This window comes from Dermacentor silvarum, chromosome 7 (genome assembly GCF_013339745.2).
Source record: "Dermacentor silvarum isolate Dsil-2018 chromosome 7, BIME_Dsil_1.4, whole genome shotgun sequence".
Lineage (NCBI taxonomy): Eukaryota > Metazoa > Arthropoda > Arachnida > Ixodida > Ixodidae > Dermacentor > Dermacentor silvarum.
Genome location: NC_051160.1, coordinates 129,906,234 through 130,050,412, shown reverse-complemented (window position 1 = coordinate 130,050,412; position 144,179 = coordinate 129,906,234). Strand labels below are relative to the sequence as shown.

Here is a 144,179-nt window from a genome sequence, read left to right as displayed (position 1 = left end):
TCGGAATTGTGACCGATGCCCTCTTCGGCTGACCGCGTGGGCCTGCCGTGCTGTCGTGCGAGCAGTTCATCTTCTCGTGCGCTGGCCGCCCGTACGAGTTCTTCGTACAAACAACGCTGCATCTGCAAGCGCCGACGCCCCCACCATCGTCACCAGTATTGTGAGTGACCATCGTACGAAATCACCGAAGGACACGCACTGTGATAGCTCGCGTGAGTCGTGGACTGCGTGGACCATTATACAAATAGCCACAGTGTCTTGTTAACTCATCGTAAATGTAAGTGTCGCCATCTGTCTTTGATAAATGTTGGTCCTGTCTATGACTTTACTTCCTGTATCCGAGTCCCTGGGACCTCGAACCACCTCAATTGGCGAGCCTGCCAGGATTGCTTATTAACATCCAAAGCCATTACTCAGATACGGAGCTCGAGAGCTAGGGCTTGAGAATGCTGAGCTCAGAGACGGAGTAGAGCGAGGGTGCGTGCAAGCTCGCGACGAGCGCGCTAAGGAACGTGAGGTCGCGAAGGAAAACGCAGAGCGACAACAGACACTTTTGGAGCGGCAACACAAAGTTCAAGAACAGGAGCTGAAGATCCTAGAGCTGAAGCTTCGACTTCAGGAAAGTATGAACAGGTCGCAGTCTACTGAGGCTGATGAACCAGGAGGATCTCGCATTAACACCACAGCTGTATGGGATGGCTGCAGTCCTCATAAACTGATACCTCCCTTCAATGAGGCACGCGACGACCTCGACGCGTACCTGCAGCGGTTCGAACGAGTCGCTACCTGTCAAGGATGGCCCCGTGAGAAGTGGGCTCTTTCACTGAGCCTATGCATGAACGGAGAGTCACTAACCGTGATAGGCCGGTTAGATCCGACAGCTGCGCTTAATTACGGTCACCTAAGAGCGGCGTTACTGCAGCGGTTCCGGTACACCGCATAAGGTTATCGGGAGAAATTTCGCTAAGCCAAGCCAGATGACGAGTCCGGCCTGCAGTTTGTTGCTAGACTTTCCGGCTACTTTGACCATTAGCTAGAAATGGGCAAGACGTAGAGAAGCTATTCTAGCTTGAGAGAATTAATAATAAGCGCAGGCGCTCTCGAACCTAAGTAAAGAACGTATTCCCAAGGAAACAGGGCCGTCAGCGTCGAAGTCGGAGCCGGAGAGGAAAACAGAGAAGTCCACTAGCCGTTGTTTCTTGTGTGACAAGAAAGGTCATAGAGCAGCTGACTGCTGGTCGCGGACCAGAAGAGGTTTTCCAGTGCATGACCGAAATGACACGTTGCCTCGAAGCCGTGATACGTTTTCCACGGGGAGGGTAGACAAGAAGGAAGTATGGTCTCTGTAGACAAAACAGATGCAAGCTCAACAGACAACGAGGTTTACGTAGTTCTACAACATGGAGATAAGATTCCCGTCATCAACACTACGGCGGGCCGAGGTGTTACAGCTGGTGGAAACGGGAACTTGCCCGTTGCCGAAGGGTTTCTGGAAAATAGCCTAGTTAGAGTGCTACGGGACACCGGCTGTAATGCGGTTGCCGTGCGACAAGCCTTAGTTCCTAAGTAGAAATTTACTGGAACAACAAGACAACTGGATCATAGTGTGCGGTACCTCCCGGAAGCCAAAGCCTTTTTACGGAGCCCGTTTTTTGGAGGTGAGGCACTTGTGAAATGTATGGCAGACCCAATGTATGACGTGATTTTGGGAAACATCAAAGGCGCGGCATTACCGTATACGTTACCTCTCACCCGGCCGGGGCCTTCATGCGAGCATTGAAGTGAACTTCACTTCAATGCTCGCATGAAGATGGTCGTTCAGAAAACTAACTGTTGCAGTTTTTGGCGGAGAAACTGCTTCCTATTCGTCTTCAAAAATTCATCCTGTTCGCCCGGCCAACAGGCTTTATGTAACTGTTGAAGGTGTTCCCGCGTCAGCTCTCATCGATACCGGTGCCGCCGTTTCTGTTCTTCGTAGTGATCTGTGTTCACGGCTCCGGAAACTAAAACGCCTTATCTTGGACCGCATCATTCGGCGTGAGAACATTGAGAAGATGGTTTCCTTTGACCTTACACCTGCTCAAGCTGAAGCCCTCTGCCCAGTTCTTGAAGGCTATCGCGACATTTTTTTTGTTTGAGAATCTACCCTTAGGTCAAACGTCCGTCGTGACCCATCGCATAAATACTGGCGATGCGAACCCTATTCACCAACGCCCATATCGTGTCTCTGCGTCGTAACCAGCTCTTATCCAACAGGAAGTCAAAAAGATGCTTGAAATGGACATTATCGAGCCTTCCTGCAGTACCTGGGCTTCCCCCGTGGTATTTGTCAGAAAGAAGAATGGAACGTGGCGCTTTTGTGTACATTATCGCCACCTGAACAAAATCACAAAAGAAGCACGTTTACCCTTTGCCACGTATAGATGACGCTCTATACTGCCTGTACGGTACCACCTATTTTTTTTTCTTCTATCCACTTACGCTCCGGCTACTGGCAGATATCCATTGACGACATGGACCGAGAGAAGACTGAATTTGTTGCCCCTGACGGTTTTTATCAGTTCAAGGTGATGCCTTTTGGTCTCTGTAACGCGCCCGCCACGTTCGAACGAATGATGGGCTGTTTGCTTCAGGGGTTCAAATGGTCCACCTGTTTGTGCTATCTGGACGACGTCGCCGTTTATTCGCTCACATTCGACAGGCATCTAGACCATGTTTCAGTGATTCTTGATGTTTTCCGCCGGGGGCCAGTCTCCAGTTGAACTCATCAAAATGTCACTTCGCTCACCACCAAATCACCATCCTTGGACACCTCGTGGATCCCAGAGACGTGTGACCTGATCCGGACAAAATTCGCGCCGTTACGAACTTTCCTGTTCCGAAGTCTACCAAGGACGTTCGTAGTTTCGTAGGGCTGAGCTCTTATTTCCGCCGCCTTGTAAAGGATTTTGCGACCATTGCACGTCCCCTTATTGACCTCTTGAAGAAAGACGTCCCGTTTTCTTGGGGTCCTGACCATGCCGCATCTTTTTAGCAGCTCACGTCTCCTTACCACGCCTCCAATCCTGGCCCACCTTTACCTGTCTGCCTCAATGGAAGCTCGAACTAATGCCAGTGGTCACGGCATAGGAGCCGTGTTAGCACAACGCCAGCGTGGACATGATCGCGTTATCGCTGATGCCAACCGACTTATATCACCTGAAGATCGCAATTATTCAATTACAGAGAGCGAGTGCCTCGCTATTGTGGGACTGTTGCGAAGTTTCTTCCATACTTGTACGGACGCCCACTCTGTCGTCACTGATCCCCACGCTCTCTGCTGGCTATCCTCGCTCAAAGATCCGACGGGACGACTTGCTCGCTGGGCTTTACGCCTGCAAGAATATACCTTCTCCGTGGTATATCAGACGAGACGCTTGCACAAGGATGCAGATTGTTTGTCCCTCTACCCCGTCGACGAACCGGCTGATACGGACGACATCGCTTCCGTTTTCTCTGTGTCCAAGTTGCTTTAAATCGGCAACGAGAAACGCCGCGATCCTTCGTTACGAGTCCTCATCGACCGTTTGGAGTCAACGCCTGGTGACGCCTCTCTCCGGATGTTTCTCCTCAAGGAGGGGACATTACAGCGCCGCAATTTCGATCCCCAAGGCCCTGACCTTCTGCTCGTCATTCCATCACACCTGTGTTCGACTGTCCTCCGCCAACTTCACGATGCTCCCTTGGCTGCGCACTTGGGCGTCTCGAGCACATACGACCGTGTACGCTGTCGTTTCTTTTGGCCGGGTCTCGCCCACTCCGTGCGGCGTTACGATGCCGCTTGTGAGCCCTGTCAACGTCGGAAGAAGCCCTCCACACTTCCAGCTGGATGTCCCTAGCCAATTGACATCCCGTCCGAACCCTTTTTCCGTGTTGCTCTCGACCTTCTTGAACCATTTCCTCTCTCGGGCTCCGGAAATAAATGGGTCGCCGTCGCTACTGATTACGCTAGGCGGTACACAATTACAAGAGCCCTCCCGACGAGTTGTACTACTGACGTCGCAGATTTTCTTCTCTACCACATCATTTTAGTGCACGGTGCTCCGCGCCAATTACTCACTGACCGTGGCCGTAGCTTTCTCTCGGCAGTCATTGAAGACATCCTCGGCTCCTGCTCGACAAAGCACAAGTTCAGCACGTCCTACCACCCACAGACCAACGGCCTCACGGAGCGCCTCAACCGGACCATCACCGACATGCTTTCGATGTAAGTTGCGGCCGACCACCACGACTGGGACCTTCATTTACCATATGTGACGTTCGCGTATAATTCATCGCCTCACGACACCGCCGGCTATTCACCATTATATCTCCTATATGGCCGAGAACCCGCGTTGCCCTTGGACACTTTGCTGCCCTCGCTGGCACATTCAGCCACTGAATACGCCCGCGACGCGATCGCATACGCCAACCATGCGCGTCAGCTCGCCCACACCCGTCTCGAGGCCTCCCAGGAGCATCAGAGACGCCTCTATGATTGCCATCATCACGGCGTGCACATTTCTCCGGGTTCTCCGGTGCTTCTCTGGTCACCCATCCGCCGCTTGGGCCTTTCCGAAAAGCTGCTGTCGCGCTACACTGGCCCATGCCGTGTGGTGCAACAAGTCACCGATGTCACGTATAAAATCATCCCCGTCGACTTCTGAGCGTCATCGTCAGCTGCGAGTGACATCGTTCACGTGGCGAGACTAAAGCCATACCACACACCTTTCACCGCGGATGTGTAGCTTAAGCACCGCGATGGTGCTTCTACTGCCGGGGGTGATGATACGGAACAGCCCCCACAGTGCGGCTACACTGAGGAGAAGAAAGACAACGGGTCCCCGCTTGATATAGCATCGCCATTTTTGCATCCGTTAGCTTCCTTGTCAATAAAGTGTAAATAGCCTTGGGCATCAACTACACGTAACAATATGTTTGATCCCAGGAAGCAATACAATAATTTAGATGACTGTGAATGAATGCATACTATAAGGTGATCAAAGTAGTCAAGTCAAAGTAACATCTATAGCTTTTAGTAATATCCTAATATCATAAGAAGTTTTCTGCTGCCGCTCATTATTATGCAAATTAAACTTTAAGCGGGAATCAAGCTTGATACCAAGGAAGGAACAGTGACCTGATAGATGAATTGGATGCGTGTTTATAAAGAGGGGCATAACTTGCGCGTTATTTATTGACCTGGAATAACAAATTATGAACTTACTTTTGGACGGATTTATCAAAAGCTTATTTTGAGCACACCATGCACTAACGTTAATAAGTTCTGCATTAAGGGTTGTTGTAAGGTTGCTTAGAGAATTACTCGAACATAAGAGAGTCGTGTCGTCAGCACATAAGATGCAGTTCTGATAATGTGGTTAGACACTGTGGAAGGTCATTAATGTATAGTAGAAATAAAAGCGGACCCAGAATTGAGCCTTGCTGGAACGCCGATGTTCATCATTTCTTTAGTGGAATAGATGCCGGAGATGGATATTAATTGCTCACGATCAAATAAGTAACTACAGAAAAGATTGAGAGAGTTGCCACCAATGCCATAAGATGCCAGTTTAGAAAAAAGAATGTCACGATTAAGTGTATCAAAAGCTTTCGTAAAATCTAAAAAAAAACAAAACCAACGAAGTTACCATTGTCAATTTCTAGTTTACATTTTTCTGTTAAGTAAATGAGGGCTAAGTTAGTCGAACATCCTTGTCTAAACCCAAATTGTTTCGGATGAAATAGGTTAAATTTCGTTAGGTACCTAGACAGGCGAACATGTATTACTTTTTCAATTTGCTAAAAAGGAGGAGAATAAATATCGGCATATAATTAGAAATTAGGCATCTGTCATCTTTTGAAATACCGGAATACTCATCTTTAACTCACGGGCAAATACACCGGTTACAAAAATTAGATTGATTATGTAGGTGAGCACAACCGCAATATCATCAACAATCATTGTCACATGGTTAGCAGAAATATTATCGACACCTGTGCTAGAGGATTGTACACTTGTGATTGGTCTTCGTACCTCCTTTGGGGTAGCAGGAAGAAGAGAAAAAGGAAGAAGAGAGCGGCCCCTCCAGAAGTTTCTACGGGCGGCCTGAGAGTCTGTGAAAATGACGGCTGCGTCTGTGCATGTGGTGGTGGCGAGAGCAATTGCCGCTTCTTCCGCCGTTTCGAGTTGCTTGGCTTGACTGTTGCCGATACTAACTTGCGGCCTGGGGAGTCTACGACGTTAAGAGAGTACGCGTTTCGATGCGGATACTTGGCCGCGTCGGTGTAGCGAGCGTCTGTATCTTACTTAAATCAAATCAAATCAGGTTTATTTTTCCATAAAGAAATGGAATAAATCTTTGGAAATCTTCGTTTGATGGCGTTGGCTCTAGCTTGCCTGCTACTCTTGTGGTATATGAGATGCATGTTGTGCGGGACTGGTGCGATGCAGAGGGACTCTCGAACGTCCGATGGTATTCGTTCTTTCTTGTCCGTGTCTGCGACATACGTCTCGCTGTAGTTAATGTGTCGGAGTACTGATCTCCCGGTGGGCGTGAGCTTGAGTCGTTCCAGTTGGCTCTTCTTGTGCGCTTCGGCGAGCTCTTGCCAAGTGTTGTGGACGCCCATCTTAAGGACACGTGTATAGTAGAGGCCATGGGAGGGGGGAGTCCCATGGCGACTTTGACTGCGTTCCTCATCATGATGTTGATCTTTTCTGTTTCTCCATCCTTTAAAGCCAGGTACGGCATACCGTATGCGATGCGGCTGGTGAGCAGTGCTTGTATTATTCTTAGCGTGTCGTGCTCCTTGAGCCCGCTTCTATGACTTGAGATCCCCTTGAGGAGGTGTGTGAGTTGCGAAAGGGTGCGTTGTAGTCTTGGTAGGCTGGCCGCTCTGAATCCGTCCTTGTGAATGAGAAGTCCCAGTATTCGTAGCTTATCGACGTTCGGGATTGGCGTCCCGTCTAGGGAGACGCAGGGGTCGGGCTCTTCGCAGCTGGGCGGCCTGCCTCACGTCCTTGCTTTTTTTTTTTTTGGGGGGGGGGGGGGGTAGCAGGAAAAAAGAAAAAATGAGTGACCACAATGATCAAGTTCGTCATGCGTACTGGATTGAACAGGTATTGGAGAGAAGTAGCCACTAAATGCATTAGCGATATCTAATGGGTTAGATATTACTGATCCTTCATGATGAATGTTGGCTATAGGAGGGATAATGGTTTTATTGAGAAAGGAATTGATCAAGCGCCATTGTTTTTTATGTCTGAACCGGTACAATTATTTCCTTTTGCTAATAGCGCTTTTTAACACCCTTCATTAGAACATTCAGTGTATTACAATACTGATTGTAACGATCAAGTAGATGCACATTAAATGGTTGTCTTTTTTTCTTTTTTATATAAGGTATCTTTCTTACGCAGGCTATTAAGTAGTCCCTTTGTTAACCATCGGTTTCTAGGGAAAGAATAACGTTTATGACACTGTACACATGTTGCCGATGAAGATACGCAATTGGATATTATAGAGATGAAAGCTGTGTATGCTGATTCAACATCATTCTTTGAAGTGACACAAACTCAATCAGAATTAGATACCATTTCTATAAATGGTGTTGACGTATGTTATTTTATTTCATAATTCGCGTGGCTGACCCCAATTTCCTTAAAACGTTTTGGGCTCTTTTTCTCACCGGTTAGATTTTACTTTGTCGGTCAGCAATGGACCTCACAAATGAGAATGTTACTTGAATTTCAGGGATATTTGGTAAGTTCACTTTGATTCCCTCAGGTGTGCTTCCCAACTACACCCTAGCTCACTCTGACACTCCTGACAATTCCTTCCTGGTGATCCTCGCTTTCACGATAAGTTTATTCATTCACTAAGTCCGGTTCCTTCTTACCATGTAGTCAACTTCGTTCCTGCTAATGGGCTGCTGAAGAAAATTATTTGCTGATGATAGCTTTCAGATTGCACATTCGTCGCTCCTCGGCAGGACAGTAACATCCGCGCGCTCAATCTCGGTGTTTTATTCTTTCTTAACTGTTATGCCAAATTATTGCCAGTCTGAGCGCGTAACGCCGGCTACATCACAACGTTTCTTTGTTGAGTCTTCTGTGTCGGCGTTGTAAGCACGTCTTTCGCCTTGCCCTCAACAGCTGGTGGTTCTTGGCACGCCCGCCGAGGAGTACGCCTGTGGCAAGGAACTGCTCATCCGCCAGGGGGCGCTCGACGGCATCGAAGTGGCCATCATGTCGCACCCGACTCCCGCCGATGTTGTGGCGCCTCTTTGTTCAGCGTCGCAGGAGGTGAGCTGGAGCATGCGATTACAACGAGCATTCATCAAATGCGCGTTGACTGTACACCCCAAATAGAGACCGCGAGGATAAACCAGCGCTGAGTCATTCTGCATAAAGGAATCTAAGCACAAAGAACACTCTCCGAAGCTCAGGCTAGGTAAAGGCACAAAAAATATATCTGTGCAAGGACTCAAAACATCTCAAGTTCCAGAAATATTTTCACTACTCAGACGCCTCTGTTATGCGCGCCAACTTTTTTTAGTAATTGAGCGGTTGAGTCAGAATTTGTGTCCTTGAATCATCACAAGAATGCTGTTTGTCGCTTTTTCATGCGTTTTCTGTGTCACTTTCGCGTAACTAATATACAATCTAACCTTCAACGTCGCAGTTACTGCATAATTCATACGCTTCGCAAGTGAACTTCCTATAGGCATCACGCGGTGCAAGTAGCTAAAACCTGAAATTTCCTTTCATTGCATCGCCATCAGCGAAACTTGTATTCTGTTCAACGTGTGTTCTTGCTGAGGTGACTTGTTGCTGAGGTAGTTAGTTCTCATCTAGTAACTATATTAATCAATATGGAGTGAAGAAGAAGATGAATATAAAAACATGTAGGAAAGACAAACGCAGCTAAGACAACGTAGATGACAAAATTGGGGGTGAGGGAACAACAAAAGCGTTTATCTTGTATGCGTATTGTTACCTCTGTTGTCGTTTTTATTACACGTTCATTATTAATTTCAATAGATGTTCTCATAGAGTAGGCACAGTATTACCTCCCGATCAACAGTTAGGACAGGATTCTACTCACGGATTGAAGTAACCAAGGCCGCAGGCTTGGCACCAACTGTGTTCGCATCGGTTGATGGACACTGTAATCAAACTGTGAGTGCCATCATCATGTTTCAAGAAGGAGGTGAAAACCATTGCTTGGTCTTTGAGGCCGATGTTGCAGATTGGCTAGAAGTCTGGTGACATCGGTGTGCCCTCAGAAGCCGGCAACTTCATTCTGGATGTGTAGGTGACCACTTCAGGAGCAGGTGTAGATCAATGTCCATACGATGAAAGCATGACACATCGCCGCCACATTTCCCGAAGTCTGGTTTGGGGGATAACTGCGAGCGTGCGCGTGCGCGTTCGCCTGCGGGTGCACTCATGCGACACTTGTTTGTTTCGTTCGTGAAATATATTTTATTTCACAGCATCACTCTTGTTTAAGCAGTCCACATGATTTTCGTATCAATGGTGGTACCTGATTTTATTCGCCATTTCTTTTTTTTAGGTCATCGTATTGACGTCCTACTTCATATCATAGACAGGGTTGCCATCCGTCGTACGCATACGTGGCGTATTCACCGTAGGCCACAGAATGAGCAACACCGCGGGCACAGACTCTGCGTCCCTTCAACTTAGTGCTGAATTAAAACAATGAGTTATATAAGAGAAGGCCGAAGCTAACAGCACAGAAGACGACAGCGAATTGCGCAACAGCAGCAAGTATCGATAATTCAAAACGTTTAGGCATTCTTCCGTTGTTTCATCTCGCATAGAGAATTATAGCTTTAAAGCGTTGGAAAAAAACAATCATCCGCAGCCTTATGAGCAAGAGAAAGCTCAAACTAGAAAACAAATACGATAGAAGTACTCAAAACACATCAATGACAAACTTAACGGTTGTCAGGGACGGGCACTACACATCTATTTGCTAACACTCAATAGAGTGTCATGACGAACATGAAAAGTCAGACTACTGCACGCATACCAAAACACAGCCTATCAGACATTAGGCAAAGTTCGCCGCACAGCATTATTGTTACTGCCTTGCACAGCAGTGCACGCTCAATATAGTTATGCACTGAAACAGCTCAACGCACTTTGAGATAAGAAATCAGAGCGTGCCACAACGATATGAACCCACGACATCCTCGGCTACCAGTTGTGGCCTCGGGTCAATCAGCCGCAACAGTGCGTTCCAACGATTACGTGCGTCAGCTCGAGCGGCGCAGATAGACATAATGATGTTCGTAAAACTGCTACACCCATATCGTAGAAATTCCTTCTAAGCCGTCATCTCCGACGGCTGTTTAGGTTTTGTGAATCGACCCACGCTTACTATTGGCGGAAGTACTGAAGTTCGCACATGCCTGTGCTACTCTTACATATGCGCATTTTTTCGACTACAGCGCTCGTCTCTGGAATGGCGGGCATCTTAAGCTTGCTGGTCTTACGAACAGTTTTAGCTGTGTGAATACGCTTTTTTGGTAAGATGTTTCCTACGCCAAAATTTGTTCGTAAGTTCGCTTTCTGAATTTCGCCCTATGGCCCGAATTCACAAAAACTTGTTCCGCTAGAATGTTTCGTAAGAAAAAATTTTATCCAATCAGGATGCCAGACTAATCATTAGCGAATGCAGACAGCCAATGGCAAAGCCAACTTGCGAAATCAAAGCTTTGTGAATCTGGCCGCAGGGGCGGAATTCACTAAGCGAACTTTTGCAGAAATTCCGCATAATTTCTGCAGAAGTTGCTCCTGGCCTGGTGCCGGGCATTGCTCCTAGCCCGGGCATTGCTCCTAGCCTGGTGCGATTTCAGGACGGTAGAGCGTTTATCGCTGTGCATAACCCTACTTCTTCGCCAGTAGTGCTCTCGCAGGGCACCGCTGTGACCTGCTTTACTGACACCGAACCTCTTTCACCAGTACCCCTTCACACCGAATCACCAGCTTTGTCTACCACAACTGACGATCATGCTGCGTCCACTGCTTTAACGGCCGCGATAAATCCCGATCTGACTGCTGCGCAGAAAGAAGAACTTTTGGCCCTACTGGAAAAACACAGCGCTTTGTTTGACGTTTACTCCGTTGCTGTGCATCGCATCGAAACCGAAGGCAGTTCGATTGAACGCCGTCGCCCGTATCGCGTGTCTTCCGCAGAACGAAAAATCATTGCGGACAACGTTGATGACATGCTTAAAAGAGACATCATTCGGCCATCGTCCAGTTCTTGGTCGTCTCTTGTTGTGTTGGTCCGCAAGAAAGACGGCTCTCTACGATTTTGCATCGATTATCGAGCACTTAATTAATAAGATCGCGCCAAAAGACGTATATCCGATGCCAAGAATCCACGATGCCATTGACTCCCTCCAGGGCGCTGAATATTTCTCAAGTCTCGACCTTCGATCCGGGTACTGGCAAATCCCCATGCACGAAGCGGACAAGGACAAGACAGCCTTTGCAACACCAGATGGACTTTACGATTTCAACGTCATGCCCTTCGGTTTATGTAATGCTCCTGCAACATTTGAACGCATGATCAACACAGTTTTAGGCGGCCTTAAGTGGAAGACCTGTCCTGTGTTATTTAGACGACATCGTAATTTTTTCTGCAACTTTTCGTCAGCACCTTGAGCGTTTGGACGACGTTTTAACGTGCATATCTAACGCTGGACTCGAACTCAACACAAACAAATGTCATTTTGCCCGAAAGAACATCAAAGTGTTGGGCCACCTTATCAGTAAAGATGGCGTTCGACTAGATCCTGACAAGGTTGCTGACGTGATTCGCTTCCCTCGCCCTGAAAATCAAAAACAATTAAGAAGTTTCTTGAGCCTGGCTTCCTACTTCCGCCGCTTCATCAGTCATTTTGCTGCCATGGCGCCGCCGCTGCACAAGTTGCTGACGTCGGGCACTGCTCTCACTTGGACAGACAACTGCGAGCTTTCTTTCCAAGCCCTCAACCAAGCCTTGACAATCCGACCCCGTCCTGTGTCACTTCGATGAGAACGCACCTACTTGTTTGCACACCGACGCTAGTGGCCATGGGATCGGTGCTGTCCTTCTACAGCGTGATACCACTGCACGAGAGAGAGTTGTTGCGTATGCCAGTCGCGCATTAACGGCTGCCGAACAGAACTACTCGATCACAGAGCAGGAATGCCTCGCAGTAGTTTGGGCCATACAAAAATTTCGCCCATATCTTTATGGACGCCACTTCACTGTCATAACCGACCATCACGCTTTATGCTGGTTGTTGTCACTGAAAAATTTGTCTGGACGCCTTGGTCGCTGAGTGGTCCGATTAAAAGAATACGATTTTGACGTTGTGTACAAGTCTGGAAAAAAAATCAAGATGCCGACGCTCTGTCTGGCTGCCCGCTGCCACTATTATCTTCGAGCACGTCTCTCCATTCCGCGCCACTTTATGATGAGACTATATCTCCACTTACGTTATTACCGCTAGCTGTTACTGACACGCCATCTTCTAATCGCAGCACTCAGTTCGGCTCGTAGTCAACGTTCTGATCCCTACTGCAACATCATCATCCAACGGCTGTGCGGTACTATTTCTGCACCGAATGCCCGATTACGTCGACAACTGCGACTATTTAAGCTCGACAACGATGTGCTGCACCGCTGCATTTATAGCACCGACGGACACCGCTGGGTGCCTGTTCTTCCACGTTAGCTGCGCACAAAAATCATTGAAGCATTTCACGACGACCCATCTGCTGGCCACTTGGGTTTCCACAAAACACCACCGCGTTCGGAGCAGTTTCTTTTGGCCAGGCATGTCTACCTTTATGGCCAAGTACGTCGCTTCTTGCGTCCAGTGTCAACGGCGGAAACGACCGACTTCGCCTCCTGCTGGCCTTTTACAGCCCATCCCATGTCCCGAGACACCTTTTGCCACAGTTGGAATAGACTTGGCCGGACCCCTGCCCATAACGCCAGCAGGTTATCGGTGGATCGTGAGAGCTGTAGACCACCTCACACGGTACGCAGATAGCGTGCCTCTGCGCTCTAGTTCGGCCTCAGACGTTGCCGACTTCTTTCTGGATGGCATTTTGCTGCGTCATGGTGCACCTCATGTACTGTTGAGTGGTTGCGGCAAGACTTTCATGTCAACAATTGATAGAAGACGTACTCAGAGCTTGTGGCACAGTTAATAAGACGACATCCGCGTACCACCCCCAAACAAATGGCTTAACAGAGCGATTTCATCGCACACTAACAGATATGATAGCAATGTATATCGGGCCAAGCCACGACAACTGGGAGAAATTTTTACCTTTTGTGACGTTTGCTCACAACACTTCCATCCAGCGAACTACAGGGTACTCACCCTTCTACCTCGTTTACGGCCGTTCGCCGTCATTCACCATCGACGCCGCTTTCTTAACTGCCCCAACTAACACCTCGGCCAGTATACCCGAACAGTTGGTCTCGCGTCTTCACGAATGTCGTGACCGTACACGCTTCAACACAGAAGTCAGTCAACTAGACCGCAAGCAACGTTACGACATCTCTCGTCGAGACGTCTCCTTTCGTCCTGGAGGTGAAGTACTCCTTTCGACGCCCATTCGTACACCCGGTTTGTGTGAGAAGTTTGAATTCGCGCTTCCTTGGCCCCTACATTATTAATGAACAAACATCTCCAGTGAACTATCGTGTTACTCCCGTCGAGGTTTCTTCGGGCCATCGTTGTCGTGGTTCGGAGATCGTTCACGTTTCGCGTCTCAAACGATTCGTTCGGCGTTTCCCTCCTGGCAAAGTCGCGGCCTAGCTGGCCGCTTACGTGCGCGGGGAAAGTAGTGTGAGAATTATTCATACGCTTCATATTCGCATCTGTACATACTCATCATCCCCATTTTGGGCCTGGTGGTGGGGCTCTCGCTTGAGAGAATAACGAAGAGAGTGACAGCCTAAACGTTATCTCACAATATATATATATATATATATATATATATATATATATATAGTTATTCAAGAGCGGGGGAGGGTGGGGTGAGCGGCCATTTTTGGAAGAAGGACATGCAGAGCGTCAACAGAGCGTCGGCTGGTGTATCTGTACAGCCGAATTATGAGCGGAGCCACTGTAAAGGGGAACCGTGCAACTGCGTTCAACAGCGCTTCCAGCGTACTTTGCACTCCTCCACCTAAGACACGCAGAGCCACCTACAGTCAGCAGTCGTTCCAAGCTACCCTCTGCAGTACACCTTTTACAGAATGCTGTGCATTTTTATCTCGAATCCCTGTGCGAAATCTAACATGGAGCTGCGCATCCTCTGCCGAAGAAGACTTCTCGTGAACATTTTCTCTGGCGTTTCTATCCACGAGCCGGATCAACAGTGAGAGGCCCTCAAAGGTTCATCTAACGTTGACAACGCAACCGCTAATTTGCTAGGTCGCTGTTGCCAGGTGTTTTGCCGCTAGCAACAGCGTCCACAAATGCTGCCAGGTCTTATGAAATGAAGTAACCGCATCGAGCTTTCCAAACAGAAAGAGCGCCCTAAAATGCATAATCAGGTGCTAAAAGCAAAAATAAGCATTTATATTCTTAAAGGACAGAGATCAGCATTTGAAGGCACTGTACCGTCAGTGCTACACCACTCCGTAAGCCATACTTCGCGTTCATACACCAAAAGCGGGAAGCCGCGATGAACGGGAACAAATATTCAACGGCCTGCAATCTGCTCTCTACAGATTCTATAAGGCAGCCTTGCAGGACCTCCCCTTCTCACACCGAAAATTGGTCCTAGAGGGCCAATAGGAAGCAGCTCAACTCTTTTTCCTGAGAACGAGATACTTAGGACGTGTGCGCACTCTTGGGGAAAGTTATAGCTGAGAAGGAGGAGGAAAACAAGCGGTGAAAGGCAGAGAGGTTAACCAGATTAAGTGTCCGGTTGGGTTCTCCGCACAGGGGGGTGGTGCAAGGGCAGAAAAGATAACAAAACAAGAGAAGATTTAAAAAAGGGGAACGCATCAGTTCGCACATTGTATAGCTGAGAAGCACCTGAAAAACCTATATCTGTAATTTAGGAAAGCAAGGGCTTTGGCTTAGTCTACGCCTTCTAACACTATTGGAGCATTTCGCGCTGTTGTTTAACTGCCAGAAGCAAATCGTATGTTGCTTGTGGCACAATCAACATACGTTCGCTTATGGACACGAAAGCGAACGTATGTTGCTTGATTCAGCCTAAATTCATACAGTAGGCATGAAGAATACTACTTTTGTTTATTTCGCGGTAATGATGCTACGAGGCATTGTGTATGAGCCTGCCATTAAAGGACCGCTTGTGCTAGGCGAAGAGGAAGAAGATGGGACAAGCCTCGTGAGATGCTGTCAGCCATTCTCTGGTAGCAGCAGCCTGTATATATTGTCTCTCCGGTGTACTTGTGAATTCCCGTGACAATTTGGTGGAGGTGCGGGGTACCAGAAGAAGCGCTGTACAACGGAGCTCCGCAGTGGTCGTCGAGTCGGGGTCATCATTATGACTGACGAAGCCACGACCACGCCGCCTGCGCCGGCCAGTGCGATGCCTGCACCAGCGCCGATCACAACGTCAATGATCGTCGTCACGCACCCTAAAGACCCGGGAACGTTCTACGGTACGGATGAAGTTGACGTTGACGATTGGATTGCCAATTATGAACGCATCAGTGAGGTCAATCGTTGGGATCCGACGATGATGCTGGCGAACGTGCTATATTACCTCATAGGAACGGCAATTGTGTGGTTTGATAACCATGAGGCAGAGATTGGAAGTTGGGACACCTTCAAAACAAAACTTAGGGCCTTGTTTGGGAAGCCCATGGGTCGAAAGGCGGCCGCTACGCAAGAGCTATCCATCCGCGCTCAGACGTCCACGGAACCATACATATCATACATTCAGGACGTCTTGGCTCTTTGCCATAAAGTGGACACGAACATGACGGAGTCGGACAAGGTTGGTCACGTACTAAAGGGAATCGCAGACGATGCGTTCAACCTATTACTGTGCCGAAATTGTGCGACCGTCGACGCAATTATTGAAGAATGCCGGCGTTTTGAGCAGGCCAAAAGTCGGCGTATTGCGAGGTCATTCGCTCGGCTACCGAACACCGCCCCGACATCATCATGCGAAGATGGACAGGCCTCTCGTCGGCAGTTGTCGCCACCATCGGAAATTACACGAATCGTACGTCGGGAAATCAAGGCAATTGCTCCTGCTCTCCCCAACAACGGCCACGGCGATTTTCACGTGCCGGCCGTTTCCCTGGTCCAGTCCATTGTGCGGGAGGAACTTGGCAACTTGGGTTTCGCCGTCTGCACCGTTGCTCAGTCTCGGACAACTGACTTTCGCCCTAGGTCGCCGCCTCGCCCGAGATCACCGCCTCAGGAACAACGGTTTTATACGCGCTCTCGTAATCCGGCTGAATGGCGGATGGCAGATGACCGGCCGATTTGTTTCCACTGCCGCCGTATCGGTCACGTCGTGCGCCATTGCAACAACTGTTGGGCGTCGCCGTTAACCCGGGATGACACTGCTAGCCGCACCGACAACTACAGCCGTTTTTAGCCCGCTCAGCCATGCCAGCCATACAACACTGACAGCTACCGCCACTTCCAGGCCTTTTGAGCCATACAACGATGCCACCCCTACGCCGCACAGCCATTTCCCTTTCGCCCCGAGGTCACCAGTCCCGTTCGCCGCTAGCGCGTCGGCCATCGTCTCCTTCGTCTCTACGTCGACGTCCGACATCGCTGCTCAACCTTCAACAGGGAAACTAAGGGATGCAGCTCTTAGAGGTGACGCTGCATCTTCGACTTGCACCTCAAATCCTCTCCTCGTATTGCCGACGCGACGAAACTTGATCGACGTTGACGTTGACGGCTTAACTGTTCCCGCACTCGTCGATACTGGGGCACAAATATCCGTGATGAGTAATCACATTCGTCGCCGCCTCAGGAAAGTACTTACCCCCGCCGCTACTGGTATTATTCGCGTCACTGGTGGAAGAAGTCCCGCAGTCATCGGAATGTGTACAGCTCGCATCACCATCGCCGGTCACCATATATCTGTTTTGTTTACTGTTTACTGTTACTGTTTACTGTTACTGTTTACTGTTCTCGAGCAGTGCCCCAACGACGTCATTCTCGGACTCGATTTCTTGTCGGCCCATGCAGCTCTCATTTACTGTGCAACCGGCGTCCTTCAACTTGAGCTTCCTCAGCTGGCAGATGTTCCGGATTTACCGTCACACCGCTTATGCTCTGTCGATTATGTTCGGTTGTCACCGCAAGCCGCCACGTGTGTTGCCTTGACGACGGCATCACCAGTTTCAGACGGCGACTACATTGTGTCTCCACAAGTTGAAGTACTGTTGACTAGAAATATTGCTGTGCCGCACACCCTCGTGACTGCGGTCGGCAACCACGTCCAGCTACCGCTTCTCAACTTCAGCAACTTGACCCAAGCTCTCCCGCAAGGCATCTCAGTGGCCAACGTGTATGCGCTTCATGAATGCGACTGTCCTCGCTCAAGGATCCAACTGGTCGACTTGGTCGCTGGGCTCTGAGGCTACAGGAATATACCTTTGAGGTACTTTATAAATCGGGCAGGCTACATCACGATGCCGATTGTCTTTCGCGCCATCCGGTGGACCCTGCTAGCGTCGCTGACCACAAGCATGATTCCTGTGTACTGGCCATCTCTGATTTACGCGACATCAGCACCGAACAGCGTCGGGACGCAGCCCTAAAGCTCACCATTCAGCGACTCTCTTCTGCCCGTTCCGACCCTGCTCTACGCCAGTATGTCCTGCGCGATGACGTCCTTTACCGTCGCAAGATGAAACCTGACGGGCCAGAATTCCTGCTAGTTATTCCCCGACACCTGCGCACCACCATTCTTCAACATCTGCATGATGCTCCAACTGCCGGCCACCTGGGCGTTTCACGCACCTACGACAGCGTGCGACAGCGGTTCTTTTGGACTGGCTTTTATCATTCGGTGCGCCAATACGTTGCTGCCTGCGAGCGCTGTCAACGCCGCAAACGTCCTGCTCTTCCTCAGGCTGGCCTGCTTCAACCTGTCGACATTCCACCGGAGCCTTTCTTCCGCATCGGCCTTGACTTGCTCGGAGCTTTCCCTACGTCCGTATCCGGCAACAAATGGATTGCCGTCGCAACTGACTCCGCCACCAGATATGCCAGCACGCGCGCCATGCCCAGTAGCTGCGCCACCGACGTTCCCGACTTTCTGCTCAACGACGTCATTCTTCGTCACGGGGCTCCGCGTCAGCTTCTTACGGATCGTGGCCGCTGTTTCCTTGCGAAGGTAATTGACGAAATTCTGCGTAGCTGCTGTACCGAACATCGCCTTACGACAGCCTACCATCCACAGACCAACGGTCTTACCCAGCGGCTCAACCGAAGACTCAAGGATATGCTGTCCATGTACGTCTCTACTGATCACCGCGATTGGGACGCCGCCCTACCCTACGTTACTTTTGCCTACAACTCATCCCGACATGACACTGCCGGCTATTCGCCGTTCTTTCCCCTGTACGGCCGCAACCCAGCATTGCCCTTCGAGACGCTCCTTCCTGCTGATCCATCCGTACCAACCGCATATGCTCAGGGCGTCCTCTCTCGAGCCAGAATGGCTCGCCAGGTTGCTCACAGTAGGCTATGTGCGTCGCAGTCCTCCCAAAAAGAGCGCTATGATAGCTGGCACCGCGAAGTGGAGTGCCCTTCTGAATCTCTGGTCGTACTCTGGACGCCGTCTCGACGCCAAGGCCTGCGCAAGAAGCTCCTCCCTCGCTACACAGCACCCTACAAAGTTCTCCGCAAGCTCAACGACGTTGACTCAACGCGTAATCAGCGGGTAACAACCGAAATTAAAGTGCAGCCGGTACTTTTCAACGTTCGCCTCGCATGCTGCAATGAACAGCGATGTAATTTCTTGAAATACATGTCGAATGTTTCTCGGTGGTGGAGTCGCAGAGATGTCTGGGAAGTTCGTGCGCAGTACTCAGCGAGCGCGGACTGCAGTGGTGTGGTTGAACAGTTGTCTACAACCAAGATGGTGGCAGTGCTACTTCCGGAAAACCGGCGCATGCCCAGATCGGTCGGTGGGATCGGTCATTGGCCAATTTCTTGCGCAGCGTGCAGCCATTCTATAGCCAGATTCTTGCGTGTAGGGTCTTGATGTTGTTTGTCGTCCTATCTATGAATGGTACTGTCACTATCGATGTGCTCCATGACATTCAGTGTCCGAGTAGGAGCTCCCTGGCTCTGGCTGACCATGTTTTCGGGGGACGGCTGCTTCTTTTGTTTCTGAATCCTGTGCCGTTCGCTTGAGTTTGTGTATCTCAGTGAGTATCAGCTGCATGTTTTGTGCTAACTGTTCCATCATTGCCGATTGCGCGCTCGAGGCAGTACTTTGTTGCAGTGGTGTCTGCGGTGCTTTGGAAGTCTGGTCCATCATTTTTATGGGTTGCTGTGATTTGCTGTTATGTATTTACCATGCGCTTAAAACCTTCAAACTCGGCTCGTAGCTCGCCTAAACTGTTACGAAATAGTTTGTTTTCTTCGACTATTATCTTGTATACTCGGCGTTGTGTGTGATTTGTTTTTGTGCAGTCTTAGATTTTCCAGGAGGAGATGCGACTTGTGCCCAGCTCACCTGATTATTTTGAGGGATGCTCCGTACCACGCTGGTGATTTGCGTGGCGATTTTCCCTGGTGACTTGCTTCTCGGGGTTTACATCTTTCTTGTCGGCTGTTTTGCTGCTGGAGGACATAGGGTCGGGATGCCGACCGTTTTCTCTGGCCCGGCTGCCCGGACCAAGCTCAGCTCCACGATGGCGTGCGGGTACGGGACCGGCTGCGACGATCCGTCCTCGGTTGGAACTCCAGCTAAGAGTCGTCTTCTTCATTGGCTAACCACCGTAGCTAGGTCTTGGTTGGTTCCTTGCTCTGTGGTCTTGATTTCAGATTTACCGACTTTTGTCTTTTGGGAAATGTGCGGGGACCAGTTCATGGATCATCCCAACAAATGGCGCACTTGGGGCGTCCGCGTGGCCGTCGGCAGGCTCCCGCACCCCGCACATATGCGATTGTGACATATCTTTTAGACCATCGGGCTGTGCTGGGAAACTGTGGCTCGACTGAACCATCATCATCATCAGCAGCAGCCTACATTTATGTCCACTGCAGGAAGAAGGCCTCTCCCTGAGATCTCCAATAACTCTTGTCTTGCGCTAGCGTATTCCAACTTGCGCCTGCGAATTTCCTAACTTCATCATCCCGCCTGGTTTTCTGCCGTCCTCGACTGCGCTTCCCTTCTCTTGGTATCCATTCTGAAACCCTAATGGTCCACCGGTTATCCATCCTACACATTACATGGCCTGCCCACCTCCATTTCTTCCGCTTAATGTCAACTAGAATATCGTCTATCCCCGTTTGTTCTCTGATCCACACCGCTCTCTTCCTGTCTCTTAACGTTACTCCTAAGATTTTTCGTTCCATCGCTCTTTGTGCGTTCCTTAACTTGTTCTCGAGCTTCTTTGTTAACCTCCAAGTTTCTGCCCCATATGTTAGCACCGGTAGAATGCAATTATTGTATACTTTTCTTTTCAACGACAGTGGTAAGCTCCCAGTCAGGATTTGGCAATGCCTGCCGTATGCACTCCAACCAATTTTATTCTTCTGTAAACTTTTTTTCTCATGATCGGGGTCCCCTGTGAGTAATTGACCTAGATAAACGTACTCCTTTACATACTCTAGAGGCTGACTGGCGATCCTGAATTCTTGTTCTCTTGCCAGGCTATTGAACATTATCTTTGTCTTCTGCATATTCATCTTCAACCCAATTCTTACACTTTCTCGATTAAGGTCCTCAATCATTTGTTGTAATTCGTCTCTATTGTTGCTGAATAGGACAATGTCATCTGCAAACCGAAGGTTGCTGAGATATTCGCCATCGATCCTCACTCCTAAGCCTTCCCAGTCTAAGAGCTTAAATACTTCTTCTAAGCATGCAGTGAATAGCATTGGAGAGATTGTGTCTCTTTTCCTGACCCCTTTCTTGATAGGTAACTTCATACTTTTCTTGTGGAGAACCAAGGTAGCTGTGTGGAATCCTTGTAGATATTTGCTAAGATATTCACGTATGCCTCCTGTACTCCTTGATTACACAATGCCTCTATGACTGCTGTTATCTCTACTGAATCAAATGCCTGTGCATAATCTATGAAAGCCATATAGAGAGGTTGATAGTGCTCCGCACATTTCTCGATTACCTGATTGATGGCATAGATATGATCCACCGTAGTATATCCCTTCCTGAAGCCAGCCTGTTCTCTTGGTTGGCTGAAGTCAAGTGTTGCCCTGATTCTATTGGAAATTATCTTGGTGAATATTTTATAATATACTGAAAGCAAGCTAATGGGTCTGTAATTCTTCAATTCTTTAACGTCTCCCTTCTTATGGATAAGTATAATGTTGGTGTTCTTCCAGCTGTCTGGTACACTTGAAGTTGTGAGGCATTGCGTATAAAGGGCCGCAAGCTTTTCAAGCATGATATCTCTTCCATCTTTGATTAAATCTACTGTTATTCCATCTTCTCCAGCCGCTTTTCCCCTGGTCATGTCTTTCAAGGCCCTTCTAACTTAATCGCTAGTTATATAAGCAGCTTCTGTATCCGGTTGATCACTATTTCGAACGAAAGTACCTTGACTGTTTTGGGAACTGTACAGGTCAGTATAGAATTCTTCCGCTGCTTTTACTATGTCATCTAAATTAATGATGATATTACCATGCTTATCCTTTCAGTGCATACATCTTGCCTTGTCCTATGCCAAGCTTTCTTACTGATTTCATGCTGCGTCCATATTTTACGGCTGAACCATATCGCACACTTAATTCTTTCATTTTGATCGTTTGAGGCATTTCGCAAGACAGCAGCATTAGGCAAGGCATCAACCAAAGAAAGCCTCAATGTCTCCTGTTCTTTCGATAATTATAACACAGATCAAATGCTCGGATGCATCGGAAAATGAAAGGTTCACCGTTGTTGGTCCGGCCAGTGCACACCACTTCTTATCTTGAACGACGAGTATGTTTACATCCAGCCGATAAAGTTGATTTAGTTGGCTTGTCCGACCGAACTCCGGTTGTCCGATTCACATAAACAATATCGGGCCGTGTCGAGCGAGAGCCAATGTGATTTATGCCAGCCCGTCTGCTGCGAGGAGTGGGTCGACTCGCCCAAGTCGCTAGGCATGATGCATGTTAACGCGATGGTGCCGTGCCGGGTCAGCTGTACTTCTGACTCGACCCGCTCGCGTCGAGTTCGTCTAAATAAAGCTTATGTTGATTCTGCAGCTCGTGGTGCGATTCAAAGGCAAGTCTGCTCATGCTGCTGCTTACCCTTGGGAAGGCGTGAATGCCCTCGATGCTGCCATTGCTTCCTTCGTCAACATTGGCCTCCTCCGCCAACAGTGCAAGCCATCTTCCTGGATTCACGGTACGGCTTCAGGTGACAATCGGGTAGTGCCGCGACAAAATACGTCGCAGTATTGTAAACGGAAGCTAGCAGTGCATTTTAAGTCCAAGCACCAAACGTGTAGAATTGCAGTCAACCTGAAGTAAAGCAGCTAGCTAGGCTACAGGACCGGTGTTTCGGAAGTCATCCTCATGAAATAACGGTAACTTCTGGTGTCTCACATCTTCCAATACCCCTGTCCGATTTAGCCGTTTTAATGGCTGCAACGGGTCTAAACAAAACTTGATTATTGGCTTTTGTTGTGCATCGAGTCAATGTCCTATATTATACAAAACTTTTACATAAGTTCAATCACAACAGCCATAATACTCTGCATGAACTATGCGCAGGCATCCATGACGCGTATTATGGTTGTTCTAGTTTTTCAATGACGATTCGGACTCATTACATTCGTTTCTGTTTGGTTCTTGCGCTCCCCGTTCCATGTGGTTGCATGACTTGAGCCCATATAAATTGTGTTACCTCTAGAAAAGTTCTGACTTCAGAGTACAGCGCTTGCTCCGCTAGCTTGCTTTTTTGTTGTCCTCGTCTCTGTTTGTGCAGTCACCCTCAAAATGAACTCACACTCACTCGTCTAACTATCGGATCTGGAAAATTTTATCATGCTTGTATTCAGGACCCGTCAGGACCTGCGACACTTTTCGTTCCTAAGAGCTTTTTTTTTCATTGACTGGCCGACCTTCTTAAATCATAATGTCCTTATTATGAGTTCGCCGCTACCATAGTTACTGCGGTGTCCACACCCTGCGGCGCGATGGCGCTTTCTATGTGCACCGCAGCTCTCTTGCGTCTACGAATGGAAGTGGTGGGGTCGCTACGTGCGGTCGTTGTAAAGTGACAAATCAGTCATCAGGGTTGCTATATTCCTTCGTTATAGATACAAATTTGCGTTGACAAATTAGCGTTGACAATACACGTGGCAGATAGTTATTAGGCCGGGACATGCGAAATCCTTTGTCAGACAGGTCATTTCCGGCAGAATCGTCCGTTGTGGAGGCGTTAGTTCGTATCTGAAAGAAAACTCGAGGCGTGTTGAGTTCGCGAGTGGGTCACGGTGTGCACGAAATCGCATGTTTGTACGAGGTTGATGAATGAGTATTGAAAAACTAGCCCGTCACGCAAGCGCGCGTAGTGGTCGAGACGTAACAATCTAAGCAAGCCTCCCGCACTTAGAAATATAGACGTGCTAATTTGTGGCCTATTGTTTTTTTTTTCTTTTGTTTTAATCTGCGTTCGCAAAGGTATTATCGCGGAAGGTGGCAAGTATGCCAACGTCATTCCGGAAGAAACGGAGCTCCGCTTCTGCGTGCGCTCCGACTCCAACGCGGAACTGATATTGCTTCGGGACCGAGTCGAGGCCTGTTTCAAGGGCGCAGCCGAGGCCACAGGCTGCGAGGTGAGCATCCGCAGGGCAGCCGCTTACATGGACGTCATCCAGAACGCCGCCATCGCTGCCTCGTACCGGAAGCACGGCCACTCTCTCGGTGAGATCACGCACCGCCAAAGGACCTCAAAAGTATACACGTAAAAAAACTGCAAACGCTCGGTAAACGCGTAGAGCACGCCAATCTGTGCCGGCCTTGCTACGTGCGCTCGGATAGATGGCATCCGTCCACTGAATATTTCTGCGACCCTGCTAAATACTTCTCGGTTCGATATAGGTGTTCAGAGTGAAATAATGCAACACCTCTCCCACGTAGAGGTGGCCGTAGCGTCAAGGCATGTCACAGAACAATGGTGTGATTGGAGGGGGGGGGGGGGGCTGAAATACGTCAAAACCTCGCCGGGCACAGCGTTCTCATTCACCACGAGACCTGATAAACAAAAGCGACGGCAGCAAGGGATCGCCGGCGTTCGGTAGAAAGTTCTTGTTCTCACACTTTCTCTCCGTCATCTCGGTGTTTGTTGCATTCGATTGTGTTTACACGGTTCAGCAACGAAATTGATCACGCGTAAAATGTTTCAGTTTGGTTTGTCCGCCATGTAGCATACGAGTTAAAGGCATTGCGCTTAGGTTCTGAATGCCACTTGCCGCTTCTTTAGCCATGTGCTCTAGCTAGGGTTACACGACTGCACGAGGGAGTCGCGTTGTGTGCTAAAGTTTCTGCGGCTTTCAAGCACTGATTATGTTAACGCCAGAGCGTTAAGGGCCTCGTGTCGCAGAAAATTCGATGTCGGCGTCGGCGGCGTTGTCCGTTAGAGAAAAATCATCCTGAACGACGCATCTCGAACCACACAGATACCCCGCTTCGTGCATAGGCGTTACTGACAAAGTAAAATGCGTCAGAAAATTCGTTAAGTACGACTTACACACTATCTACAGACATGATAACGTCGGATTGTAATTTGAATATACGAGGAAACATAATTTTATTGCGCGGAAGCTCTAGCACAAAACACTTTTTTCCAGCTGCCATTTGAGGTCTGTCTTAGTAGGAGAGGCGCGCCCCACTCGGTTCCTTGCAACACCCTCCAGATGGCGCTCGTCTCCACGTATCCGCGGCAACGGCGGCGCCCGCCGGGAGTGGTAAGAAAAAGAAAGAACCAGAAAGCTCGCCTTCGTGCATAGCGTTCACCGCCAGAGTTTTCAGGTAAAAATTACGATTACATAAGCTGCAGTTGCCGGGAAGCGTGAGACGCAGTCACGGATCTACGAATGCTATCGCGTTCCACTCTTAAAGGCGAAGCTTAAGCGTCCTCCGAGTTTGGTTTTATACGCCCGGTAAATCGTCGCACCAGCTGTCGCGCAGTTCATGTTCTTGGATTTATTTTATGCGTGGCTTCACGAATGTCGAAATGTTGCTAGTTGCTTCATGCTAAATGTTTGTTGATTTTTTACAGCGAAGCTGTCTTTGGCTAGGACCCGAGGTTCTATGGCGTCCACACAGAAAAACCATCCCCTAAAAAGTGAGAGTGAAAGAGCCAACAACAAAAGCAAACGCATATCGCCGCTCGCGTCGGAGCTCGGTTTGCGGCCAGCCTGTGTCTAAAAGTAGGTGTCTCTGTGTATGTATGACGTAGTGCGGAACGTAGTGTGTGCCTGATAAGGCGACCAAGGGGAAAGGGTTGGTGCACGTCGGCTCAACCGCGCGAACGCGCTCGCACCACTACTCACGCATTCGTCGTCGTCGTCGTCTTCTTGCACAGCTGGGGCGCTATAACTCAAAATGTTTGCAAACTGTTTTGATTCCACTTTCTGCCATCAGCCTCCGAGATTGGTCAAAACACTTTCGGGCCACTCCCAACTTCACCTGTCTGTCACGCGACGTCACTAAAACTGCGATAGCTCCCTATCTGATATAACGTATACACACTGATTATGCATGCTTAAACCGCACAAAAGAAGAAATTACACCATGTTCCCGTAGGGGATCCCTGAGTAGTATGCGAAGCAGCCATGGGGTCGACTCAAGTTCCCATTAGTTCTCAGATCGGCCTGTCACCGCTGCCGTTTCGTGGCAGCGGCTCGTGCCCTCTTCTCCGCGGCGCTGTCCACGGCGCTGACACTGGCGTTGACACTGGCGCTGTCCGTGGCACTCATCGCGGCGTTACGGGAGGAGAATGAGAGGACGAAGTGAATGATGATGAGTGGGCGAAGCACCAGGGAATCATTCGGGCAAAACGCCGGAAGCATTCTGCGGAAGCCGGAAGCTGGCTTCCGGAACGGGAAGTGCAACCGGAAGTGGAAGTGGAACCGGAAGCGGCACCGGAAGTGGACGCCGCACGGCGGAGGGAGAGAGTGACATAGCCCCGAGCATAAGATGCATTGCATCTAAAATATTCATTCCTGATTCGACGCCTTTTCACCATTAGCCCTCTGCTATTGGTCCAGTGTTTTTTGGCTACACCCACTTCGCCTCTCTGTCACGCGACCTCACAAAACCGCGAAAACTCACCACGTCAAAGTGACGTGTACGCCAAAAAAATGCATTAATATGCCGAACAAAACTGAAAATTTCTCAATAGCAACCCACTGTCCAGTTTCGAAAGGAATAGAAGATGGCTGCCCGCCGATCGCTCAGGCCCTCGCTACTCGCACCTGCCGTTGAGCATTTATTTATTTGCACATGATAAGCCTTTTTTCGTGGCAGTAAAACGTTATCGAGGCCTTTCGGCATACATACAACATCGCTCTGCCAACTCTTCCTTGCTGAGGATCCGTTTCAGCGGCATTCTTATCCTTCCGTTGCACGCCACCGCGATTTTCGACCAACCACCGCAAGCTAAGTAAGGCGAAACGGACCAATCGGAGAAGCTGGCACCACCCTCTTCATGCGGTTATCTATTTTCACTGTGCTGGCTCGACCCCATAGAAACCCTCTCCATTAGAGCTTGCTCCTCGCCTCTTGTCAGCCAATTAGATAAGAAAAACCGCTTAGTGTAGACAATGTTATTGGTTTTGGAAGCGAGCAAAGCTGACCTCTATAAACGAGGAGAGGTTTGATTGGGTGGTTCAGACAACGCTGCGGTTCACCGCTCTCTGCTTGCGTCTGTAGTTACGTAAATTTGACATCAGGAGTTTGGAGTCAAAACATTTTTGAATCATCTTACGTTATAGCGCCCCTGGACTCGTTTCCGCTCATCATTCCAGCGTAGAATTCCACTTCTGTTCTGTCGTCGTATTATGGGAGGCCACGTTTATGCATTTATGCAGGTCTACTTTATGCATTTTCTGACGCAATTTGTTTTCAAACATTAGTTGAGTAAGGCACTTGCGCTTGGCGGACGGCCTAGAAGAACGAGGATATACGTATGCTGCACTTCCGCCCACGTGCATGCGCACCTGACGTACGTCCCCTGTGGCGGTGGTGCTTGTGTAACATCATCTGACGTCAGTTGGGATGTTGGTACTTGACTGACCTCTGCTCCAGCTTCGCTGTACATCTAGTTTCATAGGCGGATTTTTACGCGCAAGCGTATTGGCCCGCCAGTGAAATCGGCGATGGGAACAAAATCACGCACTGGGGAAAGTGCGGAAGAGCACGCTGAGATGATGATGATGATGATGATGATGATGATGATTATCATTTATTAGCATCTCCTTTGAAACGGGGTGGGGAGAAAGCGTCTCCTATCCTGCTTGAGTTACTCACGTATGCTTCTAGAATTCTTGTATACATCTTTTTAAGTTCCTCCATCTACCTTGTGCCGCTGCCTGTGCCTGTTATGATTCAGTCATAACAGTCTGTTCACTCCTTTTTATTGCGATAACAATTATATGGACACTCCAAAGCAGATTTCTGCCATCGGCGTCACCATCGTCGTCGCCGTGAGGTTCCGTATGACGTCAACGGCGATGAAATCGTCGCCGCGCTCCGGACGCTGTATGTGCGAGTGAAAGGGCGCGAGGGACGCTCGCTTTCACGGGGAGCGAACGCCCGTCGGAAAGCAAACGCGCGTTCTGCGCCTTGCTCCCTGAAGGGCCGCAGAATTAAGCGCCTCTTTCCTCCTTTCCATATATAGAGAGCAAACGCAACTTTTTCCGTCGCGCGAAAGGCTATGTGGGGACGGGAGGGAGGGAGGGGAGGCAATGTTTAGCTGCGGCACCAAATACGTATTTATATAAAAACACCGCGCGCGTTCGGTGCGAACGCGGGCAAAACGCTGACGGCGTCGACAACAGTTCTGCGCCTTCCTGGTGCTGCTGCATGTCCAAGTTTATACCGCTGATAAAACTACTATCCTTACTCCATATAGCTCTCTACTAATTTGCTATCGCAATTGGTGCTTCGCCTTTCGGGTGAAACTGCGACAACTTTTCCGCCAATACTCTAAACGTACCTTGCTTATCTCGACTGCTTAGCGGTTGACGCTTCCGTCCACTTTAAATCCAAGCGCTTCTGGAAGGTGTACGTTACCCAACGTTCTCACTGGGTGAATCTCTTCGTATTCCATTAGGATGTGCTCAGTGGTCTCCGGATCTTTACTGCAGCGTACGCATGGCTCATCTAGATTCCGAATATTTCCTTCGGTATATTATTGTCCTTAGGGAACCGGCTCGAGCCGCAAATAGCAAGTCCCTTGTGTTATCGTGCAGATTCTCCCTTCTAATTTCTTTCTTCTCATTGCTTTTAATTCTCCATGGCCCTTTTTGCTTCCATTGTTTACATCCAGTTCACTGTCTCACTGTCTCTCTATCACTGTTTCTCTCACTATCTTTCTGATGACTTCACGTTGTCTATTTACACTTTCAGTTACCCTCTACTTGGTTGCCAACTTCCTTTACCTCTTCCTCCATTCTGTGTCCACGCTTTCCAGGTACAGATATTTGCGCACTTTAGCCTCCCATTTATTTTCATCCATGTTCCTGAGCCTTTCTTCAAAACTAATTTTGGTTGGCGCTTCTTGAATTCAAAAGACGCCCAACTCCTGTCACCCTGCGCTACCTCATTTGTCGTTTTATAGTGGCATCCCAAAACCAACCGGCCTACCAATATTTGGTTAACTTCCAACCGCGACAAGATATCCAATTTTAGCACAGAGTGTCATTTGCGAGCGTTAGCGCTGGCACCATCACTTCTTCCCAGGAGCGCGCTAATGTCCCTGTATATGCTCCCATGCATATACAGGAACACTAGAGCACGCGGCAAAACAACGCGTCCTAGAGGAAAGTCTAGGTAACGTTGAGCGAAGCGGGGGAGGGGAAACCAGGCGAAGCGTTGCGGATTAGGAGGGTAGGCGGATGTAGAGCACTGCACGGGCTCGCGCTTACCCGAAAGTCCGAGCCCGGCCCGGCCCGTAGGCCGGGTCGGGCCGGGCCGGGTAGGGCAGTTTTTTCACGGGCTCGGGCACGGCATGTGGTTTTTGACTCGGGCCCGGGCCGGGCTCGGACTTTCTAGTGGTGTGCATGTAACATGCAGCGAGTTATCCTCGCGCGTCTCGAATCTGAAAAATATGTTGCCCCGGCGCAGCTGGAACCTAGCAGTGCAACTCCTGTGTACTTGCCTTTTCTTCTTCCGTTGTATTTTGCGCTGTTTGAACAGAATGTAAAATTCCAGAAAGACCGAAGTCGCCTCAAACCAAAGGACGCCCTTGTATTGCTTACCTAAATCAATGTAATTAATGCTTTCAGCGCGGTGCAAGCGCATTCGCTACTTCCAGATTCTTCAAAGGCGAATTGGTAAAACGATGACGGGTAAGATAAGATAATTCGTCACGCGGCTGAAATATGGCACTGCGTCCATCCATGATTGCACGCATGTTCTCAACCGGCCGCCTTACAGCAGTACATTACGCTGCACCATGGAGGAACGAGAAGCTTTCTTTCTGCATTTACTCCATTCATGCGCTGCGCTCAAGACCGGTCGTAGCTGCGCTTCGGCTAGAGTGTACTAGAATACGGTTGAGGTTGGACGAGTGGCGGGGGGGGGGGGGGGCGCATGCTTTGCAGTGAGGCCCCCGACGTGGAAAAATACTATGGCGGCGCTGCGATAGAAGTGTAATGGGCCACATCAAGAACGCGCCGTTGGAAACTGCTGGCGATACTGCTCGGCAGGGTCCTTCCTACTACTTTGCGCTCTGGTATTTGCCTTCAGACCGCTCAAATGGGGTTCCTAATTGCATATGACATGTATTTATGCCTTAAGAGTAAATTCCTTTCATTCTGTTCTTTATTTTATTTTTTTAACGCCGCTCGGTGGTCTTCTTCGGTCTCGGGCCGGGCCGGGCTCGGGCCTAAGGTAAAGGGATGGCGGGCCGGGCCGGGCGGGTAACGCAAATTATTTCCGGGCCCGGGCTGGGCCCGGGTCTCGCCATAAAGCTTACGGGCGGGCTCGGGCGGGCAGCCCAACGTACAAACGGGCCCGGGCCGGGCTCGGGCTGAAAGAATTGGCCCGTGCAGTGCTCTAGGCGTATGCGCACTGGGTTCACCTCTTAGCGCGCACTGGCAAACATGAACACAGCACACTCTACGACCGCGGACACAGGGCTGTCAAAATGCTGGCGTGCTCCAGCAGCGAGCGAACTGACCATTGTGATGTCTATCACTTCAACGCAAACTGAGCGACGAGAACACAGCACGTACAAAGGTAGGAGCCGTCTGCAAATCGCTTTCAAGATAGGGCGCGCGCGACCCCGCCTGCCCGCCCAAAGTACGCAGTTGCTGTCGGAGTACAAGCGCTTGCGGTAATACTGTTTACTGTACCACAATAATACAGCACACGTCGTTGAGACTTGTATCTCAAACGACTCCGCATATCGCAATGCCTTCACACATCCCTAGTGATATTTATGCTAATGAATACACGTGACATCACCGCATAACTGCCGTCAAGTCATCTCAAGAAGAGTAATTGCGAATTAATTAATGAAAATGTCTACACTAGTCAGCCAACTCACCAATCGCTCGAGTCAATAAAAGTCCGAGCTAGCGCTGCAACGCCGATGCATTTCCGCTGCATACGTCCACACAACGCCCTTCCCGTTGCAGTTTTCGCAATTTGAAATTCCCACAGCTTGGAAATATACAAAGCCAAAGCCTTATCAACTTTTGCGCATTTTTTATGTTACAGAAGAGAGATTACAAACGATATTATTAAAGGTGGAGCAGCGCTGTCAAGCTAGATGCATGGGCGCTGGCGGCAAGGCCGGTTTAGTTCCTTGCGAAGTAGGTATTGGAGACATACGCTGCAAAAGACAATAAGAAAGAACTAAGAAATAAGAAAACACAAAATGCACATGCAAAAAGGGACTACACTGTGAAACAAACATGCACTGTGCGTGGTAAGCCTGCTCAGACAGCATCATGGCGTTAAGAGGCGAACTTTTCAGCGAAAATCGAGCTCAAATGTCATATGCAGCATCTAACAGCAATCCTCGCCCTGAGCTGCCTCTTTTCTAGCACATTTCCAAGAAACCACAATACGGCAATACGGAAGATGTTCACCTGCAAAAAGAATAAAGCTGCTAAAGAAACACTGCGTGATCTGAGCCCCTTACAAACGAGCCCAGGCGAAAACCTCACAGGAAAAGAAAAAAAAATCAACTGTCTGCGTGAAGCAACTAGCAACAGTTCTACATGGTTGAAGCCACACATAAAATAGATTCAAAAACACGAACTGCGTGACAGCTGGTGCGACAATTTAACGGGCTGCGTAAAACCAACAAAACCTGTCTTTGGAAACCTCAGAAGCTATAATATACAACATGATGCACTTGTACAGTCCTGTACCCTAGCTAGAACAACACGATAAAGCATCGGCAATCGGCAGAAACGGTAAGCGGCATTCAGAATCTAAGCGAAATGTCCTTAACCTGCACGCTGCACTGGGGCCCAACCGTGCAAAGCATGGATAAGCTGTGATCAACTTCGTCACTTACCCATGCAAACATTGATCGAGTGGGAAAAAGCACCGACATGACAGAAAAATAAGAAAGCATGAGAAATTGAATTTTCCTCTGAACGGCGGCGTTACATTGCTGCCGTCGCTCCCGCTCATGTTGCCTTAGAAGGGAATGAGTAGAACCGTGTCGCCGCCAAATTTTTGCAGGTATTTGAGCACCCACCAAGCAACCAACAACGATTCTTCAACATGCCTTGAAACTTTGGCCAACACACACATGCCAAGGGTGTTGTTTATTTTGCTCATAAAGCGTGAATCAAACCGAGGAGCACGAGCAATGACGCAGGAAACTACGGCGGACGGCTGCCTCTTTTTCCGAGCGTAGTTTCCAAGGGCGCCACCAGTGGTGCATCCATCGGCGCACACTACCCGTATAGCATTCAACCGGAATTTTGGTTTGTGTTAGGCCATAAGCAGCAGTCGGATCTATAGTACTGCAGTTAATGGAAAAAGGAAGTACTTAAGTAAAATTTGTGACTACTTCATTGAGCTGCTTCATCTTTCGAGTGTGCTACTCTAAATAATCTGGTCTAAATTTAAAATTCGCGGCTCCAAAAATGTTCTTTTTCCTTCGTTAACCTCCATCAAATTCAAAATATTCTTCTCCAAAATCAAGACGTGTCTGCTGCTTGCTGCAAAATCTATTGCGGCTATCCCACTCCTCCTCTGTTCACTTTGTTATCCACAACTGTGCCAAATGCGCCAGCAGTGGGTGCGCTTTTAATTATCTGGAAGAATTTCCAAATGCAGTCTTTGGCTGAGGCGTGGAGTCTACACTGAAAAAATTTCGAGTGCAGCGACATCTAATCACTGACAATAATGAAGGTTGCATAATATCCTCCCATCATGAATACAACACACCAATAACATCCGTGTTTCTTTAAAAAGACGTTTCTTAACCAAGACTTAACTCCTCAGGTTTAAAAACCTAGAAACGACACACAAATTACTTTTCGTTACTGTATATAGCTTTGATGTTCCACAACACAATGTTTATTTATGCCTTATGTATGAACAACTTTACTTGTTAGCGGCGTTAAAACCTCTTCTATCGTGATTTCATATATTGCTTTCGTGTCCAGTGGGCCATTTACTGCTTATATGAATTAGTTGTGTCACTTAGTACACGACCGCGCTCGAATACAGCAGATACGCTGCACTGCTGCCACCGTCGAGCCCTGTTGAAGTTAGTACACTGCAACGCAGTGAGTGTCTTAATATTATAACTCAGATTCCTTTGAATTCTCATGTAACTTTTGTAAACTAGAGCTTCAGGGTTTGATATGTTCTTTTCCATATACATGAATGTATCCCAACTAGCCCAAGTTATAGAGATTACGATGCGTTATAAATTAGATTTTTCTAAAATATATAACTGCAATAACATCAATCAGTATACTGACACAATGATGTGGGGCTCCCGCACCGCGGGACGGCTCCCGCAAAGGTCGGCGCTATGAAAGGCGACGAAGCGCGTAGGCTGCACGCTCTTCTTCTGGCCGGCCATTAAAGAGAAGAGTCTATTTTTTCAAGACTCCGTCTTCGATCTACAATACATTTTCTGGTGGAGGTGCTGGGTACATGCTACCACTCCCAGATCGAACCCCGTCTACAAGCGCAGTACGAAGTCTGGTCGAGCTGACTCCTGTTCAAGTACGGACAAGCCGCCGACTTCAAGGACTGCCACCTGAGTACGAGCATCTACCCAACCGAGTCAGAAGGATGAGTACATCAGTTCCATCTTCTTCCTCGACCGCACCGACTGAGGTCGTCCTTAACCAGCCGCTAATCCCCAAATCCTTCCATGGAGACACCTTCGAGTATGTTGAGGACTGGCTCGATCACTTTGAGCGTGTCGCAGAATTGAACGGCTGGACTCCGGAGAGCAAGCTACGCAGCGCCTACTTTGCCCTCGAGGACTATGCGCGGACATGGTTTGAGAACCGTGAGGCGGCCTTATCAACATGGGACGAATTCCGACGGCAGCTAATCAGCACATATGCCAGCCTCGATCGCAATGAGCGAGCTGAATCTGCAATTCAGGCGAGAGTACAGCGGCCGAACGAAAGCGTCGCAATGGTGTTAAGATGAAAGAATGGCGTTTATTGTCTCAGAACAGACAGCCAACATGGCGGCTTCTTCCTGCCATGTCCCAGCACCGAATGCCCGTTGTGGCTCGGTGCGCCCCCTAGGGTTCCATCTGGTCTTTGAGTGGTGGCGTTAGCTCCCGTCAAAACACTCCTTCCGTCCCAAGTTCGAGTTACGGTGAATACCGTTGCACGGGTCGGCGCGTTCTGACCGACCGCCGAGGCACCGGTGTCTGAGGAACAGCTGGAGCGTCAGCAGGACTTGTAATTTCGTGGTCACTCGGTTCCGCCGGCCAAGGTGGCAAGCTTGTTTGTGCCTCACCCCACAGAGTGGTGGAACGCACTGGCGGCATTGCTTCTCTTTCTTCCAATAATGGCTGCATGAGCGCTTGTGTCTGCTGCTCGTTGTCGCTGCCTCTTCCCAAAGTGGGCAACTCCTTTGTGCCTCTGAGGCGGAGCCGCAGGTGGTCTGCATGTCGGTTCCACACTGTGCCATCTGCCAGCTGCACCTCAGTTGATGATGAACTGGTGTCTCCTCCGATGACTGCAGGCACCCATCTGGGTCCTGGCCTGAAGTTTCTTGCCCAGACAGTGTCGCCAACCTGGGGAGAACTGGTTCTTTTCTGGCTGCAGAATCGCTGCGCACCTTCTGCTGTAATTGACGGAATTGTACCTTGCTGCCCAAGTCTGGCTTCAGCAAATCTAACGCTGTCTTGAGCCGTCGACCCATCAATAGTTCTGCCGGGGAACGACCGGTGAGGGCACGGGTGTGCTTCTGTATGCTAACAAAACTCTAGCAACTCGACACTCAAAATCCTCAGGCTGCGTCTTCTTGAGTTTGTCCTTTACAGTTTGTACCACCCTCTTAGTATCCATTGGATGCCGGATGGTATGGTGGGATCAAAATAGGACGCACGCCATTACGAGTCAAGAACGACATGTAGGTTGCACTTGTGAAGGCAGGTCCATTGTCACTCACTATGACGTCTGGTAATCCATGGCAAGCAAATATCTTGCGGAGGCACGCAATTGTTGCCTCCGTCGGCGGTGACGCCACTCGGACCACTTCCACCTATTTAGAGTATGCATCCACGTGTACTAAGAAGTACACACCTTGAAACGGCCCCCCAAAATCAGCGTGTAGACGAGACCACGCTCGCTCAGGGAGCGGCCATGGCGCCTGCTGTATTGCCTTGGGAGCTTTCCGATACACCTGGCAGACCTTTCACCTGCCCACCTTCGTAGCAATGTCCTCATCAATGTCCGGCCACCACACATGACTTCAGGCCACTAACTTCATTTTCTCGACTCCAGGATGGCTCTCATGCAGAAGGTCCAACACTACTGCTCTTAGTGATACCGGAACAACCACCCGGCTTCCTCGTAGCACACAGCCCTCCATCACCGACAATTCCTTCATTCGGTTTGCAAAAGGCCGCCACTCTTACCCTGGTGGCAAGTGTTCTCCAGACCACAATGCCACATGCAAGGGAGCTAACACTGGGTCCTGATCAGTTTCCGACTCCACTACAGCTGCTGAGAGGAAACCTGGGTATGCACCTTCCAACATGAACACATCCTGAATACTAGAATCCTCCAGTGGTGCCTTAGCAAGCGGCAGTCGACTCAAAGCGTCTGCATTTCCCAATCTCGCTCCTGATCTGTAGTATAATCTGTAGTTGTAGCCGCTCAATGTCAGAGCCCACCTCAGCACTCTTCGCGAACTTTGAAGGGGTATGCGGCTCTCACGACCGAACAGTGCCAGTAACAGTTTGTGGTCGGTGAAAATTTCAAATGATCTTCCCCACACAAATTGGTGGAACTTAAGCACACCGAACACCACTGCCAGCGCCTCCTTATCCAACTGGCTGTAGTTCTTTTCAGCTGCTGTCAATCGCCTTGATGCAAGCACCACAGGCTTCTCCTCTCCGCACTGCAGCCGATGTGCCAATACAGCTCCAATGCCATAAGGCGATGCATCACAACACAGTAATAGAGGTAACTTGGGGTCATAATAAACTAACACCTCTGCAGATGTCAGTAACTGCTTTCTTTGCGTAAATGCTGCTTCCTATTTGGCCCCCCAGTGCCATGACGTCTCTTTTTGAGAAAAACGTACAATGGGTGCAACACAGTTGATAAGTTCGGCAGAAATCTTCGGTAAAAATTGAGGAGATTGAGGTAGCTCTGCAACTCCCGTGTGTCCGATGGGGCCGGTGCTCGTACGATGGCCTCGATCTTCTCAGGTGCTGGGTGCAGGCCATGCTTATCGATGACATATCCCAGGTACTCCACGCTTGTTGTCTCGAACACGCATTTTTGGAGCTTCAACCTTAACCCTGCGCCACTCAGTCGCCGCAGCTCTTCTTCCAAATTGTTACGGTGGTCCTCTTCGGAGACCCCAGACACCAGTATGTCGTCGAAATACATGACAGTCCGGCAGCAATCGCGAAGCAGACTCTCCATTTTGCGCTGGAAAATTGCAGTTGCTGATGCCACTCCGAATGGCAGTCGGTTGTACTGAAAAAGTCCTTGCTGTGTGTTGATGGTCACCAATTTCTTAGACTTCTCATCCAACTCCACTTGCTGGTATGCATCCCGAAGATCCAACTTTGAGAACATCACGCCTCCCGCCAGTTGTGCCCAGATTTCTTCTACCCAAGGCACCGGGTACGCCTCGATATCTGCTTCCCGGTTTACCGTAACCTTGAAGTCTCCGCACAATCGGATTTTTCCGCCCTTCTTCAAAACTGGAACCAACGGTGCCGCCCATTCCGCGGTCCGCACATGGCCTGAGGATACCTTCTCGCTGCAACCGCTGTAGTTCCTGCGCCACCATGTCCTGCAGAGCAAATGGTATTGGTCTTGGCCTGAAGAATCGTGGTTTCATGTCCTCTGGCACTCTTATCTTGGCTTTCACTCCAGCAAGGTTACCGAGACCTTCTGAAAACACATTAGGAAATCGGCTTATCAGGTCTTTCACGTCATCGACCGAGTGCACATTCAGCAGACTGTCGAGCGGCATACCAAAAGCTTTCGCCCAGTTTCTCCCTAGCAGGGCCCGCGTACCGCTCTTGACGACGAACAATGGCAGTCGAGCGTGCTTTCCCCCGAATTTGGCCAGCACTGTCGCTTTCCCCCCGACCGCGAATAAATGGCCGAAGTAGCCTCTCAGTTTGAGATCGGAATTTTCCAGCACCATCCTTGGAAACAGCGTCGTGAACTCCGCTTCGGCAATCACCGAGTAGACGGCCCCCGCATCAACTTCCATGCGCAGCGACTGACCTTCCACGAGTACCGTGGCACAAATAGGGCGCACCTTCGGCTCCAGAACATTCACAGCGTCAGACTGTGGAACAGCGATATTCGTCGACCCGCCCTCTATCGCCCACAGATTTCCAACGTCTGTCTACCCAATTTCTTGGTCGGATGCCGCGTCTGCCGGTTCCACGACCTTCACCGCACGCCTAGGTTGATATCTCGCCAGTCCGACTCCCTGCCGTCCACCTTTATGTTCCGTGTCCTGCAGCTTTGCTCCAGCTTCTTGTCCACTTGCGCATTTCTTTGCTGCATGGCCTCTCTTCTGACAGCAATAACACCGCATATTTCGGAACTTGCACGACCGCTCGTGGTGCCGCCCGCTGCATCGATAACAATCACCGACAACCTTGCCAGTTCTTGATAGTCGGTTAATGGCCACTCGGTCCACCTGGCCGGTCATTATTTTCGCGCCCGAAACGGCGGCTTCCATGCTGGCAGCGATCTTGACAGCGCGGTCCAGTGTTAGTTCAGATTCTTCTAGCAGGCGCCGTCTCATTGCATCGGCCCGAATACCATGTACGATTCGGTCTCTCAGGTTGTTTTCTAATTCCCTGCCGAACGCACAAGGGTCTGCCAACTTACACAGCTCCGCAACGAAGTCCTTGACCGCTTCGCCATCCCTTTGTATGGGGCACTGAAATTGATACCACTGTAGTATCCGTGACGGCTTCGGTGCGTAATGGTTTTAAACAGCTGAAGACCTTCGTGAGCGGAACATCACTTGGTCGTCGAGGTGCCAGTAATTGTCGCAGCAACGAGGAGATCGGTCGTCCACACTAACTCAAAAACACCGCACGCTGCTTGTCAACCGATCGCTGTTTTGGCGATGAAGTGTTGCTCCAGCACTTCCACGTACTCCTCCCAATCGTGTCCTTCCCCTGTAAACGGCTCCAATTTCACAATCACGACTGGTCGCCTCTTAACGCCCGGCTCTAAACTTGGTTAATCCTCGTCGCCAGTTGTTAAGATGTAACAATGGCGTTTATTGTCTCAGTACAGACAGCCAACATGGCGGCTTCTTCCTGCCACGTCCCAGCGCCGAATGCCCGTTGTGACTCGGTGCGCCCCTGGGGTTCCATCTGGTCTTTCAGTTGTGGCGCTAGCTTCCGTCACAACAAATGGTTGTCGAAGATATGTGCCGACTTTTCCGACGCGCGGATCCGTCCATGCCGGAAGAAAAGAAGCTAAGGCACTTGATGCGCGGTGTCAAGCAAGAGTTATTCGGTGGCCTAATACGCAACCCACCAAAGACCGCTGCAGAGTTTCTCGCGGAAGCCATATCAATGGAAAAGGCATTGCAGTAGCGAACAAGGCTGCTACAACCGCGACGTGTCGACCCCATTGCGTGACCCTCTCGCTATACCTTTTGACAATACCGACGCCTTGCGGGAGCTCATTAGGCTTGTTGTTCGAGAAGAGCCTCCAAAACCTTCAGGTGGCTCCGGCATCGGTACCGCGACTCGCTCTGGCTGAGGTCATCCGGGAGGAAATCAGGCAGGCAGCCCAAGTCCCAGAGCGAAGCGAAACACCACAGCCCGAGACACGGCAGCCACAGCCTCGCATGTCATATGCGGAAGTTGCGCGAAGTTCGCTGTCCCCGACTTTTCACGGTATGAACGACGTCCCGGACTTTCATGGTGTGCGCTCCGTGGAACAAGCAACCATCGACTTCAGGCCTCGCCACACGCCATTCATGGCTGAAGCCCGACCATCCCGCAAGAGCGACGTATGACGCGCTGCAGACCGGAGGCCCTTGTGTTTTCATTGCGGTGAAGCCGATCACCTCTACAGGGCATGTCCTTACCGCCGAGCTGGGCTCCGTGGATTTTCACTGAATGCGCCGTGGCCGCGCAATGGCGAACGCCTATGGAGATTGAAGCCTACCTCACGGACGCCAGCACCTCGTTTGCCCCACGATTCCGTGACACCCGGTCACCGTCATCCGCCCGACACAGGTCTTCCAGCACCCTCTTCACGCCGAGTGCAACAAGGCGTCGCTCACCCAGCCCTGCTTCCCGGGAAAACTAAGTCCAGTGACCTGCGGAGGTCACTGGACTTAGTTTGAAGCTGAAAATCCTCCACTACGATGACCGCGATATGAAGCAATTGATACGCAGAGAAATCAGTGCAGTTCGGGGTCAGTATCTTGCGACGTACCAGATACCATAGGTGACCACGAAGTCACGGCGTTGATCGACACCGGTGCGGACACATCTGTTATGAGCCAGAATCTCGCGCGTATACTGAACAAAGTTTCGACGAAATGGGCCGGAACTCAGATTCGTACCGCAGGAGGGCACCTCATAACTCCAATGGGCCGGTGGACGGCACGAGTCAACATTCGCGGTTTGACGTACATCGTCGACTTCGTCATTCTTCCTGAATGTTCAAAGGATATTATACTCGGCATGGATTTCCTTCAGGCGAACGATGCCATCATCGACCTGCAAGAGTCTAGAGTCAGCTTCGCTGCTACACAAGCCATAGCGAACAGCAATGACACCAACCGTGACATCGCGCTTCGCGTTGCCGACGATCACGTCAGGTTGCCACCCAAGAGCAGCGCGCTTACTCTTGTCCAATGTGACATGGAGGACGACGCCAAAGGAATTGCTGAGGCAAACATCACCCTGCTTCTTGAGCGCCACATTTGCATAGCCAGAGGGCTTCTTCAGGTGTGAAACAGATATTCAGTCGTTTTGCTAACAAACTTTAGCAATGAGTATCGGCATGTACCAAGACAAATGACAATCGCATTTCTTCGCGAAATCATTGATGTTACTGATATTGGCACATGGAAAATCGCATCGTCTCAACAATCTGAGTTACCCAGCCTAAAAGAACGGATTCACGTTAACACTGCTCTGCCAGACCATCAGAAAGACTGTCTACTGAGTCTCGTGAATGAATTTGCCGAGTGTTTTTCAACGTCGTCCAAAGTACGGCGCACGTCCATCACAAAGCACCGCATTATTACGGACGACTCCGCACGTGCTGTTCGCCAGCATCCTCACAGAGTGTCTCCAGTGGAAAGGAAAGCGATCAAGCAGCAGGTGAAATAGATGCTCCAAGACGATGTGATGCAGCCGTCCACAAGCCCGTGGGCCTCCCCTGTATTGTTAGTCAGAAAGAAAGACAACACACTACGTTTCTGTGTAGATTACAGAAAGTTGAACAGTGTCACCAAGCACAATGTTTATCCATTGCCACGCATCGACGACGCATTGAATCGTCTACAACATGCCAAGTTTTTTTTTTTCTTCGTTAGATCTTAAATCCAGGTATTGGCAAATCGAAGTTCATGAACTGGATCGCGAAAAAACAGCGTTTGTGACACCTGACGGGGTTTATGAGTTCAAAGTTCGCCCCTTCGGTCTCTGTTCCGCACCTGCCACCTTCCAGCGGATGATGGATACCGTGCTTGCTGAACTTAAATGGCATACCTGCCTCGTATACTTGGACGACGTCGTCGTGTTTTCGAGCATGTTTGACGAACATCTCGCACGACTCGAGAGCGTCCTCGCTGCGATCCGTACTGCCGACCTCACCATCAAGCCTGAAAAATGCTACTTCGGGTTCCAAGAGCTCAAATTTCTTGGCCATGTCGCTGGTCCTAAAGGCGTCCGACCAGACCCTGACAAGTTAGCTGCCGTCGCCTAGTTTTCACCACCCACAGACAAGAAGGCTTTCTAACACTTCCTTGGTTTGTGCGCCTATTATAGACGCTTCTTCGAGGGATTCTCTAGAATTGCTGAGCCTTTTACACGACTTAGACGTGACGATGTGCCTTTCATTTGGGCGGACGAGCAGCAGCAGTCGTTCAATGAATTGCGCCAGCGTTTTCAAGCTGCCCGAATAGTTTCTCATTTCGACGAAGGCGCAGACACAGAAATCCATACTGTACAGACAGTATAAATTTCTGTGCGCAAATCCGTACAGACCAGTAATGTGGGTCTCGGCGCAGTTCTTGTGCAGTGACAAGATGGTGCGGAACGCACCATATGCAAGCCACAGTCTCTCCAAGGCTGAGAAAAACTATTCAACCGCTGAAAAAGAATGCTTAGCGGTTGTGTGGGCAATTAGTAAATTCCGACCCTACTTGTGCGGTAGACCCTTTAAGGCTGTCAGCGATCACCACGCCCTGTGCTGGCTTGCCAACCTCAAGGATCCTTCAGGCAGACTAGTCCGTTGGAGCCTACGCTTACAAGAGTACATTACCGTTGTCTACCGACCTGGAAGCAAGCACTGCGACGCTGACTGTGTCACGCGCACCGCTCCCTACGACATCATCGGACCATGACTATGACTTCCCATTTGTCGGCGTTGTCGACGCTGTAGAGATGGCTGAGCACCAGTGCGCTGACCCTGAGCTGCTGCCGCTGATCGAGCACCTTCAAGGAGTTGAAGATAATTTACCTCGCTCGCTCGTGCGCGGCTTATCATCGTAATGTTTGCACAACAATGTCCTTTACAGGAAAAACTGCGGAATAAGCGGTCCAAATACGTACCTCCTTGTCGTTTTGCAAGCCTGCCATGATGAGCCATGCGCGGGACACCTGCAATTCGCTAAGACATTAGCAAGGATACGACAGAAGTATTACTGGCCCCGGCTTTTTTTTCTTCTGTGCAACGGTACGTAAAGACCTGCCGCGATTGTCAGCGCCGCAAGAAACCTCCCTTTAAACCGGCTGGCTTTCTCCACCCTGTGGACCCTCCTCAAGCACCGTTCCAACAAACACGAATGGATCTACTTGGGCCATTCCCAGTGACCTCTTCGCGCAACAGATGGATAGTCGTCGCTACCGACTGCTGAACCCGGTATGCCGAAACCAAAGCTATTCCGCAAGGAAACTCGTATCATGTGGCCAAGTTCTTCGTCCACTACATCGTCCAACGACATGGTGCACCGTCTGTTATCATCACGGATCATGGTGCAGCATTTACAGCCGAACTTATGCAGGACGTTCTCCAGTTGACACATAGCTAGCTCTCACCGCAAGAGCACTGCCTATCACCCTCAAACCAATGTATTAACGGAACGTCTGAACAGAACGCTGGCTGATATGTTCTCCATGTATGTCGACATAGAGCACAAAATGTGGGACGAGATTTTACCCTATGTAACCTTTGCGTATAACACTGCTGTACAGGAGACTACACAGTTTACGCCGTTCGAACTTGTATACAGGCGCCACGTCACCTCAACACTTGACGCCATGCTACCTGTGGCTGATAATAGCCCGGCCAGCGAAAACGTGGATGAGTTTGTACACAGAGCTGACGAAGCCCGCCAGCTTGCTCGGCATCATCATCAGCCAACAGCATACCGACACCCTTCGATACAACCAGGATCGACGCGACGTCCATTACAATACCGGCGACTGCGTGTGCGTCTGGACGTCCATCCGTCGCCGTGGACTCTCGGAAAAGTTGCTCCGCCGGTATTTCGGTCCCTACAAGCTTACACGCCGCCTCAGTGACGTAACCTACGAAGTCTTCCCCTGCAGTTCCGACCCCGGTTCGCTCCGTCGTCGTCCTCACGCTGAAGTTGTTCATGTAGTGCGCATGAAACCAAAATATAGTCCATGGCCGTCCAGAGGGCCCGTGAAAGAGCGGAGAGGCTTGGCCTCCCGATTCCGACATGGGAGCAGCCAGTGGCGAGCCGGGGGCCCCAACGGGTCTCCGCCGGCTAGTCCCTCAGGACCTCAATAAAAGTTCATTGTCTGTCTGTCTGTCTGTCTGTCTGTCTGTCTTGTCTTGTCTTGTCTTGTCTTGTCTGTCTGTCTGTCTGTCTGTCTGTCTGTCTGTCTGTCTGTCTGTCTGTCTGTCTGTCTGTCTGTCTGTCTGTCTGTCTGTCTGTCTGTCTGTCTGTCTGTCTGTCTGTCTGTCTGTCTGTCTGTCTGTCTGTCTGTCTGTCTGCCTGCGCGTACGTGGACGCCCAGATGCACCTGAGGAGCTCCATTTCTTGTCGTGGCTGAAGGAACTTTTTCACGCGACCAAGTCGGTCGCTTATCGCACGGGGGCGCCATGAAAGACGACGAAGCGCGTAGGCTGCACGCTCTTGTTCTGGCCCGTCATTAAAGAGAAGCGTCTATTCTTTCCGTCTTCGATCTGCGTTACAATATCAACCAATGAAGTTATATGGCTGAAAACTGATTTGGGTTTCCAAGGTGATGATATAGACAAGTTGGAATTGCGAAATCATGCCACGCTTTCTGCGAAGAATTACAAAGGAATGAAAATGAGTATGTATAGTGGACCTTCATCCAACCAGTATTTATCACACGTATATTTTCGCATGGTTGATTGGCGGTGTTGAATCGTCTTTATAGGGCCGTCATTTTACATATGCGTGCGTGTTTGTGAATAAAGATCGCTAGGAAGACAGCTCCGCAGTGTAAGTTTACGTTTGCGCATTTTCTGCAAAACTCTACGCTGATATCGAGTGATTGATTTCAAACTTTGGTCAGGCTCTCAGCCAGCTGCCATTTTTGCCTGCATGGTTCCGGAATCAATGATAAACGAGATTCTAAAGCGTGCCTTGCCTGCAATAAAGGAGTTTCTGCAGAGGCGTGGACTCACTTCTGGGTGTAAAAGTTCAGAGAAGCACCACAAACAACGGTGACAAGTTCTTTATTCAACGATATTGGTAAAAAACATTTCGATTCTGCTGGGAAATTTTACCCTTATCAACTCTCACCGGTCCTTATCAACCCGCATGTGCACCGAAGGTGTTGCAATACCACCACTACATTTGCTTAGGGGGGTATGCAATGCTTCGTTCATGGTTCAGATGCTTGTTTTGACCTTGTTCGTTATTGAAACGTATGTTGTTGTGTGTGTTTATTGGTGATTTCAATGAATGTATTCACTGTTCGCTTCACTTTGCTGAGCGCTTGTAGCCTCTGCCTCACGTGGGCTTTTGCATTTCTGCTTGCTTACGAGGGTATAAGCCATTGCTTACATGGGTATGAGCCATTGTGTAGGGGGATATGAGCCATTGCATTCGTCTTACCTGTCGGATAGGATTCTCGTTCGGTAGGCATAGAAATGCTTACGCATTTGAAACCAAGCGGCAATAAGGTCTAAATCTTCTTGTAGAGTTGTCAGAATGAAAACACTGGTCACTCTGCTTGTATGCCGAGAAATTTGGTAATACTATTGTAATTCTGATTATAATCCATTACGGCACTACTACAAAGTTTCCTACAAAAGTTACTAGGGAAATATCTCGCGCTAGTGTCTACAGGAGTTGCAGGCATGGTAGTTCACCCAGCATGAGAATGATGGTTGGTGAATGGATTTGTCTAAACTTCAACCTTTCGGATTCAAACGACTTTGTGACGCTACAGAGCGATCACTTTTAATAAAATAGTGATTTTTACATGCAAAAAGTTGCAATTACTGTGCATGTGGGAATAAATTTATTATCTTGATGGGCTCTGAAACGCGTGTTTGCTTGCAGTTTATGAAATAAAGCGTAATAGGGAGGTGTCCAAATCTATGCCCTAGCGACGATTCTTTCTGGGTAACAGAAGCAGATTTCAAAGGCTAGGCTTATACTAACCAATACTAACTAACCGTCGAAAGTGTTTGCGGAGCTGGAAACGCGCCTATCTCGTATCATCTATAAGTAATTCTACAAGTAACGTATCAAGCCCTGAGCATGAATTTTCCACAAATTCGTGCGTTATGACCATCATCCCCCGACTATCCTAAATATCGCAGCACCAGTGTTTCTTCTATAGCGTTTTGCATGGTGAGAAGTGTTTATGTGCAACACAAGAATGTGGAAAAAGCAATGAACGGGAAGTGCAAGCATAAATAGACCAGAAAGAAAGTAAGTGCATCTATTTAACTACAGCAAAAGCAGACCCACATAAAAAAAGTAAAAACAGACATACATAAAAAAGTTAAATTAAAAGAACAAAGTCGCTGCGGCGGTTAAACTTTGCCGGTGCACTTCATGTTTCCTTCGTTCCACTACAGAACTGGGATGAACTTATGCGGAACGTATCGGATCATAAGTGTAACTGGACCACCTTTGACAAAGACAGGTCCACCTATCGAAATGTTGACCAGCCTTCCCCAGGCTTTTTATCCCTGTTTATATAACTTGTATACCACATTAGGATTGTAGTAATATTTATAATAAACTGTGTGGCCACTACCACCATTCTTGTCACGGCCTCTCAAATATGCAGGGCTGACCTTCATCGATGACTACGTGAAAAAGCTAACAGTCAGCGGAGCGTCTACGGACTGTGGCAATGTGTCCCATCGCGTGCCCACCTTGCACGCCGTGTACAGCGTCGGGTCGAAGGAGAAGGTGCGGGGACCGGCCAACCACACTCATCAGTTCGCAACCCTGGCTGGCTCCGAGGAGGCCCAGTCACCGACTCTGAGAACGGCCAAAGTGCTGGCACTAACCGTGCTCGACCTGTTGACGGACGCAGAGCTGATGCGCAAAGCGCAGGCAGAGTTCGCTGCTCTTCAGCTCCAGTCAGACGCTGAGCTGCAAGCAATGACGCAGTGAATAAACTGACTCACCCTTCGGCATCAACATCCATTTCACTGGAAGTATTACGCCTTCACCAATCATGACAAGCTCTCCGAGATATTGCCCTCGTGGTCCCATCTCGCAAGCTTAGTTCAAATCAGTCAAAATGTGTTACAGGATGTTCTTTTTGAAGCGTACCTTGCTGGACGAACCTATTTGGTGATCTAGGATCACCATGGTGGGAATAAAACGTTATTCAAACAGGACTAAATACCATACGGAAATACGTCGATACACGGGGGCCGTAATGTTCCCAACAGCAATCAGAATATGTCGTCATTAGTGACAGCGTCAGCAAGCCAGCCAAAGAACCTAATAACGTAATAACACTTCCAATGCAACACGCAGCTTTACCTCAGCGAGAATATCACAAGAATCCTCGTTTTTTTCCCTCTGCAGGACAATGGCAAAACAGCTACATGCGTGCAGAAGCTAACTGTGGAACTTGAGCCGATCCTTGCTATGACACGTAGAATAACTAAACATAAGAAAAGTATGAAATAACCTAGCTGCATAAGGTTATAGAAATACTTACTTTTTTGAGGAATACGTGCTACCTAACGTAACATTACCAACACGCAACGCGAAAAGATAGACATCATAATTATGAAGTGTCCTTGATTTTCCCTGTGAGTTCCTAAGATTGCGCCAAAATAAAATTGAAGCAACCGGCATCTTCAACTAGAAGACAGAATAGGCATCCATAAAATGTTACGACTTCAATCATCTGATTAGGTTCTACGAATACTCACGTTATTGTGATACAAAGTCACTAACTTACCCCCAATTTGTCCATTTTCAGTATGACATGATTGCCAAGGATAAAAGTAAATCCCATCCCTAATAATACGGACACGGGAAAGATTCGAAAACGACTCTCTAAAGTATAAAATATTATGTAGCAAACAAGCGATAAAAACACTTACAATACAGATGCTAGTAATAACGCCGAGAGCAGCAAAGCAGCGGTAGTTGGGCACGACTCAACGCTGACGAAAAGTTACTTGAGAGAGCCAACACCTCAAGACGCGCAATTGCTTTCGATAAGACTCGTCATAACGAAAGTGACACATACATCAGACACGATTTTAATCTTAGCCAAGTCGCTTGCAGAGACATTCAAAATCATGACCTGCCTTTATATAAAAGCACAAAGCTCCACATGTACATGCGTGCCCACATCAGCTCTCCCGCGCACAGAATCCGGCTTCGCCTATCCTTTGACCTGTCTAAGACACTTACAACCCGAGAAAAGAGCATAAGATTCAGCGGAGCGAACGGCTGCATATTTCGAAGTCTCGCAGGGCAGAATCAGCAGTTCTCAAACACCATTCAATAGGCCCATTCTAGAAAGAATACCTCAGTTATACAAAGAGTACAAACACGCAAATTGCTCAAACCACACCATGCGCATTATCTTGTTACCCACACACATGTTGCCCATGCAGATTGTGTATTTACATTCGCATGCACGGCTCGCAACAATATGGCAGATAGCTCGCATGTCGAACGACATCGTCCTCTTCGTCATTTTTTTCCCGCGATGCTCTTTCTCTTCGCCTTCAGTAGACGCGTAGCATTGCCTCCGGCGGTGGAAGCACCATACTGGCGCAGCTAGACATGTTGATCAAACGGAGGGTGGTAGGCTTTGAGCCGTCTTGCGTGAACTGTAGAATTTCATACATTAATTACTGGAGAGAACCTCTGGCACTTGTGTCTGCAAGCACGGTGGATCAGCCAGCATTGGAATTATGGGAAGTAAATGGATTTGCCTAAGCTTTGTCCTTCTGGCTTCAAACGGCTTCGTGACTTTGTAAACTCGTCATTTTCAACAAAGTACTGTGTAATAATATAAACATTCTTAAAATGTCCGACGGCAGGATTCGAACACAGGACCTCTAGACAGAAGCCCGATATGGCAGCCATTACGCCACGGACTTTTTTCTTTTTTTTTCTTTATTGCTTCGCATGTCACAGAGCTTACGAGCTCACAAGAACAGAATAACACGATCACATATCGGTTAACCGTCAGCTGTTTCCTGACTACATGTCATTGGTATTTAGGCATGTGCAACAAAACTTCTAGTCTTGGAACCCACGCCGGTACAAACGTCTGCACCTTCTGCACTGCGACAAAATGAGACACATAGGCAAAAATATTCGCCAACGGGTATAATATCAATATCTGCATTGTGTACAGCCGTGCAAGTTCGCCATATGCTGTGCAGGCCCAGGAGCATGACAAGGTCAAAAGGCACGCCATGGTCATGTTCAACCGTGAGATAAGGAATTCCATGCGGATTTCATGGCAACTCTTTTTTTCAGAGTTCTCTGTAAATGTGCCGGAAGAACACCCCACTCCAGCAATCTAAAAACACATGATCAATTGTTCCTGGTTTGTTGCACAAAAAAAAGTAAGTACCCCACAGAACAAATAAACCACTATCATCTAACCATGTTTTAACGGGTCAGGTTCCTGCGTGCACTTTCGTGACCGCGCCTATTCCCGTCGACAGTATGTTCTCGATGGTAGAAGTTGCAATTTTGGCGCTTCTCCGAGCGCTCCGGACAGCTAGCGCTGTCGAGCGGGTTAAAGAGAGACTATTTTATTACTTTCGGATTTGTATTTCTCTTTTCCACCGCGCGGGGATTTTTAAAGCGCCTGCATAGTCAGGGTGACGAGCGCTCGTCCTTTGGCATCTACGTCGCGCGCGTCCGCTCCAACGAAACGGCGAGTTTCGACGGATTCCGACGCATCTCGGCTCGAATTTGCGGATGATTGTAGCAGCACAGACTCGGAAGACGACTTCGTTTCGTCGGACTTCCGTACGGACGACGAAAGTGCGGCAAACCGCCCCGGAACGTCGACAGGCATCCGCCGGTGAGTTTTGATTTCTTCTCGGACCGTGTTATCACTGCCGCGCATCGACGAAAGGATTTCCGGCGTGCTCTAAAGGTCACAGTTCTGATCTGCAGGGTGTCAACGTCGTTCAGACGGGACCATTTGCCGGCGGCCGCGCAGAGAGTGGAGTTTTGTCCACGAAGACGGCCGGGAGTGGACCTTGGAATCGCGCTCCGAAGTGCTGCGTCTACCTGTGTACCTGAAGAACTTTTGTAGATACAGAGCTTATATGTGCAGGCTGATTTCATATGGCCCTTTTGTTGAAAATGTATAGTTCGATTTCTTTAAATGTTTTTTGTGCAAATCAGCATTGATGTCTTAATAGATTTTTGTTTTGATAATTTTTTTCGTATTATTTTTAATAAATATGTGGTTTGAAATTAACAGCGTTGGAAAGATAATTTCTTCTTCTACAATTTGATACAATATACTTCAATAATAATTATTTCCCGTGGCAGGAAAAAAACAATTACCAGACTACCCAAAAACTACCGATTTTCCCGCGGTCACGAAAGTTAAAAAAAATGTGGTTGATCCCTCTTATATAGGAATCGGTATAGAACACGAAAGTGAAACGTGTCTTCACAGAAGTAGTGTAATGTTTATTGCACATTGATATATAATGTCTATTGGTGTTTTGTGGCTAAAGCGCCCTTAGGCGTTGATGCACCCACGCTGACGCCTGGTGGCACGTCTCCTCCATCACGACTACCAACGTCGATGACCATGAGCAACCGTCGTGCATATGGAAGCTGCACTACGCTGCACACGCTAGCACAACGCGAAAGACGAAGCACGTAACTGACACACTAATACAACGCGCAAGACAAAGCACGTAACTGAATCGTCACCGAGTCAAATCAGCGCGTACAGCGCGTCGTAATTGCAGCCTCCGCGATCAACTTCAGAAACATTTTCAGAGCTAATTGCGGAGGCCACGCTCCGCTGTGCTGAGTACAGGTGAACGCCACCTAGGTGGCGTTGGTAGTGCTTCTTGATGCCAGCGTCCCTTCGAATGCTGGCATCGAGGCGTCGTAGTGCTGAGACCACCGAAGCGTTCACTGTCGGTGCGCGTTAGTGTCATAATGCAGTACTTCTCTTTTCTGCTCGTAGGCGGCGGCACCGCCCCGAGCAAGAGCGCGGGTACACGGAGGAGTGTTAGATATATAAGGCGCGTCTGTGTAGCTCTCTGCAAATGCGTTTGTGCCGCAATGGGTTAAACGCTCGGCGATCTATCGTCGCGGACCGAGAGGTCGTGGGTTCGATTTCCAAATTTTCCATGTTTGTGGAACTTTTTTTCTGGTTTCTTTCTTTGTATTATGTTCGTGTACATTGTAAGCTGACGTATTTCCGTGACGGAAATACGTCAGTGAAGTCTTGGTGGACCCCGGCATAAAACACTTTCGTGTTAAAATCAGCATAGCTTGCACTGGCGGCGCAATGCTTGAGAGACAGCGGAGCAGATGGGCACCTAGCTATTCCAGGCTTTTGGGCAAGGCTAAGCACTACCATGTCCTCCCCAGCATTTCCCGGAATTTATTGATTATTAATAAACTATTGGTTACTATTGAGTGGCTATCGATTGGCTATCGCAAGGTATTGGCCACGTATTTGGGCTAGGCTAAGCACTACCAAGTCATCCCCAGCATTTTCCGGAATTTATTGATTATTGATCGATTATTGATTAGCTATAGCTTGGCTATCGATTGGCTATCGCCAGGTATTGGCCACGTAGTTGGGCTAGGCTAAGCACTACCAAGTCATCCCCAACCGGAATTTCCGGAGTTTTCCGGAATTTATTAGTTATTGATCGATTATTGATTACCTATTGCTTGGCTACCAATTGCCTATTTATGACTGACTAAGCTAAAGCAGTCCCAACCGGCTTAGCTAGACTTATCCAGGTTCAGCTTGTCTAATTCACAAGGGTGTGTGCCATTGCGCTTGGATGCTTTCTGCACTGCCGCCAGGATTGGCCCACATTTTTGGATTCAGCAGACAAATTACGCCCAGCTTAAACAGCTCCGCTGTTAAAAAAAGGTTTTAACCCCTGGCGCGACGAGCTTTCTTGTAGCGCGCTTCAAAACGTATTTTCCTGGGCCTGCACAGTATAATTCACGGTACAATGACACAGGAAATAACACACCAATGCGGTCTTTGTACAGTTTCTTACTTGACACCTCGGTCAAATATTGCAAAGAAAAGGGGGAGGCGCTGCGGTCGCCGACGCGAATGGTCGCAGATCACATCAGCTCCGTTGATTTCCCATTTCTGTGCCGGTCCTTTAGGCCACACCTCGATGTTTGTGCTACTAGTGCATGCAGCAAATCGTCAGGTTCATTTTGACACCAACCTCAACCCGACACCTGCCCGGGAAGCCCCAGGAGAGTTTTCGGACGCCAGCGTCCACGCCGCGCGCCAACCTAGGCCGACCAGGCTTAGTTGGAGTGCGCCTGCCTGCACGCTAATCCGCTGACGGAGAAGCACTCGGCTACCTGCCACCGCCCTGCCTTCCTACCTTTCGGCCGCCTACCCTACATGGCGTACGTTGTCGAAGGACGAAAGGCCACCCAGGAAGAGCTCTTGGAGGAATCGTGGCAATCACCAGGCCTTCGCGCCCAGAGAAACGCCGCGCAGCGTTTCGTCTCGCCGCTGCCGCCGCAGCAACGCCTAACGACGCGTCGGCTTCCTCACCTTCGTCGGCACGGCCACCGAAGCAAACAAAGGCTTCGCCTCCTTCACTACGGCGTCATGTTCCACTCCCGCGCCTTTCAGCCGATACGATTCACATTGTGGGTCGTCCAAAAGCCCCCGTGGACCTCACCAATTCTCAACCTTGGCATCTTTACACCGCACTATTACAAGCAGCAAACCTACAAGATCTCCCACCTGCGTCGCGTGACATGGTGCGTATTTACCCAACCAACAACACCTTCACGCTCAGCGTAGCAGAGTCGGCTCGTGCACAAGCCTACCTGCAAATCACTTCTCTCACAGTCTCCGGCAAAACCTTCGCCGTCCATATCTACGCCCGCCTCTGGATGATGCTCTGCGGGGCATACTATACCGTGCCTTTGACGACTTCACGGAGCAAGCCATCCTGGAAGATCTCCAGGCAAGCAAACCCACGCTATCCGTCGTGAACGGTCGACGCATGGGAAAAACGCCCCATATTTTGGTCACCCTCATCGACACTAAACTACCTCGATGGATATGCTATCACGGGGTCCAACTTCGCCTTCTACCCTTTCACAACAAGGTAGAGGCCTGCTTCAACTGCCGTTCAACAGGCCACCGGACTGATGTCTCCCCAAACCACGACAAGACCGCTGCCAACGCTGCGGAGGTGACCATCCCCCACCACCCGAAGGATCGACACCCACCTGCACTCCCCATTGCATAATTTGCAACGGACAGCACTCCACGTACAGCTGCAACTATTGTTTCGTTAAGAAGCGCAAGAACCCCTCTGCAAACAATGCAACCAGTAAGCACACCGCAGGACAAGCCCGGGTTTCATTGACATGGGCCAATTCCATCACCACCTCTACGCCCACCTCTACCAACACCGGGTCTCAACAGAGTGGTTGGGGTAACCGTTCGATCTCCAAGGACCGGTCAATCTCCTTTCCGCCACTGTCAAATACGGGAGATGGAGGAGGGGACCGACACCAAGCACACGCCATCAGATCCAGATCAAGATCCCGGGACTCGCGGAGAAGCTCGCGATTTCCTTCCGAGAGACGTTCGAGATCCCGCCCGGCCCGACGTCGAAGATCTCGTTCCACCGGGAGGCCAGCCACTACGACACAGCCGCAGTCGTCCAGCAGCCAACAGCAGCCCAAGAGAGTGGCCTGGGACCAGGGGCCCCCGGCCTCTACCAAACCGACGGGACCACCAGCGGTCGCATCAACGGAACCCCAGGTGAGGGAGCTGGCCAAAGAGAATGCCCTTCTTAAGAGCAATATCACCTCCTTGCAGTCCCAGATAGCGCGATTAACAGGCTATATTCAAACACTAGAAACAAAAGTTAATAACGTTATGTCCCCCACATCCCCCTCTTTCAATGTACCCCCCCTACCCCGATGCAAACTGAAACCTGCACCATTCCCTCGACCAGCAATAGCGAGTCAGGGTCGGCGCCGAAAGCGGCCGGTAAACGCAAAGCCGCCTCTACCACAGCGTCACTACATGCAGAAGCCGACATAACCACCGCGGTACACGAGGCGGTGCAGGAGGCTATTAACACTCTTGAAAAAAGGCTGGAATCCAAGATAGTCGCCCAAATTAATTTGTTTACAAGAAACGCTGCTGGCCAGAATGGCAAACACTCAACCTAGCCGGACCCCTCTGCTCAGCCGGGCTCCCAGCCCATACAAGTGAAATAACCATCATGGATACTGCAAATACCAAACTTATGGTGTGGCAGTGGAACTGCAGAGGCGTCCAAAAAAAGAAAGGTCATCTGCAGCTACTTATTCAACACGTGGGTAACAACCAACCCAAGCATTTTCCTGATATCATAGCGCTACAAGAGACAAATTGCAACGTAAAACTTCCTGGCTACAAAGAATATAACCAGCTGGGAGACTCTTCACCCCCTGCACGGCCGTCTTGGTGCATCTTAAACTGACAGCTGTGCAGCATGAAATTGAATGTGCCAGCATTCAGGACACTCTCGTTGAAATCCTCCCCAAGAAACGAGGGGACATGGCTCTCGTCATCCTTAACATTTACAGCTCACCCAGAGACGGGGGAGCCGACTTCTCTCCCATATTAAAGAAAGCATCTTGCATGGCCAAAGACGCTCAACTACTCGTCACCGCGGATTTTAATGCCAAACATCCCGATTGGGGTTACCCCAAGTCGAACACTAAAGGGACCAGACTATGGGGAATCATTCAAGATACAAGGTTTACCATCCTCAACGATCCACAGCAACCTCAGACAAGGGTCGGAAACGGCGTATGTAAGGACACATCCCCTGATCTTACCCTGGGCAGAAATGTGACTGCAGCCAAGTGGGAAAAGATTGTATTAACGGTAGGCAGTGACCATAACATCCTAGTCACAACAGTATTCGCCTCAACTAACAAACGAACCCACACGGCGGCACGCATAACCAAATGGGATCACTTCCGCCAGTATCGGGGGGAAACCGCCCCCAACACAATTCTTGACCTCGGAGAATTGATTAAGATCCTAAAGAGCGACGTCACAACCGTAACGCAAGAAATGGGTGTGGAGAATCTAGCGTCCACAGATTCTCGTCTCCTACACATGTGGGAGGCACGAGAAGGCCTCATGCGAAGGTGGAGGCGGCAACGGCACAATAAGAAACTCCGATGACGAATCGCGAAGTTAGAACGCGACATTGAAACTCATGGCACCACGCTTGAACGTCAGCAGTGGGAACAAACATGTAGCAGTCTGCATGGTCCAATGGGCGCCAAAAAAACGTGACATCTATTACGCCATCTCCTCGATCCTAACAGCACCAAATCCGAGACCAGAAAACGTCTTGAACGCATCATTCACCAATACCCGGGCTCGGACGAGGAGTTGCTTGACGAACTGGCCAATATCTATATCAATACCCAAGCCAATTTAAATGGCGGTAGTAACACCAGAACGGCGCTACCAGAATACCGGGGAAACCCTAACCCCCAACTCGATGCTGATTTTTCAGAGACCGAGGGTTGCGCGGCACTCCATAGGCTGCGCACAAAATCGGCACCAGGTCCAGATGGAGTGACCAACAAAATGCTCCGCAACCTCGACTCGAAATCAGTGGGGGCTATAACCAAAGACATGAATAAATGCTGGAGGTCCGGCCAAATACCTGCAGAGTGGAAGCACGCCAGGGTCTCCTTCATTCCGAAACCGGGCAAGAAACTCGAGCTCGGCAACCTCCGACCCATCTCCCTTACCTCATGCCTGGGTAAGCTGGTGGAGCACGTTGTGCTCTGCACCTACAAAATTACGCAGAAGAGCACAACCTTCTTCCCCCAACGATGCTGGGCTTCCGTGCACATCTGTCTACCCAGGATACCCTCATCCAGCTGCACCATGAATGACTTCATCAAACCAGACAGTGGCAAAAACACCAAAGCTCTATTGGGACTCGACCTTCACAAAGCCTTCGACAACGTGAATCACTTTTCCATTGTCAGCAGTCTAGTCGTGCTACAACCTGGAGAGCGCACATACAATTATATTAGTACCTTTCTCTCCGACAGAACGGTTGAGCTATCGGTGGGCTGCCTCACTTCCCAGCAGATCAAACTCGGCGACCGTGGCACCCCTCTGGGAGCCGTTCTGTCACCATTTCTCTTCAACCTCGCAATGAGGTCACTACCCCCCAAGCTGGACGCAATCCCGGGCCTGCGCCACACACTTTATGCGGACGACATCACGCTATGGACGACCACCGGGTCCGACGGGTAGATCGAGGAGACCCTCCAGAGGGCCGCGGACGTAGTCGTCCAACATGTGGGTGCCGCAGGCCTCAAATGTTCACAAAGCAAGTCTGAATTGATGATCTTCCGACCTCCCGACCTACGAAGAATAAAATCTCCACTACCCATTATCAACGTACTGGTTAATGGCACGCCAATACCCCAAGTGGAGCACATTAGGATACTTGGCCTCATCGTGCAGAAAAACCACTACAACAATATCACACTAGACCGCCTTGCCATATCGGTAAATCAGACAGCTCGCTTGATACACAGGATAAGCGCACGCAGGCAGGGCATGAAGGACAAGGAATTACTCCAGATCATTCAGGCCTTTGTCGTGCCGCGTTTTACGTACGCTTTGCAATACCTACAACTCCGACAAATGGAACGCGATCACCTAGACCACCTGATACGCAAGGCTTATAAGACCGCCCTGGGACTTCCCCGTAATACCTCGACAAAACGTCTCCTCAGTTTGGGTCTACACAACACCCTGGAGGAAATCCTAGAATCGCAAAGGACTGCGCAAATATACCGGCTTCAAGGAAGCAGGACGGGTCGTTGGATCCTGGACCGTATTGGGCAGAGGGTTTCTCCAACGCGCAATGACCCTGACACGATTCCGCCAGAAATTAGGAGGAAATTCCTCATCAAGCAAATGCCAAAGAACATATTGGCCGGCCACCACGATGGAAGAAGAAAAGCGAGAGCAAGGACTCTCCACAAAACTCACGGGTCTAAACCTGAAGCGGCTTACGTAGATGCCGCCAAATACCCAACCAATAACAACTTCGCCATCAGCGTGGTCTCTCTTCCCAACAAACGGGACTGCGAGTCACGTCTACGCACAGCATGCTCGCTGAGAGCCCCCAACGCAATTGAAGCCGAAGAGGTCGCCATCGCACTTGCAGCAGCGGCAGGCTTCACCACAATTCTGAGCGACTCCAAGGCCGCCATCAGCAACTTCACTCGTTGCATAGTAGCTCCTAAAACGCTACGACTAGTTCACCCCCTTCTTTCTTCTCGTTCTCAATTTCCCCCTGAGTATGGAAGCGGGGAGGACGATGACGACGCAGAGGTTTTCACTTGCCCCATCGAACTTGTATGGGTCCCGGCCCATTCGGGGAACCCGGGAAACGAGGCTGCCCACCAACATGCTCGAGGATTCGTCCACCGAGTGGCAGGACAGGCCTCTGACCCGAAGGACTCAAATAGGGAACCTTTGACCTCCTACAGTGCCATCACGACCTACTATAGAATCTCGAGACGATCGAGACCACCACCTCACCCTAAATTGACCAAGTGTCAAGAAATCACCTGGCGTCGCCTACAGACGCATTCGTTTGCTTGCCCCCAGCTACTCTCCTACATATACCCGGAGCTAATCGACCCCCACTGTAAGCTATGTGGAGAGATCGCCACTCTCAACCACATTATCTGGGACTGCCGGAAGGACCCTCCCCCCTACTCTCTCATGGCCACTCCCTCATCCCGGGCATGGAATAATATCCTCGCCGGGACAAGCCTGGAGGATCAGCTCCGGGCCGTGGACAGAGCCAGGGAGGTGGCTGTCAGGCACGACCTGACAGACTACCTCCCCCTTGAACGACACCTATTGTCGAATAAAGTTGTACCTACCTACCTACCTGCAAAGAAAAGCGCATCAATAAGAAACGGAAGGGTAAAATTACTTAAAGTGCCACCGGAATCTGTGATGTCTTCGGTGTGTGAGCAAGGACCAGTACGGGGATTGCGCCACGAACGCATGCATCAACAAGTGGCATAGAACGCCCTTATGAATTTCTTGCGAAGAAGCCAGCGTGTTGAGACGCTTGGCTCAATTTGTTACTTGGAAAGGTCGAGCCGCTGCAATTAGCAGCGATTGTCCGTGTTCGCAGAGTAATCTGCACTTAGAAATGTATAGTTGGCTGTGAAATTTAGGACACTGAAGATAGATAAAGGGCCATAAACAAAGCCACAAGAACGTCTGAATCCACAAGTACGAAGATCAGACAAATCCATGTGCTACCCATCGATACAGTGCCTGGAAAGAAGTAAGTATATTCTAGGCAATGTACCATCATTCCCATGTAGGCTGAGCTATCGCAGTGCCAGTGTCATCATCATCATCAGCCTATATTTATGTCCACTGCAGGACGAAGGCCTCTCCCTGTGATCTCCGTATACCCCTGTCTTGCGCTAGTGTATTCCAACTTGCGCCTGCAAATTTCCTAACTTCATGATCCCACCTGGTTTTCTGTCGTCCTCGACTGCGCTTCCCTTCTCTTGGTATCGATTCTGTAACCCTAATGGTCCACCGGTTATCCATCCTACGCATTACATGGCCAGCACAGCTCCATTTCTTCCGCTTAATGTCAACTATAATATCGGCTATTCCCGTTTGTTCTCTCATCCACACCAGTGTACTCTGTAGTAATTATTTTATGAAACTCTGTGGCATGAACTGTGTCGCTGGATAGGAGAGACAGCCGGAGACATCCGTGATCTGACGCACGACATAGTAAAGTCCAATGTACCCGGATGACTGCTTCTATGACAAACCTACACGACCGAACGGATAGAACAGGAGAACCAAAATCAGGGTGAGAAACGGATGCCTTGATGCCGGCTGTCGTACAGGCGCTTCTGGATGGCTTACGAGGCCGACAGCTGAGAGAGGGCGATCAGCCTGGCGTAGTCGACACGAGCGATGGCATCGCGTCCGCAATTGCTGGGTGGCACTGCAGCAGCAGGAAGAAGCTTTAGCGGCTGGCATGAGAGAGGTGGCAGTAGTGGCGGACGGACGTGTTTCTCCGGGGCTCCGTGGCGGCGATGAAAACTTAAGTTTTTTGTGCATGCGTTGAGCTTGTTTCTGTTGTTAGGCTTGCTGTTTTACAGCGAAGCTGTATACCTCTCGTTGATCGGAAAATTTCGTGGCCTAAACAAAAAGTTGTCGCAGTTTCACCTGAAAGGCGAAGCATCAATTGCGATAGCAAATTTGTAGAGAGCTATACGGAGTAATGATATTAGCTTTATCAGCTGTATAAACTTGGACATGCAGCAGCACCGGCAACACGCAGAACTGTTGTCGACGCCGTCGGCGTTTTGCCCGCGTTCGCTCAAAATGCGTGCGGCGTTGGTGACTGTTGCCGGAGCCTCTGATATATATAGGCACTTGGTGCCGCAGCTAAACGTCGCCTCCCTTCCCTCCCCCTCCCCCCCTCCTCCACGGCCTCTCGCGCGTCTGAACAACACGCGTTTGCTCTACATATATGGTGATTGTAAAGGAGGAAAGAGACGCCTACTTCTGCAGCCCTTAAGCGAGCACGGCGCAGAACGCGCGTTTGTTCTCCGCCGTGCGTTCACTCCCCGTGAAAGCGAGCGCCCCTCGCTCCCTTTCACTCGCACATACAGCGTTCGGCGCTGAGCCGTGCTCCCTCAAGGGCTGCAGAAGATAGCGTCAACCTTTCCCTTTCCCTCAAGAACCACTTATCATCGGCGACGATTTCATCTCCATTGACGTCATACGGAACCTCACGGCGACGGCGACGGCGACGCCGACGGCAGAAATCTGCTTTTGAGTGTCCATATAATTGCTATCGCAATAAAACTCCATACCCCATAACAGCTGTGCGATAGCTTCGCCGAGCAGGGGGAGAGAGAGCTGGGAAAGAGCCAAATCAGAGTATAAAAATAGCATCGCGCAGCGTAGCTGATTCCAAATGGAGAGGAGGAGTGAGGCGTGGGGAAGTGGGTAGCGTAGAGCTGCCGCCGACGCCAATCGCGTTTCCCCGCGTTCGCGCCGAACGCGCCTGTTTTCCGTGACCGCAGCTGATGCCTCTAGCGGCGGCTCGGCACATTTCGAGCGGACAATTGAACACTAGTATTTCGGAAGCTGTCATCCTGGTACATTGAACTTTACTATGTCATGCGTCAGATCACGGGTGTCTCCGGCTGTCTCTCCTGTCCAGCGACACATTTCTTGCCATAGAGTTTAATAAAATAATAGCTAGAGGGCACTCTGGCACTGCGATGGTTCAGCCACCATGGGGTTGATGGGTAGCGCATGGATTTGTCTGATCTTCGTACTTGTCCATTCAGACGTTCTTCTGGCTTTGTTTATTGCCCTTTATCTGTCTTCAGTTTCCTAAATTACACAGCCAACTAGACATTTCTAAGTGCAGATTACTCTGCGAACACGTACAATCGCTACTAATTGTAGTGACTCAACCTTTGCAGGTGGCCAAATTGAACTACGCCAAGTGGCCCAACACGCTGGCTTGCCCGCAAGAAATTCGTAATGGCGCTCTATGCCATTTGTCGATGCATGCGTTCGGGGCGTAATCCCCGTACTGGTAATTGCTCACACACCGAAGACAGCAAATTCCCCTAGCACTTTAAGTAGTTTTACCTTTGCGTAGCGAGGGTAATGAGAGGGCAGCATTAATGAGAGGGTAGGAGTCATAGAGTTTCATATTACTAGAAACTCTATGGTAGGAGTCGTCGTACTAAGCCTGAATAGGAGATATAGAATGAAGGTAGTAGAAGCTTACGCCCCAGCCTCCAGTCACGATGATGAATAGAAGTTTTATGAAGATCTTTATTTGCAATGAGAAACGTGCAAACTCAGTATACTGTAGTCATGGGTGACTTTAATGCAAAAGTGGGGGAAAACCAGGCTGGTGAGCAATGAATTGACAACTACGGCATCGATTCTAGGAATGCAAGAGGAGACATGTTGGTAGAATTCCGGAAAGGAATAGGCTCCGAATAATGAATACATTCTTCAGGAAGCGCAGCAACAGGAAGGGGACCTGGAAAAGCCCTAAAAGAAAAGCAAGGAATGAAATAAATTCCATACACTCTGCCGAACCCAGCATAGTGCAGGATGTAGAAGCGTTAGGTAGGATAAAGTGCAGTGAACATAGGTTAGTGAGGTCTAGGATTTCTCTCAATTTGAAGAGAGAAAGAATAAAATTTGTCAAGAAGAAACAGGCCAATCTAAACGCAGTAAGGGTAAAAGCAGACCAATTCAGTCTGGTGCTCGCAAACAAATATGCAGCTATAGAACAGGAATATGAAGAGAACATAGAGGTAATCAATTAAACCGTATGTAGGCTGATCTCAGAAACAGCACTTGAAGTGGGAGATAAGGCACCAAGGCAACTAGCAGGTCAGCTCTCCCAAGTAACAAAGGACCTAATAAAGAAACGGCAAAGCATGAAAGTGTCAAAGTCGAGAGATCAGATAGAATTCGCTGAACTGTCAAAACTGAGCAACAAGAACAAAGTACGGGATAATATTGAGTAATAATACGTGGAAAATATTGAGGAAGCAGTAAAATATGGACGCAGCATGAAATAAGTGAGAGGAAAACTTGGCATAGGACAAGGCAAAATGTATGCACTGAATGATGAGCATGGTAATATCATCAGCAATATCGATGACATAGTAAAAGCAGCTGAAGAATTTTATACTGACCTGTACAGTTCCCAGCGCAGTGAAGCTGCCTTCATTCGAAAAAGTGATGAACAGGATACGGAGGCTCCTTCTATAACTAGCGATGAAGTTACAAGGGCCTTGAAAGAAATGACCAGGGGAAGAGCTGCCGGAGAAGATGCAATACCAGTCGATTTAATCAAAGATGGAGGAGATATCATGCTTAAAAAGCTTGCGGCCCTTTATTCGCAATGCCTCACGAGTTCAAGTGTACCAGAAAGCTGGAAGAACGCCAACATTATACTAATCAGTAAGAAGGGAGGTGTTAATGAAATGAAGAGTTATAGCCCCATTAGCTTGCTTTCAGGATTGTATAAACATTCACCAAGATAATTTCCAATAGATTCAGGGCAACACTTGAACCATATCCATGTCATAAATCAGGTAATAGATAAATCTGCGGAGTACAATCAACCTCTCTATATGGCTTGCATAGATTATGAAAAAGCATTTCATTCAGTAGAGATACCAGCAATCATAGAGACATTGCGTAATGAAGGAGTACAGGAGGCATACGTGAATATCTTGGCAAATATCTACAAGGATTGCACAGCAACCTTGGTTCTCCACAAGTAGAAAGATACCTATCAAGAAAGGGGTCAGGCAAGGAGACACAATCTCTCCAATGTTATTCACTGCATGCTTAGAAGAAGTATTCAAGCTCTTAGACTGGGAAGGCTTAGGAGCGAGGATCGACGGCGAATATCTTGGCAACTGTCGGTTTGCAGATGAAATTTTCCTATTCAGTAACAAGGCGGCGAAACAAAACAAATGATTGAGGACCTTAACCGAGAAAGTGTAAGAGTGACGTTGAAGATTATTGTGCAGAAGACAAACAATGTTCAATAGCCTAGCAAGGGAACAAGAATTTAGGATCGCCAGTCAGCCTCTAGACTCTGTAACGGAGTACGTTTATCTTGGTCAATTGTTCACAGGGGACCCTGATCATGAGAAAGAAATTTACAGAAGAATAAAATTGGGTTGGAGTGCATACGGCAGGCCTTGCCAAATTATTACTGGGAGCTTACCACTGTCGTTGAAAAGAAAAGTGTACAATCACTGCTTTCCACCGGTGCTAACGTATGGGGCAGAAACTTGGAAGTTAAGAAAGAAGCTCGAGAACAAGTTAAGGACCACACAAAGAGCGATGTAACGAGAAATGTTAGGCCTAACGTTAAGAGAGAGTAAGAGAGTGATGTGGATTAGAGAACAAACGGGGAGAGCCGATATTATAGTTGACATTAGGCGGAAGAAATGGAGCTGGCCCTGCCATGTAATGCGTAGGATGGATAACCGGTGGACCATTAGAGTTACAGAATGGATACCAAGAGAAAGCAAGCGCAGTCGAGGACAGCAGAAACCTAGGCGGAGCGATGGATTGGGCTATGAATTTGGAGGCGAAAGATGGATTCAGGTAGCGCAAGACAGGGGTAAATGGAAATCACAGGGAGAGGATTTCGTCTTGCAGTGGACCTAAATATAGGCTAATGATGATCATGATGATCCTTCCGTATCTTATCGGTCCGCTTTTTTTTTGCAATATTTGACCGCGGTGTCACTTAACAAACTGTACAAAGACTTCATTATAATGTTATTTCCTGTGCCATTACACCATGATTTATACTGCGAATATACGATTTATACACCTTTGTCAGGAGCATCGCAGCGGTTAAGTGGACGAACCTCGGGGTAGACTTTAGTAGTGACCATTATATCTTGGCCACACACCTCCAGGTCGAGCAGAAGAGACAGCGCATGTTCCAGTACACAGACTGGGACAAGTTTCGCAAGATTAGGGAAGAGCGAACAGAGAGTGAGGACAAGCCTAGCCTCGAACAATGGGTGGCACATGTTAGAGATGACATCAAAGCTACCACAAAAGAGGTTTGCACCGACCTCCCGGTGGAAAAGATGGACAGTCGTCTGGCTCACCTGTTGGAGGCCAAGCAGTCCCTCCTCGCCAGGTGGAAGGGCCAAAGGCTCAACCGCAGGCTCAGAAAAAAGATCGCAGAAATCAACAGAACTATAGAGGAACACTGTAGAGCCCTCTCTAAACAGCAATGGGATGAGGTGTCCAACTCGATTGACGGGCAGATGCGTAACGGGGGAACCTGGAACCTCCTAAAGCATCTCCTCGACGAGACGAACACTAAAACCAACCAACACAACACACTGGCGCGCACCCTACACGCAGCCAAGCGAGAATATTCGAGCAAGGAAATTTTATCCTGACTCGTGAAGAAATACCTGTCTGTCGCATCGGGCCCCACACCACCTTCACCTGACTACGACGGCTCCGGGAACCCTGAACTTGACGCAGAATTCGGGATTGAGGAGATCAGGCAGGCGCTCCACGCCCTCAACGGCAGATCGGCTCCGGGTCCGGACAAGATCACGAACAAAGCTATACGGAACCTGGACGACAAGTCCATCGAATTCCTAAAGGACATCATTAACCAAGCATGGAGCAGTGGTATAGTTCCGGAAATGTGGAAATCGGCCAACACCATTCTCATCCCCAAGCCACGCAAGCCGCCCAGCCTCGATAACCTCCGCCCAATTTCGCTCACATCGTGCGTGGGGAAGGTTGCTGAACATGCAATCCTAAACAGGCTTTCTCGCTACCTGGAGGAGCACGACATTTACCCATACAACATGATCGGCTTCAGGGCTGGACTATCGACGCAGGACGCGATGAAGCTCATCAAGCATCACATTATTGACTCTAATACGCGGGACACGAGAGCCATACTAGGTCTAGATCTGGAAAAGGCCTTTGACAACATTCTTCACTTGTTCGTTTTAGACACAATCTCGAGCCTTAACCTGGGGAAGCACTTCCATTCCTACACGAAATCTTTTCTGTCAGACAGAAAAGTCACCCTAAAGATCGGGGACCTGATTTCAGACATGATCAAGCTGGGGTCTGAGGGGACGCCACAAGGGGCAGTCATATCCCCAACCCTCTTTAACCTCGCCATGATTGGTCTATCCAGGAAACTCTCTGCTATCGACGGTATCAGTCATACCATATACGCAGACGACGTTACCATCTGGTGTACGGGAGGTAGTGATGGACAGGTAGAGACGGCCCTGCAAGATGCGATTGATGCTACCGAGAGATACCTCGAGTCCACGGGCCTTCTGTGCTCACCTCTCAAGTCGGAACTGCTACTATATCGACCCAAGCGCAGAGGCCCCAAACCAAACGGATGGAAGCCACTCGCCGAATGCGACATCAAACTACGGAAAAACGACGGAGGCTATATTCCGAGAGTGGATGCCATCCGGATTCTCGGCATGATGGTCGACTCGAGTGGCTCTAACAACCAGACAGTGCTGCGTCTCACTAAGAAGACGGACAATGCCATCAGATTAATAAGAAGAGTGGCCAACCGGCACCAAGGCCTCGGAGAAGACAACCTCGTGAGATGGGTGCATGCGTTCGTGATGCGTCATTTCACTTACGTCGCGGCCATGCACAACTGGCAAAGATCGGAGCGGGATAAGCTGAACGCATTAATCAGGAAGGCAATCAAGAGAGCCCTCGGCCTCCCCATATACACACACACGGAAAGCTTACTTCAACTCGGCATGCATAACACGCTCGAGGAATTGGCGGAAGCGCAGGAGAGGGCCCAGTTCGTCAGGCTATCTACCACACAAGCTGGAAGACACATCCTGCAGGAGCTGGGCGTTCCCCCCACAGTAGTCAAAACAAAGTTCTGCAGCATCCCTCGAGAGCAGCGGGACCGCATCACTGTCGCCCCGATCCCACGAAACGTCCATCCGGAACACAACGTGGGAAGACGTCGGGCGCGCGCGAAGGCCCTCCTGGAAAAGGCTCGTGAACGGGGTTCGGAGAACAGTTTTGTAGACGCAGCTCGCTACGCCGACGGACAGGCCTTCGCTGCGGTTAGCGTAGAGCATGAAAGTAAAGTAACGAACGCAATCTCGATTCGGACGACGTCCTCTGAGACCGCAGAACAGGCTGCAATAGCGATGGCCTTATTGGACGACAAGAGGACATCAATCTACAGTGACTCGAGATCAGCCGTTCGGGCATTTGCCAAAGGAACCATATCCGAGCTGGCCCTAGGGATACTAGGAAGCAAGCAGATCAAGCCACACACAGTGATCTGGTTTCCAGCCCACATGGGACAGATCGAGGGTGCCCCACCCAACCTCAATGAGTCGGCACACAATGCTGCGCGAGGGATTATCAACCGCGTAGCTACGAGTACCACCGGGCAGCGTGACGTTGGGGGTACTGACTATCGGGACTCTCCTCTCTCGTACAACGAAATTACTCAGCATTTTTACTTGGCTCGTAGGATCTACCCCCTCCCGCATTGTAAACTCAATAGACCTCAGGCTTTAACACTAAGGCTTCTACAGACGGGGGCATACCCAAACCCCCTACTTCTTCACAAAATATACCCCGAAATTCAGACAACAAACACATGTGCACTATGCAATGACTTAGCGAGCTTACCTCACATGCTCTGGCGGTGTCCCGCGTTACGCGGCGATGAAAGCAACAGTTCTTCACGTTGGGATGCGGTTCTACGCATCCCCAACCTCGAAGAACAGTTATGGGCTGTCCAACGGGCCCGCGACGCGGCGGAGAGGCTCGGCCTTTCTGTCCCGACGTGGGAGCGGCCCGCTGCGCGCTAGCACGCGCCCTAAAGGACACTAATAAAGTTCTTCATCCATCCATCCATCCATTATACTGCGAAGGCCCAGGAAAATATGTTTTGAAGCGCGTTGCAAGTATGCTTGTCGCGCCAGGGGTAAAAACCGTTGTTTAACAGGGGAGCTGTTTAAGCCGGGCGTAATGTGTCTGCTGAATCCAAAAATGTGGGGCGATCCTCGATGCAGTGCATAAAGCGTCCAAGCGCAATGGCACATGCCTGTGTGAACTAGAGAAGCTGAACCGGGCTAAGTCTAGCTTTAGCTAGGCAGTCAGTCAGTTAACCATGACTTGGTAATGCTTGGCCTAGTCCAAATACGTGGCCAATGCATTGCGATAGCCAATCGATAGGCAATCAATAGGTCATCGATAATCGATCAATAATCAATAAATTCCGAGAAATGCTGGGGATGACATGGTAGTGCTTAGCCTAGCCCAAAAGCCAGGACTAGCTAGGTGCCCATCAGCTCCGCTGTCTGTTTAGCATTGCGCCTCCAGCGCAAGCTACGCTAATTTTTTAAAGCTGCACACAGGAACCTGACACGTTTAAACATGGTAATAAAATAAGGGTTTATTTGTTCCGTCGGGTACTCACTGTTTATTATGCAACAAGACAGGGAAAATTGATTATGTGTTTTTAGATTGCTGGAGTGGGATGTTTTTCCGGGACATTTCACAGAGAACTCTGAAAAAAAGAGTTGCCATTAAATCCGCATGGAATCCGTTATCTCACGGTTGAACATGACCATGGCGTGCCTTTAGACCTTGTCATGCATGCACAGCATATGTCGAACTTGGACGGCTGTACACAATGCAGATATTGGTATTAGACCCGTTGGCGAATGTTTTTTCGAATGTGTGTCTCATTTTGTTGAAGTGCAGAAGGTGCAGATGTATGTACCAGCGTGGGTTCCAAGACTAGAAGTTTTGTTGCACATGCCTAAATACCAATGACATGTAGTCAGGAAACAGATGACGGTTAACCGATATATGATCGTGTTATTCTGTTTTTCTGAGCTCGTAAGCTCTGTGACATGCGAAGCAATAAAGAAAAAAAGAAAAGCGTCCGTAGCGTAATGGCTGCAATATCGGGCTTCTGTGCTAGAGGTCGTGTGTTCGAATCCTGCCGTCGGACATTTTAATAATGTTTATATGGCCACAACATATTGCCACGCCCCATCATACAACAGCCTTAGCGTGTCTCGCCGAAAGAACGTGAGGCAATTCAAGCCCAAGTCAAGAAGATGCGACATGATGGTGTCATTCAGCCTTCCCACAGTCCGTGGTCCTTCCCGGTCGTTCTAGTCAAGAAAAAAAGACGGAACGCTTCGTTTATGTGTTAATTATCGACGCCTGAACGATGTTACCAAGAAGGACGTGTACCCACTACCACGTATCGATGACTCTAGACAGGTTGCGGCGAGCTAAGGATTTTTCGTCTCTCGATCTTAAAAGCGGTTACTGACAAATTGAGGTAGATGAACGAGACCGCGAAAAACTGCTTTCGACACTCCAGATGGCCTTTACGAATTCAGAGCACTTCCTTTCGGTCTCTGTTCGGCACCAGCAACTTTCCAGCGAATGAAGGACGCCGTTCTCGCTGGTCTGAAGTGGCAAAGCTGCCTCGTCTATGTCGACGACGCGGTTGTTTTTTCGGCGACATTTGACGACCACCTGAAACGACTGCTTCAAGTTCTCGAAGGCATCCGATCGGCTAACCTCACCTTTAAGCCACAGAAGTGTCATTTCGGCTACAAGGATCTGATGTTTCTGGGACACGTGGTCAGCGCGGAAGGCGTTAGCCGCGATCCCGCAAAAACTGCCGCTGTAGCCACGTTTCTAACACCGACCGACAAGAAGGGTGTCCGACGCTTCCTGGGCCTTTGCGCATACTACCGGCGTTTCATGGAAAATTTTTCAAAGATGGCGGAGCCGCTGACTCGCCTCACGAGGGATGATGTATCGTTCGTCTGGGCCGCAGAGCAAGAGACTGCTTTTACCGAGCTTCCGCAGCGTCTGGTGTCAGCACCAGTTTTGGCCCACTTTGACGAGGAGGCGGACACAGAAGTTCATACGGACGCCAGTAACGTTGGTCTTAGTGCGGTGCTTGTACAATGGCAGGAAGGTATTGAAAGAGTGATCGCATACGCAAGTCACACGATCTCGCGTGCAGAGACAAACTACACCACCACGGAGAAAGAGTGTCTTGCCATCGTATGGGTGCTGGTTAAATTTCGACCTTATCTCTACGGCCGCCCATTCAAAGTTGTAACCGATCATCACTTGTTATGCTGGCTTGCAAGTCTGCGGGACCCTTCTGGACGACTGGCACGGTGGAGTCTACACTTGCAGCAGTACGACGTGGCCATCGTGTACAAGTCGGGCCGCATACACGAAGACGCTGACGCACTCTCGCGCGCCCCTATCGACACTACTGACCAAGACATTGAGGACGACTGCGCTTTCCTTGTGGCCGTAAGCGTTACTGATTTGTCCGCACTACAACGCGCAAACGACGCACTACGGCCTATATTCGTAAATCTGGCAGGACGAAACCCATCAATACCGCGGCATATCACTCGAGGATTGTAGTCTTTTTGTTTACGACATGGCGTCTTGTATAAGAACTCCGCTGCCACCAACAAGACCCAGCTTTTGGTTGTTCCGGCAGACCTCCGTGCCGAAGTTTTCTTCGCCTGTCATGACGAGCCTCCGTCTGGCCATTTGGGTTTTACGCGAACGCTTGTTAGAGTGCACAAATCCTACTACTGGCCCAAACTTGCCTAGTGTGTTAAGCGGTACGTCCAAGCCTGCCGTGAATGCCAGCGCCGAAAGTCGCCAGCTGTGAAGCTTGCGGGATTGCTGAATCCGATTGACCCACCTGGCAAACCTTTCGACCAGGCCGGCATGGATCTTCTGGGCCCGTTTCCACTGTCATATTCTGGCAACAGGTGGATAATTGTCACCAAAGATTATTTAACGCGGTATGCTGAGACAAAGGCGCTGCCTCGAGGCACAGCTTTCGAGGTTGCCCAGATTTCATACAGAGAATCGCCCTACGGCATGGAGCCCCATCGCACGTCATCACAGACCGAGGCAAGCCTTTACAGCACAGCTCATTGAAGACGTTTTTAAACTCAGCTACACGACCCAGCGAAGGATAACTGCCTATCATCCGCAGACAAACGGCCTGACCGAACGACTGAACAAAACGATGACTGACGTGATGTCTATGTACGTAGACGTACAGCACAATACATGGGACAAAATACTCCCTTACATAACGTTTGCCTATAACACTGCTACGCACGAAACAACACGCTTCACGCCGTTTTACCCCGTTTACGGCGGCGAAGTACAGACTATGTTAGAAGCAATGCTGCCGTGCGACAACATCGATCATCTCAATCTCGCCCATGAAGCCGAACTTTTCGTGCAACGCGCGGAAGAAGCCCGTCAGCTTGCCCGAGTGCTCATACAGAAACAACAGAGCGTCGATGCGCACCGTTACAATCTCCGCCATTGACAAGTCGAGTTCCAACCTGGTGATCAAGTCTTGGTCTGGACTCCCGTGCGCCGAAAAGGACTAAGAAGTGTTTGAGTCGCTACTTCGTACCTTGCAGAGTGTTGCAGCGAATTAGTGACGTGAATTACAAAGTCCTTCCTGACGGAAGCCAGCATCCCCGACGTCCACAACCGCAATCTGATATTGTGCACGTTGTGGGGTTGAAACCGTACTATAGCCCCTAATATCCGAAGTTTTCAGCCGCTTAGGTTAAAGTTGGTTGTTTGTCGTCCCTCAGTGCCTTGCATATCGCACACCGCAGTGATTGTGACCACAGCCTATGTGTTCGCCTAGGCCATCTCGGCGTCCTCACGTCAAGCCTGTGTATGTTTTCCTTCTTTTTTCTTTTTTTGAAGAGGGGGTAATGCCACATGGTGTGGCACAGCACAGCAAGGGGACTGTAGAAGAAGAGATCGAGGTTCGTCTCGGCATCGCGCGTCGACGCTTACGCTTGCCTGGACCCTTATTCAGCGTATATTGTACAGCAGGGTATACGCGACAATATTATTACACAGTACTTTGTTGAAAATGACGAGTTCACAAAGTCACGAAGCCGTTTGAAGCCACAAGGACGAAGCTTATGCAAATCCATTCACTTCCCATAATATTATCCCATGCTGGCTGATCCACCATGCTTGCAGACACTAGTGCTAGAGGTTCCCTCCAGTAATTACTGTATGAAATTATACAGTTCAAGCAAGCCGGCTTAAAGCCTACCACCCTCCGTTTGATGAACATGTCTAGCTGCACCAATATGGTGCTTTCACCTCCGGGGCAATGCTACGCGGCTACTGAAGGCGAAAGGAAAGAGCCGTCGCTGGGAAAAAATGTCGAATAGGACAGTGTGGTTTGGGCAATGTGCGTGTTTGTACTCTTTGTATGACTGAGGTATTCTTTCTAGAATGGGCGTATAGAATGGTGTTATAGAACTGCTGATTCTGCCCTGCGAGACTTTAAATACGCAGCCGTTCGCTCCACTGGATCTTATGCCCTTTTCTCGGGTTGTAAGTGTCTTAGACAGGTCAAAGGATAGGAGAAGCCGGATTCTCTGCGCGGGAGAGCTGATGTGGGCACGCATGTACATGTGGAGCTCTGTGCTTTTGTATAAAGGCAGGTTATGATTTTGAATATCTGTGCAAGCGCCTTGGCTGTATGTTCAGATTATAATCGTGTCTGACGTATGTGTCATTTTCCTTATGATGAGTCTTATCGAAAGCAATTGCGCGTCTTGAGGTGTTGGCCCTCTCAAGTAACTTTTCGTCAGCGTTGAGTCGTGCCCAACTACCGCTGCTTTGCTGCTTTCGGCGTTATTGCTAGCATCTGTATTCTAAGTGTTTTTATCGCTTGTTTGCTACATCATATTTTTCTCCTTTAGAGCGTCGTTTCCGAATATTCTCTGTGTCCGTATTTTTTAGTTTTATCCTTGGCAAATCATCTCATACAGAAAATAGGCAAAATTAGGGGTAATTTAGTGACTTTGTATCACAATAACGTCAGTATTCGTCGAACCTAATCAGATGATTGAATTCGTAACATTTTATGAATGCCTATTCTGTCTTCTAGTTGAAGATGTCGATTGCTTCAATTTTATTTTGGCGCAATCTTAGGAACTCCCAGGGAAAATAAAGGACACTTCATAATTATGATGTCTATCTTTTTGCGCTGCGTGTTGGTAATGTTACGTTAGGTAGCACGTATTCCTGCAAAAAAGTAAGTATTTCTATAACCTTATGCAGCTAGGTTATTTCATTCTTTTCTTATGTTTAGTTATTCTACGTGTCATAGCAAGGATCGGCTCAAGTTCTACAGTTAGCTTCTGCACGCATGTAGCTGTTTTTCCATTGTCCTGCAGAGGGAAAAAAACGAGGATTCTTGTGATATTCTCGCTGAGGTCAAGGTGCGTGTTTCATTGGAACTGCGTGTTTCATTAGGTTCTTTGGCTCGCTTGCTGACGCTGTCACTTATGACGACATATTCTGATTTCCGAGGGGAACATTACGGCCCCAGTGTATCGACATATTTCCCTATAGTACCTAGTCCACTTTGAATAATGTGTTATTGCCACCGTCGTGCTCCTAGATCACCAAATAGGTTCGTCAAGCAAGGTTTGCTTCAAAAAGAATTTCGTGTAAGACATTTTGGCTGATTTGAACGAAGCTTCCGAGATGGGACCACGAGGGAAATATCTCGGAGAGCTTGTCATGTTTGGCAAGACGTAATACTTCCAGTGAAATGGATGTTGACGCCGAAGGGTGGGTCTGTTTATTCACTGCGTCATTGCTTGCAGCTCCGCGTCTGACTGGAGCTGCAGAGCAGCGAACTCTGCGTGCGCTTTGCGCATCAGCTCTGCGTCCGTCAGCAGGTCGAGCACGGTTAGTGCCAGCACTTTGGCCGTTCTGAGAGTCGGTGACTGGGCCTCCTCGGAGCCTGCCAGGGTTGCGAACTGGTGAGTGTGGTTGGCCGGTCCCCGCACCTTCTCCTTCGACCCGACGCTGTACACGGCGTGCAAGGTGGGCACGCGATGGGACACATTGCCACAGTCCGTAGACGCTCCGCTGACCGGTAGCTTTTTCACGTAGTCGTCGATGAAGGTCAGCCCTGCATATTTGAGAAGCCGTGAGAAGAATGGTGGTAGTGGCCATACAGTTTATTATAAATATTACTAGACTCCTAATGTGGTATAGAAGTTATATAAACAGGGATAAAAAGCCTGGGGAAGACTGGTCAACGTTTCGATAGGTGGACCTGTCTTTGTCAAAGGTGGTCCAGTTACACTTATTATCCAATACGTTCCGCATAAGTTCATCTCAGTTCTTTAGTGGAACGAAGGAAACATGAAGTGCACCCGCAAATTTTAATCTCTGCAGCGACTTTGTTCTTTTACTTTAACTTTTTTATGTATGTCTGCTTTTACTTTTTTTATGTGGGTCTGCTTTTTGCTGTAGTTAAATAGTTCCACTTACTTTCTTTCTGATCTATTTATAGGCTTGCGCTTCCTGTTTATTGCTTTTTACACATTCTTGTGTTGCACATAAACTGTTCTCCCCATGAAAAACGCTATAGAAGAAAGACTGGCGCTGCGATATTTAGGATAGTGTGGGGATGATGGTTATAATGCATGAATTTCTGGAACATTCGTGCTCAGGGCTTGATACGTTACTTGTGGAATTACTTATAGATGATACGAGATAGGCGCGTTTCCAGCTCCGCAAACACTTTCGACGGTTAGTTAGTATTGGTTAGTATAAGCCTAGCCTTTGAAATCTGCTTCTGTTACCCAGCAAGAATCGTCACCGGGGCATGGGTTTGGACACCTCCCTATGACGCTTTATTTCATAAACTGCAAGCAAACAATCGTTTCAAAGCCCTTCAGGATAATAAATTTATTCCCACATGCACAGTATTGCGACTTGTTGCATGTATAAATCAGTATTTTGTTAAAGGTGATCACTCTGCATCGTCACAAAGTCGTTTGAAGGCGAAAGGATGAAGTTTACGCAAATCCATTCACCAACCATCAATCTCATGCTGGGTGAACTACCATGCCTGCAACTCCTGAAGACGCTAGCGCGAGATATTTCCCTGGTAACTTTTGTAGGAAACATTGTAGTTGTGTCGGTATTGATTAGAATCATAATTACAATAGTATTACCAAATTTCTGGGCGTACAAGCAGAGTGACAAGTGTTTTCATTCAGACAACTCTACAAGAAGATTTAGACCTTATTGCCACTTGGTTTTATATGCGTAAGCATTCCTACGCCTAACCTACGAGAATCCTGTCCGAAACGGAAGACAAATGCACTGGCTCATACCCCCCTACACAATGGCTCATACCCACGTAAGCTATGGCTCATACCCCTATATATAAGCAAGCAGAAATGCAAAGGCTCATACCCACGTGAGGCAGAGGCTACAAGCTCTGAGCAAAGTGAAGCGAACAGTGAATACATTCATTCAAATCACCAATAAACACCCACAACAACATACGTTTCAATAAAGAACAAGGTCAAAACAAGCATCTGAACCATGAATAAAGCATTGCATACCCCCCTCAGTAAATGTAGTGGTGGTATTGCAACACCTTCGGTGCACATTCGGGTTGATAAGGACCGGTGAGAGTTGATAAAGGTAAAATTTCCCAGCAGATCGGAATGTTTTTTTTTTACCAATATTGTTAAATAAAGCACTTCTCACCGTTGCCTGTGATGCTTCTCTAAACTTTTGCACCCAGAAGGCAACAAAATGAGTCCATGCCTCTGCAGAAACTCACTTATTGCGGGCGAGGTACGCTTCAGAGATTCGTTTGTCATTTATTCCGAAACCAAGCAAGCAAAAATGGCAGCTGGCAGAGAGCCTCACCAAAGTTTGAAATCAATGACAGGATTTCGGCGTACACTTACGCAGTAAATACGCGAACGTAAACTTAGACTGCGGAGCTCTCTTCCAAGCAATCTTTATCCACAAACACGCACACATATGTAAAATCACGGCCTTATAAAGATGATACAAAACCACCAATCAACCATGAGAAAATATACGTGTGATAAATATTGGTTGGAATAAGGGCCCTCTTTACAGACTCGTTTTCATTCCGGAGTTTCCTTTGTAATTCTTTGCTGAAAGCCTGGCCATGGATTCGTAATTCCAACTTGTGTATATCAGCACGTTGGAATCACAAATCAGTTTTCAGCCATCTAAATGGATTGATTGATATACTGATTGATGGTATGAAAGGTATATATATTTTAGCAAAATATAGTTTATTAATGCATCGTAATCTCCATAACTTGATGCTAGTTGGGATATATTCACGTATAAGTAAGGAATAGAGCTTATCACACCCTAAGGAAACTGAGTTATAATATTAAGAAACTAATTGTGTTGCAGTGTACTAACTTCAACAGGGCTCGACAGGTGGCAGCAGTAGCAGCGTATGCTGCTGTATTCGAGCGCGGCCGTGTACTAACTTGCACAACTAATTCATATAAGCAGTAAATGGCCCACTGGGCAGAAAGCTATTTATGACATCACGATAAAAGAGGTTTTAACACCGCTAACAAGTAAAGTTGTTCGTATACACAAGGCAGAAATAAAAATTGTGTTGTGGGACATCAAAGAACTATACAGTCACGAAAAGTAATTTGTGTGTCGTTTCTAGATTTTCAAACACCGGGAGGTAAGTCTTAGTTAAGAAAGGTATTTTCAAAGAAAAACGAATACTATTGCTCTGTTGTATTCATGGTGGAAGGATATTATGCATATTTTATTATTATCAGTGATTAGATATCGTTGCACTTAATATTTATCGGTGTAAACTCCGCGCCTCAGCCAAAGAGTGCATTTGGAGATTCTTCCAGATCATAACAAGCGCACCCACTGCTGGCGCATTTGTGCCAGTTGTGCGTAACAAAGTGGACAAAGCAGGAGTGCAATAGCCGCAAAAGCTTTTGGAACAAGCAGCAAGGAACATCTTGATTTTGGAGCATATTTTGAATTTGAAGCAGGTTAACGAAGGAAAAAGAATTTTTGGAGCCGCTAATTTTAAATTTAGACCAGCTCATTTAGAGTAGCACACTCGAAAAATGAAGCAGCTCAATGAAGTAAGTAGTCGCCAATTTTACTTCAGTCCTTTTTTGCATTACCTGCAGTGCAGATCCGACTAGAGAGTACGCAAAAGGCTGTCGTGTTACACTTTCTAGTGTTCACCAGGTATAGTGAAGTCCTGTGTAATTCTATCTCTCGTATCTCGAACTTTGGGACAACTTGAACAGTAATATCATTCCCGCCAAGGCACTAGAAATCTTATTTGAGAAAAACTCGCGGCATTTGAACTCATTAAGCGCAAAATTCAGGTTTCTGCCTGCTGCCGATTGCGGAAGTATGATGGCCTTACACAACCCAAAATTCCGGTTGCAATGCTACACGCGTAGTGCGCGCCGATGGATGCACCACTGGTGGCTCCCTTGCGAACTACGCACGGCAAAGGAGCAGCCGTCCGTCGAAGTTTCCTGCGTCATTGCTCGTGCTCCTCTGTTTGATTTACGTTTTCGGAGCAAAATAAGCAACACCCTTCGCATGTGTGTGTTGGCCAAAGTTTCAAGGCATGTCGCAGAATAGTTGTTGCTTGGGGGGTGCTCAAATACCTGCATAAACTTGCTGGCGACACGGTTCTATCATTCCCTGCGACGCAACATGAGCGGGAGTAACAGCAGGAATGAATTGCTGCCCTTCGGCGGAAATTTCTTGTTCTCAGGCTTTTTTAACAGCGGAGCTGTTAAAGCTCTTTGTTAGGGCCGTTTCACATGATGCGATTTTCAATCGCAACGGAAGTGCGATTTCTGTCACATGCGATGAAAATCGCAGTCGCAGTGCCAACTCTGCGATTTTCGGCTGTCCCAACGTCGCAGCTGTCGCTGTGATTTTCCGTCGAAATTGCGCGGAGAGCTATTTCGCGGTCTGTCTAGGAAAATAGCGTCTCGCTCGACAAGTGCGATGCGCGCGGAGGTGGATTGCTGAATCCGGTAAATATGCGAAGGGAGAATAAAAAACTTGTGCCGCAGATTCCATTCTCCCATTTCTGTGCGTTCGTTGATGCGCTAAGTAGCAAACGAAGTGCATTTTCACCTTTGATTCGTATGCGGTAGACACACCTATGCGAATTTCCAATACTACGAGGTGTTCGAACCCACGAGACGACATGGCCTGCTGGGGTCGTCCAAATTTCAATCTGTTGAGTAGCATACACAAATCCCGCGTACGGAGCAGTTTAAATAATTGCAACCTCTGCAAGGGCAAATGTACAAGGCAGCGAAGTACCCGAAGTTTCAACGTTGCGCTGAATGCTGCGACCGTTTAGATGCATTATTTCATGTCGGTTTTCCACACGCGTAAACTTCCCCATGCATTTTGAAAGGTTATCTTGCCGCACTTGCTTATTAAATTTGGCATGCCAAGCGTGCAGGCTATCGTAATTCATTTTCTACTGACAGCATATTTAACTCCGTGGCTTGAATAAACAGAGTCAATTTGTTTTCGAATACTGCACGCACGTTAAGTTGTATCTTCTCCGATGCGAAATTTTTTTTCCTACGCAGAAAGCAATAAACCTTGAATATATTGCGCACTTTATCCTATTAAGGCAGAGCGACACATAGAAGGCACATGAGACAACACACAGCGCTGAACAACCAGCTGCGAACAACTGTTAACATACGTCATGCATAGAAACCGCCGTTGCACACTCTAAAACAAATTAAATTTCAAAACGTGTTTAAATTAGAAAACACAGGTATTCATCATAGTCATCATCATCAGCCTATATTTTATGTCCACTGCAGGACGAAGGCCTCTCCCTGCGATCTCCAATTACCCCTGTCTTGCGCCAGCGTATTCCAACTTGCGCCTTCAAATTTCCTAACGTCATCACCCCATCTGGTATTCTGCCGACCTGTACTGCGCTTCCCTTCTCTCTGTCTACATTCTGCAACCCTAATGGCCCATCGGTTATCCATCCTACGCATTACATGGCCTGTCCTAGCTCAATTTCTTCCGCGTAATGTCAACTAGAATATCGGCTATCCCCGTTTCTTCTCTGATCCACACCGCTCGCTTCCTGTCTCTTAACGTTAGACCTAAGATTTTTCGTTCCATTGCTCTTTGTGCGGTCCTTAACTCGTTCTCGAGCTTCTTTCTTTGTTAACCTCCAAGTTTCTGCCGCATATATTAGCACTGGTAGAATGCAATGATTGTACACTTTCTTCTTAACGACAGCGGTAAGCTCCCAGTCAGGATTTGGCAGTGCCTGCCGTATGCACTCCAACCCAATTTTATTCTTCTGGGAATTTCTTTCTCGTGATCAGGGTCCCCTGTGAATAACTGACCTAGATAAACGTTCTACTTAACAGACTCTAAATGCTGACTGGTGATCCTGAATTTTTGTTCCATTGCCAGGCTATTGAATATTATCTTTGTCTTCTGCATATTCAACTTCAACCCAATTCTTACACTTTCTCGATTAAGGTCCTCAACCATTTGCTGCAATTCGTCTCCATTGTTGCTGAATAGGACAATGTCATCTGCAAACCGAAGGTTGCTGAGATATTCGCCGTCGATCCTCCCTCCTAAGCCTTCCCAGTCTAAGAGCTTGAATACTTCTTCTAAGCATGCAATGATAGCATTGGAGAGATTGTGTCTCCTTGCGTGACCCCTTTCTTGATAGGTAACTTTCTACTTTTCTTGTGGAGAACCAAGGTAGCTGTGGAATCCTTGTAGATATTTGATAAGATACGTATGCCTCCTGTACTCCTTGATTACGCAATGTCTGTATGACTGCTGGTATCTGTACTGAATCAAATGCTTTTTTCATAGTCTATGAAAGCTATATAGAGAGGTTGATTGTACTCTGCAGATGTCTCTATTACCTGATTGATGACATGAATATGATCCATCGTAGAATATCCCTTCCTGAAGTCAGCCTGTTCTCTTGGTTGGTTGAAGTCAATTGTTGCCCTGATTCTGTTGAAAATGATTTTGGTGAATATTTTATACAATACTGAGAGCCAGCTAATGGGTCTATAATTCTTCAATTCTTTAACATCTCCCTTCTTATGGATTAGTATAATGTTGGCGTTCTTTCAGCTCTCTGTTACACTTGAAGTTGTGAGACATTGCGTATAAAGGGCCGCAAGCTTTTCAAGCATGATATCTCCTCCATCTTTGATTAAATCTACGGTTACTCCATCTTCTCTAGCAGCTTTTCCCCTGGTCATGTCTTTCAAGGCCCTTCTAACTTCATCGCTAGTTATAGAAGGAGCCTCTGTATCCGGTTAATCACTATTTCTAATGAAAGTAGCTTGGTTGTTTTGGGCACTGTAAGGGTCAGTATAGAATTCTTCCACTGCTTTTACTGTGTCATCCAAATTGCTGCAGATATTACCATGCTTATCTTTCAGTGCATACATCTTGCCTTGTCCTATGCCAAGCTTTCTACTTACTGATTTAATGCTGCGTCCATATTTTACGGCTTCCTCAATCTTTCCCACGTTATAATTTCGAATATCCCTTACTTTCTTCTTGGTGATCAGTTTTTACAGTTCAGTGAATTCTATCTGATCTCGTGAGTTGGACACTTTCATGTTTTGTCGTTTCTTTATTTGGTCCTTCGTTTCTTGGGAGAGCTTACCTACTGGTTGCCTTAGTGCCTTACCTCACACTTCAATTGCTGCTTCTGAGATCAACCTAGTTACGGTTTCATTCATTACCTATATGTTGTCTTTATCTTCATTTTCTAAAGCTGCATATTTGTTTCCGAGCACCAGCCTTGGTCTGCTTTTACCCTTACTGCCTCTAGGTTGGCCTGTTTCCTCTTGACTAAATTAACTCTTTCTCTCTTCAAATTGAGAGAAATCCTAGACCTCACTAACCTATGGTCACTGCACATTACCTTACCTAACACTTCTACATCCTGCACTATGCTTGGATCGGCAGAGAGTATGAAATCTATTTCATTCCTTGTTTCTCCATTAAGGCTTTTCTAGGTCCACTTCCTGTTGCTGCGCTTCTTGAAGAAGGTATACTCATTATTCGGAGCCTTTTCTTTTCCGCGAATTCTACTAATATCTCTCCTCTTGCATTCCTAGAATCGATGCCACAGTTGCCAATAGCTTACTCACCAACCTGCTTTTTCCCCACTTTTGCGTTGAAGTCGTCCATGACTACAGTATACTGAGTATGCACCTTTCTCACTGCTAATTCAACATTTTCATAAAACTGTTCTAATTCTTCGTCATCGTCACTAGAGGTTGGGGCGTAGGCTTATACTACCTTCATTTTGTACCTTCTCTTCAGCTTTATTACGACGACTGCTACCCTCTTATTAATGCTGTAGAGTTCATCAATGTTGCCCGCTCTGTTTTATTGCGATAGCAATTATATGGACACTCCAAAGCAGATTTCTGCCGTCGGCGTCGTCGTCGCCGTCACCGTCGCCGTCGCCGTCGCCGTTGCCGTGAGGTTCCGTATGACGTCAGTGGAGATGAAATCGTCGCCGCGCGCCGAACGCTGTATGTGGGAGTGAAAGGGCGCGAGGGACGCGCGCTTTCACGGGGAGTGAATGCACGGCGAAGAAAAAACGCGCGTTCTGCGCCGTGCTCCCTTAAGTGCTGCAGAAGTCTCTTTCCTTCTTTACAATCACCATATATGTAGAACAAACGCGCCTTCTTCCGACGCGCGAAAGGTCGTGGCGGGGAGGGGGGGAGGGGGAGGGAAGGGAGGCGACGTTTAGCTGCGGCATCAAGTGCCTATCAGAGGCTCCGGCAACAGTCACCAACGCCGTACGCATTTTGTGCGAACGCGGGCAAAACGCCGACGGCGTCGACACCAGTTCTGCGTGTTGCCGGTGCTGCTGCATGTCCAAGGGTATACACCTGATAAAGCTGCTATCATTACTCCGTATAGCTCTCTACAAATTTGCGATCGCAATTGATGCTTCGCCTTTCAGGTGAAACTGCGAGAACTTTTTTATGGACTAGAAGTGCTACCCCGGATTCTCTCTTGTCTGGAAGACCTCTGTAGCAGAGGACGTGGCCGTTAGTCAGCACTGTGTAAGCCTCACCAGTTCTTCTAACCTCACTAAGGCCAATTACCAGTCCCAGGCATTGCCTGATAATTTTTCAAATAATCCTGCTAAGCTAGCCTCACTCGAGAGGGTGCGCGCGTTGAACGTTGCCAGGTTCAGTTTCCATTGCCGGCCTGTCCGGACCCAGAGATTCTTAGCAGACGCGTAGCAGGCCTGACCGCCGCCTTGGTCAGGTGCTCCACAGCCACTGGGGACTGAGGGCCATGGGTTAATTGTCGAAGTCATGAGGGAGGTAGTGGCTGAATACTGCACCAGGGAAGCCAATTCCTGTTCTGGTGAGGGAGTGACTTTGATGAAGCTTAGTGGGCCTTCCTAGTTTGGTTGCACTTGAACTAGTATAGCCCCACTATCTCTCGGCAATATATTTTAGGGGCGAAGCTCCTTAGGGTGTGGGTCTGTCCCTCCTCTGTAGTAGTAGTAATCGTCGTAGTAGGTAGCCACGTCTACTTTTATGAGAAAAATAATAAAAAATTTGCCGCGTATCTGCGTGCTTCGCTGCAAATGTCGTCGAAAGACGATAGTCTTCTGCCGGCCGTACTACATGAGTGCTGGTCTGATCCGCGGCCACCCGTGATGCTGTGCTCGTGCCATTTCCGTCCTGGCATGAAGGTTTGTTTGAACAGATTTCATTTTACCGCATTATTTCATCAAGCGGCCATTTATGTTTTGCCCTGCCTCAGACAGGGCTTCCTTTATGTTGAATCGGCCGCATCTGGCTGGCATTGATAAAATTGAGGAGGCGCTGCGTGAGACATGGACGCCATCTGGCAATACATCGGGAAACATGAGCTTGTGCAGAGGGTTTCCTTCCTCCATGGCAGAGGGCGCTCGTAGGCGCGCAGTCGGGGAACGTCGTTCGTCGGCGCGCATAGCATGACATTTTCAGCGCAGCTTAAGAAACTAGGGTCTTTAGAGTTACGTATCTATGTATTTTCTATTAAAGGAACACACCTCCTAATACTTACCTAGTGATGTTGCGCCTCAGATATGCGTAATATTTACTTTGTGATCGATAACGTTCACAAGTATGAACAGCCGTACCAGTTTAAGTAGTGTGGGCGGTAAGCAAGTGGTCCAACTTTGGCCGGGTGGCTGAATCGGGTGACAGACAGACAAACAGACAGACAGACAGACAGACCAAATTTTCAGCGTTTAAGTTCCCCAAGAAAGACTATCGTCTTTAAAAAATTCCGAGAGTTGTGGCCGTAGCGGAATCGAACCAGGGACCCCTCGCTTTTGAACGCGTGGCGCTAACCACTACGCCACGAAGCGCACATGGACAGACGCACCACGATGGCAATAAATACCCAACATTAATGAAAGACTGCGCGTTTCTAACGCGTTTGTGCTAGCGCGTTACGGCCCATGCAAGAAGCTGGTGCAAGACACTGGCCTCTCCGCCTTACCCCCGTATTCATTAACGCTGATGGCGTCGCCAAACGCGGTGCACGTTCCGGCATGTGTAAACGGCAGCGTAAGACGCTGTGGCCTCTTCCCCTTAGAGTACTGCACGTTTCTAACGCGTTTGTGCTAGCGTCCCCTTAAGCGGGAGATGGTGCAATTATAATGAAGGGCGCTGTTATAAAATAGGAATGACGTCACATATGGCGCGTGTCATTGGTGGAAGTCAATCGTTCGATTTAGTGCGGCGAGACTGGGCGAATTACACGGAAGATTCATGGTTTACCGATGATTCCCTCCGGAGCTTCGCCCACTCATCATCATTCACCCCGTGGATATGCGGTGTTTTTTCTTGGCGGTGTCAGGCACCACTCCATACCTGAAAATGTGGTGGACTGGAGTAGGATTCAAACTTACGACCTTCAGATTTGAGGCCGGGTATTCTACCTCTACTCCACGCCACCACCGCCAGAAAACACAGGTATTATTTGGTCCTAATAAAGAAAGGTCAATTATCTTACAACGCGCACGTCTTTTTCATTACATTAAAATAATTAGGCGGCGTTTGCGACAAAACCTGGCAACAAGCAACCTTTGGGCGTGGCATCAGTCGCATTGTTTAAATCGCAATCATGTGAATTGAGCCCTCAAAAAATCGCATTGTGCCGCGTGCGACGGCACCGATTTTTGTCGGTCCAGTCGCGGCATGTGAAACCGCCTTTAGGGCGCGTAGTGCGAACAAAAAAATGTCGCAGTTTCATCTCAAAGGCGAAGCATCAATTGCGATAGCAAATTTGTAGAGAGCTATACGAAGTAATGATATTAGCTTTATCAGCTGTATAAACTTGGACATGCAGCAGCACCGGCAACACGCAGAACTGTTGTCGACGCTGTCGGCGCTTTGCCCGCGTTCGCTCAAAATGCGTGCGGCGTTGGTGACTGTTGCCGGAGCCTCTGATATAAATAGGCACTTGGTGCCGCAGCTAAACGTCGCCTCCCTTCCCTCCCCCCCTCCCCCACGGCCTCTCGCGCGTCGGAAGAAGGCGCATTTGCTCTACATACATGGTGATTCTAAAGGAGGGAAGAGACGCCTACTTCTGCAGCTCTTAAGCGAGCACGGCGCAGAACGCGCGTTTGTTCTCCGCCGTGCGTTCACTTCCCCTTGAAAGCGCGCACCCCTCGCGCCCTTTCACTCGCACATACAGCGTTCGGCGCGCGGCGACGATTTTGGCGCTGAGCCGTGCTCCCTCAAGGGCTGCAGAAGATAGCGCCAACCTTTCCCTTTCCCTCAAGAACCACTTATCATCATCATCGGCGACGATTTCATCTCCATTGACGTCATACGGAACCTCACGGCGACGGCGACGACGACGACGACGACGGCAGATATCTGCTTTTGAGTGTCCATATAATTGCTATCGCAATAAAAAAAGTTGTCGCAGTTTCACCTGAAAGGCGAAGCATCAATTGCGATAGCAAACTTGTAGAGAGCTATACGGAGTAATGATATTAGCTTTATCAGCTGTATAAACTTGGACATGCAGCAGCATCGGCAACACGCAGAACTGTTGTCGACGCCATCCGCGTTTTGCCCGCGTTCGCTCAAAATGCGTGCGGCGTTGGTGACTGTTGCCGGAGCCTCTGATATAAATAGGCACTGCGTGCCGCAGCTAAACGTCGCCTCCCCACGGCCTCTCGCTCGTCCGAAGAAGGCGCGTTTGCTCTACATACATGGTGATTGTGAAGGAGAGCAGAGACGCCTACTTCTGCAGCCCTTAAGCGAGCACGGCGCAGAACGCGCGTTTGTTCTCCGCCGTGCGTTCACCCCCCGTGAAAGACGCGCCCCTCGCGCCCTTTCACTCGCACATACAGCGTTCGATCTTGGCGCTGAGCCGTGCTCCCTCAAGGGCTGCAGAAGATAGCGCCAACCTTTCCCTTTCCCTCAAGAACCACTTATCATCATCATCGGCGACGATTTCTTCTCCAAATGACGTCATACGGAACCTCACGGCGACGGCGACGGCGACGGCGACGCCGACGGCAGAAATCTGCTTTTGAGTGTCCATATAATTGCTATCGCAATAAAACTGCGCGCCTGGAGATGACGTCACTGCCCGTTACCAGCAACGCTTCGCACAGCTGGCACGAGGCGTTGCTAAGCGGTGCACGTGCTGTCATCGCTCGGCGACGTTACCACCCTCTCACGTTTTACCCTCGCCACAGCGCGAGGCGCGGCCGACGTATCCGGCGTTCGTCGGCGTGCCCCGGCTGCAGCCGGTGACGAGATGCGACATGCTGCATTTCGTGCCGGCCTCGTCACCCGGAATGGACCGCATCCGCGTCTCGTCGAGCAAGATGGGCTGGTGGATAGCATGATTATGGAAGACGAGAAAACCGACCAACCAGTGCGCCGCGCCACCTAGATGCGTGCGCATTTTATACGAAACTAGGAGTTTCAGGGTGATACGAAACTGCGAACTCGTTGCACGTGCCGCCACCAGTATTCATCAGCCCATCGTGCTCGACGAGACGCGGATGCGGTCCATTCTGGGTGACGGGCGCGAAATGCAGCATGTCGCATTTCGATGCCGGCTGCAGCCGGGGCACGCCGACGAACGCCGGATACGTCGGCCACGCCTCGCGCCGGATTATAGAGGGCTGCGCTTTCGCTGGCGTGGCGTGCCCGTGCCGAGCGCGCTCGCGCGTCAACGCTACGTTGGACTACAAGGTGGCCTTTAGAAGACTGCAGCGCGCCAACCATGAGTATCAGCCCGACAATCGGGATCGGTTAAGTTTGGCTAAGATCCAGCCAAGCCAAACCAATTTAAGCAAAGTTAAACCTAAGAACCAGCCGAGCCAAACCAAGTTAAAGCAAAATGAAGCCTAAGAACCAGCCAAGCCAGACCAAGTTAATCAAAGGAAAGCAAAGTTAAAGCTACGGAAGGCCCACCAGCTTCACCGTTTGCCCAGTCTTCGCACCACTTCATGTGAAGCTGCCCCTAATTTTTTTTCGGCGTTTTTTGCACTCGATAATGTTTGCACGGGTAAGCGACGAAGTTGATAACGGCTTACCCATCTTTTGTGGGTTTTACCGCAGTGCAGCATGCGAGTTAAATACATTTTGCTTAGGTGCTAAATGCCGCTTGCCGCTTCCACCGTTTGCTGATGCTTTACCGTGTTGCTCTAGCTAGGGTGCGCGACTGTACGAGTGCATCGTATTGTATGTTAAAGCTGATGAGGCTTGCAAGGACTGACTTTGTTGGTTCTATGCAACCCCTTAAGCCGTCGCGTGCACCAGCTGCCACGCAGTTCGTGTTTTAACAGCGGAGGTGCTTAAGCCGGTCGTAAGACCATGACGCGTAAACAGAAAATGTGGACCGATCTTGGCGGTTCTGCAGAAAGGGTCCAAGCGCAATGACTAGCGAAGCTAAGCCTGGCTAAGTCTAGATAAGCTTGGTTGGGATACTTAAGCTTTGTCAGTCATCAATAGCCAATCAATAGCTAATCGATAATCCATCAATAATCACTAAATTCCGGAAAATACTGGGGATGACTTGATAGTGCTTAGCCTAGCCCAAATACATAGTCAATCAATAAATAATCTATAATCTATCAAGAATCAATAAATTCCTGAAAATGCTACGCATGACTAGGTAGTGCTTAGCCTAGCCCAAATACGTGGTCAATACCTTCTTCTTCTTCTTTCTGGGGTTTTAGGTGCCAGAACCAGTTCTGATTATGAGGCACGCCGTAGAGAAGCGCTCCGGAATAATTTCCCACCTGGGGTTCTTTAACGTGCACTACAACGCAAGCACACGGGCGTTTTTGCGTTTCGCCTCCATCGAAATGCGGCCGCCGCGGCCGGGATTCGATCCCGCGATCTCGTGCTCAGCAGCCCAACGCCTTAGCTGACTGAGCCACCCCGGCGGGTGGTCAATACCTTGCGATAGCCAATCAATAGGTAATCGATAATCCATCAATAATCAATAAATTCCGGATAATGCTGGGGATAACGCCCCGGCAAGTGTGGAGGAAGGGAGGAAGGAAGGAAGGAAATCAACTTTGTTAAAGGTCCTGCAGGCCACGAAAGCTTTGGGGCTCTCACGGAGCGGGCGTCGCGTAGCTTGTCCGTGACGTCACCGGGGAGATAAAGCTCGGCGCCGCCGCGACGGCGGCAGAGCTCTTGTTGAATCTGTGGCGAGTACATGTACCCATGACATGGGGCGACCTAAGAAGATCCGGACACCCGGAGAAGAAGCCGCTCATCTTGAAGCGCGTCGCGCGGCCAAGCTAGAATCTGCCCGTCGGTGGCGAGCCGATTCGGAATATCGTGCCTAGCCGTACTTAGCATTTCCTAGCAAAACTGAGCCTAGCCTAGTAAAACCTTGAAGAAACTAGGTCGATCACCAGCTCCGCTGTCTACTCCAGCCTTGCACCACTAGTGCAAGCTGCCCACGTTTTCTTGGATCTGTTTTACGTGTGGCTTCAACCATGTAGAATTGCTGCTAGTTGCTTCATTCAGAACTGTTCATTTTTTTTTCTTTTAGTGTGAGGTTTTCGCCTGGGCTCATTTGGAAGGGTCTTAATCACGCCTTGTTTCATCGGAATGACCACAGGCAAGTGCTTCTTTAAGAGCTTTATTCTTTACTCACGAGAACATCTTCAATATTGTGGTTTCTTGGAAATGTGTTAGAAAAGAGGTACCCCAGGGCGAGGATTGCTGTTAGCTGCTCCATGTGATATTGCTGTACGATTTTCGCTGAAAAGTTCGCGTCACATCTGGGAAGTCTTTACGCCTTGCTTCTCTCTGAGCAGACTTACGGCGCACAGTGCACGTTTGTTTCGCAGTGCAGTCCCTTTTTGCGTGAGCCGATTTTGTACTCAACTGAGTTCTTTCTAATTATCTATTCCTGCGTAGGTCTGCAATGCCTACGCCGCAAGGAACTAAACCCGGCCTTGCCACCAGCGCCCATTTATCTAGCCGGTGCTTCTCTACCTTTAATAATATCGTATCGCATCTCCCTTCCGTAACATTTAAAAAAATACGGAAAAGTTTATAAGTCTTTGGCTTTGTATATTTCAAAGCTACGGGAATTTGTAGTCGCGAAAACTGCATCGGAAAGGGCAGTGCGTCGACGTATGCAGCGGAAAAGCATCGGCGGTGCAGCGCACCGTATCTCGAAAGCGATTTGCAGACGGCTCATGGCGTTGTGCGTGCTGCGTTCTCGTCGCTCAGTTGGCGTTGAAGCGATGGACAGCACGAAGGCCTGTTCGCTCGGTGCTGCTGGCACGCTTCCTCACACCAGCATTTTGACAGCGTGTGTCCGCGGTCATCGAGTGTGTTGTGTTCATGTGTTCGTGTGCGCGCTATGAGGTCAACCCAGCGGGCCTCCGTTTAACCTCCTCCTCCGCAACGGATTCCACGGTAAAACCACAAATAAGGCAGTGCAGGGTGACATGACTGTGGCCTCTTTTGAAATCAGAGAAACGCAGAGCAAAATTAGTTTTGAAGAAAGACTCGGGAAAATGGATGAAAATTAATGGGTGGCTAAAGTGCACAAGTATCTGTACCTGAAAAGTGTGGACACAGAATGGAGGAAGAGGTCAAGAAAGTTGGCAACCAAGTACAGGGTAATTGAAAGCGTAAATAGACTACATGAACTCATCAGAAAGAAAGTAAAAGAAACAGAGACAGTGAACTAGACTTAAAGAATGGAAGCAAAAAAGGGTCATGGAGATTTGAAAGAATGAGAAGAAAGAAATTAGAAGGGAGAATCTGTACGATAACACAAGGGCCTTGCTATTTGAGGCACGAGCCGGTTGCCTAAGGACAAAAACATACCGGAGGAAATATTCGGAACTAGATGAGGCATGCGTATGCTGCAGAAAACAATCCGAAGACCACTCAGCGCATCCTAGTAGACTACGAAGAGATTCACCCAGTGAGAACCGTGGGTAACGCACACCTCCCAGAAGCACTTGGTTTTAAAGTGGGCGGAAGCATCAACCGGTCAGTAGTCGAGATAAGCAAGATACGTTTAGAATATTGGCGCAAAAGGAGGGAACACACTGATATGACTGAACCATAACAGGCATAGGCAGCGGCACAAGGTGGATGGAGAAATTTAAAAAGATGCATACAAGAATTAGAAGGAAAAGCATTGACAGCATACCTGAGTAACTCAATCAGGCTAGGAGAAGATTTGTCCCCGCCCCGTTTCAAATGGGATGCCAATAAATCATCATCACCATCTCAACGCGATCCTCCGTACTTTCCCCGGCGCGTGATTCTCTTCTCCACCTCCACGCCCATTCCCTCCTCCGGCGCTCGCTTCCTTCATGGCTTCAAACATCTCACGGCCGATTTCACTGGCGAGCCAATACGCTTGCGCGTAAAAGTCCGCCTGTGAAACTAGATGTACAGCGAAGCTGGAGCTGAGGTGAGGCAAGTACCACCACCCCAACTGACGTCAGATGACGTTACACACGCACCACTACCACAAGTGACGTACTTCAGGCGCGCACACACGTGGGCGGAAGTGCAGCATACATCCACGTTCTTCTAGGCCGTCCGCCAAACACAAGTGCCTTATTGAACTAATGTCTGAAAGTAAATTGCGTCAGAAAATGCGTACAGTAGGACTTACACACAAGCTGCAGGCATTATAGCTTCGGATTGTTATTGGAATATACGAGAAAAGATAAATCTGTGACGCGGAAACTGAAAGACAAAGCCCTCTTCCAGCTGCCGTTTGAGGCTTCTCTCAGTGGCCGATAGGTGGCGGTACCGTTACCACAGCACACATCCTTGTTCTTGCAGGCCCTCCGCCTAGCGCAAGGGTGTTATTGAAGCAATTGAATTTCTCAGTCAAATGCGTCGGAAAACTCGTAAAGTACGTACGACACACACAACATGCAGACATGGTAGCATCGAATTGTAATTTGAATATGCAAGAAAACATCATTTTGTTACGCGGAATTTCGAACACAAACCCCATCTCCAGCTGCCGTTTATTGGGTGAGCACGCCACGAAAAATCCCGGCCAACCACACCCAAATGAAATAAACGCTGGCGATTACGGGGGGTGACTGAGCAAGCAAAGTGCATTTATCTACCGGCCCTGCCGGCAAGTATGAACGTGCGCGCGCGTAGGCGTCTTGCTGGGAAGGTACGAAGATACGGAATTGATAAGTATCCGACAAAACATGAACACTGGGTCCATCGGCATGGTAATTCGGTCTCACATTATCACACGTGAATGGAGCAGAACGCATGCCGGAATGGCGCTATGCTGGACGACTTCGTGTACTCCCAATATCCGGATGATCAAGGTAACAACTCAGGCCATTTACCTAGCTGCCACGTATACCATCTATAACTGGCCTGAACACGAACCCTCCGTGGTCGGGCTGATTGTTTTGGAGCATCTCGGGTGCAAAACGATGTATTTTTGTGGGTTTGGCGCAGCTTGGCGCAGCAAGTCGGAAATGGGGCACTTTGGCGCTATTGGCGCTGCCGTACCACACTTGACAAAGTGAATAAAGCTGATCAACAGACAAAACTGAACAAACCTTGTGCAAACACTTGGTAAATCTATACCCGTAGTGCGCCGCCTATAGAAATTTTACGACGAGCAGTCTGTGCACCGCGCCCCAGGGGCCGCCACAGGCGCGCTGCCATTGAACGCCTTCGGAATCGAGAGCAAGTTGGCATCTGCCGCAGTCCACCGCTCCAGCAATGTTCTGTCGAGAGGCCTGGAATCGCTTAGTGTCATTTATATAAATGCGGAAAATCGGAAGGAAGACGTTCTCTGTCGTGAACTGTAAAAACTGTGATAGACACTTGAATGGGGCGTGTAACTCTGTGTGAGCTTCAGCCTCCTCAGCTGCTCAAGAACGGCCCGTATTTACGACCTTCGTCATGCACACTTTTCCGCAAGACGAGCACGACAAGCTGTACCGCCAGCGGTGGTTGGCCAATTGGCGGCAATGACTGCCATGCGAAGACCGCCTGCAGCAACAACACAGTGTTCTCGCCATCACTGGCACAATATATATCATGGAGTGTCCAACTTCGATAAGGCGCGGGACTCCATCAGAGTGGACATGTAGACCATGTTACCGCAGTTTTGCACAACCCAATCCGCAGACTTGCCAGGTGCATCCCACACACGCGTGCAATGAAGCCCGCTTCGTTTTCTTGACTAAAAATGCGACGTCTCGATCGTTCTTTTTATAACATTCTACTCTTGCCGCATTACTGTTACTTTACCTCAATAATAGGTACACGTTGTTGGTGCTGACTTATATCTGATTCCGCATGGCCCGATGCCGGCACACATTGTAGTGATGTTGCTACCATTAAATGCATGCGACATTGCCGAATAACCAGAGTAAAAATCGTCTCGTGAAGAGTAATTGTCAAGTTGTTAATAGAAATGCCTACCATGGTCAACGAAGTCGCCAAAAGCACGTGTGAATACAAGTGCGAATTATCGCTGCTCCGTCAATGGAATTCCGCTTGCTGCGCTCGTCAACGGACTGCCTTTCCCTGGTAGTGTTTTCTCATCTCGAAATTATCTAAGTCACTTGCTCGAAAACGTGCAAAGCTAAAGACTTACTAACTGTTGGTTATATTTTGTTGATTGCATCTGAAGATAAGCCACACGATAAATTTAAAGGTGGAAAAGCACCAGCCAAGGTTGGATAGTTGGTGGCGCCAAGGGCGGGTTCAGTCCTTTGCGGCGTAAACATTTCACTCCCACGCCGCAGAATGTATTAACCAAAACATTTACTAATTACGAAATGCTCACGACAAGAAACTCAGTGTGGAAGAGTAAACAAAGCAGTCTGCGTGCTGAGTCGGCTCAGACAGCACTAGGTTTATTGATTTCAAGACCTTGAAGAGAATTTTCTCCGAAAGTTGAACAGCATTACCTTATGCAGCAGCTAACAGGAATCCTCGCTCTGAGCTACTCCTTTTCTAAAAAATTTTCCAAGTAACAGCCATATCGAAGATGTTCTTAGGCGAAAAGAGTTAGGTTGTTAAAAAAGAACTTGCCTTTATTCGTTCTAATAAACCACAGCGTAATTTACCATCGCAGCAAACGAGGCGAGGCGAACACCTCGTACTGAAAAAAAACATTCATGAGCCATTCCACTCTGTGCAGGTAAATGACTAGCGAAGCTGTTTTGCGCACGACACAGAGGTGACAGAATTTCGAACAAAGGTACGAACATATTTATTGTCCTGATCGGTGGTCATCGTGACGATAAGTACGCACACACATTCACGTATAAGCTCTGTTATGAAACCTGTCCAACACGTAAGACGGACATACCCCCTTAAGCAATGGCTCATACCACCGCAAACGTGGCCTCCCCATTACGACGAGAGAACAGAAGTGAAATTCTACGCTGGAATGATGAGCGGATACGAAGCCAGGGGCGCTATAACGTAAAATGATTCCAAAATGTTTTGACTCCAAACTCCTGACGTCAAATTTACGTAACTACCGACGCAAGCATAGAGCGGTGAACCGCAGCGGTGTCTGAACAACCCAATCAAACACTCAACTCCTTTATAGGAGGTCAGCTTTGCTCGCTTCCAAAACCAATAACATTGTCTACACTCAGCGGTTTTTCTTATCTAATTGGCTGACAAGAGGCGAGGAGCAAGCTCTAATGGAGAGGGTTTCTATGGGGTCGAGCCAGCACAGTGAAAATAGATAACCGCATGAAGAGGGTGGTGCCAGCTTCTCCGATTGGTCCGTTTCGCCTTACTTAGCTTGCGGTGGTTGGTCGAAAATCGTGGCGGCGTGCAACGGAAGGACAAGAATGCCGCTGAAACGGATCCTCAGCAAGGAAGAGTGGGCAGAGTGATGTTGTATGCATGCCGAAAATGCTCGATAACGTTTTACTGCCACGAAAAAAGGCTTATCATGCGCAAATAAATAAATGCTCAACGGCAGGTGCGAGTAGCGAGGGCCTGAGCGATCGGCGGGCAACCATCTTCTATTCCTTTCGGAACGGGACAGTATGTTGCTATTCAGAAAAATTTTCAGTTTGGTTCGGCATATTAATGCATTCTTTTCGCGTACACGTCACTTTGGCGTGGTGAGTTTGCACGGTTTTGTGAGGTCGCGTGACAGAGAGGCGAAGTGGGTGTAGCCAGAAAACATTGGACCAATAGCAGAGGGCTAATGGTGAAAAGGCGTCGAATCAGGAATGAATATTTTTCTTTTGTGTGGTTTAAGCGTGCATAATCAGTGTGCATACGTTATATCAGATAGGGAGCTATCGCAGTTTTAGTGACGTCGCATGACAGACAGGTGAAGTTGGGAGTGGCCCGAAAATGTTTTGACCAATCTCGGAAGCTGATGGCAGAAAGTGGAATCAAAACAGTTTGGAAACATTTTGAGTTATAGCGCCCCAGCTGTGCAAGAAGACGTCGACGACGACGAATGCATGAGCAGTGGCACGAGTGCGTTCGCGCGGTTGAGCCGACGTGCGCCAACCCTTTCCCCTTGGTCGCCCTATCAGGCACACACTACGTTCCGCACTACGTCATACATTCACAGAGACACCTACATTTAGACACAGGTGGCCGCAAACCGAGCTCCGACGCGAGCGGCGATATGCGTTTGCTTTTGTTGTTGGCTCTTTCACTTTCACTTTTTAGGGGATGGTTTTTCTGTGCGGACGCTATAAAACCTCGGATCCTAGCCAAAGACAGCTTCGCTGTAAAAAATAAACAAACATTCAGCATGAAGCGACTAGCACCATTTCGACATTCGTGAAGCCACGCATAAAATAAATCCAAGAACATGAACTGCGCGACAGCTGGTGCGACGATTTACCGGGCGTATAAATCCAAACTCGGAGGACGCTTAAGCTTCGCCTTTAAGAGTGGAACGCGATAGCATTCGTAGATCCGTGACTGCGTCTCACGCTTCCCGGCAACTGCAGCTTATGTAATCGTAATTTTTACCTGAAAACGTTGGCGCTGAACGCTATGCACGAAAGCGAGCTTTCTGGTTCTTTCTTTTTCTTCCCCCTCCCAGCGGGCGCCGCCGCTACCGCGGATACATGGAGACGAGCGCCATCTGGATGGTGTTGCAAGGAACCGAGCGGGGGCGCCGCTCCCACTAAGACAGACCTCGAATGGAAACTGGAAAAGTGTTTTGTGCTTGAGTTTCCGCGCAAAAAAATTATGTTTCCTCGTACATTCAAATTACACTCCGACGCTATCATGTCTGTAGGTTGTGTGTAAGTTGTACGTAATGAATTTCCTGACGCATTTTACTTTTTCCGTAACGCCTATGCGCCACGCGGGGGATCTGCGTGGTTCGAGATGCGCGGTTCAGGATGATTTTTCTCTAACGGACAACGCCGCCGACGCCGACATCGGAGTTTCTGCGACACGAGGCCCTTAACGCTCTGGAGTTAACATAATCAGTGCTTGAAAGCCGCAGAAACTTTAGCACACAACGCGACTCCCTCGTGCAGTCGTGTAACCCTAGCTAGAGCAAGATGGCTAAAGAAGCGGCAAGTGGCATTCAGAACCTAAGTGCAATGCCTTTAACTCGTATGCTACATGGCGGACAAACAAAACTGAAACATTTTACGCGTGATAAATTTCGTTGCTGAACCGTGTAAACATAATCGAATGCAACAAACACCGAGATGACGGAGAGAAAGTGTGAGAACAAGAACTTTCTGCCGAACGCCGGCGATTCCTTGCTGCCGTCGCTCTTGTTTATGAGGTCTCGTGGTGAATGAGAAGAACTAGGTGCCCGGCGAGTTTTTTACGTATTTCAGCCTTCCCCCACCCCCATTCACACCACTGTTCATAGACATGCCTTGAAGCTACGGCCACCTGACACGTGGGAGAGGCGTTGCTTATTTTACTCTGAAAACGTAAATCAAACCGAGAGGTATGAGCAGCGATGGAGAAACATATGGTGGACAGATGCCACCTACCCGAGCGGACTTAACAAGGCCGGCACAGATTGGCGTGCTCTACGCGTTTAGTTTTGGCGTACCAAGTGTTTGCACAGTTTTTTTACGTGTATACTTTTGAGGTCCATTGACGGTGCGTGATCTCACCGAGAGAGTGGCCGTGCTTCCGGTACGAGGCAGCGATGGTGGCGTTCTGGATGACGTCCATGTAAGTAGGCGGCCTGTGGATGCTTACCTCGCAGCCTGTGGCCTCGGCTGCGCCCTTGAAGCAGGCCTCGACTCGGTCCCGAAGCAATATCAGTTCCGCGGTGGAGTCGGAGCGCACGCAGAAGCGGAGCTCCGTTTCCTCCGGGATGACGTTGGCATACTTGCCACCTTCCGTGATAATACCTTTGCGAACGCAGATTAAAATAAAATAAAGATTACACCACAAATTAGCACGTCTAACTTTCTAAGTACGCGATGCTTACTTATATTGTAACTTGACAACTACGTGCGCGTGCATCATGCGCTACATTTTCAATTCTCATTTATCAACCTCGTATAAACTTGCGACTTCGTGCACACTGTGACCCGCTCGCGAACTCTCAACACACCTCGTGTTCTCTTTTAGAAACGAACTAACGCCTCCACAACAGAGGATTCTGCCAGGAAATGACCTGTCTGACAAAGGTTTTCGCATGTCCCGGCCTAATAACTATATGTCACGTGTATTGTCAACGCTTTTACAGCGTTAACTCTTGCTACAAATTTGCCTCTATAACGAATGAATATAGCAGCCCTGATGACTGATTTGTCACTTTACAGCGACCGCACGTAGCGACTCCACCACTTCCATCCGTAGACGCAAGAGAGCAGCGGTGCACATAGAAAGTGTCATCACGCGGCAGGGTGCGGACACCGCAGTAACTATGGTAGCGGAGAACTCATGATAAGGACCTTATGATTTAAGAAGGTCGGCCAGTCAATGAAAAAAAAAAGCTCTTAGGAACGAAAATCTCGCAGGTCCTGACGGGTCTTGAATACTAGCATGATAAAATTTACCAGATCCGATAGTTACACGAGTGAGTGTGAGTTCATTTTGAGGGTCACTGCACAAACAGAGCCGAGGACAACAAAACATGAAGCTGATGGGGCAAGCGCTGTACTCGGAAGTCAGAACTTTTCTAGAGGTAACACAATTTATATGCGCCCAAGTCATGCAACCACACGGAACGGGGAGCGCAAGAACCAAACATAAAGGAATATAATGAGTCCGAATCGTCATTGAAAAACTAGAACAAGCATAGTACCCGTCATGAATGCCTGCACATACGCGTTCATGCAGGGTATTATGGCTGTTGTGATAGAACTTATGTAAATGTTTTGCATAACATAGAACAGCAACTCGATGTACAACAAGAGCCAATAATCAAGTTTTGTTTAGACTCGTTGCAGCCATTAAAACGGCTAAAACGGACAGGAGTATTGGAAGATGTGAGACACCAGAAGTTACCGTTATTTCATGAGGATGACTTCCGAAACACCGGTCGTATAGCCTAGATAGCTGCTTCATTTCACGTTGACTGCAATTGTACACATTTGGTACTTGGACTTAAAATGCACTGCTAGCTTCCGTTTACAATACTGCGACGTATTTTGTCGCGGCACTACCCGATTGTCACCTGAAGCCGTACCGTGAATCCAGGAAGATGGCTTGCACTGTTGGCGGAGGAGGCCAATGTTGACGAAGGAAGCAATGGCAGCATCGAGGGCATTCACGCCTTCCCAAGGGTAAGCAGCAGCATGAGCAGACTTGCCTTTGAATCGCACCACGAGCTGCACAGTGAACATAAGCTTTCTTTAGACGAACTCGATGCGAGCGGGTCGAGTCAGAAGTAGAGCTGACCCGGCACGACCCCATCCCGTTAACAGGCATCTTCCATAAAGAGTCGGGCGAGTCTACCCACTCCTCGCATCAAACAGGTTGGCGTAACTCGCCTCGGCTCTAGTTCCAAACGGCCTGGTATTGTTTACGTTTGAGTTTATTCAACCACATGGTACACGAGAAATGTCCATTTGTGGTTGGGTACGACAGCAAAAAAGCTGCATAAGCTTGACGGGTCCCATCACCAATAAAACGAAACAAAAACAATCACAGGCAGCAGAAAACAACGGTACATAAAAGTACATATACATATGTGGTATTTAACTAGAAATAGCGAATAAAACATTTACTTAACACAAAAACTATGTTTTATAATTGTTGAAATAAACACTTCATTTTATATAACTCTGTTTTTGATAAAGTACTTAAGTTCTCAATTGTGAGATTTGAAGACAGAAACGAAAAGTTTGAACCCCATAGTTAGTTCGAGGACATAGTACATACCAAATATCTGTATGTTAAATTGGACGACAGGCTGTATTAGGTTGCAAGGCAGCTAAATTACGTATGTACGTAATGCCTCTGCCTATTTCAGATTTAAAAGCCGACAATTAAGAGCTGGCATTCGTAGGAATACTCAACTCTCAAGATCCCAAACTTAAACAATTCAGAGGTGTGCGCATTATAAGAGACACGTTCAATAGACCGTAATGAATTTTTCGCAGTGTGAATAAAGTATTTCAAGATATTTTAGAGCCTGCTGACCGAATCCGATAACAATAATGTAGATAAGAAGAAAAAAAGGGCATTGTACACTAAAAGCTTTTAAGGCAAAGGTACCTACGCAATACGCCTAACACTCTGGAAAGATTTTGACTGGTGTTCTCAGTATGATAATCCCATAACAAGTATTCGCTAAAGATAACACCAAGTGTTTTTGCGGATGGGGAAAGTTCGATTTCATTACTGTTGAGAAATAATTTCTGAGATAGTTTACAACATTTTGATTTCGCTCGAAACAGTACAGCTTTAGTCATAGATCAATTTATGTGTAGCGACTTTTAACAGTCCATAGGTATATTTTCTTTAGCTAGTAATTTATTAGCAGATATAACAAGATTGTCAAAGGTTCTACCATAAAAAATAAAGACGTGTCATCCGCATAAACGACGTAATCTACAGAGCTGTCAACTCTTACAATATCATTACTGAAAATACCGAATAAAAGTGGCCCTAGTATACTTCCTTGTGGTACGCCATTCCTAACACCTTTAGACAATGACAACTCTCGGTTAATACATACACACTGATGCCAGTTTGATAAGTAACTTTGTCTAACAGTTGAAATGACACCGCGTATGCCGTAACAGTATAGCTTTTTTTAACAGAGTATTATAGTTAATTCATTCGAATGCCTTAGAAAAATCGAAGTGTGTTACTAGAGTATTTTTTTTGCTTCTGCGTTCTTTATAAATAATTCTTTTTGATGTAGAAAAGCACTTTCTGTTGAAACGCCAGACTGAAACCCGTACTGTGACAACGTACTGGTTTCACTGATACCCTGAGGTGCCGCTCAGTTAGTAATTGGCTCGGAGCACCGTGTACTAAAATGATGCCGTAGAGAAGGAAGTCAGCTACGCCCGTAGCCCAACTTGTCGGGAGGGCTCTGGTGATGGCGTACCGCGGAGCATAGTCGGTAGCGACGGCGACCCATTTATTTCCGGAGCCCGAGAAAGGAAACGGCCCAAGGAGGTCTAGACCAAGTCGGCAAAAAGGGTTCGAGCGGGACGTCGATTGGCTGGAGACATCCAGCTGGAAGCGCGGAGGGCTTCTTCCGGCGCTGACAGGGCTCACAAGCTGCAACGTAACGCTGCACGGAGCGGGCGAGACCCGTCCAAAAGAAGCGACGGCGTACGCAGTCATATGTGCGCGAGACGCCCAAGTACCCAGCACCTATACCAAATAATGTTACGTGCAGCTTATGTACAAGCGGCGTACTTACAATATATTTACGCGTAAGCTAACGGTGGCCAAGATGGCGACCCTATACCAATCGGGAACGCGTCCTCTTCGGTGAAGCCACACTGTGACGGCTGTTCCGTATCAATATCCATTGTCGGCTACAGTGTGCAGATTGACAAAAAAGCGGACTCTCCTGTGTGCAGTGATGACCTGTGAAACGATGGCTTGCACAACGTGGTTACAGCTTTTCAGACCTGGAACCTGAACGCTATACGTCACTTTTCTTTCCACGAAAATGGGCTACACACATTCAATACAAGAAGCAGGGCGTACGTGTGTGAGCACTTTATAAAGTGCTCACAACGTACGCCCGGCTTGATTAATTACTATATACAGTAATTATTCACGCCGCTGCCGTGGCTAAAATTAGGCTCTCAGTGCCTGTTCTGGGCGTCTAATATTCGCATTTATTAGTGCATAAAAATCTGGTTTCCAGGGCTCAGTTGTACAGCGTGTTCTTGCAATGGAGCCATTTTCGAATGAGGTTGACTGGTGTGGGCCTTAATTCCCCTGCCAAAAACAGGATGTATAACGTACTAGCGCATTCTAAAGACAATATTCTTGCATAATGGTTACAGTGTTATAGAAGTGTTGCGTATTTATAAGTGTGCATCAATGTCACAGGGTAACATTAACTTATAATTAAATGCGTATCACTAAACTCGGGATGTACTGCAATAGCTTTTTCAGGCGGCATTAGGTAGCGTCCAGTTCACGTTTACGGGAAAGCTTGAAAACAACGAGACCATGTGCGATACGTGTAATCGCTTGGGCTTGCATAGCGCGGTGAGACCGCCTCTTGCAGTGTGCTATTTTCAAGGCCACGTGAGAGTTGAGATCAGAGTTTTGAGGACCCTGGTACTCATACCTGCTGTTCGCAGTAATTGTGTAACTAGAGAGTTAAAAAGAAGTAGTTGAACAATTTAGGCTGGCAAATAATTTTAAGAACTATATTTTGGCTAATTTCACGGCATGAAGCTGAAAATTCCAAGATACATTCTAAAGAAAGCTTCCATTTCCATCCTGGGCTCCGAAGTATTTTTTTTTCGAATTTGGGCTTGTGTGATGCAGTAAAAGTTCTGAAAACTAGCTAAGTTCAATTTTTGACTGCCTGAGTCCCAGTGCAATGGGTTGTCACTGCTTGAACCTATGCCGTCCGAGCCTCGTTTCCTTCAACGCCAGCCACCACGAAACACACGCGCGCGCGCGCGCACGCACGTACGCACGCACGCACACAGTTATTCTCCAAACCCGACTTCGGGAAATGTGGTGGCGATGTGTCATATGCTTTCATCGTATGATCATTGATCTACACCTGCTCCTGCAGTGGTCACCTACACATCCAGAATGAAAGTTGCCGGCTCCTAGGGGCACATCGATGTCCCCAGACGTTTAGCCAATCTGCCACACCGACCTCAAAGACCACGCAGTTTTTCAACACCTCCTTGAAACATGACGATGGCCCCCAAAGTTTGATTACAGTGTCCATCCACCGATGCGATCACGGCTGGCGCCAAGCCTGCGGCGTTGGCTACTTCAATCCATGACTAGAATCCTGTCCTAACTGTTGATGGGGTAGTAATGGTGGGCCTACTCTATGAGAACAGCTATCGAAAATATTAATGAGCGCGTAATAAAAACAATAACAGAGGTAGCAATACGTATACAAGACAAACGCTCTTGTTGTCCCCCCCCCCCCCTAACCTAACCTGAGCTTCGGAGAGTGTTCTTTGTCTTATGTGCCTTTATGCAGAATGGATCCCACTGGTTTAAGCTGGCTGTCTCGATTTGGGGTGCACAGACAACGCGCCGTACATGTGCGCTCGGTGTAATGGCACGCAGGGGCTCCGGAATCGCCGGAGCAGTGGGGGAAGTCGCCCCCACAGGTTCTAAACCAGTGGCGGCATGCCCCCACACTCAATGCTGTTCAGACCCCCCCCCCCCACCCCCTCCCTTCTCCCCTCACAACACACGTGAGGCTAGCCACTCCTTCCATCAACAACATCAACAACTTCAACAAAAGAAACAAAATTTTCTGGGAGCTTGTGCGTTCTTTATCTGAGACGTTTTTTTATGCTACTTAGGAAATGTCGCCTTAATTGGCGCGGGCTACTTCGTTTTAGATAGAGATATGGGGGGGGGGGGAATTAATTAACCTACGCGCTATAAAAGTAAAAGTCGACTCCAAATCACAATAACAGTCATATAAGCACACTAATGCCACACTAAAACTGAAAGTCAACTCAGAAACACAGCAACAAGAAGTTCAGTCACATAGGTACACTAAGGTAAGCGTGAAGTCCGGTCACGTAACGTCATTCAAATCAAGGCACATAAGAAAGCACGGATTAGATTCAAATGAACGTACAGGTTCAGCGGAAAAGATTAGCACAAGCGACCGATGACCATTGCAGGGAAATTACGGTACGCCGCGCTCTTGCTCCCGTGTACCCTGGTGTCTAAAGTGCCAGATGATTCATGTTTCAAAGAGGGACTGTCTGGCACTCTCATTTTAGGCGTGCTAGAGAACAACAGCGATGCGTACCGCAATTTATCTGCTCGAGTGATCGATCACTTGTGCTAATCTTTTCCGCTGCAGCTGTACATGGACCCAGGCGTTAAATTGGCCAAAGCAGGTAAAAAAAAAAAAGTCCCATAGAGTGAGCTTATCACAGATATAAACTCTACTCAATAGTTTCCGAGAATATTTCTCGCTTCTCTAAATCTTTGGAGGGCCAGTAACGTTCTTATCAGTGAGAACGCACCCATATGTGCGTTTCCACTAACAAATCTCCGAAGATTCTATCCGACTGCAGCCTTCATTTCTCTGCAGTGCGCTTCGTCAGTGGTCGTTGAAAAAGCTTAACAGGGTGTGCGCGACAAGTTTGATTTCCTTAAAATGCGCTCTGCCAAAGGAGTAGGCGTGTATTTGGAGAACTCAACCGACCCTACGAACATCGCATCTGCACGCTCTGTTCTGGCCTCCTCAAAATTCTAATGAGGTAACAGTTTATTATCATTTGAAGTATGTATGAAATTTCTTAGATGTATCATACTAAAATTAACCCACAATCCGCGGATTTTCCGACAGTGCCGGACACCAGAAATACCCGCACATTATATAAATCACCCTTTTTGTGTTTTATTAATAGTCTTCATTCATAAAAATCAGTTAAATATAGTGAGTATATATATATATATATATATATAGAGAGAGAGAGAGAGAGAGAGAGAGATGAACTGCACGATGCGACATGAACCCCCAGATGTCGCCCCACACATCCGATATACTTCCAGAGCCTCTGATGGCAAGCTCCCTCTCACCTCCTGCAACGCTGAATACAAAGGCGCCACGATATCGGCGGGAGTCGGGTGCGACATGATCGCCACTTCGATGCCGTCGAGCGCCCCCTGGCGGATGAGCAGCTCCTTGCCACAGGCGGACTCCTCGGCTGGCGTGCCAAGAACCACCAGCTGTCGAGGGCAAGACAAAAGACGTGTTTACAACGCAGACACAGAAGACTCGACACAAGAAACGTTGTGCTGTAGCCGGCGTTACGCGCTCAGATTTGGAATAATTGGGCATAGCAGTTAAAAAAGAATAAAAGAGCGAGATGGAAGGAACAAATGTCACTGTTCTGGCGAGGAGCGACGAATGTCCAACCTGAAAGCTAGCATCAGAAAATAATTTACTTCAGCAGCTCATTAGCAGGAACTAAGTTGACTATATGGTTATAAGTAACCGGACTTAGTGAATGAGTAAACTTATCGTGAAAGCGAGGATCACGAGGAAGCAATTGTCAGTCCGAGTGTAAGAATGAGCTAGAGTGTAGTTGGGAAGCACTTCTGAGGGATCAAAGTGAACTTAGCGAATATCCCTGAAATGCAAGTAATATTCTCATTTGCCATGCCATTGTTGACCAATGAAGGTAAATCTAACCGGTGAGAAAAAAATAAGAGGCCACATTATTTAAAGGAAATTGGGGTCAGCCCAGCGAACTATAAAATAAAGTAATATACGTCAATACAGTGCGTTTTCTACTTGAAATCTCGCATGCCCCACAACATGGAATATTCAAAAATTACACAGGGTCGTATGACCTCCTGTATGAAAAATGACATGTTGTTTTCGACATTGTGCTCCCCGGGCAAATGCTTTCGTTAATAAGAGTTTTCTTCATTTTCATCCATTGTTCATCAACTTTCATTTTCATTTTTCATCGTTTCCTTATTTAAATATTACTATAAGTAATTTCCTCTAAGCTGTACTTGGTGTACATGTTTGTTGGCGTCTTGTGATATGACTAATAAGGTTGGTCTACCGTCTTGTCGCACAAAATTGTGTAATGACTCTTTTGTTCCTAGGACAAGCGTCGCATGGAACCACCTTCCCTCCACAATCGCAAGCATAACTGATGATCACGAGTTCAAGATCGCTTTACAAAATGTATTGTATTATTTTTGTTAGTTGCACGTCTAGTCATTTTTCCCCACTCCTTTCTGTAGTGCCTTCGGGCCCTGAAAGTATTTTAAATAAATAAATAAATAAATAAATAAATAAATAATAAATAAATAAATAAATAAATAAATAAAGATCGGGCCCCTGTGTTTCCTTTCGACTTGTTCATTACATAGCAAGGGTCTCGAATCCGGCAGCATGGGATGCCTTCAGGTAGCATGTGGGGGTTTAAAAACTCACGTACAAAAAAACTGTGGCAAAAACTGTGGCAACTGTGGCAAAAAACTCACGTACATGTGACGCCTGCGGCAGAAAGGATGCTCCGCCGCCAAGGCTTGTGAGTGGTGGCGCTGGCTAACGCTCCCAGGTTTAGTTCTGGTAGATAAACATATGTACCCCAGAAAGTAGCTGGGAAAACGGCGCCGTGGTAGCTCAATTGGTAAGAGCAATGCACGCGTAACCCAAAGGCGTGGGTTGGTGCCCCACATGCGACCAGTTGTTTGTTCATTTATTTTCATTTCCATTGCTGTATTATTTCTTTGATACAATTATTAGGCACACGGAATTTCTCCTATGCTGTCCTTGGTGCCCTTGTTTCTTATGATATTGTTACTCGAAGAACGAGTCAGTAAGACGGGCAACTATTTACAGGTTGTATTTACAACAGCGGTCGCAGTGCTGACCGGTTAGGTTCACAGCGCGAGCCCAGCTCGTTCTTCCTCTTCTTTTCTCGAGTGATGGCGCCCGCGCGCCTCGGTCAAACAATCAAATACCACACGCGTGTAGCATAATCCCCCGGCGGCAGAAGCGACGTCCCGGAGCGTCTAAAAGTCATCACTGGGAGGGTGATACTGCTTCAGTCGTGTAACGTGCACGATATCGCTGAACTGGGAAGCAGATGGGGCGTCAGGGGCGATCTCGTATGTGACGGGAGTCACGGCACGAAGCACTCGGTAGGGGCCTGTGTAACGCGACAGCAGTTTTTTGACAGGCCGACCTGACGCGACGGAGACCATAGAAGCACCAAAGAACCAGGCGGGAAGTGCACGTCTCGGTGTCGCTGGTCGTACAAACGCCTTTGACTCTCTTGGGAGTTCAGAAGGCTGTCACGGGCAATTTCCCTTGCGTGAGCAGCGCGGGCGACGGCATCACGTGCATATTCACTGGTGGGTGCCGCGTGAACAGGGAGAGTTGTGTCGAGGGGCAGTGCTTGTTCTCGGCCGAACAGGAGGAAAAATTGGGAATAGCCGGCTGTGTCGTGGCGCGAGGAATTATAGGCAAAGGTGACAAACGGCAGAGTGAGGTCCCAGTCTGTGTGGTCTGAAGAGACATACTTCGCGAGCATGTCTGTGAGAGTGCGAATAAGACGCTCCGTGAGGCCATTAGTTTGAGGATGGTATGACGTGGATAGCTTGTGCCTCGTGGCACAAGACTGCAGGATGTCCGCGATAACTTTTGTCAGGAATGTCCGGCCACGGTCTGTGAGAAGTTGTCGCGAAGCTCCATGTAATAAAATCACGTCGCGTAAAAGAAAATTGGCAACATCTGTGGCGCAGCTTGTAGGGAGCGCTCGGGTGATGGCGTAGCGCGTGGCGTAATCTGTGGCCACAGCGATCCACCTGTTCCTAGAGGTAGAAAGAGGAAAGGGACCAAGTAAATCTAAACCAACCCGAAAGAATGGTTCCGCGGGAATGTCGATTGGTTGTAGGTACCCAGCAGGTAGCGTCGATGGTGTCTTGCGTCGCTGGCATTTATCACACGCAGCTACGTATCTTCGAACGGAGCGAGCAAGCCCAGGCCAAAAAAAGCGTCGGCGGATCCGGTCGTAGGTACGTGACACACCGAGGTGACCGGCAGTGGGGAGGTCGTTAAGTTCGTGGAGAACAGCCGAGCGAAGGTGTTTAGGGATCACAAGGAGTAATGCTGGGCGGTCGGGGTGAACGTTGTAGCGGTAGAGTACGCCATCTTGAAGCGTGAATAAGCGAAGGGAACTGTCGACAAGTGGAGATTCCAGGCGGTCAATGATGACACGCAAGGACGGGTCACGGCGCTGCTCGTCGGCGACATGGACCAGTGGAAAAACAGAGAGAACGCAGGCGTCGGCGTCAGGCTCAGACGTAGAGGTCGAGTCTTCGACTGGGTAGCGAGAGAGGCAATCGGCGTCCTGGTGTTGGCGTCCCGACTTGTACGTCACTGTGTAGGGATATTCTTGCAACGACCGAGCCGGCCAGTGGGATCCTTGAGCGACGAAAGCCAACACAGCGCATTATGGTCTGTGATTACTGAGAAGGGCTTGCCATATAAATATGGGCGGAACTTTGAAACAGCCCAGACGAGAGCAAGACATTCGCTCTCGGTAATCGAATAGTTGCGCTCTGCAGTTGTCAGGAGCCGGCTAGCGTAGGCTATAACGCGGTCGTGTCCGTGTTGTCGTTGCGCTAAGGCTGCGCCGATCCCATAACCACTGGCATCGGTTTGGACCTCTGTAGGTGCGGACGGGTCAAAGTGGGCCAAGATCGGTGGACAGGTCAGAATCGTGATAAGGCGTGAAAATGCGGCAGCCTGAGGGGAACCCCACGTAAAAGGCACGTCTTTCTTCATAAGTTCTGTGAGTGGTTGAGCGATTGCTGCGAAATCTTTCACGAACCGTCTGAAATAAGAACAGAGCCCCACAAAACTCCGGACGTCTTTGACAGACTGAGGTACAGGGAAAGCCGTTACTGCTCGAACCTTCTCAGGGTCGGGTTGTACTGCGGAAGCATCGACGAGATGGCCGAGCACTGTAATCTGTCGGCGCCCGAAGTGGCACTTCGATGAGTTTAATTGGAGTCCAGCCTTGCGGAAGACGTCAAGGATGGCTGCAACGCGCTCAAGGTGTGTCTCAAATGTAGGAGAAAACACAAGGACGTCGTCGAGGTAACAAGGGCAAGTTGACCATTTGAAACCTTGAAGCAGAGAGTCCATCATCCGTTCGAACGTGGCGGGGGCATTGCATAAACCGAACGGCATAACCCTAAATTGGTAGAGGCCATCTGGAGTGACGAAAGCGGTCTTTTCTTGATCTTGCTCATCGACGGAAATCTGCCAATAACCAAATCGAAGGTCAATGGACGAAAAGTATTTGGCACCGTGAAGACAATCAAGAGCGTCGTCAATTCGTGGTAAAGGGTAAACGTCCTTCTTAGTGATTCAGTTTAGGTGGCGGTAATCAACGCAGAAACGCCACGTGCCATCTTTCTTTTTGACGAGCACGACCGGCGACGCCCAAGGACTCGACGAGGGCTCAAAAAAGTTGTCGCAGTTTCACCCGAAAGGCGAAGCATCAATTGCGATAGCAACTTAGTAGAGAGCTATACGGAGTAAGGATAGTAGTTTTATCCGCTGTACAAACTTGGACATGCAGCAGCACCGGCAACACACAGCACTGTTGTCGACGCCGTCGGCGTTTTGCCCGCGTTCACACAAAATGCGTGCGGCGTTGGTGACTGTTGCCGGAGCCTCTGATATAAATAGGCACTTGGTGCCGCAGCTAAACGTCGCCTCCCTTCCCTGCACCTCCCCCCCCCCCCCCCGCGGCCTTTCGTGCGTCAGAAGAAGGCGCGTTTGCTCTACATATATGGTGATTGTAAAGGAGGAAAGAGACGCCTACTTCTGCAGCCCTTACGGGAGCACGGCACAGAACGCGCGTTTGTCCTCCGCCGTGCGTTCACTCCCCGTGAAAGCGCGCGTCCCTCGCGCCCTTTCACTCGCACATACAGCGTTCGGCGGCGCGCGGCGACGATTTCATCTCCATTGACGTCATACGGAACCTCACGGCGACGGCGACGGCGACGGCGACGCCGACGGCAGAAATCTGCTTTGAAGTGTCCATATAATTGCTATCGCAATAAAATGCCTTTGGTGAGCATCTTGTTTACTTCCTGCTGAATAACTTGCCGCTCTGCCGTGGACACACGATACGGTCGGCGGTGAATGGGAACAGCATCACCAGTGTTTATCCGATGCTGAACAAGGGACGTCTGACCAAGTGGACGATTTTCAGTGTCAAATATGTCGCGGTAGGACAACAAAAGGCGATATAGGGCGGCTGCTTGGTCAGGGGCAAGGTCCGGAGCGACCATGGGACGTAATGTGCCGTCGAGGTTCACGGCACCCTGTGGGTAATCAGGAGGATCAGGAGACGCGTCGGCTGCAAAAGCAGTGACGTGGTCGTCTGTCACAGACCGGAGCGTGGCCACCACTATGCCTTCAGGTAACACTTGCTTCGTCAAGCCAAAATTGATGACGGGGAGACACATCCGATTAGCGGCAAGGGTAACGACGGAGTGTGGCACAGAGACGTCGCGCGCCAGGAGGACGTCACGAATAGGTGCAACGACATAGTCGCCATCAGGTACGGTTGCCGTTGAGGCCAATTCGGCGAAGGTTAGGGCTTTTGGAGGTAACCGAACAAATGCTGTAGTGCAAAGGGTGTTCGGTTGTTCGGGGCGAACGTCGGAAACAAGAAGCTCGAGGCACAGCGTACCGGTGGAACAGTCGATGAGGGCAGAATGCGTCGTCAGAAAGTCGAGCTCGAAGATGAGGTCGTGAGGGCAACTGGTCAGCACGGTGAACAGGACTGGAACGTGGCGGCCAGCAATTCCTACGCGCGCAGTGCACATACCACTGACGGCAACAGTGGCGCCATTGGCGACGCGTACGGCCCGAGTGATGGCAGGCGTAAGAACTTTTTTGAGGCGACGACAAAGATTAGCGCTCATTATGGACACTTGGGCTCCAGTATCAACCAATGCCTTGAATGGAACACCGTCCACGTCTGCGTCAATTAGGTTCGCGTTCGTGAGGAGCATCAGCGGAGGATTTGTACAGGACGGACGGGATGCAGCACTACCTCCAAGAGCTGCATGGCCTAGTTTTCCGTCCGGCGGTTTGGCGAGGAAAAGCGGCGAGGTTGGGGTGACGGGGAGCGACGGCGTTGAGGCGACGGCGATCGCCCGGAGGAGCGGCTGTCAGGGGCATCAGAAGTAGAGTACGGACGGCGAGGTGAGTAACGTCGAGCGTCGGCGTATGGGCGAGGAGCAGGGAAGGAGCTCCAGTACGGCGGCATCCAGGTGCTGCGGCAGTGGCGGGATACGTGACCAACTCGGTGGCAGCGGAAGCAGATCGGTTTGCCGTCGGGGGTACGCCATTCAGCAGGATTGCGTGGTCGGGGAGCGAAATACTGGTCGTTGAAGGATGTGGCCATGGGAGTTGATGCCGAATCAGGTCGGGAGACAGAGCAGGCGGTAGGGATGCCAAGGTTTGCAATTTCTTGCCGCACAACTGCTTGTATGACGGAAATAGTAGGGGCCGCTGGGTCAAAGGTACCGTCGAGGGGTCGTGGATGAAGGGGGGCCGGACTCGCCGCTTCAATCTCACGGTGAACGATACGAGTGACGTTCTCTTGAAAAGGTCGTGTGGCAGGAAGAGCGGAGCAAGAGGACGTGGCAGGGGTGTTTGGGAGCCGGGAAAACTGTGGGACGACGCGGCGGCTTTTGGCTACCTCGAAGCGGCGGCATTCTTTGACGATGGCGTCGACAGTAGAGACGTCGTTATAGACGAGCAAATTGAAGGCGTCGTCCGCGATGCCTTTTAGGATATGGCCTACCTTGTCAACCTCGGTCATGTGCTCGTCGACTTTCCGGCAAAGCGCGAGCACTTCCTGTATGTAGGCGACATACGATTCTGTCGACGACTGGACACGGGTAGCAAGCTCCTTTCGCGCAGCCTGTTGGCGACCTGACGGGTTGCCAAAGAGGTCGCGAAGCCTCTCTTTGAAAGTGTCCCAGCTGGATATCTCAACGTCATGGGTGCGAAACCAGACAAGCGGTGTCCCGTCCAGATAATATATCACATTGGCAAGCATTATGGTAGGGTCCCAGTGGTGGCTGCGGCTAACACGCTCATACACGCTGAGCCAGTCGTCGACGTCAACGCCATTTTGGGCGGAGAATGTCCCAGGATCCCGGAGACTAGGAACCGTAACGTACGTTGTGGTAGGCGCCGCAGGTGTAGGTGGCGACGGGGTGTTTCCATCGGACGCCATGGCGGAGAGGACGACGGTGCGGCCGCTTCGGAGCTCCGTGGCGAGGACGGGGAACGTGCCACCTCCACCACGATGTTACGCGAAGAACGAGTCAGTAAGGCGGGCAACTATTTACAGGTTGTATTTACAACAGCGGTTGCAGCGCTGACCGGTTAGGTTCACAGCGCGAGCCCAGCTCGTTCTTCCTCTTCTTTTCTCGAGTGATGGCGCCCGCGCGCCTCGGTCAAACAATCAAATACCACACGCGTGTAGCAATATGACTATATATATATATATATATATATATATATATATATATATATATATATATATATATAGATAGATAGATAGATAGATAGATAGATACAAAGTGCATGTATGTGAAGTGCGGGAACAGGTCCCGTGGTAGGTATAGAGAGGGGATGAGAGAGCTGAGCAGAACAAGTATATATATATATATATATATATATATATATATATATATATATATATATATATATATATATATATACTTGTTCTGCTCAGCTCTCTCATCCCCTCTCTATACCTACCACGGGACCTGTTTCCGCACTTCACACACATGCACTTTTTTTTCACTTTTACACTCCTAATGTTGCCGAATTCAAATGACCTGAAAGAACTCATATTTGAACCATCACTTTAAGCATGCATTGTTCATTCTGGTAGCCTTTGTTTTGGCAGTACTACGACTGCTACAGCTTTCCGCGTTAGCGAGGAGGATACTGTTCCTATGGGCTGTATAGTTGGATGCGTAGAGCTGCACCTTGCCACGTATATCCTTGGATGACTTCATCGCCTCCTGCACAGCGAGAGCGGCGCCCACCGATGCTTCGGCAATCAGGTTGTGCCCGCAGCCGTGACCGATGTCTGGGAGGGCGTCGAATTCACAGAGCAACGCCACGCACGGCCCTGTGCATTGTTTGAGCCGCGAGAAGCATGTAAATTTCAAGACAAGTTGAGCACGAACATCATCAATTCACTGCTTAGTGGTCACGTTTTAGGTATATATATTTGTGTACCATGAAGGCATGTTATTGAGAAAAACGGAAGTACCCTTCGTTATTAGTGTGTTCGCGATCACATTTCACTGTGATCAAGCACTTTTAGCGTAAGAAGTTTCTTTTTGTGCGTGAGAAACAAGCGATGAGAGGCGCTACTCGGCTTTCAGGAATTCGGTCAAGAAGTACGGCGACGCCTTTAGAGGCCAGAAACACTCACCACGATGACTCAATGCCTAATGCTCTCTGCTGTTGAGCGAAAGGTCGTGGGTTCGATACCCTTCGCGGTGGCCGCGTACCGGCGTGGACGAAATGCAAAAACGATCGTTTGCCGAGAGTCAGATGTACGTTAAAGAACATCGGCTGGACAAAACTAAACCGAAACCCTTCATCACAGCGTCGATATTAACCAAATCTGTAGTTTCAAGGCTTTCAAACTTGCACTTTATAATCATTTTCAAAACAGTTCAGGTAGAACTCGCCGCCAATTTCTTTCCGCAATTCTGTGCTTCCATATCTATAAACGACAATTTATGGTGTCGCTGTAGCTAGCCTCTAACGCGTGAAATTGATTCAGTTGATTCGTGAGGCTGAACGCCCGAAAACAACGCGTATACTATAGACATAGTGGAGCACAATTAATTACTTGGAGCTTCTTTATACTGCAGCTAAATCCAAGTGCGCGAGCACTTTTGCATTCTGCCCCCCTCAGAACGCGGCTGCCGCAAGTCAGAAATCCGTCTCGCCACTTTAATTGGTGCTCAGCCGCAGGAATTAGTTGTAGCCTTTAAGAGTGAACCACACCGTATATATTGCCAACGACGCAAGAAGCCTTCCCAGCTCCCCACTGGTTACCTGCAGCCGCTCGACATCCCTGCCGAGCCCTTCCAACGTGTCGGCTTAGACCTTCTCGGTCCATTTCCAGAATCTACATCAGGAAACAAGTGGGTTGGCGTCACTGCGGACTACGTGACCCGCTACTCCATAACATGCGCTCTTCCGACGAGTTGCGCTACTGATGTTGCGGACTTCCTCCTACACGATATCATTTTGGTGCATGGTGCTCCGCGTCAAATGATCACCGACCGTGGCCGTACGTTTTTGTCAAAAGTCATTGACGACATCATGCGTGCCAGCATAAAATTACCACCTCCTACCGTAGCCCACATACGGACGGCCTCACTGAACGTTTGAACCGCACCCTTACAGACATGCTATCGAAATATGTTTCATCCGACCACCGTGACTGGGACCTGGCTCTACCTTACATTACCTTTGCGTACAACTCTTCCCGTCTTGAAACTGCTGGCTTTTCCCCGTTTTACCTCTTGTATGGCCGAGAACCGACGTTACCACTAGACACTGTGCTTCCGTCCACCACAGCTTCAACTAGCGATTATGCTCGTGATGCAATCGCCCGTGCTGACCATGCTCGCCAACTTGCGCGTGCTCGTCTGCAAGTGTCCCAAGACAAACAGAAGCAACGCTACGATCTCCGTCACCGTGATGTGCATTTTGCGCCCGGCACCCTCGTGTTGCTTTGGTCACCTTCGCGTAAAGTTGGCCTTCGTGAAAAACTGCTCTCCTTTTACACAGGCCCAGATCGCATGCTCCGCCAAGTGGCCGATGTCACCTATGAAATAGTTCTAGCCACGCCCACTACGTCGTCCGCTGTGACAACCAGTGATATTGTCCACGTCGCCCGACTCAAACCCCACAACTCTCCAAGCGCCTTGGATATTTAACAGCACCGTGACGGCGCTTTTGCTGCCGGGGGGGGGGGGGGGGGGGGGGGGGGGGGGGTTGTATTACGATATCATCTAGAGATGCTCGAGACGAGCCGCCGCGAGAAAGACGATGAAGCGTGTCTGGGTTTTTGGCGCGAGCAAGGTGTCGGCCTGGTGGTTTGGTTCCAGTGTAAATATATTGTAAATAGCCTCTTTCGTGTGTGTCTTTCCACACGTAACAATATGCAGCCCACCAAGAAACTTTTCAGCTCACCATCACATCCCGCTGGAGCGTCAAATTCCGCCCTGAAGGCTGTCTTCAAGCAGTACTCTCGCTGCACGACAAAGCCTTTCCCTTCCAGGAATTCGCAGAGTTTGTCGTGGGCTTTGACTTCCTTCAGAGCCAACTCGGGGTTCTCGAACAGGAAGCGACTCAGCTCCCAGAGCTCTTCGGCGTGGTCGTCCACCACCCTATTCACCAGAGGCGCAAAGTCTGTGGCGGCCATGACTAAACGGACGTTCTTGAGCGGGCGAGCTGTGCTGACAGAGAAACCATCTCGGGTATATGTTTCTGATCCGCTGCCTAATGTCTCTTAGGGTTGTCTGCTGGGCGGGCGCACTGGTTGTCTGCTGTAAACATAGGCAGGGCTTCTTTCTGAGCTGTTTGTATGGTTCTTCTGTCGGGTAGCATTGCTTACGAGTAATAAAAAAATGTTACTGCAAGTAACTTTTGAGAATTTATAGCCTAATAAAGTCGGCTTCCGGCCTCATTCGCTGGATATGCTTAAGCGGAAACTGGGAAAAAGAAAAAAAAACAACGAAAGAGAAACACTCAGCAATGTGTATTCTTGCTTTCCTTTGTCTGTGCAGCCTGGCGCCGTTGCACAGCTGTTCTCGCATCATGAGGCCTGATCGCTAACGTTCCGCCAGGGGGGAGGCTTCATGATAAATCGCTGAAAGCCGGATGAGAGCGATTTTTTATTAGAAAGGAACGACAGAAAACGATCCGCCCTAATTGCGGCGCTATTACCGAGCTTTGAGCACTGTAGGCACAGAGATGCGACACTTAGCGACCAGCCAGTGCTGATTCATAGAGTGTAACATCCGCATGTAACACACGAGCTATGAGGGACGTCGTAGGGGGGGGGGGGGAGGGGGGGAGGAGGGTGGCATCAGGATACTTTTGTTCGTCCGGCGTTCTTTATCGTGCGCCGAGAGCACGGCACGGGCGCGTTTTTGCATTCTATCCCCATCAAAATGCGGCTGCCGTGGTCGGGAGTCGGATCCGCGACCGCCTGTTAAGCAGCAGAACACCATACCCATTGAGACACCATGGCCGGTATAAGAAGGTGCCGCAGTGTTATCGTTTCTAAAGCAGCAGAGACAAAGCGAAATCTCGGAAGGCCGAAAGGGGTCAGATGTCTATCGTGAGTTAAGCAGGGCTCTCCGGCCATTAGACTCGTGTGGTGGAATGAGGTAATTAATTCTGGCGGTTTCACGAGCTACAATCACGATTCAATTATTAGGCTCGACGTTGTGGACGGCTCCGGATTGAGTTCTTTACGACTAGCGTTTCTTTAACGTGCACCTTAATCTAAGTACGCGAGTGCTTTTGTATTTCGCCCCCATCTAAATGCAGCCTCTGCGACCGAGATCGAAACCGCCAGCTCAAGCTCAGCAGCGCAGCGCCGTACTTTCTAAGCTAATGCGGCAGGAGTGGAATTAGTTTTGTTAGTGAAATAGTCCCTCCTTAACTATAGCCAGCCTCAGAAATACTGCCCATACCTATCTGGTTCGTAGGAAGAACAATTTTCGCAAAATTCAGCGCGATATCGAGCTACAGTTTTCTTTTTATATGAGTAAAACTCCTTAGCTAAAATACAAATTGCAGCAATTGTGCTTAGGCGAACGTGTACGCGAACAACAACAAAATAAAATGTTTTCTGTCCCTTACAAGTGTAGTTGAAGGTCGCTAGAGGAATGTTGATAAAATGGCATGCAGGTGAACTGCGGAACATAAACTGCGGGAAGCGTTGTTGATGCAGGCTTCTTTAGCCTGGTGACCTGGGCCAGACTTTCACGCAACTCAGTAGGAATATTGGCACATGCCCTCACATATGAGCCATCTGCTGTGGCACGTACACGCTTGGGGGTTGGTAGAAGAAGAGAACATTCTTCTTTTTGGTCTCGTTCCAGTAAAGACGTGGACTTCTGGCTGGCTCTGTTGTTTCGCGCGCGACATTACTGGTGGAGCTGCTGGGTAAATGCACCTTCGCTCCCATGTTTCCGCCGTCACTGCTAGCACCTCACAGACAGCCACAGCTCCCACAGCAAGAAGCAGCCGCGGCCTGCAAGGCCTACCACCCGAATTCGTCTACCACCCGAAAACAACAATGTCAACGACCACTACAAACCAGGCGAGCCAAACCCACGATGCCCAGTATTCTCTCCCGCATGTTTTTCATGCGCCACAGACGCCCAGACCGTTCCACGGAGACACTTTTGAAGATGTTGAAGACTGGCTGGACCACTTCGATCGGGTTGCCAGCATCAACCACTGGGATGATGTTCGCAAGCTGCGGAGAGTTTACTTCGCGCTAGAAGACTCTGCGAAGACATGGTATGAGAACCATGAGGGTTCCTTTGCGACATGGCACGAGTTTAGCCGACAGCTCCGCGATGCGTACCGCAACGCCGAAAGAAAGGAGAGAGCCATCTCTTCTAGGAACCATCGGCCCAACGAGAGAGTCTCGATGTTTGTCGAGGACATGCTTCGTCTTTTCAGACGCGCAGACCCTGCAATGCCCGAGGAAAAGGAGGTGCGACATTTAATGCGTGGAGTCAAGGAACAGCTTTTCGCCGGACTCGTACGCAATCCACCAACAACTGTGGCCGAGTTCGTGAGTGAGGCAACCACGATGGAGCGTACTCTCCAGCAGCGGTCGTCACAGTACGAATGCCACGACATCACGGCTACTGCGTGCTCTCTTGGGTTCGACAGCGAGAAGCAGGCCCTCGCAGACTTCATACAAAGCATTGTGCGTGACGAACTGTGGCAACTCCAAGCAGTGGCACCAGTGGGACCCCAACCACCCATGACAGCATTTTCAGACGTCATCCGAAGTGAAATCAGACAGGCGGTGCAACCACTCGCACCACCAAGACCTGAGGTCCCTGTGCTAACCTATGCAGCGCCATTGAGGGCTCCTGCGCCACCATCTACAGATCCCATCATGCGTACAGTGGACCAGGCTACACATCTGCTCCCGGACACCTCTTCGCATCCGCTATCCGGCTCAAGGTACCCGAGCGTACCTACGTATCGACCACCTGACCACTCAAGACAGAGCGCAACTAAGGCAAGTGTATGGCGCTCGTCGGATAACCGTCCGCTATGCTACCACTGTGGCGAAGCGGGTCACGTGTACCGCGACTGCCAGTACCGCCAGCTAGGTCTCCGCGGCTTCCATCCCGGCGCGCGGTGCCCACGTTACGGTGAGCGTCCCCGCGAAATCGAAGCGTATCTGACGGGCCAGCGAATTCCATCGACTGCTCATCGCCGCCAATCGCGATCACCATCCCCTCGCCGCTCCGTGTCACCTAGCTTGCCCTCGTCGTCCTACGCTCCCCTAAGAAATCGCTCACCGAGTCCCCACAGGGGAAACTAGGAACCGCGACTTCTGTGGGTGAAGTCGCTTTCCATCGAACATTCCAAGAACTTCCCTCGACGCAAGGACCCGACGACGATCGTTCCGATTTTTCTTTATTTTCCGACAGTACTAAGATTATTTCTGCCGACATCGCCGTAGTTTTTGATAATCATGCTGTCACTGCCCTCGTCGACACCGGTGCCGATTATTCAGTTATGAGCCGCGCACTGGCATCTAAATTGAGCAAAGTCACCACGCCATGGCAAGGGCCCCAGTTACGCACGGCAGGTGGCCATCTGGTGATGCCAACTGGAATGTGCACGGCACGTATTCGAATCCGTGCGTCGACGTTCACGGGGTCTTTCCTCGTATTGCCTGTGTGCTCGCGCCCAATAATCCTTGGAATGGACTTTCTTTGTGAATACGGCGCAATCCTTGACTTACGTGAGTTGCTGGTGTCGTTCGAGGACCCTTTTCCTTCTGAAGCTGACAACATCACCCAAGTACCGAAGACCGTGCTACGTGTGTCCGATGAATCCGTGACTCTGCCCCCTCGCAGCAGCCTCTTTGTCGGTGTGGAATGTGAGCAGGACGTTCCCCACGCTGTAATTGCGGAGGCAAATTTGTCTTTCCTCCTTGCACAACAAATAAGCGCTGCCAGAGGAGAGTTATTCAGCCTCGAAACAGACATGCTCACCTGCTGGTGACGAACTTCAGTGAGGAATATCGTCATCTTCCAAGACGCACCCCGATTGCATATTTTGCGGAAATTGCAGACGTCAACGATCCGCCAGTATTAGCTGCTCTTTCGCCGTGAGACCATTCTGCCAAGGCACTCTAGATGTGAACCCGAGCCTACCATCAGAACAACGAGAAAGGCTTCTGGACGTACTCGATTCTTTTCGAGATTGTTTCGCTACAACGACGAAGGTTAACCAGACGCCGCTTGCCCAGCATCGTATCATTACCGAACCTACCGAAAGGCCCGTTCGACAACATGCCTATAGGGTATCGCAAAAGGAACAAGACGCTATACGTCATCAAGTTCAACAGATGCTTAAAGATGACGTCATCCAGCCATCGACCAGTCCATGGGCTTCGCCAGTTCTGTTAGTAAAGAAGAAAGATCGTACCTTGCGCTTTTGCGTAGATTATCGAAAATTAAATAAGATCACAAAGAAAAACGTTTACCATAGATGACTCCTTGGATCGTATACGCAACGCTCGCTACTTTTCTTCCTTGGATTTACGCAGTGGCTACTGGCAAGTCTCCGTTGACGCGCGTGATCGTGAAAAGACCGCTTTTATTACTCCTGACGGCCTCTACGAGTTCAAGGTGCTTCCTTTTGGGTTATGCTCAGCGCCAGCTACTTTTCAAAGAATGATGGACACGGTTCTCTCTGGGCTGAAATGGCAATCGTGTCTCGTTTACCTCGACGACGTGGTGGTCTTTTCGGACACGTTTGCACAGCACGTCCAGCGCCTTCAGACAGTTCTTCAGGCAATTCGAACAGCTGGACTTTCTCTAAAACCCGAAAAATGTCATTTTGGATACGAAGAACTGAAGTTTTTAGGTCACGTTGTGAGCCATGCCGGCATCCGCCCAGACCCAGAGAAAACGAGCGTCGTCGCCACATTTCCCGTGCCAACAAATAAGCGCGATCTACGCCGATTTCTGGGGCTCTGTGCGTACTACCGACGCTTTGTCGAAAATTTGTCTAAAATCGCTGAACCCTTGAACCAACTTACGAAGGAAGGCATCCCGCTTGTTTGGGGTCAGGATCAGTGCCTCGCATTCGATACCCTCCGAAACCTTCTCCAGGCCCCACCTGCACTCGGTCACTTTGACGAGACCGCTGACACGGAGTTGCACACAGACGCCAGCAACTTCGGCCTTGGAGTTGTCTTGGTCCAGTGGCAAAATGACATAGAGCGTCTGATTGCCTATTCAAGCCGAACGTTATCCGCTGCCGACAAAAACTACTCTGCCACAGAAAAAGAATGCTTAGCCGTTGTCTGGGCCATAACAAAGTTTCGGCCATACTTGTACGGTCACCCATTCAGAGTAGTCAGCGACCACCATTCGCTTTGCTGGCTCGCGAATCTCAAAGATCCCTCAGGTCGCCTGGCGCGATGGAGCCTTCGACTGCAAGAATTTGACGTCACCATCGTTCACAAGTCAGGACGCAAACACACCGACGCTGACTGTCTCTCACGTGCACCAGTCGGAAGTGCCCCCGCTGACCTTGAAGAGGACGACAGTTTTCTTTCTGCCGTATCAGTAACAGACATGGCTCAACAACAGCGCGACGACTTGGAGCTCAGTCCTCTGATTGACTACCTGGAAGGGCGCAAGTCAAGTCTTCCTCGAAGTTTCCCGCGCGCGCTAGCCTCCTTTTGTTTCCGGGATGGCGTCCTTTATAAGAAGAACTTTGACCATATGCAAGCTACATACCTGCTAGTTGCGCCGACCTCGCTTCGTGACGATATTCATGGAGACGCAACGCCCAACGACCAAGCCGTCGCGTGGAATGTTTCAGTGAAGAAAGCCAACAGAGGACGTGGTGGTAAGTGACGACCCCAGAAGTCCAGCCATACGAGTAGGGATGGAATTTTGTGACCACCCAGACGAGAGCAAGGTACTCCCGCTCTGAAGTAGAGTAGTTGCGTTTTGATTTTGACAGCAGACGACTGGTGTATGCAATAACGCACTTCATGCCTCGCTGTTGTCGGGCCAAGACTGCGCTGATGCCATGGCCACTGACGTCCGTGCGCACTTCTGTAGGCGCATCGAAATGGGCGAGTATTAGTGGACTAGCTAGAGTGGCAATTAGCTGAGAAAATGCGTCGGCTTGTATTGACCCTTTTCGCGTAGCACTTTGTTCACTAGAAACAAGATGGCGCTTTCGGCGGCGCGCCATACGTTGCCTCAGCGAAGCGCACGAATACGAAACCATTGCCGCTTTTAGGTGCACGTTAAAGAACCCCAGGTGGTCCAAATTTCCGGAGTCCCCCACTACGGCGTGTCTCATAATCAGATCGTGGTTTTGGCACGTAAAAGCCCATAATTAAATTTTTTCCCGCTTCTGCCCTGCTTCCGTGCGATTAGCTGTCGGAAATGCAACTGGGTTTTCGCTCGCGCACTGTGCTCCATTCATGCTGCAAAATGCGGAGCGCTGGATTGAAGACGTGTTTGCAGTAGTTGACTGCAAAAATAGTGACTGGCATAGTACGGAATGGAATGAATATATGTATCCAAGTTCTCGGACCGTGCTACATACGGGCAACCTCTGTTGCCGGCCCGTCTCAGTTAAAAATATAATTCCCCGTTCACTAAAATTCACAAACGTTCATGTCAGCGTTGTATCGCTAACTTCCAAAGACTTCAACACCGGAACGTCGGCAAGAGTGAGTACCCCTAGTTAAATAACAAAGGGACTAGCGCCGCTTCCTGGCATGGTAAGTTACGCGCACGTTATCTACACACATCTACCCCAACTCGCACGCAAACTTAAGCACACTTTAGCGACAATGTATTAAGAATATGTGGATGGGTGCACACTTGAATCAATGCGTCAAAGCATGGGTAACAAAGACTACACCAACAGCACACGAATGGTCGCGCGAAGCTGAATGTTTCGTAATGGTCCACAGGAGCGAGTTACTAGCGATACTACATATTTGCTACAAGCTATTACAAAGAACAGAACAGCTACGTTCCAAGCCTTGTGTGCAGCAAGCATAGGTCGATTGCAACTGAGCACACCCGCGACCAATTAGGCGGAAAATAATCAGATAATGACCACACCTACGAACTTCAGAGTCACAATCGTGACAAGCCACTGCTTCTAAGTATTTGCCAAATAAAGAACGAAGAGCAACACACTTATCCGGATTCATTTCCTAAGCGGAGAGCTTGGATAGCTTAGAATACATTTTAGTCTCGTTTTCAGAACAACCACCATATACGCTGCTGGCGCCGTTTGGATAAAGCGTAATGAGCTTCGAAAGCGCTTTTACATGTCCTCTGAAGCTGTGGTCAAAGCTTGTGTCGAGCAACCAGTCAGCTTCTACGATATCTGCGGAAACAAAGGTTTCCTGCCGCACCGGGCGTCATGTGCATCTATTGTCAACACGGAGGCAGCTGAGGTAAGCCAGGCGCGGATCCAGGGGGGATGTCCGGATGTACTGACCCCCCCCTCAGATTTCTGTATCACCCCCTCGCTGATAGGGGGATGGCCCTGTCAAAAAAATTATGGCCACCAGCATTCTTCAAAATTATTTTTCGTGAGTACCAGTGGTATCAGCCATGTAAAGGTAGCTCGCTCACAAGCTTAGTTGTACTCCGTAGGGGTGTGGTGTCCGAAGTTGCCGTAGTTAATTTTTCTCATGAACACCTTGGACCTCCTGGGGCCGGCCATGCCTTACTCGTCCCGTCGGTGGCGTCGAATGAACGAGGGGACGTCCCTTTTGCCAAGCACGCCGATGTCCGTGCGAGCGCCTTCGCGCCTGATCAACTTAGTTCCGCATTGGGGTGTCATCGGTTCCGCGACCAACCTGCTTAATGAAAGAGATCTCTCGCTGAAGTGTTCATATATAAATAATAACAACTAACAGCTAAACTAAGAACTACGCATAGACAACTTTTTTTTAAAAACTGTAGCACTCATTGTGATCACAGTTACACGTTGACAATATCCAGTACGAGCACAGTACCGTTCGTACGCTACAAGTTTTTCATTGTAACTTCGCAGTTTTATTGGCGTACATTAAGTATAGGAAGCTCAAAGCCGCCGGATCCCTTTATATAAGTGGGCGTTCTCGCGGAGCGGGGCGAAGCCTCGAGCAGTGGCTGCGAAGTGGGGGAGCGTGACGTCAGCGGCCAACGCCAGCGCGCGGGCCTAGGATGGCGTCGCGTGGTAAGAGAAACGGGAGCAGATGCGCGCCTTGTGTAAAAGGATGACGTCGCGTGGGAAACAAAACATGAAGACGCTGGCTCGCGCTCACGGCTACTACGCCACATCGTTCTTCTTGTAGGTGGCGTCGTGAGTCTTCATACGCGGTGATTCGCATATCGTAAACAACCAGCGCGTAGTGGTTGCCGCGTTGAAACGAAGGTGTCTCAGCCGAACACAAAGAATATTGTCACGTAGTAGTGACGATGAAGCAAACAGTCGTAAAACTGGGAATGACGAAACTGATTCTTTATTGGGCGAACCTGTGCCCACAAAAGCAAGTTACACTTGAAGCACAACGATAGCGGCGAACACAGTCGGCGATCGTCGGAATCTGATCAGCGGCGAAACGCGTCGGCTTTTATACCTGAGTCATCGAAGGTTCCAGATTAATCCCTGATGCCCGAGTGTCTTCCAGAAAGTTCTAGATAATTCGCATTGGTCACACAATCAGATAACATAAGCGTCTGTGAAAACAGGCAACGGAAAGAAGCATCGATAACGTTCTAGAAACCTCCGACACAGGCGCGTCCTGCGCCGAGCGATAACGTTTAACATTTGTTAGCCGGTGGAAAGCGGCCACCGGTGAAAGATAAAGATGTATACGTGTCAATACCCTCCCCTTAAAAAGCATCGTCCCGATGCTACAAGCACGAAAGCGAAAACAAAACAATGCGTTATAAACAACAAAAAAACAATAACAAAGTAACAAAGTACCTAATGTCGTCAGCGGGCGTAGAAAGGTTTAAGACGCACCACATGGATGACTTCAGGTCGTGCCCGGCGCCGCTGTGATTGCGAAATGCCGTCTGGCACGACCTCATAGTCCAGTGCGCCAATACGTCGGATTATCTTATATGGCCCGAAATAGCGACGCAACAGTTTCTCGCTAAGTCCTCGTCGGCGTATCGGAGTCCAGACCCAAACACGGTCGCCGGGCTGGTACTCGACGTTGCGTCGTCGAAGATTGTAGTGTCGGCTGTCGGTCCTCTGCTGGTTCTTGATGCGCAAGCGGGCGAGATGTCGACCTTCTTCGGCACGCTGCAAATAGGTGGCAACGTCGAGATTTTCTTCGTCGGTGACGTCCGGTAGCATGGCGTCAAGCGTCGTTGCCGGGTTCCTTCCGTAGACCAGGTTGAACGGCGCCATGTGCGTCGTTTCTTGCATGGCCGTGTTGTATGCGAAGGTCACGTACGGAAGGATGGCATCCCACGTCTTGTGTTCGACGTCGACGTACATTGCCAGCATGTCGGCGATGGTCTTATTTAGGCGCTCGGTGAGGCCATTCGTCTGCGGGTGGTAGGCGGTGGTGCGGCGATGGCTTGTCTGGCTGTATCGCAGGATGGCTTGAGTTAGTTCAGCCGTGAATGCCGTACCTCTGTCGGTGATGAGGACTTCTGGGGCACCGTGACGCAGGAGGATGTTCTCAACGAAAAATCGGGCTACCTCGGCGGCACTGCCTTTGGGCAAGGCTTTTGTTTCGGCGTAGCGGGTGAGGTAGTCCGTAGCTACGACGATCCATTTATTCCCGGACGTCGACGTCGGAAAAGGCCCCAGTAAGTCCATCCCGATCTGCTGGAACGGTCGGCGAGGTGGCTCGATCGGCTGTAGAAGTCCGGCTGGCCTTGTCGGCGGTGTTTTGCGTCGCTGACAGTCTCGGCATGTCCTTACGTAATGGGCGACGTCGGCAGAGAGGCGAGGCCAGTAGTATTTTTCTTGTATCCTCGCGAGCGTGCGGGAAAAGCCGAGGTGTCCAGCCGTTGGGTCGTCATGGAGAGCTTGCAGAACCTCTGGACGCAATGCTGAGGGTACCACGAGGAGGTAGTTGGCTCGGAGAGGCGAGAAGTTCTTCTTTAGAAGAATGTCGTTTTGCAAGAAAAACGACGCCAATCCTCGCCTGAACACCTTCGGCACAATGACGGTCTTGCCTTCCAGGTAGTCTACAAGGCTCCTTAGTTCCGGGTCGGCTCGCTGTTGTTCGGCGAATTCGTCGGCACTGATGGGTCCCAAGAAAGTGTCGTCATCCGGGTCGTCCTGAGGCGGCGGTTCGACGGGGGCGCGAGACAAGCAGTCGGCGTCAGAGTGCTTTCGCCCGGACTTGTAAACGACGGTGATGTCGAATGCTTGAAGTCTCAGACTCCATCGTGCGAGGCGACCTGAAGGATCCTTCAAGTTAGCTAGCCAACACAAGGCGTGGTGGTCGCTCACGACTTTAAAGGGCCTGCCATAGAGGTAGGGGCGAAACTTTGATGTAGCCCAGATGATGGCGAGGCACTCCTTTTCTGTTGTGGAATAATTTGATTCCGCCTTCGATAGCGACCGGCTAGCGTAACTTACAACCCTTTCTAGTCCGTCAGTCCTCTGCACAAGAACGGCGCCGAGTCCTACGCTGCTTGCGTCGGTGTGGACTTCAGTATCGGCGTTTTCGTCGAAATGCGCAAGTATTGGCGGCGATTGCAGGCGTCGCTTCAGTTCTTCAAATGCTTCGATTTGCGGCGTCTCCCACTTGAACTCGACGTCGGCCTTCGTGAGATACGTCAGTGGCTCAGCGATCCGTGAAAAATTATTGACGAAGCGCCTGTAATAGGCGCACAGTCCAAGAAATCTACGCACTGCCTTCTTGTCAGCGGGCGGAGGAAAGTTGGAGATGGCCGCAGTTTTCTGAGGGTCGGGGCGCACTCCAGACTTGTTGATTACGTGGCCCAAAAACAAGAGCTCCTCATATGCGAAGCGGCACTTCTCTGGCTTTAACGTGAGTCCGGAGGTTTTGATTGCTTGAAGAACTGTTTCAAGGCGCCGCAGGTGTTCTTCGAAGCTTGAGGCAAACACAACGACGTCGTCCAAATAGACAAGGCAAGTCTGCCATTTCAAGCCTGCCAGTACTGTATCCATGACGCGTTGGAAAGTCGCAGGTGCCGAGCAAAGACCAAACGGCATGACCTTGAACTGGAACAGTCCGTCTGGTGTTATAAAGGCAGTCTTCTCCCGGTCCCTCTCGTCGACTTCAATTTGCCAGTAGCCGGTTTTGAGGTCCACCGACGAAAAATACTTTGCGTTGTAGAGTCGATCCAACGCGTCGTCAATCCGTGGGAGGGGGTATACGTCCTTCTTCGTGATCTTGTTGAGGCGACGATAATCGACGCAGAAACGTAGGGTTCCATCCTTCTTCTTCACTAACACCACGGGGGACGCCCACGGACTCTTGGACGGCTGGATGATGTCGTCGCGTAGCATTTCGTCGACTTGGTGCCTTATGGCTTCACGTTCGCGCGCCGAAACTCGGTACGGGCTCTGACGGAGTGGGCGGACATTTTCGTCGGTGATGATGCGGTGCTTGGCGACAGGGGTTTGTCGAACTTTTGACGACGACGAGAAGCAGTCCTTGTATTGCAGGAGCAGAGCTTTTAGTTGTTCTTTCTTATGCCTGGGAAGGTTCTGATTGACGTCGAAAGTTGGCTCAGGTATTATAGTCGTCGTTGCAGGTGCACTGGAATCCGTGAAGGCGAAAGCACTGCTGGCTTGTACTATTTCGTCGATGTAGGCGACCGTGGTGCCTTTGTTAATGTGCTTGTATTCAGGGCTGAAGTTCGTGAGCATCACCCTTGCTTTCCCTGCACGTAGCTCAGCTATGCCTCTAGCGACGCAAATTTCACGGTCGAGCAGTAGGTGATGATCGCCCTCGATGATGCCCTCCATGTCTGCAGGCACTTCGGTACCGACGGAAATCATTACGCTGGAGCGAGGCGGAATGGTGACTTGTTCTTCAAGCACATTCAAGGCATGGTAACTTATGCTTGTATCCGGTGGTAGCGCGTTGTGCGTTGAAAGCGTTATCGACCTGGATCTTAAGTCGATGACTGCACCGTATTGGTTTAGAAAGTCCATGCCTAGGATGACATCCCTGGAGCAGTGCTGCAGGATTACGAAGCTCGCCGGGTAAGTGCGGTTGTTTACCGTGACTCGGGCTGTGCAGATTCCAGCCGGCGTTATTAGGTGGCCTCCAGCTGTCCGGATATCAGATCCTTGCCAGGCCGTCTTCACCTTCTTTAACTTGGCGGCGAACGCGCCACTGAAGACGGAATAGTCGGCTCCAGTGTCGACGAGAGCGGTGACGTTATGACCGTCGATGAGCACGTCTAAGTCGGTAGACCGTCGTCTAGCATTACGGTTAAGTCGTGGCGTCGGATCACGGCTGCGTCGGCTTGCTCCGCTGCTGCTACGTCGCGTCGGCCGGTCTTCTTGCGGCGGCGAAGTGCTGTCAAGGCTGTTGCTAGGCGGCGTGCTGGTATCTCGTCGTAATGATTCTCGAATCGTCGTCGTCGTCGGCGGAGGATCTTCGGCATTGCGTCGTACAGCAACCGCACCTCCATCGGTTGCTGCCTTTAGTTTCCCCGGTAAGGGCTGGGAGATCGGCCCCGGGTGGGACCGGTGTACTGATGACGATGCGGCGAGATGTAGCGGCCTGGTGACGGCGAGCGTGAGGGTCGTCGGGGTTGCCACTGGGCTCCGGCGAGGTAGTCGGCAATGTCGCGCGGTCGTTCACCCCGCACTGGACGCGGCGCGTTGACGGCGAACCCTCGTAGGCCCATCTCGCGGTATGGGCATCGGCGGTAGACATGGCCGGCTTCCCCGCAGTGATAGCAGAGCGGGCGGTGGTCGGGGGCGCGCCAAATGTCCGTCTTCCTCTGGTAGCTGCGCTGGGCGACGGGCGGGCGTGCTGGCGGCGGCGGTGGTGGACGTCGGAACTGCGGCGTTACGGGGCCCTGGCGCGAGCGCGGAGGGGGGCCTTGACGACGGGCGACGGCGGCGTAGGTCAGCGCTTCCGGCTCGGGTTGCGGCGATTCGGGAAGTCCTAGCGATTGCTGGATTTCCTCCCGCACGATATCGGCGATGGAAGCAACTTGAGGCTGCGACGACGGTAGCAACTTCTGCAGCTCTTCGCGTACTATCGCCCTGATGGTGTCTCGTAGGTCGTCGGAAAGTCCTTGGACTTCGACGTAGTGTGGCGTCGAACGGCGATTGTATTGCCGGTTGCGCATGTCCAGTGCTTTCTCGATCGTCGTAGCCTCCGAGAGAAAGTCTTGGACTGTTGTTGGTGGATTCCGTACCAGTCCGGCGAATAGCTCCTGCTTAACTCCCCGCATGAGCAAGCGAACTTTCTTGTCTTCGGGCATAGCTGGATCGGCGTGCCGGAACAATCGAGTCATTTCTTCAGTGTACATACCGATGCTCTCATTCGGGAGCTGTACACGGTTTTCCAGCAAGGCTGCAGCTCTTTCTTTACGGACGACGCTCGTGAAGGTATCCAGGAAGGCGGCTCGGAAGAGGTCCCAGGTTGTTAGTGAACGTTCCCTATTCTCGAACCAGGTTCTGGCGCCGTCTTCAAGAGAGAAGTAAACATGGCGCAGCTTTTCGTCGCAGTCCCACTTGTTGAACGTAGCGACCCGGTCGTATGCCTCCAGCCAGCTTTCGGCGTCTTCACATGGCGAACCGCGGAAAGTCGGCGGCTCCCTGGATTGTTGCATCACGACCGCAGATGTTGGCACAGGGGCTGTCATGGTAGCTGCTGCCGAGGTCATGACTTTTGTCCTCTTGGTCTTCTCAGGTAGGGGTTCGTACTCCGGTGGCAGGTTCAGTAGCCTGCGACTAGCTCGCTGGTCGGGGTAGGCGTCGACGTCTTCTAGACGGTGTGGGCTTGGCTCACGGCTGGACGGGGGGGTCCGGTACAAGGACATAAAAGCACCTCCACCAGATGTCACGTAGTAGTGACGATGAAGCAAACAGTCGTAAAACTGGGAATGACGAAACTGATTCTTTATTGGGCGAACCTGTGCCCACAAAAGCAAGTTACACTTGAAGCACAACGATAGCGGCGAACACAGTCGGCGATCGTCGGAATCTGATCAGCGGCGAAACGCGTCGGCTTTTATACCTGAGTCATCGAAGGTTCCAGATTAATCCCTGATGCCCGAGTGTCTTCCAGAAAGTTCTAGATAATTCGCATTGGTCACACAATCAGATAACATAAGCGTCTGTGAAAACAGGCAACGGAAAGAAGCATCGATAACGTTCTAGAAACCTCCGACACAGGCGCGTCCTGCGCCGAGCGATAACGTTTAACATTTGTTAGCCGGTGGAAAGCGGCCACCGGTGAAAGATAAAGATGTATACGTGTCAATATTCTTAAGGAAATCAAGGTGTCCCAACAGAACTCCAAAGACGGACCCGTGGTTACGCATGGATAACGAACCTGCGACAGACCATCCCAAATTTTATTTTAACAAACAATACAGGCTGATATACCGGATGCTCAAAATTAAGCTTTATGGTTTTCTTAAAATTAGGCACTGGGAGGCACGTGAAGACCACCTGCGCAAATAAGTTGTGTGGCCAGGAGGACACAAAGTGAGATAATTATCGCTGTCAGCAACCGAATTAACTAAAATTGAATAATTAACTTTTTATTGACTGCAGTAAGTGTGTATGTTTGTATTCAAAAGTTAGAGGCAGTCGTGTTTCTGCACAGTTTCACTTGAAAGAATTCTTCTAGCATGTCTATGCTCCGAGATATCCACTCCAAATTTTAATTGTCGTTCGCATGATTACGCATGCGAGAGAGTGTGAGGATCGGCGCAAAGCTCCTCCCTGATGTGATGCGGCTGTTGGGTGCAGCGTTTAGTCTGACAACGCGGCGGAGGCATTGGCAAAGATAATAACTGCCCCCCTTCCCCTCACGGCTGGCGAAATAAAAAAGAAATCGAAGAACCCCTAACCGCTGTCGTAACACGCGACCGCGCAGCCTGTAAAGATGGCGGCAGCTGCCATGCCGAGATAATGGCGCGAGCGGAGAAGCCGGAGGGCAGTGCGCGCGCGTAATGGTGACTAGGCGACCGGGCATGGTCCTTGTTCGGGCTACGCAAATAAAGTGACTGCTGATTTCCAAGTATTGTAATTTTTATTGAAATAAAAAGCAACAACTGCACCATCAACAGCAGAAACCTTCTTTAGCTATGCTAACGAATATTTCATACTGCCGCTTTAACTTTGGTGTTGTCATGCACAAATCTCATGACAAAACTTCACCCATCAAGATGTCAATGCCCTAAAAATGTTCAAAATGCCTCCCTTCGACAGCAACGCAAAGCATAAACCGCTCTCGTGTCGAGTCGATAACTCTGCGCAGTACAATTGAAATTTGGAGTCGGATATCTCGAAGCACGAACACGCTATAATAATTCTTCCGACTGATACTGTGTAGAAACACGACTGCCTCTAAGTTTTCAATACAAACATACCCATTTACTGCAGTCGACAAAAATAATTGTTCAACTTTAGTTAATTGGGCTGCTCACAGCGATAATTATCATCTCACTTTGTGCCCCCCTGGCCACATAACTTATTTGCACAGGTGGCCTCCCAGTGCCTAATTTTAAGAAAACCATAAAGCTTAGTTTTGAACAACCTGTATTATCAGGCACAGCCACCAAGCACATGGCTGTATTGGGTAACGTCCTTTTCAGATAAGCTCGGAGAAACCGATGCCTGGCTTCGCTATAGGGCTTCTTCCTCTTTCTGGGGTTTTACGTGCCAAAACCAGTTCTGATTATGAGGCACGCCGTAGTGGAAGACTTCGGATTAACTTTGACCACCTGGGGTTCTTTAACGTGCACTACAACGCAAGCACACGGGCGTTTTTGCATTTCGCCTACATCGAAATGCGGCCGCCGCGGCCGGGATTCGATCGCGCGATCTCGTGCTCAGCAGCGCAACGCCTGAACTGACTGAGCCACCACGGCGGGCTACAGGTGTTGCTCTATAAAACGCGGGTTTATCGTGAGCAGAAACGATGAATTTCGGTAAATGATAAAGGCTACTATCATCATCATCATCATTGACAGAAGCTGACCCCCCCCCCCCCCCTCAGAAAAAACCTGGATCCGCCCCTGGGTAAGCAATGGACGTGCCACCACGTGATCAAACATGGCAGCGCCCACGGGAACGCCGAGAAAAGGGCCAATAGGACCCCAACAAATCGAGATTTCTTGTTTGAGAAGGCCAGTAATTTGAGCCGGCCAGGGCCGCAGAGTCTTTCACAAGAAGGCGGAAATTCGAGCACAGCCTTGCAAAAACTACGGCCATCGTGGCCATAGCTGGGAACGGGGAAGTTGATGACTGCGAATTTTCTCCGGTCTGGTCGGACAACTAACGCGTCAACAAGACGCCTAAGCACTGTAATATATCGCTAAGCGAGGTGGCACTTGGAGGAAAGTGGTTGGGAATACTATTACGTCACCCTGCTAACATAATTATGCGGACCATTTGAATCCATGAAGCAGCGTGCCCATCATCGTTTGAAACATTGCTGGCGCGTTGTACAGGTCGAAATGCCTGACGTTGAATTTGGTAAAGGCCGTCAGGGGCTACGAACGTGGTCTTCTCACGAACCACAGCGTCTACAGTGAATTGCCAGAGTCCACATCGAAGGTCCAGAGAAGAAACATAAGTGGCACATAAAACATAAGAGGAACATAAAACACAAGTGGCACCACGTCAATACGAGGAAGAGGGCACACGTACTTTATAGTCATCTTGTTCAGGTGGCGATAATCGATGCGCCACTGCCACGTACCATTTTTTAAGTGGAAGCTGTTATGGGCTCATTCTAATAGCCGTTTCGGTTCGCGTTGTTGTCCACCGTCGCCGCGTAACCGCTATCGCCCGAAATGCGAAAAAAGTACCCGGTCTCCGCCGGGATCGAGCCCAGGGCCGCTGCGCGGTAGTCGGATACTTTACCACTGAGCCACGCAAGCGCTTGCTATGAGCGTCAGAAAAAGGCCGAATAAACGCGCCCTGGGCAGACGTGCAGGCGCAGATGACCCGAGGCTCCGCCAGTATTGTGGCGCCATCTAGTTAAGGCGCCTGCAAAAGCCACATGCACAAGCGCAGACGACGAGATGCGATTCAGACGAGGCGCCCAATAAACGCGATCCCGATGTGACATGGGCACCACGTATTCTCGGTACCTCTTCGGTACACGTTATATGACGTCTTCTCGCAAGGTACGAACCGCTGCTGAAGAAGTGCATTGTAGAGCTATGTGCGCGGCTACAACCAAGCATCATCTGGCTCAACAGACTGCTGTGCAGAGAGCATTACAAACCGCAGCTCGCCGTCGACGCCGGGCAGACTGTTGAGATCGCTCTCGTCAAAACGAGGCGAAGAGACTTTGCCGCGAAGACTCTGTTGTGCGTGGTGCCGAAATTGCTACTCTTAAGCCGCTCCACCAGCTTACGCTTTGACTGTGCTGCGTGTGCCGCGAAGGCCTGTGACTTTTTAGGGGCGAAGCTCCTTAGGGTGTGGGTATGTCCCTCCTCTGTAGCATTTAGTAGTAGTAGTAGTAGTAGTAGTAGTCGCCACCTTAGTAGGTAGCCACGTCTACTTTTATGAAAAAAAAATTCCGAAAGTTGTGTCCGTAGCGCGGAATCGAACAGGGGACCCCTCGCTTCCGAACGCGCGGCGCTAACCACTACGCCACGAAGCGCACATGGACACACGCACCACGATGACAATAAATACCCAACATTAACGAAAGACCGCGTTTCTAACGCGTTTGTGCTAGCGCGTTACGGCCCGTGTAAGAAGCTGGTGTAACACGCTGTGGCCTCTCCGCCTTACCCCCGTATTCATAAACGCTCCTCGACTTGAACTTGACTTGCCACCACCTTGGGCAGCGCGTTCGAAACGCGTTGAAGGCGGTGGCAAGTCAAGTTCATGTCGAGGAGCGTTTATGAATACGGGAGTTATACTCTCTCAGCAGTCATGTGATGGCGTCGGCAAACGCGGTGCACGTTCCGGCATGTGTAAATGGCTGCGTAAGACGCTGTGGCCTCTCCCCCTTACTAGAGAGTACTGCGCGTTTCTAACGCGTTTGTGCTAGCGTCCCCTTAAGCGGGAGATGGTGCAATTATAATGAAGGGCGCTGTTATAAAATAGGAATGACGTCACATATGGCGCGTGTCATTGGTGGAAGTCAATCGTTCGATTTAGTGCGGTGAGACTGGGCGAATTACACGGAAGATTCACGGTTTACCGATGATTCCCTCCGGAGCTTCGCCCACTCATCATCATTCACCCCGTGGATATGCGGTGTTTTTTTTATACTAAAACGACGGCAAATGCCCTTGGACTGGATGATGGCTCGATGATGTCCTTACCTAGCATCTTGTTCACTTCCTTTTACAGGATTTCGCGCTCTGACGCGGACACACGGTAAGGCCAACGTGTGTTGTCATACAATCACCGATGTTTATTCGGTGAGTGACATTCAGGCCATAGATGTCAAAAGTGTCGCTATAAGAAGCGAAAACGCGGCAGCGGGTGTCAGGTGTGGCAACGTGCGATCGGCGAAGACGATGTTCCTTCACCGGAAGATATGTAGCCGTTTTCCCACCTACCTGGGTCACTGGGTCGTCCGTTGACGTACGGTTAGCCCATCGGGCTGCTTTGCTGAGGTAACAGGTTTCGAAGCAAACCATTGGACCAACTTGGATCACTGACTATATGATAATGTGTACATCATCATCATCAGCAGCAGCAGCCTATATTTATGTCCACTGCAGGACGAAGGGCTCTCCCTGCGATCTCCAATTACCCCTGTCTTGTGCTAGCTGATTCCAACTCGCGCCTGCAAATTTCCAGACTCCATCACCCCACCTAGTTGTCTGCCGTCCTCCACTGCGCTTCCCTTCTCTTGGCATCCATTCTGTAGCTCTAATGGTCCACCGGTTATCCATCCTATGCATGACATGGCCTGCCCAGCTCCAATTTTTCTGTCCGACTTCTCGACAGTGCTACCAGATGGCCCAGCGTGTCCAGAACGAAGCATCAGAGAGGAGCTCAGTTGCCGAACGTTTCTCAGCCGTCGCACGCACCGGCGCGCCATGCATTTCGGAGGTCACATGCAGACTTCGTGTCAGCGGAGCTAGATGGCGCCGAGTGTTCTCAGTTCCCTAAGAAAGGGGTATCCCGCTGCAGTGCACGCCTCATACACAACTCGATTCGACGGTGGAAATACGCCGTGTCCCTGTGTGGATTCAATGGTAAACGCATTAGCGCCGACAGTCATTATGAGATGGTATCCGCTGCATTTTTTTCCCTCTGTGTCCCAGAGTTTCCATAACACGGCTCCTTAGGGCTGCGGGGTGATGTTGCTGCCTTGCGCAATACCACATACTTAAGATATTGAATTACGAACCCGGTGCTGGGATTCAACCTCAGTTCTCCGGCACAGCAACCCGGTGCTCTAACCATTAGGCCACACTCACACGTACGCAAGTCTATCGTGCCAAAGTAAACTAGTTCTTTGAGATGTGTCACAGCTGTCCCCGATTCGTCGTCGGCGCGAAGTCGATCGACGGGGTAGACAAGCTGGTTGGTCGTTCCGTACTCAAGCGAACACAGTGAAGAGAGTCAGAGTCGGGAGTAAACAAAAAAACAAGATATTTATCGGCTGATAAATATACACAAATTAATAAAATAAAATACACTAGACAAACTAACACATCAGAACTTAATATAACACAATGATGAAGACAAATAAATATGAGCAATTAACAGTAGATATAAAAATGAAACAGTGCGAGGATCAAATACACAAGAATACTATTTCACTAAAGCAAAGTTCAAAAGAAATCAAAGTTCAAAAGAAAACAAATGGTGTCATACGCATGGCCGGGCAGCAGCAGCAAGTCCATAGACCGTGAAGTCGGTGCACAGAGCTTTCCCGAAGAAGGCTGGTGGTCCGATCTTGTTGAGGTGGATGCGAATTGCTGGGCTGGGTTTCCCAGGAGTCTAGATCCGACGACTTCCCACAAGCTGGTTGAGCTAACTTGAGGCGGACTACCGAGGACTTCGTTGCAGACGCTGGTTTGACGTCTCGTACGTCAACTAGTTACTTGGAAGGAAGGAAAGAGTGGAGAAGGAAAGGCAGGGAGGTTAACCAGTTCAGCACAACCGGTTTGCTACCCTACGCATGGGAGCGGGATGAGGGGGAATGAAAGATGGGGAGGAGAGAGAGAGAGAGAGTACACAGCACAGCACACACATCGTCAGTCACAGTCCGTCACTCTTGCGTGGTACGCGACATCACTGTCACAGCCGCTTGTCCAAGCCCGTTTCTTTTAAAAACCGAAGTAGTCCCTCCGTCGCCTTCAGCTGCGATGTCTTCCGTCGACTACATGTGAGAATCACTTCAACTGACATTGGTCTGTTGTCAAGTTGCGCTATAACGGACGCCAGGGACTGTCTCTGAACATTACATTCAGGACAGTCGCATAGAATGTGTTCCAGCGTCTCCTCGCAAAGACAGGCATTGCAAAGAGCGTTGTCGGCCATTCCAATCAGAAATGAATAAGATTTAGTGAATGCCACCCCTAGCCATAAGCAATAATGCATAGTGGCCTCTCTTCGGCGTAGTCCAGTTGGCATACAGAGATGCATCAAAGAGGGCAGGTGGTATTGACGATTGCTCCGGTTGGTCTGGCCGCTTGGTGTGCACCATAGAGAGACCGTGATCTCCTGTGCAAGCACTCGAATTCTGCTGGCTGCGTCGGACCGTGAGAGTGGTATGGCCTCTTCCTGTGTGTCGTCAAGAACTGCCCGAGCGGCATTATCGGCGTCTTCGTTCCCTATGACACCGCAGTGACTTGGAAGCCACTGAAATGCCACGTGGTGTCCTTTCTCATGTGATGTATGGAGTAGGTATCTAACATCAAATACGAGCTGTTCGTATGGCCCGCGATGCAGAGCTGATAGCACAAATTGTAGGGCTGCCTTCGAGTGACGAAACAAAGTGCAGCGCGAAGAGCAGCTAGTTCCGCAGATGTCGATGTCGTTGGGTGGTCAGTCCTGAAGCTGATGGTAGTAGCTCTTGCTGGGACAACCACAGCACCGGACGAACATTGGAGGTTTGTGGAACCATCAGTGTAAATATTTACACTGTCCGCATACCTCTCGTGTAGAATAAGCAGAGATAGTTGTTTCAGCACAGGTGACGATAGCTCAGATTTTTTCTTGATTCCTAGTACACTGAGATGTACTGTGGGGCTAATAAGACACCAAGGGGGCATCGATGGTTTAAATGCAGCGGTGAAGCCCGAGGGAAGTTTGTCGTTGTACTTGATGATAGTTTTGGAGAACGATGCTTGGCGCCTGTCTGAAGGTAGTGTTGCAAGGTGGTGATAGGAGGTACGTGCAAAATGTCTGATGTGCGTTCTCAGGGCTTCCACCGTAATGTGAGTTTGCATCGGATGGTCCCCGGCAATCGCAATAGTTGCCTCTGTTGACGTGCACCTGGGTAAACCAAGGCAAACTCGGAGTGCTTGAGCTTGTTCTGCCTGCAGAACACGAATATTTGTCTTGCAAGTGTTGTTCAGTACAGGTAGACTATATCTTAAAAAACCGAGAAAGAGAGCTCTGTAGAGTTTCATCATTGCGTCTACTGACATCCCCCACGTCTTTCCTGTCAAGTATTTAAACAACTGGGAAATTGCTGTCAGGCGCCGTTTCATGTAGGCCACGTGCGGGCTCCAACAGAGGTCTCGGTCACTGATTACGCCAAGAAACCTGTGGGTTCTGACATAGGAAATGGTCCGCCCATTGATTGAGATGACATAAGGCGTCATTGGTTTGCGAGTAAATGCCACTAGTGCACATTTTTCTGGTGATATGCTGAGACCTTGTTTACACAAGTAGCTCGCTGTCAAAGTTGCTGCTCTTTGAAGCCGCGCACGTATCTGTGGACGTGTGACTGCCGAAGTCCAGACACAGATGTCGTCTGCGTATTACTAGTTACTTGGAGTTCCGACGCGGCTAGGCGGCCCAGGCGATACTGGACGGCGCTAGCTCCTTGACTACTTCTCCGCAGATTACAGGATAAGCTTCTAGACTGCCCAGCAGGGCCCAAAACCTGCGCTTTAACAGCCTCTCCTTTCGCTAGTTCCCTATCTAGGGAAACTGCCGGTATGTAGAGTTCTCCAAATTCACGGCTCCTAGCTCCCAACAGTCTTGGCCGCGCCCCTTTCACCATGGATGAAGCGAAACCATTAACTTAATCTAGGCACCTCACCGGAAAAACCACTGGGGTTGCCTTTTCATACAAGTACAATTTTCTATTTTTTATGACTGAATAAACGTATTTCTCTCTCTCTCTCTCACCATGGATGAAGAACCGCAGATTCTCCTCTCTCCCAAGGTCAAGGGCCAAGGTCAAACCCGGCATACCACGCGGACGTACACGCACACTTCTGGGTCCGTAATCGGCGTGTCACGTCTCGAATTGAGATGGCCACGACGCTTTTGACGCCCGTAATTCGGCGTGTCGATGTCGAGTAAATTATACGCTGCACAGTCAGGCGCCCACGTTTTTGACGCCCGTAATTCGGCGTGTCGTTAATCAGCATCCAAACCATTCGAAAATATGCCGCTCCGTGACAAGATGATAGCCGCGTTCGTCACATAGCGTAGCACAGATGTGCTAGATCAAATGCGCACACGCCAGTTTCCTTTAGGCCAGAGACGCAGAAATGAAATGGGCAAATGTATAGCATTTGATTAACCGCTTCGCGAAAACTTTCGCTTCATATTGATTCCAAGATATGATTTACATCTGTATAATTTTAACGACCCAATAATTTATTTCAGTGATTATTTCCAGTCGTTCAATAACGATGTCTCGCCTTTAAGCAGCCTACGAAACAATCTTTGTTTCGGCCGCCCGGATACAATGGTGGGCCCTCCAGCTGAGCACCTACTCCTACATCGTCAAGTTAATGGACGGCAAGGCGAATGTTCCGGTGGACGCACTCAGCCGCCTGCCACGGGCAGTGCCTTCTAGGGAAGTGTCTGGAGACGAGGATGGCGCTGATGACTACGTACTTGTCACCGCCGCTTTGGAGAGTAGAGTACTGTCAGCCAAACAACTGGCCCGCTATACGGCTGAAGATGAGGAATTACTTGCGGTGCAGACGTGGGTGCCGGAAGGCTGGCCGTGGCATTTAAACGCGAAACAAGTAACTCTGAAGCCTTATCTAGTCCGGAAGGACGAGCTAACTGTGAGAGAAGGCCTGGTGTTTTGGTGCCACCGAGCCGTCATGTCTAAAGCAGCCAGGAACGCAGTGTTGCAGCTTATTCATGAGGCGCATCAACGAATCACCGCGATGAAGAGAATAGCGGCCTCGCTGCTTTGGTATCCCGGCATTGATAAAGAGATTGAGCAGCTCGGTAAGACGTGGTACTTTTGTGTTCAAGCTGCCTCGATGCCTCCACGTCAGGTACCAGTTCCATTGCCGGAAACCAGGCAGCCGTGGTCTCGTCTGCACATTTATTTTGCGGGTCCGGTGGATGGCTATATGCTGTTAATTGTGGTCGATTCCCACAGTATAAGTGCATGGAAACTGTGCCTTTGAGAACTTCCATGGCTGGGACGACCGTAGATGCCCTGCGTACCCTCCTTAGCACTTTTGGGTTGCCGCGCGCAATCCTCACAGATAATGGGCCACAGTTTTCAAGCCGGAAATTACAGACTTTCACTGCGGTAAATGAAATAAAGCACGTTCGTTCTGCACCATATCACCCTCAATCGAATGGGTTGGCGGAATGAATGGTGCGTACCATGAAACAAAGCCTGCAGAAAAACAGGCAAGGATCAATGCAAACGCGGTTGGCCAGGATCTTGCACAACTACCGACGAACGCCGCTGTCGGGTGGAAAAACGCCGGCTATGCTGTTGATGGGGCGTGAGTTACGCTCCCGATTAGACAACTTGTTTCCGTCAGAAACATAGCCCGACATTTACCCCTTTGCCAATGATTTCTTGCAGAAGGATGAACCAATTTTGATGCGAAACTACGGTTGTCTCGGAGACCTATGGAATCAAGCACAAGTCCAAACCACAGAGGGGTCGCGTGTGGTTACCCTACCAGGGACCGGAGGGCCAACTCATGCGACGACACTTGGACCAAGTGTAACCGCGTGTTGTGGCGCAGGACTCGGAGCAAGTCCAGCCGCGTCTCTCAGCCAGAGGCGACAGAGCCGTTCACAAGACCGCTGGTGCGGGTATGACGGATGGGGCCACAACCATGGGACTACGAAGGTCGACCCGTTCGAGACGTCCCCCTGACAGGTTCTCACTTTAAGAGAAGAGGAGACTCTTATATCGTCATGCACCGCAAGTGCCGATGAATTTGGTGCACACCTGCGGTTATCACTTTGTTCCCTCACGTGAGCCTCTTTCTGTCTCTTTACGTCTTTCTTGCCGTGTGATATATATTGCACGCGCTACCCGTAATAAACGTTCGTGTTTTCTTGGTTACTCTGCTTAGACCCCTAGACCCCTAAGCTGCGGCACATGGTCTCTATAGGTTTAATCGTTCTTTGTAGGGCCATTGTCAGTATGTTTACATCCCTTCCAAACAATGTGCAGTGCTATAGAATTTACTTAGCGTTTTCAATAGATACAACATTCTACGGGCATCTGGTGACCAGCTGTGTTGTTGCTTTGCTTCATTACTGCGATCACGACATACCTGATAAGATTACCTTTATTTGCTTCGTATTTGTAATCACCTCGCTTGACCAGGCATCCAGTAGTTAACGGCAATGCATGTATCACATATTGTAAATAAGCTCCCTTTTTTAACCCAACGAACTCGACTTATCCTTTGTATTTCGCTTTCTGAGAACATATTCGGTATTGGATTCGATATTCGAAGGCCCTTTCTCTCGAATATTCATGTTTGATTCCATTATTAATTTTTGCTATTAGAACACCCCTAATTCTATAGTAATCGACACTCCATATTCTATAAATAATTGAACAAACCTGAACCAACCAGCAGCTGCACTTTAGAGAGAACAGATTTGAGGCAAGTCGCGATGATTGAAGGAGAAACTCAGCTGGGTACTTTGCTCTGCGCAAGATAAGCATGATGAATGGTCTACTTTGTATTATGAAGGACTGGTTACCCGCCGCGGTTGCTTAGTGGCTGTGGTGATGGGCTGCTAAGCACGAGGTCGCGGGATCAAATCCCGGCCACGGCGGCCGCATTTCAATGCGGTCGAAATGCGAAATCACCCGTGTACTTAGATTTAGGTGCACGTTAGAGAACCTCAGGGGGTCCCCCACTACGGCGTACCTCATAATCAGATCGTGGTATTGGCGCGTCAAAACCCAATAATTGAATGTAACTTTAAGGACTGGTTGTACCTGTAATATGTGTCCTTTTATATGTATTTTTAAACATCGCTTGAAGGGGCTGTGCATATCGGCCAATTCAAGTGGCTAACTTGTAGCGTGGTCGATGCTTACACGACGATTTGAAATCTGCTATTAGTTTATCAACAAGATCATTCAACTTTAATGAAGAAGAAGAGCACATGGACAAGGCCATCCAGTTCGTATATTGGATGCCTGCAGTGCAACCACTAAGCCAGCCCGATCACCAACGCTTGGCACGAGTGTGAGTCGCTCGGGCAACCACCTGTTCCTGCTCTGCGTTGCCTGGCTTCTCGGTAACCCTTCACGCTACCAGTTGAACTGTTCATTACGCCCCTTTACAATTGGTGGAGTTGCTAGGTAAGAACATCTAGATCCTTGAACTCCGGTCTCGGACTCTGCGATCAGTCATGCCTGACTCCAGCAGACGTCGCCGACACCAACCGTGGCCTGCCCCGGCGCTCTTCGGCAGAGAGATCCAGCGGTGTTCGGCGGAACTGATGAGCATGACGTCAATGACTGGCTGTTTTCATACGAATGGGTGAGCTTGTGCAATCGATGGGACGATACCTCCAAGTTAAATAACGTCTTCTTCTACCTTGCGGGGGTGGCTCACCTGTGGTACAAAAATCACGAAGCCGACTTTCAGTCCTAGTCAGCGTTCAAGACCATTTTCAATTAAGTTTTCGGTCGCCCCGCCGTCCGCAAGTTGTGCGCCGAGCAGTGGTTAAGAGAGCGAGCGCAAAAACCGGGTGCTCAATCAAGCCGTTGGTTTACGGGTGGTAAGCCGTCGTAAATTTGTTTTGTCGCAAAGGATCGAAGCAGGTCATCGATAACTCTGGGGAGAAAGTAGCGGCCACGGTCGGTGAGGAGTTGACAAGGGGTTCCACGATGCAAGATGACGTCATGTAGCCGGAAATCAGCGACGACCATAGCGCAACTGCTAGGGAGAGCACCTGTAATTGCGTGTCGGGTGGTGTGGTCTGTAGCAACGGCAATTCATTTGTTTCCAGTAGTAGAGGCAGGGAAAGAACCGAGAAGGTCAAGGCCAACTCGGAAGAAGGGGTCAGATGGGACGTCAAGGGGCTGAATGGGGCCTGCAGGAGGCGTAGGTGGTTTCTTTTAGTGTTGGCAGGGCTCACAAGCAGCGACGTAGCGACGAACTGAGCGGTCAAGACCGGGCCAAAAGAAGCACCGCCGAAAGCGGTCCGGGAAACTCCAAAGTCGCCATTGGTCTGGGCGTCATGTGGCTGGCCGAGAACGCTCAAGCGCAGATGCGTAGGAACGACGAGCAACACTTCGCCTTCGTCCGGGTGGACGTTGTAGCGATATCAGCTCGAAGAGGCGAAGGGACAGCTCGGGCGCTGCGGAATCCATTTTCTGAATAAGCTCACGTAAGATGGGATCACGCAGCTGTTCATCACGGATGTGGCATCAAGCGAAGAGCGAGAGTACACATGCAGGCGCGTCATCGGAGGCTTCAGGCGGATCGACGGGATGGGGGGACAAACAGTCGGCGTCCCGGTGCAATCGGCCAGATTTATAAGAAACAGAGTAGGTGTATTCTTGAAACCGGATTGCCCAGCGACCAAGACGCCCAGTGGGATCCTTAAGGGACAAAAGCCAGCAAAGTGCTTGGTGACCTGAAATGCTGTCTGTAAGTAGGAGCGCGTCTAGTAAGCAGGGGCTGTAAGTAGGCTGTAAGTAGGGGCGGAATTTGTCCACCACCCAAACGAGAGCAAGACACTCCCGTTCCGTGATAGAGTTGTTCTGTTCGGCTGGGGAAAGGAGATGGCTGGCAAGGCGGCCGCCGCTGACGCAGTTTCACCGCCGGTAGACATGCCTAGAGTGGCGACTAGGCGGCCGCTGTGGAGCTCCGTCTTGCGTTATACATCCAGCACCTCCACAACGATGTTACGTGGACGCGAACACAACAGGAAAATGTATTTACAGTGTATTTACAAGCCGATCAAGCGTTCAACCATATGGTCGAGAGCGCGCGCCAGATCATCAGCGTCTTCTTCTTCGACGCTCCTGTTGAAGAATAGTACCATGACAATATGCTCGGTCACTTCGTATGTACTGCAGCGCGTATTCGCTGAACCTTTTCAGAAAAACAAAAATAACGGCTTCATATTTCGCAGACTATACCACTCTAAATTGCGTCTCCACGCTATGTACTGAATGCGACTGGAACATTCCCTGCTTATTTCGCATCTCAGCAGTAAGCGAAACTACAGATTCCATTGTTATAAGCAATAACGTGTTTTATTTCATGCGTAGTGAGTTACGACTGACCTGATAGGGGCGTAGTTAACACTCGAAGCAAGGCTTAGGTGCTCGCTGTTCATGAAAACCGAGCCTCATGTTTCCCTATCCTTGTCGACGAACTCCTAATAATAAAGCGTAAACTTTCGTTTATATCCTGCGATAACCACGCAAAAGATCAGCCGCTTCGATTAACGTTCCGTAAGTGGCTCAACGTTGAAAATTTCACCATGAAGGACATCGCGATTTATTCGTGGAATAAGTCTCACGCTATTTCTTTAGTCCGCAACCATGTCAGATGAGCAAGTTTGGTCATACCTTGAGCGGATGCACTTTCCCACCGTAAGTGTCAATTTGGCACTTAGGAAAGAAAAGCACCTTTCGGGACTCATAGCAATGCGGACGGGTGAATGAGCCGCCACAATGCATACTGTATGTGTTAAAAATAACACATACAGTATACATAATTTCTTTCTTCCTAACCTACTTACCCGCAATCCACGTGTGGAGTAGCCAACCAATACGGTTAACCTCGCTGCCTTTCCTCTGTCTCTGAATTTCGATATTATCCGATGTTCGCACAATAACATAAATACGATTAATCGTCACTATATAGCAAAGACCAGGACGACGTTGTATTCAAAAGACGACCAACGCGCTACGCGTTTGGAAGTGCAGAGAATGTCGTAACATTTGTGCCGATATAAAAACGGGATGGCTTTCGTTGTTAAAGGAAGTATGGCGGTTTTCATAAGCGGGGACGCTAAATGTATCTGAAATTACACACATACCAACACATGCACAAACACAGAAAAAGTGGTTTCACAATTAGGGTGGACCTTGCAGTGAGTATATATTTCTTGTTCATTTTGGAAAATACTTATTCGGGCACTGCTATCCAGTGAATGCGACGAATGCATTCGTTGGTGAGTGCGTTCTACAGCGAGCGTCACTAAACCTTTAGGTGTGACAGTCTGCGAATAACATTAACGACAAAGTGCACTCTCTCAATGTGACACCATATTTTCCTGTGTGACGTGAATGTAAGATTGACGGCGGTGGTGTTCGACGACAACGTTGAAAGGTTACACGTGTGAGAGCTCGCGAGACTGTTTAGTCATTACAGTTCCTCTTTCTGCAAGGCAATTCAGAGCCTACTTGCGCACAAGCGATGTAATAATGATCTGCCGTGCCTCGACAACAAGGCGCACCTATGGCAGGTAACAGAATTGTAGTCCTTGCGCTGTATTGCGGAAAGAGACGGACATTATATGCACGAGAAATTGAAGTGCATATTTGACTAATTACTAAAACTCGCTAGTTAAGTTTTTCTAATTATCGTACGCCACATGTTGAAATTCACTCGAGCTTTGTAGCATATCCTCAATATAAACATGTCGATTGGTGTTGTAGCAAGAAAATTGTCACGGTTTCGCCGTAAGGGCGAAGCAATGAATGCGATAGCAACATGTTAGAATATTACACGAAGTATAAGACTCGTAGCTGTAGTGGCAGCATGAATTGAAGTAAACGTAATCCGTCTAAGAAAAGACGAGCTGTTGTGCAAGGCGTCCTCGCTTTGATGCCTGCCATTGGACGATGTCATTTATGTTTATTAATTAAAGGCGGCGTCATTCTTAGCCACATTACCACCACTTTTCCGTATCTGGTATGTTTCAAACCTCTTTCCTGGGAGTGCACAGCCGCGCGAATAAAATTACATAATTTTCAGGTTTGAGCTCTGGTAATGTTTCACATTTTTAATGTTTCGCACTTTTAATAATTAAGTCTGAGAAGATTTAAGCTAAAAGGCATGCGCTGTTGATGTTTTCTTTCATGACATGTAGTTGTGGGCTGCCATTATCAAAATTCTGAGGAATAATTTTGTCAAGGATGTAAGACCTGGTATAAGCAATTTCAGCGTTATAATGGTGTGGCAATATCACCCGCATATGCCACATCTCATATAGCATGGCATGGTATATACCATATATTTAGGTATGTTGTAGGAAACCTACCGGCGACGACTACGGCGAAAATTTGCTTGGAGGGTCCCTCCTACCGCGAATAATAAAATTATCACACACGTTTTATGAGGGATTTGGAAATAGGTACCTACTAGACCAGCAAATGTCAGGAAAGTTAAAATCACACATAAGAAGAATTTCAGCACCAGGATACCATACAGCAATCTGGTTTAAACAGTCATGAAGACTTTCACTCAATGCTGCACAGCTCGATGGCGAGCGGTAACAACCACCGGTAATCATCTTTTTTAAAGTTCGTATTCAAACAACACCACAATGCTTCCAGTTCGCTGGTAATAGCACCCAAAACGAACAGATGTTTTCATTAATTGCGAATAGTACACAACCACCAATGGTATTATTGCGGTCGCTGCAATAGATTTGTTATTTTTTATGGCAGTGTAGCAATTCTGTGTTGGAAACCTTGCCGGACAATTGCGTTTCTGTAATGGCTATGATATCAGCATTACAGTCATCAATTAGACTTTTGGCACGTAAAACCCCCGAAAGAAGCAAAATCAATTAGACTACATAAGTTGTCTCTTTTGGGCATTAGACAACGTATGCTAGAAAATAGTACAGATAGGTCAGTCTTGTACGCTTTCTTTGAGCCACAACCTCTTTCGCTTCCCTGTACCACACGCCCCGATCGAAGAGAAATAGTACGCTGTTCGCTTTCATGGTTACTTGAAGAGCCGATCTCACGAACAGAATCATTATCCGCATTGTAGTAAGATTTACTTTGAACAAAAATGTTTTAGTTTTTTTTTTTTTTAGCGTAACTGAAAAGGAACATGAAGCCTTTGGCCGAATTCAAACCGTTTTTTTTTTCTGATCATGGCGCGTTCTAGAGAATAAATCTTCACTCATGGTCAAACAACTTTCTTTGAACACGGAACGTTTCAGAAGGATTTGTTCCTTTGGTTTACAGATGGCAAACTTAACGAGCGAGGGGCAAACCATCCCAGCGCAAAAACGTCTTATCCTGTGTGCTCTTGTAATGTTGTCTCTGGTTATATTACAGCGAAGCTGTCTATCGCTAGCCGATTCGTGCGTATGTCGCCTATACGCAGAAACTATCATCATCAGCAATGGCTCGAGCGCCGTCGTCTACATCCCCAGCTGTCTCGTTGGCGCCCCTTGGCACAACCACGCGATCGCGCTCGTGCCACTGCTCCCGCATTCGTCCTCGTCGTCCTCTTCCACAGCTGGCACCGCTGCCGCTCGTCATTCCCGTGTAGAATTTCACTTGAATTCATGTCGTCGTAATGGGAAGGCCGTGTTTACGGGGGTATGAGCCACTGCTTAGGGGGGTATGATCCTTTCATTGTCTTACGTGACGGACAAATTTAATTTAGACGCAACTTAATTTTTAAGAATCGCAAGCGGCAGTCCGACAACGGCGGACTGCCGCTTACGATTCGACGTCACCGTCAGTGACCGTCATCTCACCATCAGTGACGTTGCAATTCGACGAAAACGACGTCACCGTCAGTGACGTCGTTTTCTCCTTCGCAGTCAAACGTGGGTGTAACTTCATTAAGAAACACCGAAGACGTAACCAATAATTGAGAAAGATTTTAATGTACCGTCGGGATCAACCCAGTGATAAACGCCGGGGCCGCACGTTTCGGCTTCTCTGGTTAACCATCAGTACGGAGTGCTTGGGCGGTGATTTTTGACATTTAGCGTATCTTAAACGATTTCCATCACTTTTTTCTAAGACTACCAGGCGTCCTCTGAGGAGGCGACGTCCTATATTGCGTAAAAGACGAGATTCTCGTGGCAGCAGCGTTCTTCCGCATCATCAAACCTTTAGCGCAGGTCATGTGACCCTTTCGCAATATTTTGCACTGCTTCTAGTAACTCATTTACCTCGCCCGGCGAGCGACCGATGTTCGCTGCCTGGTTTTCAACTTCTTCAACCATTTTACTGATATCAGAGATCGCCGCAGTGACAGTTGGTTGTTCAACATTAAGCTCAACAATTGTTTCAGACATCTTCTTTCTTCTGCACCTGATACCGTTTCATTTACGTTTTCATTTAGTTATGTTGTCAATGCAAACGACAGATAAATGCGAAGATCTTAACTATATCACCTGCTCGTAGCCCACAAGCGAGTACCAGTTTCATAGTCGCGCAGTGTGATATCTACATGTGAATACTGTGAATGCCGAAAGGCCATGGGTTGAAACATTACGGAGATACGACGCTGTCCCCCCAACCTGGGGTGTGATGTTTGGCTTCTTTATATTGAAGATGCTACTACGCGCCCGCAACGGTTTCACTCAACCGCCGGTGGTACTGCTGGCTCATGTGAGGGGCTGCATCCAGACACTGGATTAGCTGTTCGAGAGAAGGGTGCAACAACGTACTATTTTCTTAAAGTGATTTCCTTTGCTGCACGACCAATTGACATGTTTCTAGTAAGTATGCTACAAACCTGCCGTAAACTTCAAGTTATACCGTACGGTCATTAGATAAAAGCCTATTTAGTGAATTTTCGTAATTAGTCATATATGCACTTCGATTTCTCGTGCATATAATGGCCGCCAGGCGTAAGCCATCTCAAGGACTATATATACGATTTTGCTACCTGCCACAGGTCTGCCTTGTCGTTGAGGCATGGCAGATCATTATAACATAGCCCGTGCGCAAGTAGGCCCTCAATTGCCTTGCACAGTCAACCGCGCGGCCGCGCGGGCCCTATCTTGAAGGCGATCTACCATGAGTACAGAGTCTAGGTGCGCCGAGGGCTCATAGCTTCGCGTGCGCTGTGTTCTCGCAGCTTAGTTCGCGTTGAAGCAAAAGGCAGCACGAAGCTCAAATCGCTCCCTGCTTGCTGCCGCCGCGCTTCCTCACGCCAGCGTTTTGACAGCGGGTGTCGAAGCTCATCGAATGAGATGTGTTTGCTTGCTTGTGCGCGCCTGAAACCGTGCTTGCCTATTCAGTTAGTAAGCGAATGTTTACGAGTTTATAGCGCCGATAAAACGAATGTCCTTACTTCGTACAGCTGTCTACTAATTTGCTATCGCAATCGATGCTTCGCCTTTATATTAAAACTGCGTTTTTTTAACTAGAACTGGGTTATAGGTTCTTTATAAATTAAGCCCTCAAGCAGAGTTCTGTACTCTAAAACCCAAACACATTTGTGCGCCTTCTGTATCATTTTTTACTTCCTTTGCATTATTTTGTACTGCTGGCCAACAAGGTCCTCTAATTTTGGGTGCCCTTTTTCTAAGGCTTTCTCATAAATGCCAGCATCTGGCTGCACACCCGCAAGCAATGGGCGCTGGAATGGCAGACGCTGCTGCAGACAACGCTTTTGTCCACACCCTGAACAGTGCAGTGACTAAGGTGCTCATGGTGGCGTCTTGCTCCACGCTATGCAACTGTGGAGCCTTCGGATGTACCGAAGACAGCCATAATACCACCTTTTGGCATGCTTGAATACCTCCAGATGTCATTCGGTCTGCGAAACGCCGCACGAACGTTTCAACGATTTTTCGATCAGGTTCTCCGTGGTTTGAGCTGCTGTTTCGCATACATCGACAACATCCTCATTGTTAGCTATGCCTGTGCCGCTCTTTATGAGCCGCATAATTAGCTTCAGAAGGCATGCAGCTTCGCTAGCACGCACACATATCTGCACCCTCGAGAGCAGTTTCATCGACTTGCTTCAAACAGCCGAATGTCACAAGAACATCACGAAAATAGCGAGCATTACAATGCGGCAGAAGACATCATTCGTTATGCTCTTATTGCATAACGCTG

General features: G+C 49.2%; 2 protein-coding genes across 3 annotated transcripts in view; one reads left to right on the top strand and one right to left on the bottom strand.

The window, feature by feature from the left end:
• The window catches only part of LOC125946976 (peptidase M20 domain-containing protein 2-like), a 180,138-nt gene extending 134,208 nt beyond the window's left edge, over positions 1-45,930 (top strand). For both annotated transcript variants that reach the window (XM_049671213.1, XM_049671212.1), the window contains exons 3-6: positions 8,174-8,323; positions 22,465-22,606; positions 23,887-24,129; positions 45,599-45,930. In XM_049671213.1, coding sequence (XP_049527170.1) covers positions 8,174-8,323; positions 22,465-22,606; positions 23,887-24,129; positions 45,599-45,930 — 867 coding nt within the window. The remainder of the gene's footprint in view (positions 1-8,173; positions 8,324-22,464; positions 22,607-23,886; positions 24,130-45,598) is intronic.
• Positions 45,931-71,340: 25,410 nt separating this feature from the next.
• Positions 71,341-110,871, bottom strand: LOC119459172 (peptidase M20 domain-containing protein 2). The gene is made up of 6 exons (XM_037720997.2): positions 110,507-110,871; positions 108,271-108,416; positions 100,288-100,437; positions 94,751-94,892; positions 93,222-93,464; positions 71,341-71,672 (listed from the first exon to the last, which is right to left on the bottom strand). The coding sequence occupies exons 1-6, from the start codon at positions 110,736-110,738 to the stop codon at positions 71,341-71,343; spliced, it is 1,245 nt and encodes a 414-aa protein (XP_037576925.1). The 5' UTR covers positions 110,739-110,871.
• Positions 110,872-144,179: the final 33,308 nt, after the last annotated feature.

What these genes read in the sequence shown, in the direction of transcription:
- LOC119459172 (XM_037720997.2), bottom strand. Translation starts at nt 110,738, where the DNA reads ATGGCCGCCACAGACTTTGCGCCTCTGGTGAATAGGGTGGTGGACGAC. An exon ending in GCCATCTTCCTGGATTCACG is followed by an intron (nt 93,465 to 94,750) that starts GTACGGCTTCAG and finishes GCGTTCGCAAAG; the next exon opens with GTATTATCACGGAAGGTGGC. An exon ending in GAAGCACGGCCACTCTCTCG is followed by an intron (nt 71,673 to 93,221) that starts GTGAGATCACGC and finishes TCAAATATGCAG; the next exon opens with GGCTGACCTTCATCGACGAC.